The 144179-nt window shown below is 37.1% G+C and overlaps 3 protein-coding genes across 9 annotated transcripts; all 3 read right to left on the bottom strand.

Moving 5' to 3' along the window:
* Positions 1-15901: 15901 nt before the first annotated feature.
* LOC128125535 (olfactory receptor 14A2-like) lies at positions 15902-21920 on the bottom strand. The gene is made up of 2 exons (XM_052763022.1): positions 21644-21920; positions 15902-19140 (listed from the first exon to the last, which is right to left on the bottom strand). Exon 2 carries the CDS (start codon positions 19119-19121, stop codon positions 18180-18182), a length of 942 nt encoding a protein of 313 aa, XP_052618982.1. The 5' UTR covers positions 19122-19140; positions 21644-21920; the 3' UTR covers positions 15902-18179.
* Positions 21921-40045: 18125 nt separating this feature from the next.
* LOC128095163 (olfactory receptor 14A2-like) lies at positions 40046-44284 on the bottom strand. The gene has a single exon (XM_052713929.1). The coding sequence runs from the start codon at positions 44033-44035 to the stop codon at positions 43028-43030; it is 1008 nt and encodes a 335-aa protein (XP_052569889.1). The 5' UTR covers positions 44036-44284; the 3' UTR covers positions 40046-43027.
* Positions 44285-66630: 22346 nt separating this feature from the next.
* On the bottom strand, positions 66631-133629 carry LOC128093961 (Putative N-acetylated-alpha-linked acidic dipeptidase). 7 transcript variants are annotated; one of them, XR_008212809.1, is made up of 20 exons: positions 133434-133629; positions 130579-130687; positions 129022-129208; positions 122355-122456; positions 119774-119899; positions 118513-118699; positions 114904-114997; positions 108222-108320; positions 107707-107792; positions 105677-105796; positions 99317-99399; positions 97347-97410; positions 93395-93462; positions 91205-91296; positions 90214-90304; positions 88049-88313; positions 87585-87666; positions 85866-85958; positions 67544-67673; positions 66631-67018 (listed from the first exon to the last, which is right to left on the bottom strand). XR_008212809.1 is itself a non-coding variant. In XM_052711911.1 (19 exons), exons 1-19 carry the CDS (start codon positions 133552-133554, stop codon positions 67601-67603), a joined length of 2142 nt encoding a protein of 713 aa, XP_052567871.1. In that variant the 5' UTR covers positions 133555-133629; the 3' UTR covers positions 67431-67600. The 7 variants fall into 7 exon arrangements, 6 of the variants coding, with proteins under 6 accessions (XP_052567871.1, XP_052567870.1, XP_052567874.1 ...); XM_052711911.1 differs by lacking the exon at positions 66631-67018 and having other exon boundaries at positions 67431-67673; XM_052711910.1 differs by lacking the exons at positions 66631-67018; positions 67544-67673 and adding an exon at positions 82411-83356 and having other exon boundaries at positions 133434-133627.
* Positions 133630-144179: the final 10550 nt, after the last annotated feature.

Genomic DNA, 144179 nt, shown 5'->3' with positions numbered 1-144179 from the left:
TGTGGGGCAAATTCCAAAGGCCTGGGTAGTTCCCACCCTCAGCCTCCTCCCCGGCTAGCGGGTACCTAAACCTGCCTGCAAAGTTCCATATAACCAGGGAACACCTACACGGTTCCATTCCCAAAAAAGGGAGCAGCTAATCTGGTCTCAGCTCCCTAGCTTAGCCCCAAGACCAGCGAAAGAGGCACTCCCCGGCTTTCTGAGTGCCTGAGCCAGCTCCAGCTCCTGCCATCTTGACTCCAGCAAGCTGCAGTCAAGATCACCAGCAGGCCCTGCTTTGGAGCTGTACCAATGCCGCCTGCTGGCTGAAAAGTGCTTCTACACCCCCCAAAACCATGAAAGGTAAGTAAAAGTACCTGATAATTTTACACCTTAAAATTGACTAACAAATTTTGAGTAATTCTTGTAATATGGCTGACAACATTACCTCACAAGAATTTGAAAACCTTTTTGCCTGTATGATGAATGACATCTTCCTGGAAATATACGACCTTCCTAAGGCATATCTGGCCTGTACCATTTTGGCATTCATTGTAATAATCCACACAGTGTTCAAACACTGGTTTAATAGCAAGAACAAAGATGAGTCATTATTGGGACTGATACAGGCTTTAAGCAAGAGCAATGAAGGCTTGCAGAGAAAGATTCTATCTCTGGAATCTGCTTTAATGGATAGCAATAAGACCTTACAGAAAAAGATTCTCTATCTGGAATCTGCTAACCAGGATTTACAGGCTTTCAAAACTAACAATGAAGGCTTACAAAAAAAGATTCTATCTCTGGAATCTGCTTTAAAGGATAGCAATGAGACCTTAGAGAAAAAGATTCTTTCTCTGGAATCTGCTGATCAGGATTTACAAAACAGGCTTGTACCAAAAATTGATCTTATTGATAATAAATGTGAATATTTAATGGACAGAACACTAACTCTCCAGACACTATATAAGGAAAAAAAGATTATCATTAATTGATAAGATAAGGTCCATGGAATCATGTGTTTCTGAGGAACATAAAAACTTCTATGATTCCATGAGAAATCTGGAGTCCCTTGCCAGAGAGGAGGTTCACTCCATAGAACAGACCCTAGGTGCTCGTTTGCAGGCCTTAGAAGAAACTCTCAGTAAACATGACAAGGGACCTAATAAGCAGAAAGGCAAGACCAAAGAAGTTGTAACATCCCCAAATGGCTCTCACACAATGGCTTATCCTGTTATCATCCATGAGAAGCCAGCAGATGATACATACTCGGAGCCATATAATACATATACATTACAACCAATTTCAACATGGGACTTTAAAAATATAAAGGAAGCAGTAGTTACGTATGGGATACACTCCACATACGTAAAACAATTGTTAAATTCGTGGTCTACCTCACATAGAATCATCCCAGATGACTGGCATCAGTTAATTTCAGCTGTTCTAGAATATAGTCAGCAGCTACAGTGGAAAAGCTGGTTGAGAGAAGAGGCAAAAAATTTAGAACAACAAGGTAAACTCAGAGGTTTTGTGATCTCCCAAGATCAAATACTTGGTGAGGGATGTTTCGCTGACAGGAATGTACAAGCCATTTATGATGAATATACAATATCCCTATGCCGTACAGCAGCTCTAAATGCTTGGGAAAAAATTCCAGAACCTGGAAAACCAACTGAGGTATACACAAAGATATTTCAGGGACCGCACGAACCCTTCACTGATTTTTTACAAAGACTGAACACAGCTATAACAAGAGCTGTATCAGATAAAGAATTAAGAAAAGTATTAACTGAGTCCTTGGCATTCGACAATGCTAATGCAGAATGCAGAAGAATACTTACACCATTAAAGATCAGATCAGCTCCTTTGGAAGAATGGATTCAGTATACTAATGGTGTTGAGTCTCGTAACTACAGTACTGAGGCTTGGATAGGAGAGACAAATCCCAGAGGTGAAAGAAGGCCCCAAGTTACCAAATGTTTTAAATGTGGTACACCAGGTCATATAAGAAAAAAAAAAACTGTACGTGGGGTACTACTAGGAGTAATACTCCTTTTAGGAATAGCCAAAATGGAGACGCCAACCACCTCCCGGACTATGTAGAAGATGTGGCAAAGGCCGACATTGGACCAGTGAGTGCAGATCAAAAATAGATATACGAGGTAACCCTTTACTGGCAGGAAATGCCTCAGGGGGCCTCTTGCAGGCCCCCAAATCAAATGTAGTATGAACATTCCCGGCCACAGTGGAAGAAATTCCTCTCCAAGACAACTGAATAAACCACTGCCTAATGTAAAAACCGATACTGCAATGAATGATAAAACAGCTCTGATGGGTGGATCACAGTTTACAAAGAACACTATAAAACAAATATTTTGGCAGACTTCCATAAATGATCAAAGACCAAAGCTTAGAATTCGAATTAATGGCCTGGTTATAGAGGGACTGGTAGACACAGGTGCAGATGTGACCATAATTACACCAAAACCATGGCATCCAAATTGGCCTCTTCAAGAGGTAGATGTCCAACTTTTAGGGATTGGCACCCCATCTCAGATAAAACAGAGTTCGAGATGGGTTGAATGCATAGGGCCAGAAGGACAGAGAGGAAGGCTGAAGCCATATGTAGCAAATGTAGCAGTAAATCCTTGGAACTGAGATCTGTTACAACAGTGGAATACCCAGATTAAAATTCCTACACTTTCAGAGAAAGAATACAGACCAATGCATGTTTCTAGGAATAATATCATCACATGCTATAAAAATCAGGCACCAACCATTCAGGCTGTTCACAAACAGAGCACAACTGCTGCTGAACTCTCAGAAGTACCAACTGCCTTACCTTTAAAATGGCTAACTAATAAACCTGTCTGGGTTGGACAATGGCCTTTGACAAAAGACAAGCTACAAGCTTTAGAACAGCTGGTTCAAGAGCAATTAAATTCCCAACACATTGAAGAATCTACCAGCCCTTGGAATTCTCCTGTATTTGTTATTAAACAAAAAAGTCTGGTAATTGGAGAATGCTGACAGATCTGAGAGCTATTAATAAAGTAATTCAGCCAATGAGCTCCCTACAGACTGGGATGCCCTTGCCCTCTTTGCTACCTTAAGAATGGCCTATAATAGTTATTGACTTAAAAGACTGTTTCTTTACCATACCCTTACAAGAAAATGATAGAGAAAAATTTGCCTTCACAGTACCTAATTATAACAATTCTCAGCCAGTCAAGAGATATCAATGGAAGGTCCTCCCACAGGGAATGTTAAACAGCCCTACTTTGTGCCAATACTTTGTGCAGAAACCATTGGAGATAATTCGTGTAAAGTTTCCACAATCCATAATTTATCACTATATGGATGATATCCTATTAGCTGATCCAAAGTTAGATACATTAGAAAGCATGTTTGAAGAAGTAAAAAAAGTTTTGCCTCGCTGGGGACTGCAAATTGCTCCTGAAAAAATACAAAGAGGAGATTCTATTAACTACTTAGGATATAAGATAGAGCTACAAAAAATTAGACCCCAAAAGGTACAGCTAAGGAGAGATCGATTGAAGACTCTTAATGATTTTCAAAAGTTATCAGGAAGCATTTCCAACTTACTGGGTATCATGGGAATACCCAAAGATGGACTACAAAATGTGGCTAATACTCTAGAAGGGGACAAAGAATTAAATAGACAAAGAGAATTATCAGCCGAAGCTGAGAAGGAATTGGCTCTAGTAGAAAAGACAACTCGAGAAGCACATGTGGATCGTGTGGATCCAGAACTTAAATGCATTCTTGTCATATTCCCCTCCAGACATTCCCCAACAGGTATTTTGATGCAGAGGGAAGATATTATATTGGAATGGATATTCCTACCACGTAAACCAAATAAGAAATTAAAGACTTATATAGAAAAGATCTCTGATTTAATTCAAAAAGGTAAACTAAGACTTCGCCAGTTGACAGGAATGGACCCAGCAGAAATTGTAGTACCTTTAACTAATGAAGAAATTTCATCACTATGGAAAGATAATGAATACTGGCAGAGAGCCTGCAGTAACTTTTTGGGAGAGATTAACAACCACTATCCCAAAAGCAAGAGAATAGAATTCATAAAGAAGACCGAATGGGTCCTTCCTCACATTGTACAAAAAAAAGCCAATTTCTGGAGTCCTCACATTCTATACTGATGCAAATAAATCAGGGAAAGCAGGATATAAATCAGGAGACTTAAGTAAAGTGGTACAAAGTCCATACAGCTCTGTACAAAAGGCAGAACTGTATGCCATTCTTATGGTACTGATGGACTTCACAGAACCCCTCAATATAGTCACTGACTCTCAATATGCTGAGAGAGTTGTTTTATATATTGCAACTGCTGAATTTATTCCTGATAACACAGAATTAACTTCATTATTCATACAATTGCAGGAAATCATCAGAACAAGGGAACATCATATATATATATATATATATATATATATATATATATATATATATATATATATATATATATATAACACATATCAGATCCCACACAGGTCTGCCAGGACCTCTAGCACAAGGTAATGATGAGATTGATCAGTTACTAATAGGTAATGTGCTAGAAGCTTCAGAATTTCATAAGAAATACCATGTAAATAGCACAGGTTTGAAGAAGGATTTCTCCATCACTTGGCAACAGGCTAAGGATATTGTGAAAAATGTCCTACTTGTTCCATCTATAACCAACTTCCATTACCTGCAGGGAGCAATCCAAAAGGTATACAAAGAAATGAAATTTGGCAGATGGATGTGTTTCATTTTGCAGAATTTAGAAGATTAAAGTATGTACATCATACCATTGACACCTATTCAGGATTTCAATGGGCAACTCCTATGAGTTCTGAAAAGGCTGATTCTGTGATTACACACCTATTAGAAGTTATGGCCATCATGGGAATACCTGTACAAATTAAGACAGACAATGCCCCAGCATATGTCTCCAATAAAATGAGACAATTCTTTGCTTATTACAATATAAAGCATGTTACAGGTATACCACACAATCCCACAGGCCAATTGGATCATAGAAAGATCCAATCGAACTTTAAAGGATATGCTAAATAAATAGCAACAGGTAACAATGACTCCTAGAAATAGATTGCATAGTGCTTTATTAACCTTGAATTTTCTCAATGCTGATGAGAAAGGAACAACAGCTGCAGAGAGACATTGGACGACAGACAAAACTCCTGAGCTAAACCAACCGGTTTATTTCAAGGATGTGCTGACCTCAGAATGGAAACCTGGATATGTTCTACGTTGGGGAAGGGTTTTTGCCTTTGTTTCTGCAGGAGAAGAAAAGCTATGGATACCAACAAAATTAATAAAAATTCGATTCGAACAGGAAAAACCCCTTGATGAGGTGAAGTAAAAGATCATCCACCAATGTGACATCTCTAGAGTTGTAAGAAAAATTTAACAATAAAGGTTGGGGCAGGGTTCTGTTTTTGTCTTTCCAGGATAATGGAAATACCCATCTTCCAAAAATTATAAGGCCTTGGATATACGGATGTTTACAGCAGAAAGAAAGAATCTATTGGTACCAATCTACACATGGTAAAATCTCACTGTCTAACATCTATCTCTCTTATCAATCTAGAAAAGTTGTGGTTCCAATTCAATTATAAGCCAAACTGGCTTTGGAGATGGAATTGGCTCACTCCTTCTCTAAACCCAAGCACAATGCTAAAAGAAAAGTTTGAAAGATTCTTCAGTCCCATATCAGAAGAGCCCTCTGGTGTGGGACAGAAGGAAACCAATAAAAAGGGACCATTGTCTTCTAGATTCTAATTCTCCCCATGCTTACTCTTGATTTCTCAGAATCCTTTCTTACATGCTATGTCCTCTTTAAATCGAAACCTTCCATTTTGATAACAAATAAGTTTTTCTAATAGCAATCTCAGAAGTCTCCAGAAGGAAGATGGGGCCCCAACAACAACTCTACCCAATCCAGAATGATGCCATGGTAATCATCATCATACTACACTTCTTACCAGAATTTCAGACAATCTTACCCATTACTCTAAGACTTGCTGCAGAACCTACAGTTAGTCTAACTGAGATTTAACTATCTGAGCTTTCTCACAGTACCCAACAGAGATAACATCACCCTCTAAATAGCAGGAAGCAATTCTAAGAAAACGACGCCCCTTCTTCCTTAGGTTTCATAATTCTCAGGGTTATGGATGATGGTTATAGGGTTGGGGGTGGAAGGAAATAGTAAACTCAGTATTCTAAAAAAAAAGAGAAAAAAAAGAAAAGAAGAAATGGAATGGAGGATAGGTATAAGATATTATGGTAGATTATTGTGTATACTAGTAAACAAATTTAGTAAGATAGCAGCCTTAAATAATTTGCACTGTAATTTGCACTGTTATGGATTCTTATATGTTGATACATATGTAAACTACTTTTATATTCCTGTTTAAGATAATTTGTATATTGATACAAATACAGAACTATATTTGTTATAATGTACATATATTTCTACTCTTATTTGAAATATTTGTATATTGATACAAATGTAAATTTATATCTGCCATACTTTATGTATGTTCTATTTCTGTTTAGGATATTTGGTATATTGATATATATTTAAGATTATTGTCATATTGCATATCACACTACATACTCCTACCTCTGTTATAAATATTGATATATATTTAAGATTACTGTCATATTGCATATCGCACTATATACTCCTACCTCTGTTATAACATCTTGTGTATTGTCACAATTTTGAAGTCATCATTCTTTACCATACACTTGCTTATAGACTGTTTACCTTGTTTACGTGAAGCCTTAGTCCTTAGGTTATTTTGGTAGATAAGACTTATAGATTTATAGTCACCTATGCTTGTCATCTCTATAGTTACATTAGTTAGGTTATCCAGATTTACAGATACATAGGTCAGATGAACAGGTAATTTTCAAACACTTCATAGACCTAGAGAATATGGCATTTAAATGACTTAGAATTCTGTTGATGTGAGACACAATTGCTCCTGGCTGCACCAATTTGATCCTGAGAGAATGTTGGGCTTCTAAGACATTTCCATTTAGAAGTTTGTCTTCTTGGCACAAAATGGCCTACTGGGCAAAGAACTGCCCTTGCCTCGACGGATGACAGTACAAATGCACTGCTATCCTTTTTGGACAAGCAGGACACAAGGAAAGCGACCACTGTACTCTGCCAAGACAGGGTAAGATGGTCTTTCAGAATTCCTGCTTCTGAAAATGGTCTGTCAGATACTTTAGGCCTGTAGCCAATTTGAATGCACCAACAATGCTGAGAAACATTAGGTGACTGTCCAGGCTGCCAGCTGTCTCGGTCTACTCTCGCAAGATTCCCGAAAGTTGCTTGCATCCATCTACCATTTCTCAGGTACCATTATATTCCTTCTCAGGTCTTTGATGGGATTGAAGACTAGCAGTTATAGTTACAACTTAGTAGATAGAACATATTAAGTATTAGATTCAGGTTCTTTAGGATAGGACACCTTTTGGAATGATCTTTGTAACATGCCATTTACCTATGCTCTATACTGCTGTGGGATGGTCTGTATGTCAAATGTGTTGCTGATTGGTCAATGAATAAATCACTGATTGGCAGTGGCCAGGCAGGAAGTATAGGCAGGACTAACAGAGAGGAAAATCGAGAGAACAGGAAGCTGGGGGGGGGAGACACTGCCAGCCGCAATCAGGACAAGGAAGATGTAAAGTACCAGTAAGCCACAAGCAACGTGGCAAGGTATAGATTAATAGAAATGGATTAATTTAAGCTGTAAGAACAGTTAGCAAGAAGCCTGCCACGGCCATACAGTTTGTAACCAATATAAGTCTCTGTGTTTATTTGATCGGGTTTAAGCTGCTTGGGACTGGCGGGTGAGAGAGATTTGTCCTGACTGTGGGCCAGGCAGGAAAACTCTAGCAACAAATGGCGTCCAACGTGGTGGCAAGAGTTTCCACCTAAGACCTGAAAAAAAAGATTCTAAAACAGAGCTAAAAACAGCTTCCTAATTGTCTCTCTCAAATGAGCAGCAGCTGCTGGTTTGAGCTACTGGCGGGTTGCTGGTGTGCGCGCTCGACCTGCAGTATGGCGGGAATGAGGCCTCTGCAAGTGGCACATTAAGCTACATTGTGGATTTAGCCTTTGCAGGTACAAAACAAAAGAGGTTTCTGGGCTACACGCTGCTTGGATAAAAGCATAGACCCATGATAGCTCCCAGAGCTGGCGGTAAACCACCGCCATGTTGGGAAGCTGAGGTGGGCGGAGCCAGCAGCCACAGCTGCTGCAGCTTAAAGCAATAGATTCACAATAAGACAGATTCAGATGTAATAGTTTAAAATGTGTGTAAAATATACGTAGGCTTAAAAGAGACAAAAAAAAGGTGATATATACAGTATAAAAACAAATACATGGTTTTAAAAAATAAAGTCTTTAAAGAGACAGTAAAATTAATATAAAAAATAAGCCACGTAGAGATGACTATTACACAGAGAGTCTGGATTGTGTTGTCTTTGGAATTCTTAACTACAGAGAGATATTTGATTGTAAAGGAAGCTGAGTTAAACCAGTATGTATATTTTAAAGATACTTTGACTTCAAAATTTGGATGTAAGGATATGTTGCTTTGGAAAAGAGTCTCTTTTGTTTCCACAGAAAACAAGAGGCTATGGATTTGTTCCAGATTAAGACACATCAGGTTTGACCAGCCAAGACCACCTGAAAGGTCTCCGATGACACCATGGCCCAGATGATCCAACATCCAGAACCGTTTCAAGACAACTGGCCCAGATGATACAGCCTCACGGACTACTCCATGATCCTAAAATTTTCTTTGTTTCCCCAGAAGATACAGCGCCCCCCTCCAGCAGGAAGTAGTAAGAGAAGCTACGCCCAAATTCCCAAATATACCAAGCTGACTTTGGAGATGTGTAAAGGTTAAAACCTTCCTTTTTAAGAAAAGAAAAGGGGAGGTGCTGTGGGATGGTCTGTATGTCAAATGTGTTGCTGATTGGTCAATGAATAAATCACTGATTGGCAGTGGCCAGGCAGGAAGTATAGGCGGGACTAACAGAGAGGAAAATTGAGAGAACAGGAAGTTGGGGGGGGGAGACACTGCCAGTCGCCATCAGGACAAGGAAGATGTAAAGTACCGGTAAGCCACAAGCAACGTGGCAAGGTATAGATTAATAGAAATGGATTAATTTAAGCTGTAAGAACAGTTAGCAAGAAGCCTGCCACGGCCATACAGTTTGTAACCAATATAAGTCTCTGTGTTTATTTGATCGGGTTTAAGCGGCTTGGGACTGGCGGGTGAGAGAGATTTGTCCTGACTGTGGGCCAGGCAGGAAAACTCTAGCAACACTATACTTCTCTGGATTTTAGTATGTATTTCTTGCTTGATATTGTTTGCATTGGTTGTAGTTCCATCTTATCTAGGTCATTATCCCTCATTATTCCTGGACAATATTTGATAACCATTCCTTTGTATATAGTCGTGTATTAGGTTAGAACTTTCTTATTTAGACAAAAAGGGGGAATTGTAGTGGGTAGCCATTCCAGCTTTGATCTGGAAGTTAAAACCCCCATTGAGACTTCGGCAACTACCACGCCTACAAGGTGGGGCCAAGGGAGGCGCCTGGGGACCCAAGATCTGGATTGGCGGGTGCTCTCTCCATTCCAGGACCCTGGATAGTGGAGGTGGACCAAGCAGAGCTCCAGAGAACACCGCTGGACTGTGATACACCTTCTGCAGACCCCGCGACTTACCTATCCCTTAATTTGTAAGTTATGCCATTAAATAAATCTCCTTTTAACTATGTGGAGTGGCCTTAATAATTTCACCAATACTTGAATCAGAGATGCTTCATCTAGCAACTGATAGGACCAGATGCAGAGACCCACAGCCAAGCATGACACAGAGCTTGGGGAATCCTGTAGAAGAGCAAGAGAAAGGATTGTAGGAGCCAGAGAGGTCAAGGACACCCAAAAATGAATGGGGTCCACAGAATCAACTAATCAGGGCTCATAAGGGCTCAAAGAGACTAAACCAACAATCAGGGAGCCTGTATAGGTCTATACTAGGTCCCCTGCATGTACATTATGTTGTATATTTGGTATTCTTTTGGGACTCCTAACAGTGGGAGCAGGAGCTATCTAAGTTTTCTTCTGTTTTTGGACCCCTTTGCTCCTACTGGTTTGCCTCATCCACCCTTGTTATGAGGGTATGTGCCTAGAATTATTATAACTTGATATGTTATGTTTGGTTGATATCTCTGTGAGGCCTGCTCTTTTCTGAAAGGAAATGGAGGAATGGATCTGGGAAAGAGGTGAGGTAGGAAGAGGGACAGGGAGAAGAAACTGAGGTGCAGATGAAAGATAAGAGAGAAATATAAATTAAGAAGAAAAAATGAAAGTACAGATCACTAGAGGCAATAAGTAAATAGCTCCCACTTATTGAGTATTAAAAGATATAGCGAAATTGAATATTAACCTAATATCTATGCCTGCTTTCCATATCCACTCTAAACTGTGCATTATTTATCACATCCCTCACTTCTAGAACAGAATGATGTATGGGGGGGTTGTGATCATGTATGATGGATAGTAGCCATGTTACATTTGTTTTTCTATAATTGGAAATAGTTCTTCCATCAAGTTTTCCAAGCATGGTCTTGAAACTTAAAGGACATAAGATAGTTAATCATTTAAAAATACATTTGTTCCCTGAAGAGTCCCTACTCTTTTTTGACTATTGTATTTATCTTCATATTCCTGGTCTACATGCTATAGAAAAATCATGTTCACAAGCACCCTACATAACTTGTCTTTACTATTTTAATCAATCATGAATGACTACTAATTAAATTTAACTTTTGCCATATGTGGTCTCTGAGAGGAAATCCTTGGATGAAAGTATACTTGTAAAAGATTACTACCAGTTGCAATTTAAAAGAAAAGAAAAATGAGATGAAAAGTGACTAGTGCAAGAGAAATAAAAGAGGATAGCAGGGGAGAATACAAAGAAGGAAAATTTTACTTGTGTATGAAATACCATAATGAATGGTAGCCATAGAAAACCTTTAATTAAAGAGTTTTACTTGGGCCTTCACTGTTGCTACTTACTCATCAGTTTGACATAGGTTGGGCATTATCCATATCAGGAATTCATACGGAGTTCATGAGACCAATTAACTCTTAAGGTTTGACTATAAAAATGTAACTCACTGGCTCATATATTTTCACACTTTGTCTCCAGATGATCAAATTGTTTTGTGATGCTTTGGAATCACTAAGAATAGAGACCTAGCTTGTGGATAGAAAAAAGTAGGGAAATATCTTGAAGCTTAGAGCCTGTTCCTGTTTCTAGTGCTGTTTGCCTCCTGGTCAACCAGTATGTGAAGAGGGGAATTGTATACTCCTTCCAAAATGGTGAAGCCTCTCTAGATGCAATGTCTTTCCTGCTATAGTGGACTGGTGCCTCCTGAACCTGGGATCCTAACTGAATCCTCCCTCCCATAGTCCTTGCTCTAGGGATTGTGCCACAGGAATGAGAAGAATACTCATAGGGGTTATCACAGCTTTATTTTGTATCTTTATTTGTTTCATTTTTCCATCCTTCCTTGAAGAATTTCCTGCATCCAAGAAATATCAAACATGTTCTCACTTGAACAATCCTAATGTATGCCTAACAAAGTTTAAAATTTCTATAGTCACACCAGCCCTGCAAGAATCCTCCATGCAACAAAATCGTATTTCTTTCTATTTCTCCCACAATATTTGATGTTATATGTGCCAGAAGTTCTTGCTTCATGTATTTATATATTTCAATTGAAGCTTTTATTACACTTAAACTAATTCACATATTTTAAAGTAGGTTTGTCCCAAAACTTTGAGGACACATTTTAAATAATTTAGAAAACAAATGTTATTTCAAAGTCAAAATCATACACAAATATTATGAACAATGAAGTGACTGATCTTTAACTCTTATTCTATTCAATAATCAATTTTATAGCTTTAATGTTTATCCATTTCATTTTTTGAATAGGAAAATTTACATGTTTCTTCTTGTATAACATAGTACTATATTGGGCTGTAGAGATGGCTCAGATGTTAAGAGCACTGACTGGTCTTCCAGAGGTCCTGAGTTCAATTCCCAGCACCCACATGGTGGCTTACAACCTTATCTGTAATGAGATCTGGCACACTCTTCTGTGTACATAATAATTAAATAAATCTTTGAAAAAACATACTACTACCTCCTGTGATTAAGTCTTTACTCATTAACTTAATACATGCAAGAGACTAATAGATATCAATCAGTTAGGAGAACTGATTTGAATTTTCCTTCATACCATGGCAGAAAAGTTGTAGCATGAATCTTAAAGAGTCTTATTAATAAAATCAAACCTGAGCCAGGTATTGGGGTGAACTGGAAGATTAGAAAACCAGAACAAGCCACAGCTAACCTCACCTGGCCAATTTCTCAGCTGGTCTTGTTTCCTCAGACTGGAAGCTTCTGTGTCCTCATCCCAATGGCTCTCAGCTGAACTGCTGCTCGAAAGCCTGAAGCTTAACCAGCTAAAAGTTTAACCAGCCAAATGCTTAACCAGCCAAATGCTTCTAGTTTCTGGTCCTCACGCCTTACATACCTTTCTGCTTTCTACCATTACTCCCTGGGATTAAAGGCTGGCTTTCTGGGATTAAAGGCATGAGTCACCATGCTTGGTTGTTTCCACTGTGGCCTTGAACTCACAGAGATTCAGAGGGATTTCTATCCCTGGAATGCTAGGATTAAAGGTGTGAGTGCCACCATTTTCTAGCCTCTGTATCTAGTGGCTGTCTGTTCTCTGACCCCAGATAAATTTATTAGAGTACACAATATTTTGGGGAACACAATACCACCACATTTCCCCTTTTTTGGCTAAAATTTAAAAGAGAAAAAAAAAACTATCCAAAAAGTATATACAACATATACACAGTCAAGATTACATTAACGATGTCTAGTTCATTAACATTTGACAGATTCAGATAAAAACTTCATTATAAATGTTAACAATGTCCAGTCCAGTAACATTTGATAAACTCAGACAAAAAAATTTTATTACTTATCTAATTTAAAACAAGTAGTTTCTTATTAAAAATAGATTCCATCTCCCTTTTTATCTTATCATATCCATATTCTATCTTTTTTCTTTTCATAATAGACTCAGTAGTCTACCTTTTGTCATTTTTTATATCTTCCCATTTTTCTTTTTAGTGTAGATTCAGTGATCTACACATTTATCCTATTATTTCTTTACCTTTTTTTCTCAGAGTAGATTCGATGATCTATCTCATATCTACATTCTCTTTTTTTTCTCTTTCTAGGGGTGAAGCTATCTTTGGGGAATCTTGAAAAGAAAATTTTTGGGTTAATTGTCAAGTCCTGTATCATTTGTCCAGTAGCTGCATAATGAGAAAGTGCAGGGCTTGTTTCAAGTCCTTGTTCAAGTAGTCTGTCAGGCTGAATCATCTCAGCAAGTCATCTCAAGATTGTCCTGAACAGTTTGTAGTCCAAAGTCGATCTTTCCTTGGTTTTAATCAGCTTAATGGCTTTATCATAGTCCATGTGGAAACATCTTTGTGGAGTTCCATCATCCTTTTTGAAGATTTCAAAGTTGCTGTTAGGCATGGTCATGGATCCCTTTAGATTTTTTATTTTTTTGACCTCCTCTGTGGTTTGGAGTAATCACAGTCTGATAAGTTTCTGTCTCTCAGAACCATGAACATTCTTCCCTAGAAGAGAAAATCTTCACAGCAATTTCTCCCCACCATTTGTCTTGCCAAACTTTTCCAAACTGACCTTTGTCGATGTTTTCTTGTAACACGATGGTCCTGGCAATTGTTCTCTGAACAAGCAGCAGTAAACTCTTCATCCCAGGTAGCAGCATCACTGCAGTCACCAACATGATGAGAAGTAGCCTGCAACTCGGAGCAGCAGCCACTGCCTCCATGGTCCCACCACTGTTTGTGATTTGGTCCGGGGTGAAGCTTCACCCAAGCCTCCTAAGCCGTCCTCAAACTCAGGATCCTCCTGCCTCTCCCTCCTCCAGTAAAACCTACATACATGTGCCACCACAACTGGCTGAGTGTAGCTCAGGCCTGACCTGGGGCCCACAAGGCCACAAACAAGCAGCTTTTTCATGAATTCACACCACGAACGTTGGGCACCAGATGTAGAGGGAATCTTAAAAGTTCTTACTAATAAAATCAAACCCAGGCATGTACCGGGGTGAACACTGGAAGATCAGAGAACCAGAACAAGCCACAGCTAACCTCACCTGGCCAACTTCTCAGCTGGTCTTGTTTCCTCAGACTGGAAGCTTCTGTGTCCTCATCCCAATGGCTCTCAGCTGAACTGCTGCTCGAAAGCCTGAAGCTTAACCAGCTAAAAGCTTAACCAGCCAAATGCTTAACCAGCCAAATGCTTCTAGTTTATGGTCCTCACGCCTTACATACCTTTCTGCTTTCTACCATTACTCCCTGGGATTAAAGGCTGGCTTTCTGGGATTAAAGGTGTGAGTCACCATGCTTGGCTGTTTCCAATGTGGCCTTGAACTCACAGAGATTCAGAGGGATTTCTATCTCTGGAATGCTAGGATTAAAGGCATGAGTGCCATCATTTTCTAGCCTCTGTATCTAGTGAGTGTCTGTGCTCTGACCCCAGATAAATTTATTAGGGTACACAATATTTTGGGGAACACAATACCATCACAAAAATAGTCCAATGTAGTGGTGGTAGTGTTGCTCTTAATGTTGGTAGTGGTGGTGGTATGGTAGTTCTCTGTCTCTATCTCTGTCTCTGTCTCTCTGAGTATGTGTGTGTGTGTGTGTGTGTGTGTGTGTGTGTGTAATAATTTCTACAAAGAAACAATTAATTTGAAAGTAAGAGGGAGAAAGACATGAAAGGAGTTTAAAGGAGGAAATCCTCTATTGGAAATGATATAAACACAGTACTCACTTATGAAATTATAGAAAATTAAATAAGTGTGAAAAATAAATCTGGAAAAATACCTTTGCCTGTGCCTCTACCTTGAAGTGTTTTCTCTGGCAGTTTCATAGCTTTGTGTCTTGCATTAAGGTCTTTGAGCTCTTTTGAGAGGAATACTGTCCTCTGTCCTCGAAACTCTTCCTTTTGCTTGGTTGAATCTATTGAAAATACTTCCAACCACAGTTTTAATTAGACATAATGAGTTTTTAATTTCTAACACTTCTATTAGATACATTTGTTTAAAAAATCATTATTTTCTTTCTTAATTATTATTTTGTGAATAATAATAGAGGCTCAGTATTCATGTATCTGGAACCTGTATACTTCTGTATGAGTTTGATACAGTGAACGCTTTAATACAGAAGTATTATTTCATTATATGAAGCCTGTGGCTGAGGGGGCTTACAGTCTTTCTATGTCAATATCTGTGTGTTTGTTTGTTTTTCTATGCTATTCTTGATGATTCATTCACCTCTTCTGCATCCTTCTTTACTGTATCATTGAGAGCTGGATAAGGCACATGGTTTTTTGTAGCTCTCTAGAATTGTACTTAAAATAAGCTATTTGAATTTAATTCAGTGGAATGAATGATTACATTAGTCAAGAAGTGAGAGACAATACAAAAAAATAGATAAAAACAAAAATAAAGAAGTTGGATTGTCAGGACTTTCATCTAGGATCAAAATTTTCAAATGTGTGTATTCAGATATTCTTCTTAGCAATGCAGCAGCAAACTCTTTTACTTGACCACAGATATAGTGGGGAAGTTTTAGAAGGAGCATCGGACTACTTTCTTTCTAGGTTCTTTCCCTCATAATTGAATTAATCAATACCAGACACAAAAGAACATTAGGCAAAGGTTTAGTTGAAAGGGGAAACATTGAAATCTGGACACCACATAGAAGAGAGAGTGTTTTTGTGAAAACCATGCTAATGAATGGAAAATGACTTTTTTCTTGTTAACTACATCAATGGATATCTTTAGTGTGATGTGCTTCATCTCTTATTTTAAACTAGGCCTTGAGATTACATTGAGGTCCAATCAAACAAAATCATGTACAGCTAGTGGTTTGAGCTGTCAAGCATAGCAGGGCCATTTCAGTATAAACCTGTTTTTATAATCAAGTATCCCATAGATAATTTAAAGGACAGCAGGTCATTCATAAGATTTGTTATTAACAGTGGTTTTGAAGATGTCAGCATATATCCCAGAATGGAGAGTCACTTTGGTTTTTGCTTGGATGATAGAGATAAGTAATTTGTCTCCCTATGTGTGAGGCTAAGATGAAATAGGGTAAGGGAAGTGGGAATGGTTTCAAATCACGACTTGGGGTCCAGTAACCCTTTGTCAGAGTGACTATAAAACGTTGTTAATGTAATTGAGAGAGGCCATACATTCCAAATATTGTACTTTTTGAGAAATGAAAACTCAATTAAATATAGAAGATACATAATTATTCTGATAAAGCATAGTCTGTCCAAAGAGATTCTATACATCAGAAATAAAATATTTTGTATCTGAAGACACTGGAAAATTTACCAAAGAAAATCTTTCATGGATGTGGAGGGGCTGCCTACCCCCCGATCCCACCACAGTTCCCCAGAGTTCTCATGAGTAGGAGCAGTAAGAAATATTACATAGAAGAATATAGACGGGAGAGATAAAGATAGAAAATACAGGATAGCCTCAAGAAAGCTTGGAACCTATTCCATCAGCCCCCACAACTGTCTGTGCCCTCGGGTACTTACAGGAATGCCAAGGTGGTGGAGCAAAAGAGATGCCCCCTTCAGACCACAGCCAATGCAGACCCTCTCAGGCACCTGTACTCAGGCTCATGGTCCAATAATCCCCTCTATGCAGACCTGTTGGGTAAAGACACTAGGACACCTGAAAATGGGATTCCACATATAGACAGGTGATTTCCTCTGCAATTTTAGTTGGTTCCACAACTTCTTTCTATTCTGTTATGGGAAAATTCACCTGCACATAGTTAGAGGTATGGCTTTTCTGGCCTACAGGGAGGTTAATAAACACATATGGAAAATCGTTGTGTTAGATTTTCCTCTGGAGAAATAATACCTACTCACACCAGATACAGAATCAAAGAAATACAAAAGTAATTCCACCAAAGTACAACATGGTAAACCAATGAATTTACTGAGGTTCCTTATTTACAGTGGCATGGAGGAGACAAATCCAGCTCTATAACAAAAAGGTCCTATTCATGAAATTGGTTATAACTCACAGCAGTGCAATCCTGTAGCGGTATGCATCATGTTGAGGTCATTTCACAAATCATAGAGAATCATATGAGCACCCAGGAGAGTCAAAGATTCCCCTCTCCTCAGTAACTTTTTAACATTTCTATAATTTAGAGAAAATGACTTGTCTATATTTTTTAAGTCTCTAGAACATGTTTAGATTATTTAATTCTTTAGACAAATGAACTTGCCTTCTGTCATCTGTAAATAATGTTTGAATGAGGAGAAGTGCCAAAAAAAGAGCCACATGAATTTCCACCTCTCCACTGTCTGGCCCTCAACCATAGTAGCCACTATTTATATTTTAGAACTTGGCTCATATAATCTTTCTCCAGATTTGACTTTGCTGTAAGCATTTGGTATTGCTTTACAGATTGGGTCAAGTCTCCAGAATGTTCTCATTCTACTGATTTAGTTTCTCTGCTGTTTTTCTCACTACTAGACAGACTGGCATAGGAACCATATGTGGATTTACCTTTATTGCTCGCATACTTTCTCTAGCTCAATTGGTCTTTTATTTATTTATTTATTTATTTATTTATTAACTAAATGAAACTGATAAGAAATCATAAAATGACCTAACATGGAATCTTAGCATTAAAATTGATCAATAGATTTAGAAGTTTATATTTCTCAAATGAGAAAAGGTTTATCATACAAAAGAAGAAACTGATGCCATGAGTTTGTATGTTAGTCTGATGTAATCTAATTTTCTGATCTTAGATAATATCAGCCCTGTTCTGAGTTATTATTTACTCAATCAAAATATGAATTCCTATAATTGTCTTTCTAAAGTCAGAAATTACAAATCTTGCTTGTAACTTGTGAGGTGCTATACCACTGAAAAATACTTTGAAGTTTTCAATGAAGTGAACCCCTTGAGCAGAGATTTTGCTGCAACCTACTCAGAGCACACTTGACATCACTGTTCTTCAGGCTGTAGATCAAAGGATTCAGTGCTGGAGGCAGAACAGTGTAGAGCACAGAAAAGAGCCTGTCTGTGATTGATGGTACATCTGAGGGAGGCTTCAGATAGACAAAGCAAGCAGTAGCTATGAAAATAGTGAGAACAGTGAGGTGGGGGATGCATGTGGATAATGCTTTGGACTGACCTTTAGTAGTAGGAATCTTCAACACAGTGGAGAATATGTAAAAGTAAGAGATCACTACACAAATAAAGCAGGATATGCCTAGACACACACCAATTCCAAGACTCATATAAATGCCCAAAAGTGTTTGGGGGCATGAAATCCTTAGCAATGAGGAAACAGCACAGAAAAACTGTGGGATCACATTGGAGCCACAGAAAGGCATGGAAAATGTGCCAGCTGTATATATGGCTCCAAAGAGTGCCCCAGTAGCCCAGGAAACACCCACCATAAGAACACAGGCACCACCATTCATAATGACATCATAGTGCAGAGGACTGCAAATGGCAACATAGCGGTCATAGGACATGGCAGTCAGGACAAATACTTCTCCTGCTGCAAATAAAGTCATTAAAAATACCTGGAAGACACAACCAAGAATGGAAATGGAATTGTTGTGAGTTAGGCTATTGACAAAGAAATTTGGAATGGGAACAGACACAAAGAAGACATCCAACAAGGACAAATTCTTCAAGAAGAAGTACATGGGTGTTTGAAGCTGTAGGTCAATGGTGACAAGAGTGATGATGATGAGATTGCTTATTACAACTGCCATGTACATCCCTAGGAAGAGCACTCCACATAAAGTCTGCAGCTCCTGGATGTCAGAGAACCCCGTAAGGATGAATCCAGTTATTGCAGTGACATTGGACATACTGGATTCTTTTCAGGCCCTGTCAGAAGGAAAGGGAAAAAATGAATAAATATGATCATCACCCTAAGTAATAACGCTGATGTACAGAAATGTTCAGTGGAAAGGAGTTCAAGAAAGTATGTAATTTACAAACACACTTTCAAAAATACTCTCATTTCTTTCTCTCTGCTTCTCAGACTCTTGCCCACCCCCTCTCCTTATTCTTTTTGTGTATATCTCTCCATCTTTCTCCCCTCCCTCACTCTCTTCTCTTTGACTTACCTTCTCTCTCTCTGTCTGTCTCTCTCTCTCTCTCTGTCTCTCTCTGTCTCTCTCTCTCTCTCTCTCTCTCTCTCTCTCTCTCTCTCTCTCCAATCTTGAATTGTCCTTAAGGCTCTATACATGCAAACTAGGTTTTCTATGATTCAGCTCCAGAACCTTAACTCTTCTGAGTAATATAAAAAATATGTGCTATTAATTAGTGTATAATTTTAAGTCTATGATCATAGTTAGTTTAGGAAGAAATTTTCATGGTGTTAGGAAGGACTTCTTTCCATTTAAGTATTCATAAGCTATTATTTATTAATATGTCAGCAGGCAATAAGAAAGAACTTTGAATATTTGAATGACAGTGTCATGATAGTTTTAAAGATATATCTAAAAATTACCTCAATATGATAATTATGCACATATCAAAAATTATATTACCTCATATAATATACAATTACTATGCATCAATATGCAAAAACAAAAGAAAATGAAGAAAAATTAATACATAAAAGTTAAAAATAAAATGTAATGGTTACTTTTAATCTTGCAGACACAAACTTGGATTTGTACTAGATGGCTATGAGTTTGGAAAAAAAAATGTGACCATTTTACTCAACATTTTTTGTCTACTCTTTTTTAACAGTTTTCATCAAGAAAATTGTAACTTAGATTTATATAATGCTTTACCTAAAACCACTGCAAATGTACAGTGGAATGCAAAGGGTCAGATAAAAGCTTAACATCTCTACCACAAATTACTTTGCATTTGATTGTCTTAAGCATTCAGAGAAACTGAAGCTCAACTGAGGACAAGCACTGTGTCTACCTCTAGCCAGTAGTGCTCTCCCTTAAAGGTTGAAGAAAAGATAGATTACCTAGGATGTTTTCAATTTATTATCAGAATCTTTTACATCATCTTCAAAGGACCACCCTGAAGTCTTTATTCCTTTTCCTAAACCTTTCTTGAACAGTGGAGGATTGTAGGCAGATGACTCACTGATGAGGCTGACCTGATTCTTACTCATCAGGAGGAGTAACAATCAAACTTGGAAGAAATATCAAACCTTCCAAATAATACATCTGGCATGTATACAGCCTGCAAAGCAAATCAGGATTGCTCATCCTGACATTGCCCTTTAGGTTTAACAGGGATTGCCTCTCTAAACAGAGTCAACTGTAATTACCTGGACACTGTTGAGACACTGTGTGATCAGACTGAGATGAGAATCAACCAGACCACAGCCTGACCCAGTAGTTATTAGGTATTTTCCTTGTTTAATCTTGGAGTTCATGTCAATGTTTCAGAATACAGGGCTATCCAATGTAGTTATATTTGCTAAATCCCTTTCCTAACTTTCTCTTTTATATTTAACACTTGATTTCTGCCAAGATCAGATTCTCCTAATGTGCTGTAATGAAGCCAGTATCCTGATTGCATAGGTTTCCTTTAAATAAACTCCAACCAAATATTCCCTCATTTTCTTGAGTATTTTTATAACGCTATGTTGTTTGAAATTCACTTTTCAACATTATCTGGTATTTCCGATACAATTCAAGTGCTATATGTTCAAATTGTATTATTTGGTTACTAGGTCAAAATTATTTAGATAATTCTCTTATTACAAGTAGGCAAATCTCTCATTCTCTCTCTCTCTCTCTCTCTCTCTCTCTCTCTCTCTCTCTCTCTCTCACTCTGAGTGTATGTGTGTGTGTTTATGTGTGCATCCCATGAATAAATGATTGAGAGTAATATATAGGGTATGGGGGCATCTTCTCCACTAGATTGGGCAAAGTTAAGTATGTACAAGCATGTACAAATATTTTACTAAACAACAAAAAGTCTTCAAATAGCATGATTGATTGCAACAAAAGATCATGATTTATTTAAGCAGTCAGTTGGCTGCTTAAGCTGAAAACAATTCCACCAACGTTGCCAGGACAAGTACATAGGAAAAAGTCCTGTAGCGATGGCATTTAGGAAACCACATCTCTAATACAACATAAGATGAATTCTCTCTGGAATATTTACAAAAAAGCTATCTGAATACATAGGAAAAAAATGTTCTACTGGGCTGAGATTCCAGACACTTGTCAGAATAATATAACCCTCAGGCTGGGGAAATACAGAAAGAGGGCAATTTGAGATATAAAGGTAAATAAACCACTACTAATTTACATTGCTTTTAATAACCCTCCCAATTACTCTATATCTATAATATTTTTAAAATGTTATAAAGAGCATATTTTAACATTTTCCCAATTGAAATTTGTACCTTACAAAAATTCAGAGTCTTCACATTCCTAGAAAATTTACTCTAGATTTTCCAGCAGGTTGAATTGAGAAGATAATTTTTTTTTCAAATCTGTAAGAGCTCGGTATAATATTTGATCACCTGAAAGGAAAATAGAACATGTAACTCTCATTAGGAAATTCTGATATCATATTCATATCATATTGAGGTTGTTATAAAACTTGAAATTCTGAATTCATTTCTCCTCCAAAGAAAATATAAGCAACAAGGAAATATTTTACCTTTTTATAAATTTTGATGTTTATTCACTTGAATCCATATATATAATGAACATATTTCTAACAGACCTTTTAAAGTCACTTGCTACTCCTTGGGAGTCCCAAAAGGCAAATCTTTCTGGATAGCCTTACTAAGAATCCATGTAAAGACAATTAGTGTTGCAATAATTGCTGTTTTCTAAAAAGGATAGTTATCAGTTCCCAGAAGATACATTAAAATAGGTCAAAAGGAATATGGTCATATTTTCCTCAGAATTAAATTAATAATTTATTTGCTTAGCTACACCATGAATAGAGTTGGAGACAATGGTAAACTAGGAAAAAATTTACAAAATGTAAATTTAGGGACTACGTTTAAAGACTCCTGTAATCCCACTTGCATTAATAACTTTTCTCAAGGCTGTGGAAAAATATATGGGGGAAAAAAGACAACATGAGAAAGGAAGGACTGAGGTTAGCTCATGCTTTGCAGGTGCAGTGCATCAAGGCAGAGAGTGAATAGTCCAGGATCATGAAACAACTGGACACAGTGTACCAACAATGAGAAGGCAGAAAATAACAAACTATACAGCGATACTGGTAATCTTTCCAGCTTCTGTTTTTATGCCCAGGAATTAAATATAGAAAATAGATCCACATACACCCAGTGTACATCCTCCTACCAAGCTCAGGCCTCACAGGAAATGTGCTTAGAGACACTTGGTCTCTAAGTCTTTAAGCCAAAATTATAAATTTCATTAAATTGATAGTGAAAATTAACCATCTCAACTCTATTCCTTGTCAACTTGATGCCCAAATACATCACTTTTAAATCATAACCCTTCACAGTGGTTCTTTAAGTCTCATGTTAATTTTATAATGACAAGTAAATTTACCACACCTCTAAATATCCCTAAAGTCTTAGGAGTTCTAATAATGTTCAAATATCTGTTTTCCATGGTCTCAGAGAGTTCACCAAGTGGTTAAAAACTGGTACAGCTCATGCCGAGGACTTGAGTTTGTTTGCCACCACCCACATTAGGAACCCCACGACAGTCCATAACTCCAGCTCCAATGACGTGTTCCAAATTCTGTTGATATCCTCAACCACATGTATTCATGACTTCATAAACAGAAGTAGACATAAATTTAAAATAAAATTGATATTTTTATGTGTATGATCCAATTTTCTCTGGAAACTCAGAGCAATCTCTTGTGTGGCCTTTATACATTCAATGACACAGACTAAAGATTCCCATTGTAAAACAGAATAATGAATGAAAAGTAAGGAAAGAACATTTAAAAGCAAGATTAAAATCAAATGTGGCAAACATAAAAACTTTTATGTCTGTATTTAGAATCTGGGGGTTTATGATAGAATCATCTGCATTCCCATAGCCTCGAACAATCCCACTCATGCATATCTCCAACTTGTAGCTCATGTCATTGTACTGGCTCTACAGTACATCTGCAGCTTTCCTTGTTAGACACACCATGCGCTTGGTATTGCAAACACCTTGACGTTTCATTGTATACTTAGGTTTACTGTCCCAGTTCCTTCTCAGACCTTACTAGAAGGAAATCTAAAATAACTACTCACATATTATCTGGCCTCTGCAGCTTCCTAGAATCTTTGTTTGAGTCTCCCTTAACTTATCATTTTCCTACACTGCATTCCAGCAAACTATTGTGTATTAAACTTGTGATACTGGTGATTTCTACTGTCAACTAACATACAGCTTGGATCCTGGACCACAGTTTCACTCCCCTGTTTATGCCTTTGATGCTGATCTTGGGGAAATATTTCCCTAAGTAGGAATTTTGCAGTAGGGAATCCCTAAAATATGCTTAGTTGAGGATCTTTTCTTTCAATATGTTAACAAGTTCATAGGTGGTGTTTTACTCTCAATGGACCTTCCTATATTTCCATGTATGAAATGGTGTCTTTGAATACTGGAAGGAACTAAAGATGTTTTGTCTGTCTTCATGGTTTACAACTTTAAATTTCATTAAAATCATTCCTCACCATTTGTAGGCTATTCTTATCTTTCAGAAGAATCTCACTGTATGTTTGACTAAAAGCCCTGATTAGTAACCACACCACTGTCTGAATGTCATGCTTTCTTTAAGGTCCTATACCAAAGAATTTAGTCTAATATGTTTGAACTGATTCAACATTTCAGGATATTGGGAGACTGCATGCAGGTTCATTGTTAGAGTACAACAAAAATGCTTTGAGGCCGGTTTACGATGCCAATAGATCCCGTGTTTCCCTTAGAGCCTCAGAAGTCTCCACTGTTTCATTTTGCTAGAAATTTTGACCTATGAAGATTTCTCCAAAATGTCCCCCTAATCTCTGCATTCTTATGCTTTAAATTCTCCCACTTTCCTCCTGTAAATAAATTCTCAAATATTAGGAAACATATACTCAGGTTAATCATAGCAAGAAAGCAACTCCCTGATTCCAATGTTCTGCTATTTACATCTCAGGCTATTATGACAAAATACTTAAAACAACAATGTAATGAAGTATTGCTCTTTTGCCTCATTGTTTGCTCATAGAGTCTATCACATTGGGGATGTGATGATGGCAGATTCATGAGGTAGATGGTCAAAATGCATCTGTGGTTAAGAAGCAGAAAGAGGTGAATTCTCACACCCCACTTACCCTCACATTTTGATTAGTATGGGATTGACCCTACACCACAGAATGGTATCCCACAATAAATGGATGAGTCTTCCCAGCTCAGTCAAACATCTTTGAAAGTGTTTGTATCTGAGGTGATTCTATTGCTTCTAAATCACTAGCCAACAAAACCATCCACACTATTCCTAATGCCTTTTCATCTTAATAATTTGACTCTGAGGGAATAGGTAAAGACTCTGATACTAATGTATTCACATATTTGGTAAAGAAACACACGATGCCTTGAAAAACTTTGCTCAGTCACCAAAGTCAGTAACCATGAAAAGGAAAATTAATCAAAATATTTATTTGGTTATTTGGACCCTAATATTGAAAGATGCTCATTAAAATATTTAGCCACAATAACTCTGAATTCAGGTCCCAGTTGCTATCATAAAGAAATGAGTGGGACACACATCCCCTTTTAATATAATATAATTAATATAATATAATATAATATAATATAATATAATATAATATAATATAATATAATAATATAATAACATGAGTTGTAGTTGTCACCACAACTGTTAGCTAGTTTACAGATGTCTCCACTGAGCATCACAATAAAGAATACCTTGTACAAATTTAATAAATAAATAAAATAAAATTAGTTATGTTCTTCAAAGACAATTTTAGCTCCAGTATATAGTAAACACTTCTAGAAAAACCACCCATATGGGAAAGCGAGCTTTATACTAGGACACTCCTTAAAGGACGTAGTTTAAAATGGTCTATGATGACTTTAAGGTTATACACATAGATCTGTACATTTCTCAACCACCACTCAAGAAATTCTAAATTACAGTAGATAGTTGTTAAAACTGATAACTAAAACTCTCTGAGATGAATAGAATAAGAGTCAACAGAATTTTCAGCCATAAGGGAACAAAAACTTTACACTGCACCTCCAGTCCCCAAGGTTCAGGGATCATTTCCAAAGAGAGTTGGAAAGAAAGAAGGGTTGGATGTGGAGGATGACTGCAAGGAAGCAACTTTTTGACATAGAGGAACAGCTGCACATATGAACTCCTAGAGGTTATGACAGTGTGCATACAAGCTATTCAGTCCTAACCCAGACCAATTCTCAGCATGGAAAGAGGAGTTGAAAATTAAATTCTATCCCTAGAAGAGGAGGATTCCCAATATTAGTTACTGGAAAAGAAGGGGTTGATTTTCTCTAAGAGTTTAGTACCCAGTATGTTACGCACTCTCTAATGGCAGATCACCATGCAAGAAGATTTGGGCAGCACACATTTTCTTGAAGAGTTATAATAAAAACAGCAAAACGTTGAGTGATAGCAAAGTCAGTTAGATCCAGGAAGAATTGGGACATGAATGTGATAAAATAACTGTATGAAAGTCAAACTCTCAAGGAATTAATGAAACTGGAATGAATAAATAATCATCATAGAAAGATTGGCTTGGTAAGATGTACTTTATAAACTGCAGGTTCCCATGAATGTATTCAAATTAATCAAACATGGATTCTTTTATGTATGTTATTCACAGTATTACTAAAAACATAGATAACAGAATAATATTTTTAATACTCATTTCCACAGCTGTAATATTATTATTCTCCTAAAATTACCTTATTTTCATATATTTTTATTAATCTGAAACATGTTCAAGTCCAGGTCAGGGAGAGAAGTGAATTTAAGAAACAAAGCTAGTGTGTGGTTGGTGTTACAAGTGACTATTTACTTCGTGGCAATAAAAGTCTCAGATTTGAATTAAGATACTGATTTTTCTAACTCATGAGCATTCTCTCTGCTTTAAGTATGACCATATAAAATTTGCAATTAGTTCATGAATTATGCTGTTTAAAATCATCTTTCACTCTAAGATATTCTAATTTCTAAATTTAGAATATATTCAAACTTAAAAATTGTAAGGCTGTTATGGATTACTAGCAATTAGCTTTTGTCTACATTTCCCATCTTTAAATACTTCTCCACATTTCAAAAATCAGAAAGAGCAAAGTTGAACATTAATCTAATAATTATGTCTAGTTTCTCTTTATGTCCATCTCCTTCTTCATGTATACCACAAAGTGTACTTTATCCTAATCTCACTTCTGGAACTGAATGATGTATGAAGGGGTCAGGCTTGATGGAGAGAGCCATGTTCCATTTGTCTTTTGTAACTTGAAATAATTCAGTGGTTCTTCAGTCCAGTTTTTCTAATCAGAGCTTTGATAATATTGAAGACCATAAGACAATAAATTATTTAAGGACATATGTCTTCTTTTCTGATTCTCTGTACGTTATTCACAGTTGTATCTATGTTTGCATTCCTGGTCCACATGCTATAGAATAATAATCTTCACAAGCACTCCACATTAACTTGTCTTTACTATTTTAGTGGGTCAAGAATCAATATTATTTATTTTAATTATATGCAATTTTGTGGCCTCAGGGAGCAGATGCTTGGTTGGAAGTATACTTGTAAAATATTCTTACCACCTGGAAATGAAAGAAAAAGAGGAAGAGATAAATAAGTGAATGAGCACAATGGAAGGTGGTGGATAACATGAGGGAAATAAAATTATATGTGTATATCAACAGACCACAATAAAATGCTAACTAAAGAAAATTTAAACTGAAGATCTTCACTTGTACCTTGACTGTTCTATTCACACACCAACTTGATATGCATTTTATGTAATTCATGTCATGATTCATACAGACTTTGTGATGTAAATTATTTCTTAGGGTTTGCTTATAAACTATCACTCACAGGCTCATATTCTCATACTTTGTCCCCAGATGATCAAGCTGTTTTTATGATGCTTTGAACTCATGACAAAGGAAGGTCTAGCTTGTGGATGGAGAAAAGTAGCAAAATTTCCTGAGACTTAGAGCCTAGCCCTTTTTCTAGTGCTGTCAGCCACCTGGTCAACCAGTATGTGAAGGGGGCACTGATAATCCTCTCCAAATTGGGCAAGCCTCTCTAGATGTAAGGCCTTTCCTGACATATTAGACTAGTGGCTAATGAAACCAGGAGCCAAACTGAATCCTCCCTCCCATAAGTACTTGATGTCAGGTTTTCTGACATAGCCACAAGAAGAGTTCTAATATGAAATTATCACAGGCTTCTTTTTTATCTTTGCTCTGTGTTGTCTTCTTTCTTTCCAGGAATGTCTTTGCTCTGTGTTGTCTTCTTTCTTTCCAGGAATGTCTAGATCAAAGTATATCAAACATGTTCTCACTTGAACAATCCTAAAGTAGGCATAACTAACTTTTCAAATTTCTATGATCACCCCACCCCTTTAGGAATCTTCCATATAACAAAAGAAGTCTTCTTTATACTCCTTCCCCCTCTTAGATAGTATATGTGTCAAAGGATCTTGCCTTTTATTTTTCATGTGGTTATGTGTTTCATTGAAAGCATTTATTTCATTTAAGTTATTTCACATCAATTTTAAAGTACGTTTTGTTCTAAACCTTTGATGACACATTTTTCACGAGTTGAAAAATATGTTTCTTCAAAATAAAAGATCTATAAGACTATCAGGAACAATAAATGCTTAAATTTATGTCTTGGTCTAGGTCCCTGGAGCAGTTGAGGGGGCCATGTTGGTATCTGAGGACCATGCTGTCATAGGAGTCATTCCAATCATGGTGGCCTGAGTAGTCATCTGAGGCAGTGGTAACATTCTGATCTGTGATGTTGCCAAGTACCATGTCTGGGTCCATAGCCCTATGGAGGCCAGGATATGTGTTAATGTCCCTGGCCCATCTTGCCACTATGTGCCATGTGGATGCACAGCATCTGGGCCACAACCTGTAACCACATTGGCATCTGAGAGCTATCCTGCTACTAGAAGGGTCACTCTGATTTGGGTGGCGAGAGTTGTCAACAGAGGTCATGCTATCATCCAGACCTGGGCTGTGACAAGGGCCATGTCTGGGACCATATTCCTGCCCCAGCCAGGGTCTTTGTTGATGCCTGTAGCTCCTGAGACCATCAAAGATTCTACCAATGCCAGGGGTCTGGGCTACCACGGAGAGACATATCGTTGTTCTGGGGCCACTCTGCCTTGGGGGCCAGGCTGGGCTAAGTGCCCTGCACTGCCACCTAGGGCCATTGTGACATCTGGGTCCCGGCTGATGACTAGAACCATGTCTGGGTGCATGATCCTCCCACAACCAGGGTCTGTATTGATGTATGTGGCCCATGTTGCCACTAAAGACCACATAGATCCCTGGAGTCTGGGCCATAATCTGTGGCCATGAGGGTATCTGAGGACCATGTAGCCACTAGGGACATGCTGATTTGGGTGGCCTGACTGTCAGCCAGGCCATGGTATCATCTGGGCCAGGGCTGCTTCCAAAAGTGCCATGTCTGGATATGTGGCCCTACAGCAACCAGGATCTGAGTTGATGCCTATGGTTCCTGTTACCACTGAGGGCCATGAAGATGATCAGGGTCTGGTCAGCCACCAAAGCACATGTAAGTGTCCAAGAACCATGTGGCTTCTGTGGCCATATTGTTCCGTGTGGCCAGAGCTACCATCCTGGGCCATGGAGACATTGGGAATGGGCCACTGCCTAGGGAAGTGTGTTTCAGAAAAAAAAAAAGCTGAAAGATGTTGGAAAGTTGAGAAGTCCTTTGATATCAGATATGGAGATATGGAATTTAGAATTTGCTCTGCTGCTTTTCTGTTTTGCTTTGGTCCACTATTTCCTCACTATGTTTCATCCCCACTCATCTGAATTGCAATGTATATTCTGTGCCATTGTGTGTTGGAAGTATGTGATCTGCATTTTGATTTGATGGGGGATTACAATTAGAAAAATGGCATGATTCTCACCAACTTTGAAATTTGGAATTTTATGTGGTGTTGAGAATGTGAAGGACTATGAGTTTGAACTGAAATTGGACTGAAAAAATTTTGAATTATGATATTGCTAAAAGCCCATAGGTCAGGGAATGGAATGTAGTGTTTGAATGAGAGTTCCCACCATAGGGTCATGTTGTTAAATGCTTAGTTGTAAGAGAGTGGTACTATTTGAAAGAGATTAGGAGGTATGGCTTTGTTAGATGAAATTTGTTAATGAGAATGGGCTTTAAGATTTCAAAATCCTAAGGCAGACTAAGTGACTCTCTCCGTTGCGTGAGGATCTGGATGTGGAGCTCTCAGATACTTCTCCAGCACCAAGTCTGCGTGCATGCCACCATTCTCCCTGCCATGATAATGTTCAACTAAACCTTTGAAACTGTAAGCAAGCCCTCATGAAATGTTTTCTTGAGTAAGAGTTGCAGTGATCATGCTAACTGTTTACAGCAATAGAACAATGTCTAAGACACAGACTGAATCAAAAGGGGAGGTAAGCATGGTGAAAGAAGGAAACAGGCCTCTATTGTTAGTGTAAACTGGATGGGAAAGACTGCTCTTTAGTGTATATTGTCTTCTGGAGACTCTGTTTTATCAAAATGAGCTTCGGACCTAAAAAAATCCAGTTTCTATTAATTTTCTATATTATTCTCACTTTCAATTATGTTAAGGACATTCTATTATGGAAAAGTTGGCCTGACTGTGCCAACTCATGATTTCAATCACTATTTGTACATTACTTTGGCTACATTATAAGTAACCACCACAGTTACCATGAATACAGATCATCTCCTTAAACACTATGGCTGATCATCACAGTAACCACTACAGCTGAACACAATAGTAACAATTACAGTTTACCACTACAGCTGATCATAGTAACCACCAGAGATGACTGTCGCACAGCTGATTATCACAGTTATCATTACAGCGAATCCTTATAACTGTCCATCTTAGTGTCCACTTTACCTGACCACTGGTGACCACTGCAGCTGACCAACCAGTCTAAGGATAAATGTAACCACCAGAGCTGACTCAAAGATGACCAGAATATTGATGACTATGGTTTTCTGTCACACTAGACACTATTAATGATGACCACTGAGACAACCAGAGTGACCAATATAGCTGACCATCACAGTGACAACTATGAATTACCATCATAGTGAACAATTATGGTGATACTTTATTTGTGCTGAAATGTGATTTTATTTGTATGTTAATAAATAAAGTTGCCTAGGGAACAGAGCTAAAAGCAAGCCATTTAGCAGAAGTCTGGCAGTGGTGGCACTCGCCATTAATCCGATCACATGGCAGGCAGAGTCTCTTTGTGGTCAAGGACATAGCCAAGCAGTGACTTGAACCTTTAATCCCAGTACCAAACATAGAGACCTGTAGGTCTGTATAGAAAAGCAGTGGTAAGGAAACCATGTGATTGGGTTTAGAGCTAATGAGAAGGTAGAACAGAGAGGCAATAAAAAGACAGGTCACACAGAATAAGTTCTCTCTCTCAGGGGAAGGATGGCAGTGAGGGGTAAGTTAAAGGCTATTCACTAGTGTTCTGATCTCTCGGGCTTTTAACTCTGTATTTGGCTCTGTGTTTCTTATTTTAAAAGACCATTTAGAGTTTCATTTACAAAAAATACACTGGCAACCATAGTGACCATTATGATTGACTAGAGAGTAGCACGACTGATCACTACTGTTATCTTCATAATGATCACTATGGTGATCATGGCAGTGAACACTAAAACTGACCACCTCAATGACCACTGTCTTAATCAATGTTCTATTGCTATGAAGAGATACCATGACCAAGGAAACTTATAAAAGAAAGTATTTAATCTGTGCTTGCTTACAGTCTCAGGGGTGTAGTTCTTTTTCATGGCAGGGAGCATGGCAGCACACAGCAAACATGGTGCTGGAAAAGTAGCTGAGAGTTCTACATCCTGATCTGCAAGGAGCAGGAAGAGAAAGACACTGGACCTGGCTTGGGCTTTTGAATACCTCTAAGTTCAACCCCACTGACACATTTACTACAACTTGGCCAAAATTCCTAATCCTTCTCAAGTAGTGCCAATCCTTGATGACTAAGTCTTCAAATATATGAGTCTATGGGAGCCATTCTTATTGGAACCCCCACAACTACTATAACTGACCATCAGAGTAACCACTAACTCTCATCTCCATAGTGACCATTACATCGGACAATAAAAATGAACACAATAGTGACCACCTCAGCTGAATACTATAGCCAACCATCAAAACTAACCACCACACTAACAGACCACTATGACTGATTATCAAAGTGACCAACCACCACATGTGACCATTACATTGACAACCATAACTGACCTCTATAACAAACCATAATATTGACTATAGCTGACCATAACCACTGACATTTACATTGAACACTATAACTGACCCCCACAGTGACCATGACAACTGACCTCCATAGTTTCCACTCTATATGACCACTACAATTGCCACCATAGTGACTGCAACAGCTACCACTACAAGAGACAACAGTTGTGACCACTCTGGCTCACCACCACAGTGAACATAACAGTTGGCCTTTCCGATGAAGACTATGACTGACCACCAAATTGACCACTATAACTGACATCTATACACAATATTAAAAACCCCAGTTGACTATTATAGTTGACTATTACAACAGACCAAAATAGAGATCACTATGCTTACTATCACAGTGACCATTACAGCTCATCACCAAAGTGTTCACCATGGCTGACCACCACAGTGACCAAGACAATTGGCATCCATAGTGGTTACTACAACTGACCAATATACCTGACAACCACAGCTGACCATAGTCAACACTATAACAACCAAAGTGACCATGACAATTGATTTCCAAGTGACTGTTACAACTTGACACAACACTAAGAAAAACAGCTGATCACCACAATGACCTCCGCAACTGACAATCTAAATGACCACTACATTTGACCACAAGATCTGACTGTAATTGTGACAACTACATCTGATAACTACAGCTGATCATTTAAATGAACACTATAACTGACTGTCACAGTAACAATGACAACTGAACACAATGTTAACAACTATAACTGACCACTAACGTCAGTTACACAGCGGACTGTCATATAAATGACTACAGCTGACCATTACAACTAACAATCTCAGTGTCCTCTTCGACTTAAAAATTTAATTTTGTTGTATTATATTATTTATTTTAATGTGTGTGAATGATTTGCCTGAATGCAAGTCTTCGCATCATGTGTGTGTGTTGCCTGAAGAAGACAGAGATGCCTTTGAATAACTTGGGACTGAAGTTGAAGACCTTTGTGAACCAAGTGTGGGTGCTGGGAATTGAATCCAGATCCTCTGGAAGAGAAACTAGTGCTCTTAATCACTGAGTCCTCTCTCTATTCCCACTTCTACTTATAATCATGGGTCTTAGTCAGCAGCTTCCTCTTGATTGCTCAATCCCCAGTACTACTCAAGAGAGCAAGCAAGCCCAGTACTACTCAAGAGAGAAAACAAGTCACAATAACACCATCAAATCAAACCATATGTAGGAATACAGTAAAATGCAGTTAACAGTAAGCATGCCACTACACTGATGACCATAGGAAGGAGCAAAGGTACAGATAGAATACATTAAGAGTTTAAAATCTAATAAAGGAAAAACAATAATAAAGTACTTAAATATGATAAAGGGAAGCCTGTTGGAATGGAGAAAAAAAGGTACAGCCAACTGTTAAAAAGGAATGCATATGAGAAAGAACCAAAGAAAAGGGATTAAAATTAAATTAAAAATTAAAAATAAGAAATGAAATCTGGGAACAGTGTGGAACAAAAAGAGAAAGAAAAAGAAATAATAATTTTTTCTTTTAGCTGAGATACTTGGGTTGGATCAGAGAATTCTCTTTCCTATTCCTGTGAATAATGATTGGAACTTGTAGTTGCTTTTTTCTGAACTGTTCATCTTTGCTTAGGAAGCCTCCCTACCTCACAGTGTTTGAATGAGAGGCTAGGATGTGTCCTTACACATTATGATGATAATGTGCACATAAATCTGTGTTTTGATGTTGCATAGTAATCTGAATGAATTGAATTATGAGAAAAACGAAACAGGAGCATATGGATATAAGAATCAAAATGATTAGTAAAGCAGTAGCTGCTAGTATGAGCCAGGAGGTCTATGAAGAATTTTGTTGCTATCTTTAATTGGATTTGTTGAAAAGGTATTTCAGGAAGCAGATTACCTGTGTTAGAGTTTGCTAAAAGAGCAGAAGGTAAACCACAGAGAGAAGAGATGGTGGTCATTTAGCAGTGGAACCGTTGAGTAAAGAAGGCAATCTGGGAGGAGTTTTACTTTGGAGCAAATGGGCACAGACAGGACAATTCATCAGCAGGGTCCAGTCCAATAAAGAAGTGTTATAAATGAAAACCAGTTCCTTTGGTTAAAAATATCCTTCAGAATAGTGTTTTACAATTAAATAAAGTGCATCAAAGTCTAGATTCATTGTGTGGGTGATACTGAGCAGCACCCATTATGGGATCTGTTAGGTCAAGTGGATAGGAAAGAGTAAGGGAACGTGTTTCCTGTACGTTTTGCTTTCCTCTTGGACAATATCACAACCAAGACACTAAGTGTGGATCAATTACTCTTCAGCTTAACTATTTCAATCAATGGAGCTTGACTCAAAATAACCAGGGTAACCACTCAGTTTATTACGTATTCCAGAGATAGGTATATCCCAAACCACAGAGACTCACCAGAGGTCAGAGGACAGTTTTGGGCCAGGATAAGCAGCAGTAAATATAGGGGGATCCCTGGAGGGCATTTGGTCTAAGTCATATTTCCATCCAACTCACATTACCATGTTAAGTTACATTTCCTAGGAGGAGGACACTGAGTCAGACACTCTTTCCTATATGTGGTTTAGGAGAATTATCATTTATGGCAGGGATTCTGAAGAGAATTCATCCCTGTGAGTGGGAACGGAATTTCACAACTGAGAACTGGGGACTCACAGAGTAAAATCAAACATAGAGATAAAGAGAGAGGCAGCTACATATGGGTATGAGCAAAGCAGCATATAGTCTAAGATATGACAACTTCTGGTTTTCTCTGTCATTGTCTTTCTTTCATAAACAATTCTTGAACCTCCCAACTCCATAATCAATCATATACCTTAACTCCCTCAGAAAACAGTCATACCATAAATTTCTTACAGAAATTGAAGGAAGCTAGTTGCTCTTCACTTCTATAACTTCTTCCATAGTAATGACGGTATAGCCCCTTCCTAAATGTTACCAGAAAATCCCAACTCATTTCATCCACCTATTTTAGAGGAGGATCCCTTTAAGTTTTAACCATCTCTGAGCTAACCTCTCATAAGAGCCCTTGATGGGACATCATTTTTTCTTGTGATTACCATTCAATTTTACAGACCAGAACTTGTGTTCTTGGGTTTAGAGTATGGAACCCAAGGCAAAAGCCAGAATCAGATGTATAAGTCTTAGAGATACCAGGGCTATTCTTCCCCATAGCCAGTTCCTCACAGATTCAAAGACTGAAAATCTTTTCCCATTCTACAGGCTGCCATTTTGTCCTATAGACAGTGTCCTTTGCTTTATAGAAGGTTTCCAGTTTCATGAGGTCCTCTTCAATCTTTGTGGCTGTGTTATTCGTGTTCTGTTCTAGCTGCAGCAATAAGATGACTGAAGAAGAACAAAGAAATACACATTGGAAAGCAAGAAGTCAGAGTATCATTATTTGCAGATGATATGTTAGTATATATATAAGTGACTCAAAAAAATCTACCAGGGAACTCTTACAGCTGACAATGCCTTCAATGTAGTAGCTGGGTAAAAGATTAAATCAAAATAAACAGTAGCTATCCTATATGCAAATGATAAGTGGCCTGAGAAACAAATCAGAGAAACATCCTCCACAATAGCCACAAATAATATAAAATATAACTCTAACCAAATAAGTGAATGACTTATATGGCAAAAATTCCAAGCCTTTGAAGAAAGAAACTGAATATCAGATGAAAAAGATATCAGATGAAAAAACTTTCCTATACTCATGGATCAAATTAGCATAGCAAAAATGGCCATCTTACCAAAAGCAGTCTACACATTCAAAACAATTACCATTAAAATTCCAATACATTTCTTTACAGACATTGAAATAGCTCATCTTCACATGGAAAAACAAAAAGCACAGATACCTAAAACAATTCTGCACAATAATAAAATCTTCCAGAGGTACTGCCATCCATAATTTCATGCTGTCCCACAGAATTCTAGTAATAAAAACTGCATAATACTGGCATAAAAACAGGTTGATCAATGGAATCAAATCAAAGACTCCAATGTAAGCCTACATATACACCTATGATTTGTGACAAACAAGACAGAAATATGTAATGAAGGAAAGAAACCATCTTCATCAAATGGTACTACTCTAACTGGATGTCAGTATGTAGAAGAATGCAAATAGATCTATATCTATCACTCTGCACAAAAATCAACTCCAAATGGATCAAAGACCTCAACAGAAAACAAGATACACTGAACTTGATAGAAGAGAAAGTGAGGAATAGAGTTGAATGCATTAGCACAGGAGACAACTTCTTTATTGTCATAGTTCTGTAGGCCTTGCTGGGTTTAACCTATATTTAATACATATGATTCATCTGATTTCACCAACTCCATATCTGACAAAGTGTTAATATCCAAAACATACAGAGAATTCAAAATTAGTGATCCAGAGACAAGAGACCCCTCTAAATGGACCCAAGAACAGCACTTACACTTGTTAACCAAAGACCTCAAAATTCTCTTCAGAAGACAAAAATAATTAATACAGTAAAGATTATTGCCATAGACAATCTAAAATACCCACTGCTCTGGATCATCTTATCTACTATAGAAACCATAAATATGATTGAGAGCCTAAGAGATTTAATGCCCTGAAAGAATGAAATCACTGCATGCCAAACTCAAAGGACCACAAATTCTAACTCTTGCTTTTATTTTTCTTCCCCTTCCTTTATGAATAAAACATCATCTGGTTTTCATTTTAACTGTGTGTCATATCCCATTAAATGTATCTGACTGATGGTTTTGTCTGAAGCTATGCTATTATCCTAGGAACAGCTACTTCTTAGAGACCTCCTATTCATAATGGAGAAACAGCACACTAAGAACAGATATGTGAGTTTCAAATATGCTCTACTTAAAAAGACGATCCCCTGGGAAACTGAAATAGAAAAGGTTTTGTGAGTGGACTGGGGGTGGGTATGGGAATGGCAGAGATCAGGTCTGGGGATGGAGGGAGAGAGTACTTGTAGAAATAACTGGAATTGGGGGGCATTCTGTGGTTTTTGTGGAAACAGTGCAATGGAAATTCCCTGGAATCTACGAGGGTGACCCTTGTGAGGATTCCTAGTAATAGGGGATATGGAGGCTGAAGCAGTCATATTTTGTAGCAAGACAAGGCTTTAAATGAAGGATTGGGACACTAAAGCAGCCACAAAGCCTTCAATCTACAACCTGTCCTGCCTGCAAGATGTAAAGGCGCCTCAGAACTTGTGGGAGTGTCTAACCAATGACTGATGTAACTTGAGACCCGTGCCACTAGAGGGAGCCCACACCTGACACAGCCTGGATGGTCAGGCACCAGGGGATAGATAGCCCAGAAACATTTGGTAAAACCAAACAGGCCTGGCAAAAGAATAATAATAATAAAAAAAAATTTAAAGCAATGAAATTATTCCTAATTACACTCTGATATATTCTTAGGTAGCCTGGAGCTTAGCACTCTTAATCAGAGATGCTTCATCTAGCAACTGATAGGACCAGATGCAGAGAACCACAGCCAAGCATGACACAGAGCTTGGGGAATCCTGTAGAAGAGCAAGAGAAAGGACTGTAGGAGCCAGAGAGGTCAAGGACACCCAAAAATGAATGGGGTCCACAGAATCAACTAACCAGGGCTCAAAGAGACTAAACCAACAATCAGGGAGCCTGTATAGGTCTATACTAGGTCCCCTGCATGTATATTATGTTGTATATTCGGTATTCTTTTGGGACGCCTAACAGTGGGAGCAGGAGCTATCTAAGTTTTCTTCTGTTTTTGGACCCCTTTGCTCCTACTGGTTTGCCTCATCCACCCTTGTTATGAGGGTATGTGCCTAGAATTATTATAACTTGATATGTTATGTTTGGTTGATATCTCTGGGAGGCCTGCTCTTTTCTGAAAGGAAATGGAGGAATGGATCTGGGAAAGAGGTGAGGTAGGAAGAGGGACAGGGAGAAGCACAGGGAGAAGAAACTGAGGTTCAGATGAAAGATAAGAGAGAAAAATAAATTAAAAAGAAAAAATGAAAGCATGGATCACTAAAGGCAATAAGTAAATAGCTTCCACTTATTGAGTATTAAAAAAAGAAATATCAAAATTGAATATTAACCTAATATCTATGCCTACTTTCCATATCCACGCTAAAGTGTGCATTATTTATCACATCCCTCACTTCTAGAACGGAATGATGTCTGGGGGGTTGTGATCATGTATGATGGATAGTAGCCATGTTCCATTTGTTTTTCTATAACTGAAAATAGTTCTTCCATCCAGTTTTCCATGAATGGCCTTGATACTTTTAAAGGACATAAGATAGTTAATTATTAAAAGATACATTTCTTCCCTGAAGAGTCCCTACTCTTTTTTGACTATTGTATTTATCTTTACATTCCTGATCCACATGCTATAGACAAATCAGTTCACAAGCACCCTACAAAACTTGTCTTTACTATTTTAATGGGTCATGAATGGCTACTAATTAAATTTAACTTTGTACCATATGTGTTCTCTGGAGAAAATCCTTGGATGAAAGTATACTTGTAAAAGATTACTACCAGTTGCAATTTAAAAGAAAAGAAAAATGAGATGAAAAGTGACTAGTGCAAGAGAAATAAAAGAGGATAGCAGGGGAGAATACAAAGAAGGAAAATTTTACTTGTGTATGAAATAGCATAATGAATGGTAGCCATAGAAAACCTTTAATTAAAGAGTTTTACTTGGGCCTTCACTGTTGCTACTTACTCATCAGTTTGACATAGGTTGGGCATTATCCATATCAGGAATTCATACTGAGTTTATGAGACCAATTAACTCTTAAGGTTTGATTATAAAAATGTAACTCACTGGCTCATATATTTTCACACTTTGTCTCCAGATGATCAAATTGTTTTGTGATGCTTTGGAATCACTAAGAATAGAGACCTAGCTTGCGGGTAGAAAAAAGTAGGGAAATATCTTGAAGCTTAGAGCCTGTTCCTGTTTCTAGTGCTGTTTGCCTTCTTGTCAACCAGTATGTGAAGAGGGGAATTGTATACTCCTTCCAAAATGGTGAAGCCTCTCTAGATGCAATGTCTTTCCTGCCATAGTGGACTGGTGCCTCCTGCACCTGGGATCCTAACTGAATCCTCCCTCCCATAGTCCTTGCTCTAGGGATTGTGCCACAGGAATGAGAAGAGTACTAATAGGGGTTATCACAGCTTTATTTTGTATCTTTATTTGTTTCATTTTTCCATCCTTCCTTGGAGAATTTCCTGGATCCAAGGAATATCAAACATGTTCTCACTTGCACAGTCCTAATGTATGCCTAGCAAAGTTTTAAAATTTCTGTGGTCACACCACCCCTCCAAGAATCCTCCATGCAACAAAAGCAGATATCTTTATATTTCTTCCGAAATATTTGATGTTATATGTGCCAGAAATTCTTGTTTCATGTATTTATATATTTCAATTGAAGCATTTATTTCACTTAAGCTAATTCACATCAATTTTAAAGTAGGTTGGTCCCAAAACTTTGAGGACACATTTTAGATAATTTAGAAAACAAATGTTATTTCCAAAGTAAAAATAATACACAAATATTATGAACAATGAAGTGACTGATCTTTAACTCTTATTCTATTCAATAATCAATTTTATAGCTTTAATGTTTATCCATTTCATTTTTTGAATAGGAAAAATTACATATTTCTTCTTGTATAACATACTACCATATTGGGGTGTAGAGATGGCTCAGATGTTAAGAGCAGTGACCACTCTTCCAGAGGTCCTGAGTTCAATTCCCAGTACCCACATAGTGGCTCACAACCATCTGTAATGAGATCTGTCAACCTCTTCTGTATACATAATAAATAAATAAATCTTTAAAAAAATACTACTATCTCCTGTGATTAACTCTTTACTCATTAACTTAATATATGCAAGAGACCAATAGATATCAATCAGTTAGGGGAATTGATTTGAATTTTCCTTCATACCATGGCAGAAAAGTAGTCCATGTAGTGGAGGTTTTGGTAGTGTTGCTGTTGATGTTGGTAGTGGTTGTGGTATGGTAGTTCTCTGTCTCTATCTCTGCCTCTGTCTCTCTGAGTATGAGTGTGTGTGTGTAATAATTTCTACAAAGAAACAATTAATTTGAAAGTAAGTGGGAGAAAGACATGAAAGGAGTTTAATGGATGAAAGCCTTTATTGGAAATGATACAAACACAGTACTCACTTATAAAATTATAGAAAATTAAAATAAATGTGAAAAATAAATCTGGAAAAATACCTTTGCCTGTGCCTCTACCTTGAAGTGTTTTCTCTGGCAGTTTCATAGCTTTGTGTCTTGCATTAAGGTCTTTGAGCTTTTTTGAGAGGAATACTGTTATCTGTCTTCGATACTCTTGCTTGGTTGAATCTATTGAAAATACTTCCAACCACAGTTTTAATTAGACATAATGAGTTTATAATTTCTAACACTTCTTTATTAGATACATTTGTTTAAAAAATCATAATTTTCTTTCTTAATTATTATTATTTCTTGAATAATGACAGAGGCTCAGTATTCATGTGTCTGGAACCTGTATACTTCTATATGAGTTTGATACAGTGAACGCTTTAATACGGAAGTATTATTTCATTATATGTAGCCTGTGGCTGAGGGGGCTTACAGTCCTTCTATGTCAATGTCTGCGTGTTTGTTTTTCTATGCTATTCCTGATGATTCATTAACCTCTTCTGCATCCTTCTTTACTGTATCATTGAGAGCTGGATAAGACACATGGCTATTTTCGCACTCTAGCATTGTACTTATATAAGTTATTTGAATTTTAATTCAGTGGAATGAATGATTACATTAGTCAAGAAGTGAGAGACAATACAAAAGAAAAAAGATAAAAACAAAAAGAAAGAAGCTGGATTGTCAAAACTTTGATCTAGGTTCAAAATTTTCAAATGTATGTTTTCAGATATTCTTCTTAGCAATGCAGCAGCAAACTCTTTTACTTGACCACAGATATAGTAAGGAATTTTTAGAAGTAATATCAGACTACTTTCTTTCTAGCTTCTTGCCCTCATAATTGAATTAATCAATACCAGACACAAAAGAACATTAGGCAAAAGTTTTAGTTGAAAGGGAAAACATTGAAATCTGAACACCACATAGAAGAGAGAGTGTTTTTGTGAAAACCATGCTAATGAATAGAAAATGACTTTTTTGTTGTTAACTACATCAGTGGATATCTTTATTTGTCTCTTATTTTAAAGTAGGTCTTGAGATAACATTGAGATCCAATGAAACAAAATCATGTACAGCTAATGGTTTGAGTTGAGTCAAGCATCACAGGGCCATTTCAGTATAAATCTGTGTTTATAATCAAGTATCACATAGATAATTTTTAGGACATCAGGTCATTCATAAGATTTGTTATTAAGAGTGGATTTGAAGATGTCAGCATATATTCCAGAATGGAGAGTCACTTTGGTTTTTGCTTGGATGATAGAGATAAGTAATTTGTCTCCCTATGTGTGAGGCTAAGATGAAATAGGGTAAGGCCAATAAGCATGGTTTCAAATCATGACTTGGGGTCCAGTAACCTTTTGTCAGAGTGACTATAAAACGTTGTTAATGTAATTGAGAGAGGCCATACATTCCAAATATTGTACTTTTTGAGAAATGAAAACTCAATTAAATATAGAAGATGTATAATTACTCTGATAAAGCATAGAGTCTCCAAAGAGATTCCTTATATCAGAAATAAAATATTTTGTATTTGAAGACACTGGAAAATTTACCAAGGAAAATCTTTCATGGATGTGGAGAGGCTGCCTACCCACCCCCACAGTTCCCCAGAGTTCTCTTGAGTAGGAGCAGCAGGAAATATTAGACAGAAGAATACAGAGGGGGGAGATAAAGATAGAAAATACAGGATAGCCTCACGAAGGTCAGGAACCTATTCCATTGCCCCCCACCGTCTCTGCCTTAGGATATTTATAGGAATATCAAGGTGGTGGAGCAAAAGAGACACGCCCAATCCTCTCCTCTATGCAGACTTGATGGGTAAAGACACTAGGAAACCTGAAAATGGGCTCCCACATCTGGACAATTGATGTCCTCTGAAAGTTTAACTGGTTCCACAACTTTCTATTCCATTATGGAAAAATTCACCTGCACATAGTTAGAGGTGTGGCTTTTCTGGCCTAGAGGCAGGTTAATAAACACATATGAAAAACTGTTGGGTTAGTTGTTCCTCTGGAGAAATAATACCTACTCACACCAGATACAGAATAAAAGAAATACAAAAGTAACTCCAGCAAAGTACAACATGGTAAAACAATGAATTTGCTGAGGTTCCTTACTTACAGTGGCATGGAGGAGACAAAGTCAGCTATATCACAAAAAGGTCCTATTCATGAAATTGTTACAACTCACAGTAGTGCAATCCTGTAGCTGTATGCATGATGTTGAGGTCATTTCACAAATCATAGAGAATCATATGAGCACCCAGGAGAGTCAGAGATTCCCCTCTCCCCAGCAACTTTTTAACATTTCTATAATTTTGAGAGAGGGACTTGTCTATATTTTTTAAGTCTCTAGAACTTGCTTACGTTATTTATTTTTTTAGACAAATGAGCTTGCCTTCTCTCATCTTTAAATAATGTTTGTATTGAAGAGAAGTGGCAAAAATGAGCCACAAAAATTTCCACCTCTCTACTGTCTTTCTGACAATATCCTCATCCAGAGTGGCCACTAATTATATTTTAGAACTTGGCTCACATAATCTTTCTCCAGATTTGTCTTTGCTGTAAGCATTTGGTATTGCTTTACAGATTGGGTCAAGTCTCCAGAATGTTCTCATTCTACTGATTTAGTTTCTCTGCTGTTTTTCTCACTACTAGACAGATTGGCATAGGAGCCATATGTGGATTTACCTATATTGCTCACATACTTTCCCTATCTAAATTGGTCTTTTATTGATTCATTCACTTAGTTAGTTAGTTAGTTAGTTAGTTAGTTATGAACGAAATGAACCTGATAAAAAGTCACAAAATGACCTAGCATGGAATCTTAGCATTAAAACTGAACAATAGATTTAGAAGGTTATATTTCTCAAATGAGAACAGCTTTATCATACAGAGGAAGAAACTAGTACCATGAATTCATATGTTAGTCTGATGCAATCTAATTTTCTGATCTTATATAATATAAGCCCTGTTCTGAGTTTTTATTTACTCAAGTCAAAATATGAATTCTATAATTGTCTTTCTAAAGTCAAAAATTACAAATCTTGCTTGTAACTTGTGAGGTGCTATGCCACTGAAAAATACTTTGAAGTTTTAAATGAAGTGAACCCCTTGAGCAGAGATTTTGATGTAACCTCCTCAGAGCACACTTGACATCACTGTTCCTCAGGCTGTAGATCAAAGGATTCAGTGCTGGAGGTAACACAGTGTAGAGCACAGAAAAGAGCCTGTCTGTGATTGATGGTACATCTGAGGGAGGCTTCAGATAGACAAAGCAAGCAGTAGCTATGAAAACAGTGAGAACAGTGAGGTGGGGGATGCACGTGGAAAATGCTTTGGACTGACCTTTAGTAGTAGGAATCTTCAACACAGTGGAGAATATGTAAAAGTAAGAGATCATCACACAGATTAAGCAAGACATGGCCACACAAACACCAATTCCAAGACTTGAATAAATGACCACGAGTGTTTTGGAGCATGAAATCCTTAGCAATGAGGGAACATCACAAAAAATCTGCAGGATCACATTGGAGCCACAGAAGGGCAGAGAAAATGTGCCAGCTGTGTATAAGACTCCAATTATTACCCCAATAGCCCAGGAAACACCCACCATCAGCACACATGTACCACTACTCATTATGGATTGGTAGTGCAAGGGATTGCAAATGGCAACATAGCGGTCATAGGACATGGCAGTCAGGACAAATACTTCTCCTGCTGCAAATGAAGTCATTAAAAATACCTGGAAGACACAACCAAGAATGGAAATGGAATTGTTGTGAGTTAGGCTATTGACAAAGAAATTTGGAATGGGAACAGACACAAAGAAGACATCCAACAAGGACACATTCTTCAAGAAGAAGTACATGGGTGTTTGAAGCTGCAGGTCAATGGTGATAAGAGTGATGATGATGAGATTGCTTATTACAACTGCCATGTACATCCCTAGGAAGAGCACTCCACATAAAGTCTGCAGCTTCTGGATGTCAGAGAACCCCATGAGGATGAATCCAGTTATTGCAGTGACATTGTGCATTCTGGATTCTTTTCAGGCTCTTCAAGAGTAAAGAAAAAATGAATAAAAATTGGCATCACACAAATGATAATACTGACATACAGAAATGCTCAGTGGAAAGGAGTCAAGATACCACACTTAAGATACAAATACATTTCCCAAAACTCTTATTTCTTTCTCCTTTCCTCTCATAATCTTACCTTCTCTCTCCCTCTCTCTCTACCTACTCTATATTCTCTCTCTGTCTTTCTTTCGATCTTGCTCACTTCTCTCTCTCTCTCTCTCTCTCTCTCTCTCTCTCTCTCTCTCTCTCTCTCTCTCTCTCTCTCTCTCACTGTCTCTCTGTCTGCCTGTCTCTCACTCTCCTTCTATTGTCCTTAAGGCTCTCTATATGCTGACCACATTCTACAATTGAGCTATAGAATCTTAATTCCTCACCATTTTAAAATAAAGTCAGAGTAGCATGAGCTATGTGTGATATAAATTAGCCTTATTTTTTAAGTAACTAGTCATAATTAGCCTAGGAAGAATTTTCGCAGTTTGGACAGGTCTTGTTTCCCTAAGTGTTAATCAGTTGTTGTTATTTTTTTTATGAAAACTGAGTCTATTTCAGCCAGCTATAAGAAATAGTTTTGAATGTTTGAACAATAGAGGCATGATATATTGATATAAAGATATGTCTAAATATACCTCAATATGATAAGTACACATGCATGAAGAGATCACATTACCATATATAATACAAAGTTACTGTGCACTAGTACACAGTAATAAACAAAGGAAAATGCAGAAAAATAAAATACCTAAAAGGTAAAAATAAAACGTAGAGGTTTCACTTAGTTCTGCAGCCACAACCTTGCATTTGTATTAGATAGCTATGAGTTTGGGTAACAGAAATTGGGTCAATTTGCTGAGCACTTCTGTCAACTCATAACAGTTTTCATCAAGAATTCTTAAGAAAATAATAATGGGGTTTTAGATACTACTTTACTTCAAACCACAGCAAATACCCAATGGAAAGCTAATGGTAAGAGAAAATCTTGACATCTCTTCAATAGTTTCCTTTGTATTTGATTTTCTTAAACTTTCGGACAATTTGTTCCTCAATTTTGAGGATAAGCATGGTGTTTTTCTCAAGCCAGTATAATCACTTTTCAAGGCTGAAAAAAAAATAACCAGATTTTACAATTTATTAACTGCCATATTTTACTCATGTATTCCATACTACAAAGGACCACCAAGTAGTCATCATTCATTTCCTTGCTTCAACAGTGGAGGATTGTAGGCAGGTGACTCACTGGTGAGGCTGACCCCATGAGAAGTAATAAACATTAACGGGGAAAAAATATCAGTATTCTAAATGATAAAACACCTTGCAAAGCAAATAAAGCATCTGATAACACTCCCCTTTCAATTTAACAGGTGTTGCCTTTCTAAGCAAAGTCAACTGTAATTACCTAGACACAGCTGAGACTATGTGATCCGACTGAGATAGTAATAAACCAGAGCCCAATCTGCCACAGTAGTTTTTATGCTTTTTCCCTGTTTAATCATGGAGTTCTTATGAGTACTTCTGAAGACAAGGTTGTTCAATTCAATTATATTTACTAAATTCCTTTCTCACCTTTCACTATTATATTCAGTGTTTGATTTCTGTGGACATCAGCTATTCCTAAAGTACTGTGACTTTCAAAAGCCAGAATCTCAGTTGCATAGGATTCCTTATTTTCTTGAATATTTTTATCGTGCCATATTGCTTGTAATTCAGTTTTCAATATTACCTGATATGTCTTGGTGCAAGTCAAAATTTTTGGTGCAAACTGTATTATTTACTAGGTTAAAATTAATTGCATAACTCTGTGTGGGGTGGAGTGGCTGTGTGTATGTATTTGTGTTTGTGTGTGTGTGTGTGACATGACAATGATAGAGACTAATATAGAAAATATGGGTGCATCTTATTCTCCACTGGATGAGGCAAAGATAAGAATATACAAACATGTACATATACTCTATTAAACAACAATAATCTTCAGATGTTATATTTTAGGTCAATAAATGATTACAATTTACAGATTCATCAGTTGGCTGCTTGAGCTTAAGGCAATTCCACCAAAGTTCACAGGACAAGTATACATGTATACAGGATAAAGATCTCTAGAGATGACATTTAGGAAAGCACAACTCTAATGCAACATAAGGATGGATCTAATTTGGAAAATTTAGAGAGCAGCTCTCTGTGTGCCCAGGAAGAAGGTATGGTAGAGGGCTGAGATTCTGCTATAACAACCAGGAGGCTTACAAAAAACACAAACAGGCAAATATGAGAAATAAGGGTGAATCAATTACTGCTGAATTACATTGTTTTTCATATCTGTTCCAATTTCCTCAACATCTGTCATATTATTTCAATTGTTTTCAGAGAGTATATTTTAACATTTTTTTATGGAAATTTGAAATTGGTACCTTAAAACAATTCAAATTCTTCACATTCCAAGAAAAGAGTTACTCTTCAGATACTTGTAGGAAGATTTTCCAGCAGCATCAATTTGAGGAGGGGAAATTTTTCCATAAACCTTATGGTACACTTTTGCAGTGGATCTACTGGAAGGAAAATAGCACATGTAGATCTCATTTGGAAAACCTAAAATCATTTCATATTGTTGCATCTTTAGTGTTGTAAGAAAACTCAAATTTTCTTTGCTAAACTGTGATCATTTTTCATTGTGAGTACGCAAATATAAGACAAAAATAAAAATGTTTTACCTTTTTGTAACCTTTAATGTGGATTCACTTGAAACCTTATATAATCCAAACATTTCTAACAGACCTTTTAAAGTCACTTGGCTACTTCCTGGGATTCCCCAAAGGCAAACATTTCTGGGTAGCCTTATTAAGAATCCTCGTCTTAAAATAATTAGTGTTGGAATAATTGGTGCTTCATACAGAACACATTACGTATTTCCCAGAAAATACACTGGGATAGATCATGAAGAACATGCTCATGATTTCCCCATAATTAAACTAATTATGTATCTCTTTAGTTACACAGTACATAGAGTTGGAGACAGCATTATAGTTTTAAATAAATGTTATAAAATACAAAAATTATGAATTATGGTTAAAAGCCCCTGCCATACCACCTGCATCAAATTCTTTTCTCAATGCTTGTGTCAAAATACATGAGGATAAAAGACAACATGAGAAAAGAAGGACTGACTCTAGTTCATGGTTTTCAAGTACAAGTGCGTCATGGCACAGATAGCACAGTGTTGCTTCATGAAAGAGCTGGTCGCAGTGGTCCTACAGTGAGAAGGCAGAAAATGACAAACTATACCACTCCAGTGATATTCTTCCCAGCTTCTTTTTTTCTGCCCAAGACTTAAATATAGAAAATAGAGCCACCAACACATCCTCCCCCCAAGCTTAAGCCTCACTGGAAATCTTTGCCCTTAGAGACACTTGGTCTCTAAATTTAAATTCTAAATCTCATCAAATTGACAGTGAATATAAGCCATCTCAACATTATCCCATGTCAACTTGATGTTCAGAGGCATAACTTTAAAGCGTAACACTACACAGTGGTTCTTACAGTATCATATAAATGCATATGAAATGCATAATGTTTTTCAAGGCCAGACATATTACGGCTTTGAGTTTCAGACGACAATTAGATTATGGACAGATCATGAACTTAAAAACAGTATTTTATTTTAAATTATGTCATTGTATGAGTTTGACTTAGTGAGTGCACGTGAGTGAGGATGACATCAAAAGCCATAACAGATCATTTGGGTTGGAGTTATGGGCAACTCTGCACAGCCTAATATGAGCACTGAAAACAAAATCTGCCTCTTCAGCAGGATAAGTATCAACTCTTAACAACTAAGTTCTGGACCATAGACATTGTAATAATGTTGTAAGTGTTAAGACTTTAGGTATTTTAGAGGTTTATTAAATTAATTTATCCTCATGAAATGAACATGAAACTTTCAGAAGTTTGGTATAATATTATGCTTAAAAATGATGCATTTGGGCAGCAAGTAGTCAAGGCATAGAGTTGAGATGGCCAATGTTTCCTGTAATTTGATGAGAATTAATATCAACTAAGAAAAACAATTTGAGTATGTCTCTAAGGACATTTTTAGAGAGGATTGACCTTAGCAGGAAGATGTATCCTGGCTGTGGGTGACTTTTTTGGATTTGTATCCTGGGAAGAAAAAGATAAGTTGACCAGAATACAATTAGAGTGATATAAGTAGCCATTTTCTGCTTTCTGATTGTAGATACACTGTGACCAGTATTTTGTGACCCTGAAACTAAGCTTTTGCTATAATTTGGACGGTACCTGCAAACCATGAGCTAAAATTAGTCTTTCCTTTCTTGTGTTGACTTTTACCCAATATATTTTGGGACACTCATGAGAAAAGTAATTAACACAGGATGTATGATTGGAGTCTTTATTCAAAGTTCCTAAATGTTGTATTTTGGAACATTTGTTTAAAACTTTAATGTTGTCTCCAATTCTATGTACTGTACAATTAAGAAAATACATAATTACTTTAATTCTTGAGAAAATATTAGCAATTTTTCATGATGTATTCTAGTATATTATCATCAGGCTGATTAATCTGGTATGTAAGAAACAGCAATTATTACAACACTACCTCTTGTAGATGTAACTAACCATCTTATTAAATAAGAAACAAAGAACCAATGCAAAGAAGAAAGCCAAGAGATCAGAGCTAAGAGCCTTACCCGTCTGCTGCAGCTAGCCTCTTCAGCCAAGAGACCTACTTCCTGTGTTTTTGTCTTTATATAGACTTTCTGTTCTGCCTTCTCATTGGTTGTAAACTCAACCACATGACTGCCTCATCACTGCCTGTCTGTACAGACCTCCAGGTCTTCTATGGTTGGTATTGAGATTAAAGGCATGTGTCTCCAATGCTGGCTATATCCTTGAACACACAGAGATCTACCTAGCTCTGCCTAACAAGTGCTGGGATTAAAGGTGTGTACCACCACCGCCCAGCTTTTGCTATGGCTCTAATAGCTCTGACCCCTGGGCAACTTTATTTATTAACACACAAATCACATTTTAGTACAAATAAAATATCACTATAAGCTATCTTAAGAAATGCCAGTCTTCGTGAGGATATCCAGAAAGATTCTCCTTTGTGGATGCCCAGGATGTAGCCATGTGACTTAAAAATTCTTTTAGAAACAGTATGATTAAGTGATATTTCAAATGAATCCACATTAAAGATTATAAAAAGGAACAATATTTCCCTGCAGATTATATTTGCACTCTCATGATAAGAAATTATTACAGTTTAGCTAAGAACTTTGAATTTTCTCAATACTCTCAAGACACAACAGATTTCAATGTTTCTAAATGGGGCTACATGTTCTATATTCCTTTCAGATGATCCACTGCTGAATTGAACTCTAATGTATGTGAAAACAATTGCTACCTCAAATTGATCTGCTGGAAAAATCTTCCTACATACATCTGAAGAGTAACTCCTTTTTTAGGAACATGAAGAACCTGAAATGTTCTAAGTTTCAAATTTCAAATTTCCACTGGCAGATGATAAAAAAATGCATCTAAAACAATTTTTAAAACATTATAGATATGGAGGAAATTGGGACAGCTATTAAAGCAATGTAATTTAGCAGTGATCAATTCACAGTTATTTTTCCTATTGATATTTTTTCTGTATTTCTCTAACCTTAATTCTGTTGGAATAGCCTGGTAAAGGTCCATGTATAATAGGATCTGATGTCCTCTTCTGGTGTAAAGACGTATATACAGATAGAGCACTCATATATACATAAAATAAATAAAACTTTTAAAAATGAATTAAAAGATGAAATAAAATTAAAATTAAAATATGACATGGCAAAGAACAATACTCAAGAAAAAGATGGAATATTTTGTCTTAGTTACTTTAAGGGAATCCTATGCCACAGGAACTTGACTTTAGAAAGTCATAGCACATTAGGGATAGCTAATCTCCACCGATACCAAACAGCAAACACAATAGTGAAAGATAGGAAAGGAATTTAATTGATATAATTTTGTTGGATAGGCTTGTCTTTAGAACTATTGAAAAGAACTCCAATATTAAACAGAAAAGGAGCTAAATAACTACCAGTGTTGAACAGACTGTCTCAGAAAAAGAAGACAAATTGGAAATATTTTAGTTAATTTATCTTTTCTTCAGCCTTGAAGAGAGGTGTAAACTTGGGGTAGACACCATACTTATTCTCAGAGTTGGGCAACAATTGTCCCAAATTTAAACAGAATCAAATACAAACAAAATAATTGGAGATATGTCAAGCTTTTATCCTACCCTTCGCTATCCATTGGGCTTTTACAAGACTTTAGATAAAGCAGCATGTATGTATCTTATAGTTTTCTTATGATTACCATTGAAATGTTTTAAGGGTTGACAATGTTCAGTAAATAGGACCAACTTCTGTTACACAAACTCATAGCCATCTTATACAAAGGCAAGGTTTAGGCTATGGGTTAAATGAAACCTTTAAATTTTATTTTTATACTTTTTGTATTTTTTTCATTTCGTTCATTTGTTTATGCTTATTGATACAAATTAATTGTACATTATATGGGGCAATGTAATCCTTTGATACATGTATAAATTAGGCAATGACCACATTGAGATACTTTTATACCTATCCATGCTTCTACAGTCCAAACATTCAAAATTCTTTCTAAAGTTAACTTAAATATAAGCTATATTTATATAAGAATAATTCATTACTACATAAATGGAAAAAAGTCCAAACTAAAATCATAAAATTTCTTCCTAAAGTTATTATGAAGATATCCTAAAAAGAAAACAAGACTAATTTATATTACATCTTTCTAATCAGATTTATTTTAAAATAGTGGTAAATTAAGGTTGTATATATTTTTGTATCTCAATTTTTATGTATCAGTTTTATATCTCAATTTAAAAGCTCACATAGCATTACAGAGCCTTAAGGATAATATGAGGATGAAAGAGAGAGAGAGTGACAGAGAGAGACAGAGACAGAGAGAGTCAGAGAGACAGAGAGAGAGAGACAGAGAAGGGAGGGTGAGAGAACAACTAGAAAGGAGTGAGGGGGACAGAAGAGGGAGAGAGGAGAAACAAGGATGAAACAGAAGGAAGAGAAAGCAGAGTAGGGAGTGGTATAAGAGGGAGGGATAAAGAAAGGACAATTTTATGCAAATGTGGTAGTACTTTATGTAGTTTCTTGGCTCATTTGCTACTCAGAGGTTAAAAGCTGGTTCTGTTCATGCTAAGAACTTGAATTTTTTTCCCAACACCCACTTTAGGCTACACAAAACTACCCATCACACCAGCTGCAATAATTTTTCTGGCCTCTGAGGGCATTCTCTGTCACAAGTACTCACCACCTCAAACACATTTGTAGACATAATTCAAAATAAAATAAATATTATAAGCAATTAAAATAGATGAAAATTGTTATGTGTATGATCCATTTGTGGTGGTATTGTGTTCCACAAAATATTGTGCACCCTAATAAACTTATCTGGGGTCAAAGACAGAACAGCCACTAGATACAAAGGCTAGAAAATGGTGGCACTCATGCCTTTAATCCTAGCTCTCCAGAGGTAGAAATCCCTCTGGATGTCTGTGAGTTCAAGGCCACATTGGAAACAGCCAGGCATGGTGACACATGCCTTTAATCCCAGAAAGCAAGCCTTTAATCCCAGGGAGTGATGGTAGAAAGCAGAAAGGTATATAAGGTGTGAAGGCCAGAAACTAGCAGCATTTGGCCTGGTTAAGCACTTGGCCTGGTTAAGCATTTAGGGTTTTGAACAGCAGTTCAGCTGAGACCCATTCTGGATGAGGACTCAGAGGCCTCCAGTCTGAGGAAACAAGACCAGCTGAGGATCCGGCGAGGTGAGGTAGCTGTGGCTTGTTCTGGTTCTCTGATCTTCCAGTTCACCCCAATACCTGGCTCAGGTTTGATTTTATTAATAAGAACTTTTATGATTCCTGCAACATCTGGCGCCCAATGTTTGTGGTACGAATGCATGAAAAAGCGGCTTGTCTGTGGCCTTGGGGGGCCCAGCTCAGGCCAGAGCTATGGCCAGTTGTGGTGGCGCATGCTGGTAGGTTTTACTGAAGGAGGGAGAGGCAGGAGGATTCCAAGTTTGAGGCCGGCCTAGGAGGCTTAGGAGAAGCTTCGGCCTGGGCTGAAACACAAACAGTGGTGGGACCATGGAGGCAAAAACTGCTGCTCCAAGTTGCTGGCTCCTTCTCATTGTCTTGGCAACTGTGGTGATGCTGCTACCTGGGATGAAGAGTTTACTGCTGCTTGTTCAGAGAACAATTGCCAGGACCCTCGTGTTACAAGAAAGCATCGGCAAAGGTCAGTTTGGAAAAGTTTGGCAAGACAAATGGTGGGGAGAAATTGCTGTGAAGATTTTCTCTTCTAGGGAAGAACACTCATGGTTTCGTGAGACAGACATTTATCAGAGTGTGATTACTCCAAACCACAGAGGAGGTAAAAAAAAAAAAAAAAATCTGCCGGGAACCATGACCATCCCTAACAATGACTTTGAAATCTTCAAAAGGATGATGGGACCCTACAACGATGATTCCACATGGACTATGGTAAAGCCATTAAGCTGATTAACACCACGGAAAGATCGACTTTGGACTACAAACTGTTCAGGACAATCTTGAGATGACTTGCTGAGATGATTCAGCCTGACAGACCACTCGAACAAGGACTTGAAACAAGTCCTGCACTTTCTCATTATGCAGCAACTGGACAAATGATACAGGACTTGACAATTAACCCAAAAATTTTCTTTTCAAGATTCCCTAAAAATATCTTCACCCCTAGAAAGCAAAAAGAAAAAGAGAATATAGATATGAGATAGATCATCGAGTCTACTCTGAGAAAAAAGATAAAGAAATAATAGGATAAATGGGTAGATCACTGAATCTACACTGAAAAGAAAAAGGGGAAGATATAAAAATAACAAAATGTAGATTATTGAAACTTTTATGAAAATATGAATATGGTAAGATAAAAGGGTCAATTTTTGAATCTACTTTAAAAAGGAAATACTTGTTTTAAATAGGATAAGTTAATGAAATTTTTTGAGTTTATCAAATGTTACTGGACTGGACATTGTTATATATTAATGGAGTTTTTTGTCTGAATCTGTCAAGTGTTAATGGACTAGACATCATTAATGTAATCCTGACTGAGTATATTGTATATACTTATTGGATATAATTTTTCTTGTATTAGTTATAAGTGTTTTTTAAATTTTAGACAAAAAAGGGGAAATGTGGTGGTATTGTGTTCCCCAAAATATTGTGTACCCTAATAAACTTATCTGGGGTCAAAGACAGAACAGCCACTAGATACAAAGGCTAGAAAATAGTGGCACTCACACCTTTAATCCTAGCACTCCAGAGGTAGAAATCCCTCTGGATATCTGTGAGTTCAAGGCCACATTGGAAACAGCCAGGCATGGTGACACATGCCTTTAATCCCAGAAAGCAAGCCTTTGTTCCCAGGGAGTGATGGCAGATAGCAGAAAGGTATATAAGGCGTGAGGACCAGAAACTAGCAGCATTTGGCCTGGTTAAGCATTTGGCCTGGTTAGGCATTCAGGCTTTTGAGCAGCAGTTCAGCTGAGACCCATTCTGGATGAGGACTCAGAGGCCTCCAGTCTGAGGAAACAAGACCAGCTGAGGATCCGGCGAGGTGAGGTAGCTGTGGCTTGTTCTGGTTCTCTGATCTTCCAGTTCACCCCAATGCCTGGCTCAGGTTTGATTTCATTAATAAGAACTTTTATGATTCCTGCTACCTCCATTTTTTTCTGGAAATTCAGATAAATCTCTGGCCTGGCCTTAAATATTAAAACACAAATTATATATTTCATACAAACCAGACATTTCCATTATGAAAGAGAAAAATGAGGAAACAACAAGGATAGATTATGTCAAATCACGACTAAAATTGATGAGGGAAAAACAAAAGTTTCAGCTTTTCATCTAGCATCTGGGGTTTATGATGGAATCATCTGCACCCCCCTAGTCTTGGGCCATCATCCCATTCATCCAGTTCTGCAAGTTTTAATTCAGGTGACTTTTTTTTATCTTTCTCTTATAACACATCTACAGAATTCTTTTCTAGACACTCCATGATCTTGGCATTTCCAGTGTCCTAGGGTTTCAATACATCCTAAGATTTAATATCTTAGTTCACACTACAGACCTTCTAACAGGAAATCTATATAAACCTGTCACACATTATCTGGCTTCTGCAGCTTTCAGAATCCTTGGGTTATGACTCCATCACCATTTATTTTAGTATACTTCATTCCAACAAAACCAGTATCACATTTGTGGTACTGGTGAGTTGTACTGTAAACTCAGATGTAGCCTGGACCCTCGAACACAGTTTCATTGGCCTCTATATGCCTTTGGTGGTGATCCTGGGGAAATGTTTCATCAAGTGAGAATTTTGCAGCAAAGAACCACTAAGACATTTTTTGAGGGTCTTTTCTTTCAATAAATTTACACATTAACAAGTTGATAGGTGGTGTTTTAATTTCAAATGACCTTCTTATTTTTCCATGTATGTAATGGCAATTACATTTAATGGAACTAATTCAAGAAGTTTTTCTGCCATGTCATTACCTACAATGTTAAATTTCCACATACTCATTCTTCACATATTTGTATAGTTTTGTATCTTACAGAAATTTCTTGCCATAGGCTTGACTAAAAATCCTGAGTATTAACCACACCACTCCTGAATGTCATGTTTTCCTATGGTCTTATGCCAAAGAACTTAGTCTAATACTATTGAATTCAGTCTGGCTTAACATTTTATGATGTGGGAAGATTGACTGGAGCTTCATTGTTAGACTATAACAAAAAAAAACTTTGAGTTTAGTTTACCAACCAATAGAGCTCATATTTCCCTTATGCAGCCTTATGAGCCAAATCTCCATTGTTTTCCTTTCTCTAGGAATTCTGCCCAATGAAACTCCAACAACAATGATCAATTTAATCTCTGAATTCACAGACTTCTCTAAAACACAGATCTGAATTCTTCCATTTTCCTTCCAAAAATCAAATCTAAAATATTCAGAAAAAAGACATGAAGGCTTATCACAGCAAGACACCAACTCCTTGAAATCATGTTCGGTATTAATTACATTTTTTAGTACTGTAACTAATACTTAAAACAATAGTAGAAGAAATTGCTTATTTGCTTCCTGGTTTGCTGATACATTTCATCATCATGTGGAAAGGATGCTGGAAGGGCAACGAAGTAGGTGGTCACAATGCATCTGTTATTAAAAAGCAAAGAAAGATGAATTCTCTCACTCCTATTTCCTCCTCACTTTGATTCAGTATGGGATCCTAGAGCACAGAATTGAGTCACACCAACTGGGTGAATCTTACCAGCTCATTAAAACCTCTATAAAAATGTATTCAGAAGTTTCTGTCTCATGATCGCTATCCAACAATAACAGCAAAACTATTCTTAATGACTTCTCATCTTAGTGACATTGACTCAGAGGTTTTAGTAAGAAAACCATGATATCAATATATTCAAATATTTGGTAGTAGAGAAACATGCAATGCCTAGAAAAATCTTAATCAATCATCAAAGTCAGTTAGCATGAAAAGCAAAATTAATCATGATGGTCATTCATTGTTTGGTTACTTGATCCATAGCAGATTTTTAAAGTGTTATTTAAAAAAAATTAGTGATGTTCTTCAAAGACAATTTTACCTTTAGCAAATAGTAAGAACTACTGGCAAGACAGTTCATATCTCCTAATGGAGAGTTTTTGCTAGGATGCTCCTATATGAACATAATATTAAAATGATCTATAATCCCTTATGGTTGTTCCCATTGATCAATACATCTCTCAACCATCATCAAAGAAGTTTCTATTTATAGCAGAAGGTGATTAACACAGATAATTAAAACTGGTCAAGGTAAAGAGAATAAGAGTCTACAGAATACCCAACACTAAGGGAACAAATGCACTGCATCCTTGGGTCCCAAGATCCAGGCATCATTGCTCAGAGGAGGTGGAAAGTATATAAAAGTGAGATGAAGTGGATGAATCAAGTAAGCATCTTCCAGCTTAAGCAGGGAAGTTGTACATAGGAACTCAAAGAAGTTGTGGCAGCATTTACAGAGCTTATGAAATACTAAGCCAGACCAAAATGCAGCATGGTAGGGGAATTGAACACAAAATTCCACTCCTCACAAAGGAAATATTGGCAATTCATAGCTGCTGGGAACTCAGGGGTCAGATTTCTCTAAGAGTGTATCCCCTGGTAGGTTAATCAAACTCTGGTGCTGGATCACACATACAAGAAGATTTGGGGAGAGCAAATTGATCTTGAATTGTATAAAACAAAACCAAACAAAGTTGGGTAGATAGTGAAGCATGACAGATCTCAGAACAGTTGGATCATGAATATTAAATTTATATGAAATTATAAAAACTCAAAATTCTGAAAGAATTAATAAAAATGTAATAAGTAAATAAAAGTCATAGAAACACAGACTTGGTGAAATATACTTTGTAAACTACACATTTCCTATAAGGCACTCAAATTAATGCATCTTTGTCTCATTTATGTATGTTGTTCCTTATATCACTAGAAACAGAAAACTAAATGTTATCTTTTATGCTTTTATTTTATGCATCATCATCATCATTATTATTATTTACCTCCCAAACTCAGTTTTCCCTCCCTCCTCTCTTCCCAGCCCTTCCTGCCAACCACTGTGGATATCGCTTTGTATGCTGTGAATTTGTTGCTCTGATTGATTGATAAATAAAATGCTGATTGGCTAGTAGCCAGGCAAGAAGTACAGGCAGGATAAGCAAACAAGAAAAATTGTGAAAAGGCTGGAAGACTGAGTCAGGAGATGGCAGCCCACCATCCAGGGAATAGCATGTAATGGCACACAGGCAAAGCCATGGAAAACATGGCAGCATATAGATTAACAGAAATGGGCTGAGTTTAAGGGTAAGAGATAGTCAGTAGTAGGCCTGAGATAATAGTCAAGCAGTTTTAATTAATAGAAGCCTCTATGTGTTTACTTAGGTCCAAGTGACTGCAGGACTGGCAGATGAGAGATTTGTCCTGACTGTGGGGCGGGTGGGACACAGGAAAACTTCAGCTACAGCCAACCTCCTCTCTGTACCCCCCACATTCACTCATGTTATATTTCTTTTCAGAAAAGGACAAGTCTCCCATGGATATCAACCAAATGTGGAATATCAAATTACAGTAAGACTAGGCATCTCCCCTCTAATTAAGGCTGAACAAGGCAACCCAGTATAAGGAAAAGTGTCCCAAAAGCTAGCAAAAGAGTCAGGGACAGACCTTGTTCTCACTGTTATGAGTCCCACAAGAAGACTAAGCTACACAACTGTAACATATATACAGAGAGCCTAAGTCAGTCGTCCCCACACAGGCTCCCTGGTTGTCAGTTCAATTTCTATTGGATCCTATGAATCAAGTTTAATTGATCCTGTTTTTTATTTGTTTGTTTTTGTAGTGTCCTTGACCCTTAGGCTCCTACAATCCTTCCTCCCTGTCTGTAGCAAGATTCCCCAAGCTCAGCCTAATGTTTGGCTGTGGGTTTCTGCATCTGTTTCCATCAATTGCTGGATGAATCTTCTCTGTTGACAATGGGGCTAGACACCAATCTATGAGTTGAGCAGAATATCATTAGGAATCATTTCATTTACTTTTTTTGCCAGTTATGTTTAAATCTATCCCAGGTGTTGGAAGCCATGCAACTTATGCAGGGAATAACACCTAAGAATAACAGAAGTGCCTCTCCTTGTGGCAAGACCCTTGAGACCCTGACATACTAGGCAGGTAACCGTGGACAGTTCACTGTATAATTCTGGGCATAATCCAGAGAGCACATGTGCTAAGTGCTCTCTTTGCTTTTTCTATAGGAGCCATATTACTAGCCACTTTTAGTTTCACTTTGTCAGTCATGATATGATAGCTGTTACAAAAGGGAAAACTTCCCCGATGACTCCCCTTTGAGTGAACTGGAGGGAATGATATTAAAAATATACAGTGGATCTGATTCAGCCCCTAAAGCATTTGATATTTTAAATGTGACCATGGATCCAGGCTTCTTAAGAACAGAATGTTGCACCCCCTCTGCAAGTCATCCAACCCCAGCGGTACCAGTGACCACTGGAGCCATAAGACCACTCTGCACCAACTGGGAACAGGTAAGGACCCAATCTCCAGACTGGTCAACCCAGTTCTCTAGCCTCTAGGCCCTGGGGGCACATTCCATGTCCCTAGCCCCTAGCCAGTGCAGTCCCAGAGACCAGGCAGTAACCTCCTCCCATCCCTACCATCTCATCAACCATCCCCTACAGTGCCAGGGACCACCAGAGCCATATGCGCCCTCCTGGACTGATTGGGAAGAAGAACAACCACAGGAGCTAGAGGTTTCACCTGCATCAACTAGAAGAAGAGCAGCCTAGAGCTCAACCTGTTCAGATTAAAGGAAGAAATGGGTATACAGCTGTGTAAGAACACATTAGACAACATAAAGAGCAATAAGGCACCACCAGAACCTAGCGATCCTTCAACAGCAAGACCTGAACATCCTAAAGCACATGATCAAGAAGAAAACAACCTTAAAAACAACTATATGAAGATGACAGAGGCCCTAACAGAGGAAATAAAAATTCTGTTAAAGAAATGGAGGAATAACAAACAAAAAAAAATGGAGGAAATCAAGAAATCTCTTAAAGAAAGTCAAGAAACCCAAGAATAAATAATCAAACAGTTGAAGGAAATAGTTCAAGTCTTGGAAATTGAAATAGAGGCAATCAAGAAAACACAATCTGAGGGAATTCAAGAAAAGGAAAATCTGAGTAAACGAACAGAAACTACAGAGGCAGGCATAACCAACACAATACAAGAAATAGAAGACAGAATCTCAGGCACCGAAGATATGATAGAGGAAATAGATTTATTGGTCAAAGGAAATGCTGAATCCAGGAAATTTTTAACAAAAAAACAACCAGGAAATCTGGAACACAATGAAAAGACCAAACCTAAGAATAATAGGGATAGAAGAAGGAGAAAAATTCCAGCTCAAAGGTGCAGAAAATATATTCAACAAAATTATAGAAGAAAACTTTCCATATCTAAAGAAAGACATGCCTATAAAGGTACAAGAAGCATACAGACCACCAAAGAGACTGGACAACAACAAAAAAGTCCCTTTGCCGCATAATAGTCAAAATATTAAACATACAGAATAAAGAAGGAATATTAAGAGCAGCAAAAAAATAAAGGTCAAGTAACATATAAAGGCAGACCTATCAGAATTGCACCCAACTTCTCAATGGAAATTCTGAAAGCCAGAAGGTCCTGGAAAAACGTGCTGCAGATACTAAGAGACCACATATGCTAGCCCAGATTACTATACCCAGAAAAACTTTCAGTTACCATAGATGGAGGAAAACAAGATATTCCATGACAAAACCAGATTTAAACATTACATATCCACAAATCCAGCCCTACAAAAAGTATTAGAAGGAAAACTGCACCCCAAGGAAGTTAGCTGCAACCACCAAAACATGGGCAATAGATAACCTCACACTAGCAAATCCCAAAAAGTGAAACACACACACACACACACACACACACACACACACACACACACACACACACACAACCACCAAAACCTGACAGGAATTAACAATCACTGGTCAATAATATCCCTTAATATCAATGGACTCAATTCACCTAAAAAAGACACAGGCTAACAGAATGGATAGGAAAACAGTATCCATCATTCTGCTACATACAATAAACACAATTCAACTTCAAAGACAGACATGACCTCAGAATAAAGGGTTGGGAAAAACCTTTCCAATTAAATGGACCTAAAAAATAAGGTTGTGTAGCTATCCTAATATCTACCAAAAGAGACTTCAAATGAAATTCAATCAAAAGAGATAAAGAAGGGCATTTCATATTCATCACAGGAAAAAATCCATCAAATTGAAGTCTCAATTTTGAACATTTATGCCCAAAATTCAAGGGCACCTACATTTGTAAAAGAAACATTACTAAATATCAAGTCACACATGAAACCCCACACACTAATAGTGGGATACTTCAAAACCCCTCTCTCATGACTGGTCAGGTGTGCTAGACAGAAACTTAACAGAGAAATAAGGGAATTAACAGACATTATGACTCAAATGGACCTAACAGACATCTATAGAACATTTTACCCAAACACAAAAAAAATATACATTCTTTTCAGCACACCATGGAACCTTCTCCAAAACTGACCACATACTTGGTAACAAAACAAATCTCAACAGATACAAAAAAAAAAAATTGGAATAACCCCTGTATCTTACCAGAGAACCATGGCTTAAAGTTAGAATTCAACAACAACACAAAATACAGAAAGTCTCCAAACACATGGAAACTGAACAAAGCTCAACTGAATAAATTCTGTGTCAAGGAAGAAATAAAGAAATAAACTAAAGACTTCCTAAAATTCAACAAAAATGAATGCACAGCATACACATACGTATGGGACACTATGAAAGCAGTGCAAGAGGAAAGTTCATAGCACAAAGTTACCTACATAAAGAAGTTGGAGAATTCTTACACTAGTGTCTTAACAGCACACCTGAAAACTTTAGAACAATAACCACAAAAAACTAACCCAGGAGGAGTAGATGACAGGAAATAATCAAACTGAGGGCTGAAATCAATAAAATTGAAACAAAGAGAACAATAAAAAAATCAGTGAAACAAAGAATTGGTTCTTTGATAAAAATAAATGAGATAGACAAACCCTTATCTAAACTAACCAAAAAGCAGAGAGAAAATATCCAAATTAACAAAATCAGAAATGAAAAGGGGGCATAATAACAGACACTGAAGAAATCCAGAGAATCATTAGGTTCCACTTCAAAAACCTGTACTCCACAAAATTAGAAAATGTAAAAGAAATTATCAATTTTCTGGATAGGTATCACATACCAAAATTAAATGAAGACCAGATAAACACTTTAAATACATTTATAACCCCTCAGGAAATAGAAACAGTCATCAAAAGTCACCCAACCAAAAAAAAGCCCAGGGCCAGATGGTTTCAGTACAGAATTCTACCAGAATTTCAAAGAAGAGATAATATCAATACTCCTGAAATTGTTCCAAACAATAGAAACATAAGGAACATTGCCAAACTCTTTTTAAGAGGCTACAGTTACCTTGACACCCAAGCCACATAAAGATGCAACTAGGAAAGAGAATTACAGACCAATCTTTCTCATGAACATTGATGCAAAAATTCTCAATAGAACACTAGTAAACTGAATCCAGAAACACATAAAAAAAATCATCCACCATGATCAAGTAGGCTTCATCCCAGAGATGCAGGGATGGTTCAACATTCAAAAATCTGTCAATGTAATCCATCATATAATCAAACTGAAAGAAAAAAAGCACATGATCATCTCATTAGATGCTGAAAAAGCTTTTGACAAAATCCAACACCTCTTCATGATAATGGTCCTAGAGAAATCAGGGATAGAAGGAACATACCTAAACATAATAAAGGCAAGCCAACAGCCAAAATCAAACTAAATGGTGAGAAACTCAAAGTGATTCCACTAAAAGCAGGATCAAGACAAGGCTGTCTACTCTCTCCATACCTATTCAATATGGTACTCAAAGTGTTAGCTAGAGCAATAAGACAACAAAAGGAGATCAAGAGGATACAAATTGGAAAGAAAGAAATCAAACTTTCACTATTTGCAGATGATATGATAGTATTCGTAAGTGGCATCAAAAGTTCTACCAAGGAACTCCTGCAGCTGATAAACACCTTCAGTAATGTGGCAGGATACAAGATTAACTCAAAAAAATCAGTAGCCATCTTATATACAAATGGGCTGAAAAGGAAATTAGAGAAATGTAGAGAGCTGTGCATGGCCATGCCTCAAAGATGGTGCGGCGTCTGGCTTCTGCCTTCCCAATGGCAGATGCTCCTTATTTGGCTAAGGCTAGGATCTGGCTTGCTTCTGCACACCTGGACCTAATCTGGCTTGCTTGCGTATGTCTGACCCTAGCGGCATTGTCTACGTGGCACCACGGGGTTGATTGTCCAGTGGCTATAAAGGGCGTGGGCTGGCTTTTGAGAGGGCGCATGCGCGAGTGAGAGAGAGAGAGAGAGAGAGAGAGAGAGAGAGAGAGAGAGAGAGAGAGAGAGAGAGTTAGTGAGAGTGAGAGTGAGAGAGAAGAAGAAGATGGCTTTCCCCAGGGTCAGAAGATTGTTCAAGGTTCCTGAATGAACTGCTTGGAGAAGAGCCTGGCATTGCATCTTCCTTGCCGGTCGAGGCGGACATGACAGAGAAACATCACCCTTTACAATAGCCACAAATAATATAAGATATGCTGGGGTAACTCTAACCAAATAAGTGAAAGAACCTTATGACAAGACCTTTACATCTTTGAAGAAAGAAATTGAAGAAAATATCAGAAAATGGAAAGATCTACCATGTTCTTGGAAAGGTAGGATCAACATAGTAAAAATGGCAATCTTACCAAAAGCAATCTGCAGATTCAGTGAAATCCCCATCAACATCCCAATGCAATTCTTCACAAACCTTGAAAGAACAATATTCAGCATCATATGGAAAAACAAAGAACCCAGGATAGTAAAAACAATCCTATACAATAAAGGAAATTCCAGAGGCACCACCATCTCTGACTTCAAGCTCTACTATAGAGCTATAATAATAAGAACAGGTTGGTATTGGCATAAAAACAGACATGTTGATCAATGGAATCAAATCAAAGCCCCTGACATTAATCCACACACCTGCAAACACCTGATTTTTGGCAATGAAGCCAAAATTATACAATGGAAAAAATAAAGCATTTTCAACAAATGGTGCTGGCATAACTGGATATCTACATGTAGAAGAACTCAAATAAATCCATACCTATCACCATGTACAAAACCCAAGATCAAAGACCTCAACATAAATCCAGTTACACTGAACCTGATAGAAGAGAAAGTGGAAAATAGCCTTGAATGCATGAACACAGGAGACAACTTCCTAAATATAATACCAGTAGCACAGACACTGAGAGCAACAATTAGTAAGTGGAACCTCCTGAAACTGAGAAACTTCTATTAGGTGAAGGACACTGTCAATAAGACAAAAAGGCAGACTACAGAATGGGAAAAGATCTTTACCAACCCCACATCTGATAGAGGGCTGATCTCTAAAATATATAAAGAACTCAAGAAATTAAACAGCAAAATATCATATAATCCAACTAAAAATGGGCTACACAGCTAAACAGAGAATTCTCAACAGAAGAATCTCAAATGGCTGAAAGACATGTAAGGAAATGTTCAACATCCTTAGACATCGGGAAATGCAAATCAAAACAACTTTGAGATACTATCTTATGCCTGTCAGAATAGCTATGATCAAAAACACGAATGACAGGTAATGTTGGAGAGAATGTGGAGGAAGGGGAACACTCCTCTACTGCTGATGGGAATGCAATCATGTACAGCCACTCTGGAAATCAGTATGGTGTCATCTCAGAAAATTGGAAATCAACCTACCTCAAGACCCAGCAATATCACTCCTTGGCATATATCCAAAATATTCTCAAACATACCATAAGGATATTTGCTCAACTATATGTAACATGAATCTTAAAAGGTCTTATAATAAACAAAACCCAGAGCCAGATATTGGGGTGAAAACTGAAAGATAAGAGAAATAGAACAGCCAGCCACTAGCTTACTTGTATGAAATCCTCAGCCTCAATAGAGTGAGTTCCTGTTTCTTCACACCTTATATACCTTTCTGTGTACCGCCATAATACTTCTTGAAATTAAAAGCATGTGTCACCACTGCCTGGTTCTGTTTCTCTCATGTAGCTCAGTGTGGCCTTTAACTCACAGAGATCCAGATGGATCTCTGCCTTCCAAGTGATAGGATTAAAGGTGTGTGCCACCACTGCCTGACCTCTATGTCTAATTTAGTGGCTAGCTCTGTCCTCTGAACCCCAGGTAAGCTTTATTGGAGTTCACAATATATCACCACATTTCCCCTTTTTTGTCTAAAATAATAAAAGAAGGTTATAACTAATATAAAAAAAACTATATGCAATAAGTACAGTAAGTATATACAATATATACAGGCAATAAATACATCAACAATGTCTAGTCCACTTGCCTTTGACAAATTCAGAGAAAATATTCCGTTATCTATCCTATCTTTGTGAATCCAAAGGATTATATCTAATTCACCCTCTACCCTAATTTGCATTACTAACCCAAAACTATCTTTTGATATCTTTCAAACTTTTACACTTTATATCGCTTTAGTGAGTTTCTTTTCTGAATTTGTTAACAAAGAAAACTATAACTATCTAATCTTCAACTCCCTCAGAGAACCAAGAAGGAAATAATATTAACTGAGTAGGCAGGAAGTAAAAACAAGCAACTTCCAAAAACTGTGAGAAATGACAGAAACAACTGGCTGTCTGAACAGTTACCCAAGGTTCCTCTGCAATGCTGGGGCATCTATCTTCAGCCTATAGGCCTAGCATATGTGACACACTTTTCTGTGAAGCAGAATTTTCTGAAGGGCTGTCCTACTTTGACTTGGCAAGGTGCAGCAGTCCTTGCTTTTGTGTCTTGCTTCTCCATTTTGTACAGCATACTGTCAGCAGTCAATGTAGAGGTACTTTCTTGCCCAGTGGCTAACTTTTGCCACAAAGAAAGTAAACTCCATATGGAATTTTTTCAATGACCACCATCTTTTCTGAAGTAGATTGGTACTGCAAGTAGCAGACATGTCTCATTGTCATAAAAAAAAGAAAAAAATCTATATTATTAAAACACCTTAAAAACCATTTTCTATAGATCACTAAAATGTTTGAAGATGACCTGTCTGTCTAAAATATATTTCTGTTTAACCTTGAAAACATAGGTAATATGACTACAAGTTTAATTGTAATGACTATTAATGTATATTTCTTTATTTGTTTGTTTGTTTGTTTTTTGTTTGTTTGTTTGTTTGAGACAGGGTTTCTCTATATAGCTTTGTGCCTTTTCCTGGAACTCACTTGGTAGCCCAGACTGGCCTCGAACTCACAGAGATCCACCTGGCTCTGCCTCCCGAGTGCTGGGATTAAAGGCATGCACCACCACCACCCGGCCCAATGTATATTTCTTATGCCCTAATTGGTTGGTAATAATAACTTTCACGGACTAGCAAATTGCATTACATTGTTAAATGAACTGTATAGGCACAATACCTTGAGCAAGATTAGAAATATAGGTACAGTATTTTCTATCAAAATCAATCTCAAATTTGTATCAATATACATAATTTGTATACAATATACAAAAATACAATCCAATGTAAGATATTTAAAACTAGTAGTTTCTTTTTAAAAGAAGATTCAATCATCTATCTTTTATCTTATGTCTATATTCTCCTCTTTTTCTTTTTAGAGTAGATTGAATGATCTATCTTCTTACCTACTATTTCTATATCTCTTTTTTAAGAGTAGATTCAATAGTCTACCTCTTATCTATATGTTCTTTTTTCTTTTTTTAAAACAAGAATGCTGAATCTAATCTCCTGGTTTAGCTTTTTTACTAACCATTATCAGTTAACAATTTGTAGCCAGCCATTCTAAACAATGATAATTATCCATAATCCATTGAAAGACCAAAAACCACTCACCCCACTCTTGAGAATGTGGGTGTCATTTTCTTAAAATTGCTTCCTGCTGTCTGGGGGCAATGGCATCTTTAGGGAATCCTGAAAAGAAAATTTTTTGGGTTGTCAAGTCCTGGAAGAGGTATCTATATCATTTGTCCATTCTCTGCAGAGTGGGAAAGTGCAGGATTTGTCTCAAGTACTTGCTCAAGTAGTCTGTGAGGCTGGATCATCTCAGCTAGCCATCTTGAAATTGCCCAGAACAGTTTGTAGCCCAAAGCCAATTTTGGGGTGGTGTTTGTCAGCTAAATATTGTTATCATTGTCCTGATAGAATCATCATTGTGAGGTGCCATCATGTTTTTGGAGATGTCAAAGTTGCTGTTAGTCATGGTCATGGTTCAGTGCAGAAGATCTGATAGAGACTCAAACCCAAAATCATGTATAGGAAGCTAGGTAAAGCCTTTGCTCTAGAATTAGTTAGTACTCTATATGACCATTAACATCATGATAAAAGTTTAATACATATATATGTATATATATATAATAAATTTTGATATAAAATTTATACTTTAAGAAAAGTTTTAAAGAGTCAAAATAAAACCAAAGAATTATGGGATTAGTGGCAATAGAATAGTCCCTTAATTTTGATTTTTCTTCTGTCCCATATGTGGTGGCTCTTCTTTTTTTTTTCATTTTTCTTTATTAAGAAATTTTCTACTCACTCCACATATCACACATAGATCCCCCCTCCTCCCATCCCCCAGCCCTCTCTCCCAAGCTACCCCACATCTCCACATCCCCCAAATCAAGGTCTCCCGTGGGGAATCAGAAGAGCTCAGCACACTGAGCCTAGGTAGGTCCAAGCCCCTTCCCACTGCACCAAGGCTGTGCAAGGCATCACACCACAGGCACCAGATTCCCAGAAGCCTGCCCATGCACCAGGGACAGATCCCAATCCCCCTGCCTGGGTGCCCCCCAAACAGTTCGAGCCAAACAACCCATATCCAGAGGGCCTGATCCAGTCCTATGGGGGCTCCACAGCCACCAAACCACAGTTCATGGGCTTCCAGTAGTGTGGCCGGTCATCTCTGCACATCCTCCCATCATGATCTTGATGTACCTTGCCTGCAGAATCCCTCCTCTCTCTCATCAATTGGATTCTGAGAGCTCAAAAGGATGGAGCTAGAAAATATTATCTTGAGTGAGGTAACCCAGAATCAGAAGGACAAACATAGCATGTACTCATTCATAAGTAGATACTAGATGTGAGGGAAGGGATGGTCAGACTACAACCCACAACTCCAGAGAGGCTAGCTAACAGGGAAAGACCCTAGGAGGGACACATGGATGACCCTGTGAAGGAGAAGTGGATGAGATTTACATGAGTGGACTGGGTGTGTGTGGGGGAGAGGGTGAGGAGTGGGGGGATGAGAACATAGGGAAATGGGAGGGTCAAATTGAACAGGGACAGAGTGGGTAAGCAGGGAGGAAGATACCATGATAGATGTGGTGGCTCTTCTGACATAAAACAGATTTTGTATTTTCTTTTAACAAGCATGATTTTGTTTAGAGAAGGAGAAAGCCATGTTCCAACTCCAAAGCCAACTTTAGTTTTTAATTGAACTGGGACTACATAAAGAACATTTGTGTTATGTGTCTGTAGAGAACATCAGAAACAAACATTTGTGAAGACTTATGAAATTGTACCTTGTTAGATATGTGATACACAAATAGGCCAATTTACTCCTTTTGGGGACATTTTTTCTAGATGATTTGTCCTTTTTCTTCAGAAGTCTCATTTGTCCAGTGTTCTTTAGATTCCTTAGCCTTCATTCTCTTGAAAGACAAAAACAAAAACCCAAGGTGTTAACTTCAGGAAGGTTCCCTTTTGGCAAGTTATATGTGATTAAATGAAAATCATTTGTTAGTGGTATAAGTTAGTTTAAATTGGATGGTCATGCTGGTTGATGAACTACCACCTCTTCTATTTAAGAGTTCTCTCTTTTTCAAATTGAACCTTTATCAGTTTTGATGGTATCCAAAGCAAAACCTAGTCCCCAATGTAATACACATCCTGGTTCCCATTCTGAGCTCAGTGCATCTTTACAGTATATAGGCTGATTTAATTCTGAAGTTTAATCTATTATCCAATGTCTCTCTGCAGCTGTTGTTCTTTTCTCATCAGCATTGAGAAAATTCAAAGTTAATAGAACATTATGTAATCTATTTTTGGGTTTTTTTTTGTTACCTCTTTCTGTTTATTTAGCATATACTTTAGAGTTCCATTTGATCTTTCTATGACTGCTTGCCCTATAGGATTATGTGGTATACCTGTAATATATTTTATATTTTAATAAACAAAAAACTGTTTCTTTTTACCAGAGATATATAGGTATACCCATGATGGCCATAACTTCCAGCAAATGTGTGATTACAGAACTCAGAGAAGTTGCTCACTGAAAACCTGAATAGGTATCAATGGTGTGGTGTACATATTTCAGTTTTCTAAATTATACAAAATGAAGTACATCCGTCTACCAGATTTCATTCCTCTGAGTACCCTTTGGCTTATATCCTGCTGTTAGTGGAATTTTATTGCATAAAGAACAAGTAGGATATTTCTTTATATTTTCCTTGGCTTGTTGCCAGGTTATGGAAAATCCTTTTCTAAAAGATTACTAGCACATTTCCTATCAATAGTCTATCAATCTTGTCATTATCTTGTGCCTGAGGGCCTGGCATACCCATATGAGATCGGATGTGAGTTCTATATAAGGGATGATTTATATATATCTGAATAAATAACCAAGTTAATTCTGACTCATCAGGGATAAATTCAGCAGTTTCAATATGTAAGACTACTATTTCAGCATACTGAGAGTCAGTAACTATGTTGAGAGTTTCTATAAAATCCATTAATACCATTAGTATAGCATATAATTCTGATTTTTAAACAAAATTATAAGGACTTTGAACCACTTTAGTTAAGTTTTCTGATTTGTAATCTCCCTTTCCTTGTTTGTTTGCATTTGTATAAAATATAGGGGCTCCAGATATTGATGTTTCCCATACAATATGAGGAAGGATCCAGTTAGCTCTCTTTATAAGTTTAATTTTATAACTTTGGGGATATTTGTTGTTAATCTCTCCCAAGTAATTATTGCAAGCTCTTTGCCAAGGTTCACTTTCTGCCCATAATTTGTCAATTTCATCATTAGTTAAAAGAACCAAAATTTCTGCTGGGTCTATTCCTGCTAATTGACAAAGTCTCAATTTTCCTTTAAAATTCAACTCAGAGATCTTTTCCACATAAGTTTTTAATTTTTTACTTTGTTTATTTGGTAGAAATATCCATTCCAATAAAATATTCCCCTCTGAATTAAAATTCCAGCTTAGAGGGTAAAATAACCAAAATGCAGTCAAGCTTTGGATCCACATGATCCACATGTGCATCCAGTACTTTCTTTTCCACCAAAGCCAATACTTTTTCAGCTTCAGCTGATAAGTCCTTGTCACCATCTAAAGTTTTGAACAAATTTCTCAGTTCATCATTTTTTACCCAATAGTGGTCCATATACTGGAAATGTCTCTGAATAATCTTTGAAAGTTATTAAGATTCCGTAATCGATCTCTCCATATTTTCACCTTTTGGGGTCTAATTTTTTGTAGACCTATTTTTATATCCTAAATAATTAATAGAATCTCCTCTTTGTATCTTTTCAGGAGCAATTTGTAATCCCAACAAGGCAAAATTTTGTTTATTTTTTTCAAACATTCTTTCTAAAGTATCCACATTTGAATCATCTAGTAAAATGTCATCCATGTAATTATAAATTATAGGTTTATGAAATTGTTTATGTATTACCTCCCATGGCTGTCATACAAAATATTAGCACAGAGTTGGGCTATTTAACATTCCCTGTGGAAAAAACCTTCTATTGATATCTCTTGACTGGTTTGAAATTAATATAGGTAGGTACCATGAAAACAAATTTTTCTGTCTTTTTCTTGTAAGGGTATTGAGAAGAAATAATCTTTCAAATCAATAACTGTAAGAGGCCATCCTTTAGGTAACAGAGTAGGCAAAGGAATTCCAGATTGTAGAGAGCCCATTCACTAAATTACCTTCTTAATAACTCTTAGATCTGTTACCATGCTCCACTTACCTGATTTCTTTTTAAAAACAAATACAGGAGAATTCCAAGGACTGGTTGATTCTTCAATATACTGAGCATTTAAGTGCTCTTTGACCAGCTGTTCTAAGGTCTGTAGTTTCTCTTTTGTTAAAGGCCATTGCTGAACCCATACAGCCAGGGCTGTTGGTGTCTTTGAAAGATTAGTGGCTATTGTGCCCTGTTCTTGTACAATCTGGATAGTCGGTGACTGTTCTTTATAATGTCTTCTAATATTTTTCTCAGAAACATATGTTAGTTTGTGGTTTCTTTCTGAGATTGGAAGAATGTTAATCTGGGTATTCCATTGTTGTAATAGATCACATCCCCATACATTGATAGCTATATTAGCCACATATAGCTTCAATTTTCCTTTCTGTCCTTCTGGCCCTATACATTCACCCATTTCATGCTCTGTTTCACTTGAGATAGTGTTCCAACCTCTAGCAGCTGAATATTTGCCTCCTGAAGAGGCCAATTTGGATACCAAGATTCTGGTGCAATTATTGTTACATCTGCACCTATGTCTACAAGACCTTCAATTGTCAGGGACCGAACATGAACCATGGAAAAGTACTAGCTAGGCCAGAGAACAAGCCACAGGCCCTAAACCAGATGCCCCCAAAGATAAAGAACATCCTGTGTTCAGGTAGCAAAGCAACAGAACAACGGGCCCTGACCAGTGACCTTACCACCTAGTACAACATCCTGCAGCCCCACGACTTGCACGTCCTCCTTTACCTGCATGTCTCCCCTCAACTGCACGTCAGGCACATCATGCACCCCTTCCCTCCTTCCTGCCCCCTCCCTCTCCCATGCTATATATGCCTTGCTGAGGAAAATAAAATTTGCAGCTTGATCAGAACCCTGTCTTGATGTCTTCTTTTGTGTCTCCTGTCCCTTTCATTCTCTCCTGCAGGTGGGTTGCCCCCATTGATACCCCGCTGGCCGGGGCAACTGGTGCCTAACGTGTTGGCTCAACCCTCGCCTAGTTGGGAGTTGAACGTCCTTCTCCAGGAAAGTCCAGACGTCTGGTGAAGATATTTTTGCTGATTGTCTGTTGAGACCGCCCGACTCGATACCCTTTCTTGACGATCCGGAGGAGAGTGAGAAGGATGAGGTTAGTCTAAACTTCATACTTAACCATGGGACAGGGAAGTTCTTCCCATGATCTTTTCATTAAGGGCACTAAAGAGGCCCTCAAGACATGAGGGATAAGGTTTCATAAAAAAGACCTCAACAAATTCTTTAGTCACTTAGAGGACTGTTGTCCCTGGTTTCCCCAAGAAGGGACGATTGATGAAAAATGCTGGAGAAGGGTGGGCGACTGCCTTACTGACTACTACCGCATCTTTGGCCCAGACAAAGTCCCTGTAATAATCTTTTCCTATTGAAACCTTGTTAATGATATCCTCAGGATCCAAAAGACCTCCCCCTCCCATTGCCCCCTTTTTGTGCCCCAGTCATGATGCCCCTGAGGGTTCACCAATGCCGACCCCCAATGATCAAGCTTATTTTGCCTTTAGCCTCCCTCAGGTTAATTTTCAGGGCCCATGCTCTGCTTTCATTGGCACGTCTTACCCCAGGGAATGGCAAATAGCCCAACTTTCTGCCAAAAGTTCATGTCTCAGGTGGTCGATCCCATACACCAAAAATGGCCCTCTATTTATATCTTACATTACATGGATGACCTTCTTTTGGCTGCCCCTAGCTCCTCCATCCTAGAAGCAACCTTCCAAGATCTGTCACAGGCCCTTTGTGCTGTTGACCTACAGCTCACCCCTGAGAAGATCCAGTGCTCCGTGCCCTTTAGTTATCTGGGCCTTGAATTGCATTCCAATTGAGTCTTGGTCCCACACATCCAGCTGCGCACAGATAACCTTACCACCCTTAATGATTTTCAAAAACTTCTCAGGGACATTCAATGGCTTCGACCATACTTAAAACTCCCTACCACTGATCTTCTACCCCTCTATGACATTCTTCAGGGCCCCAGTGAACCCACCTCCCCCCGTCAATTGACCCCGGCTGCCCATAATGCCCTGTCACTAATCACCAGGGCCATTTCCTCCCAAGCCTCTTTTCAGATTGATTATTCCCTCCCGCTGGTTTTTGTTGTCTTATCTGCTCCCTACCTATCCCTAGGCTAACCTATTATTCCCCAGATCAATTCTCAGGAAGATGGGAAGAGAAGACTCTGGCAGAGATGACTGCCCTCGCGCCCCCCTCCCATCGCTCGAAAAGGGAACCTGTGACTGTGGTCATTCTGGCCGTCCTCCTGGGGGTCAGGCAGCAGGGGCTGGTATGGGCATAGCTTCCCTGGTTTTATCTAATCAACATTATTCAGAGCTTAGAATTTCCATAGATGAGGATATAGCGCAACTTGAGTGAGGCATTTCTGCCCTTGAATCCTCCCTCACCTCCCTTTCAGAGTGGTCCTCCAAACCTCCTCTTTTTACAACAAGGAGGTCTCTGTGCTGCTCTTAAGGAAGAGTGCTGCTTTTATACTGATCACACAGGAGTAGCTGCTGTGGGATGGTCTGTATGTCAAATGTGTTGCTGATTGGTCAATGAATAAATCACTGATTGGCAGTGGCCAGGCAGGAAGTATAGGCGGGACTAACAGAGAGAAAAATGGAGAGAACAGGAAGCTGGGAGGGAGACACTGCCAGCCGCCATCAGGACAAGGAAGATGTAAAGTACCGGTAAGCCACAAGCCACGTGGCAAGGTATAGATTAATAGAAATGGATTAATTTAAGCTGTAAGAACAGTTAGCAAGAAGCCTGCCACGGCCATACAGTTTGTAACCAATATAAGTCTCTGTGTTTACTTGGTCGGGTCTGAGCGGTTGTGGGACTGGCGGGTGGCAGAGATTTATCCTGACTGTGGGCCAGGCAGAAAAACTCTAGCAACAAGTAGCAAGGGATAGCATGGCCAAGGACCATGAAGGCTTAGAGAAGCACAAAAAAGAAAGAGATCAAGAGCTAGGCTGGTTCCAACATTGGTTCTCTGCTTCTCCCTGGGTGACCACCCTCCTGTCATCCCTTTTGTGACCCTTGATTGGCCTTTCTTGTCTTGATATTCAGCCCTTGGGCCTTGTCTCGACTAATGCAATTTGTGTGCGGTCAGCTGGCCGAACTTTAGGCAAAACAAATTCAGGTTCATCACCATCGTCTCAACCTCCACGATCGTGGTCTCGATGAACCAGATAAAGACTTCATATCAGCACAGGCCCCTCAGCTCAGGGGAGGATGCACCTGTGCCTGGGAGCTGGAGCCCACTGCATAGGGGATTAAGGGTGCAGCCAGGACTGCAGAAGGCAGGAAGACTAAAGTGCTACACCATCCTGGGTGCCTTGGATGACATGCTCTATTGCACAGTGGTTATGCAGTCCCTATAATCTTTCCTCCCTGATTCAAACCTGCCCCCTGTAAAAAACTGCATCATTCCAGCTTCCTACGGGACATGTGGGGATGCCTACATGGACCGACCGTTAACAATGGAACTTATCAGGGATAGAACGTCTGTCACCCCTACCCCATCATGGCAAAAACATTTGGGCCTCCTTTCTTTGTTTTGCTATACATATAGAAGAGGGAGATGTCAAGGACCAAACATGAACCATGGAAAAGTACTAGCTAGGCCAGAGAACAAGCCACAGGCCCTAAACCAGATGCCCCCAAAGATAAAGAACATCCCGTGTTCAGGTAGCATAGCAACAGAACAACAGGCTCTGACCAGTGACCTTACCATCTAGTACAACATCCTGTAGCCCCACGACTTGCATGTCCTCCTTCACCTGCACATCTCCCCTCAACTGCACGTCAGGCACATCCTGCACCCCTTCCCTCCTTCCTGCCCCCTCCCTCTCCCATGCTATATATGCCTTGCTGAGGAAAATAAAATTTGCAGCTTAATCAGAACCCTGTCTTGCTGTCTTCTTTTGTGTCTCCTGTCCCTTTCATTCTCTCCCGCAGGTGGGTCACCCCCCAATGACACCACACTGGCTGGGGCATTTAATAACAATGTTACTTATTCTCATTTTTCATTTTGGTCTTGGTTCATTTATAGAAGTTTGCCAAAAAAATTGTTTTTTGGTTTGTCCTGAGGTTTTTGCTTCTCTCTTCTATAGTTGTTCTATCACCCTGAGCATTATGATGTTTTACAATAAGCATTAGGTTCTTCAACTGCTCTGAGAAGGGGTTTCTTCTGTGATGGCAGGAAAGGACTGAACTGAATTTGTCATGGGGGCCTGAGAGAGGCCCCTCAGACAGATTCCAGATGTCAAAGACAAAGTTTTATTATGTCTGTTCCTTGTTGATCTACATTTGTTTGCCTTTACCACACCTTCAGCATAATCCACAAGGGAGGGGTGTTCTGTTACTATTGTTCCTTGAAAAAACATTGTTTCTAAGAAAACTGTTTACAATCCCTTTTTATGTGACTATGTTTACCAAAATTGAAACATCTGACATTACTATTTTTCTTCAAACTTCTGGAAATCACCTATCCTGTCTAAGACTTATCATGGTCAGGAGATTCAATATTCATTGTATCTTGGATCCATTCCTCCAAGGGTGATGATTTTGCTTTAATGGCCTAATTACTCCTTTGAATTATACATTAGCATTTTCAAAAGCAAGAGATTCAATTATTATTTGTCTAGCTTCTGAATTTGGTATCATTCTATTTACTGCTGAAGACAGCCTTTATAAGAAATCAGTGAAGATTTCTTTTGGGTCCTGTATAACTTTTGTAAATGAGTCAATTTTCTTTCCTACTTCTTCAATTCTGTTCCAAGCATTCAAGGCTGCCATTTGGCATAAAGCCAGGGTGTGGTCATCATATAGAGATTGCCTTTCTACATTAGCATAATCTCCCTCTCCAAGAAGTTGATCTTGGGAGATTTTCATACCTCTAGCAGTACTTCGTTGTTCAATGGTTTTAGCCTCATCCTTCCACCAGGTCCTCCATTGCAATTGAGGACCCACTTCTAAGACAGCTGTAACTAAATCTCTCCAGTCTTGAGGAATAATTCTCTTACAAGTTAACCATGAGTTTAACATCTGCTTCACAAATGGGAATGCATACCATATGACATTATAGCTTCTTTGAATCTCCTCAAATCTAACATTTGCACAGGAGTCTAGACAGCTCTTACACAGCCTTGAGCATTTGGCAGTTCCTGTAATGTTACTGGATAGATTAATGTTGGCTGTTTGAAAGCCTTAGGCTGTTTCTCTCTAACCATATAATACAATGTTGAGATTGGTTTACATTTAAATTCCTCTGTCTGGGTTTGAATTTCTCTATAATCTATTCTAATAAGGTTTTCTAAAATTTTTATCTTGGCACTTACATTAACAAACTTTTTTATGATAAAACAAAAATGATCAAATAAATAATGTTTACAATTAACATTATGTAAATCCCATCTAGATTAATTATCCTCTCATTTAATTGTTCCATTTTCAGACTGTCAATTATATTATTAAACAAAGACCAAATTCCCTCCATTGTAAAAATGTTTCCCATTTTTAATGTGGGAAAAAAATCTTTTTTAACTAATTTCTCCCTTTAAAAAACCCCAATTATCTCCCCAAATCTGCTGACAATGATGATTTTGATGTGAGGCTGACTGCTTCTGTGCAGACCAGTAGAAGCCTGAATGGGTTTCAAGACAGATACCTAGTGTGACAGCAGCCCAAGATGGGGATCCAGGGGGAGCCCATAGCCCACCAGGAGAGTAGAAGCCAAAGAGCCATCCATCTGCATGGAACTTGAGAAAGCAGCTAACTCCTGTGGTTTTGGGAGCCAAAAAAAAAAAAAACAAAAAACAAAAAAAAACTAATGGAATTTGCTGAAGAGAGGCTACAACAAAAACTTAGCCTGTGTGTTAGAGACTCTGGCCCACATAGTGTGGAGACAATGGCCTCATGCTGCTTGGGTCTGAGTCAGAGCCTGCAAGGCCACAGGCAAGTGGCTTTTTCTGAAATCGAGCCCCACAAGTTGGACACCAGATGTTGTTTGAATCTTAGATGGTCTTTTAATAAAAAAAAACCCAGAGCCAGATATCAGGGTGAAAGCTAAAAAATCAGAGAAGCAGAACAGCCAGCCACTAGTTCTTACCTCTACGAAATCCTCAGTCTAAAGAGAGTGAGTTCATGTTTCCTCACACTTTTCATACCTTTCTCTGCCCTGCCATATTGCTTCCTGGGATTAAAGGTGTGTGTGATTCACAAGCAAAGGCATGAGATCTCAAGTGCTGGGATTAAAGGAATGTGCCACCACTGCCTGGCTCTGAGTCTAATCTAGTGGCTGGCTCTGTCCTCTGATCCTCAGGCAAGTTTATTAGAGTACACAATATATCACCACAAATGGACCTTGTCTTCTTGTTTTCCTCCATCACCACTGACTCTTGTACTCTTTCTGCTACCTCTTTCACAAAGCTCCTTGAGCCCATTGGGGAAGAATTTGATGAAGACATTCCATTTGTGGCTTACTGCTCCAAGGTGTCTGGTCTCTCACTCTCTTCATAATTTCTCTCTGTGAGTTTCTGCATTTGTTCCCATTTATTGCAAGAAGAAGTTTCTCAGATGATGACTGAAGAAGGCACTTATCTATGAGTGTAGCAAATTGTCATTAGAAGTCATTTTATTTTTGAGGTTTTTCAATTAAATTAAATTTAATCTTTATAGAACAGTAGTATTTGGTTTTACCCTGGGTTTTAGGGCTATCTAGTCTCATGTTCTTGGTCACCCATGCAGAATGGATATGGGTGTGGATCTTAAGTCAAGTTAGACAAACTCTGAATCACCATTTCACTAGCATTCTTGCAGGCCAGGACACATATGTAGATCAAAGCATTTGTGGCTGGATTTGTGTTTATATTTCTATTTGGTAACATGTAAAGAACTTTCCTGTACCAGATACACTAGAATATTACAGTTAAGGCACTCTGTAGACACCAGTATTGGTGTAATTATTAAGGCCAGTCCATGTAGTTAAAAGGGAGGTTTATTTAGTAGTGTAACTTACAAATGAAGGGATAGGTAGGTTGCAGGGTCTGGGAAAGACATAGCACAGTCTGGCAGTGTTCTCTGGAGAACTCTGCTTGGTCTACTTCCAGCGTCCAGGGTCCAGGAACCAAGAGAGAGGGCACATCCAGATCTCGGGTCTTTAGGGTTCTCTCTTGGCCCTGCCTTGTAGGCGTGACAGTTACCGAAGCCTCAATGGGGGTTGGAACTTCCAGATCAAGGTTGGAATGGCTACCCACTACACACCAGATTGACTTTTCCATCTTCAATGAGTGTGGGTTTGTTTTCAGCAATAAAACTTGCTGTCAGTTCTGGAGAGCAACCTATAGTATTGACAATGACCTGGGTTGTTTTGCTGGTCCACATGGGACCCCTTTGGCCAACAATTCAATTGAACAGAACCCAAACCTGGTACTAGGAGCTTCATTTGGTGACAACAGATGGCCAGTTTTGAGTCATTATTTTTTTGTTTCCTTTAGATTCCCTTCATGTGCATAGATATTTTAAGAAGCCTCTAATCTATTAGGTTTCCATTATGCACTTCCAAAGGTTGTTATTTTTAGCTGTGTCTCCCCATAATTACCCCTTTCCCCCTCTTCTCTTCCCCAACCAGCCTAATCCTCCCATTCCAGTTTCCCACTTCCACCCACAATTATTTATTCTATTTCTATTTTCTAATGAGATCAATCTGTCCCACCCTACTCCCTAACTCTATATGAAACTTTGATTCTATTGTAGCTTGGTTATAATTGGCTTGAAGGCTAATATTCACATAGAAGTAAATAATATCCTATTTGTCTTACCTAAGACATTTCATTATTTCATTTTTTAACAACTGACTAATATTCCATTATGAAAATGTACCACATTTTTCCCATTATTCAGTTGAGGAACATCTTCAAATTTCTGACCATTATGAATAGATCAGCAATGAGCATGGTTGAGCAAGTGTCTCTATGATAGCATGAGGATCTGGAGATAGAATGATTCCCATCTTCCTGAGAAACTGCCACACTGAGTTCCATAGTGACTGTACATTTGCACTCCCACAAGCAAGATTTGATTTGAAGTTCCCCGATGACTAAGTACACTGAACACTACATATTTCTCAGCAATGTGAGTTTCTTTTTTGAGAATTTTCTGTTTAGAAGTGTACCTCATTTTTAACTGAGTTATTTGTTTTCTTGCTATCTAGCTTCTTGAGTTCTTTATATATTTTGAATATTAGCCCTCTTTTGGATATGAAGTTATTAAAAATATTTTCCATTTCTATAGGCTGCCACTTTGTCTTCTTGATGGTGTCCTTTGCTATCCAGAAGATTCTCAGTTTCATGAGGTCCTATTTATTATTTATTGATCTTAGATTGTGTGCTAGTGGTGTTCTTCCAGTTTTATGTTAAGGTCTTTAATCCTTTTGTAACTGAGTCTTGTTCAGGGATATATGGATCTATTTAGATTCTTCTTTTCTGTATAGCCATCCAGTTTGACTAGCACCATTTGTTGAAGATGCTGTCTTTTTTTTTCAATGTGTATTTCTGACTTCTGTATTAAAAATCTGGTGTCAATAGGCATGTGGATTTATACTTGGATTTGCAGTTTGATTACATTGATCAACATGTCTGTTTTTGTGCCTTTACCATGCTTTTATTTTTTCTAACTATAGCTCTATAGTATATTTTGAGGTCATCAATGGTGATACCTGTAACAGTTTATTTTTATTTTTATTTTTAATTCTGGGTTGTTTTAACTATCCTGTTGTTTGTTTGTTTGTTGTTGCTTTTTTGTGTGTGTGTGTTTTCATATTAAGCTGCAAATTGTTTTTTCAAGATTTGTTATCACTGCCTGGAGGGCCAATCTCCAGCAATACCTAGGGTAGGCAAAAAAAAAATCCACAAATGTGGCAAGGACTAAACTTTCCTTTCTGAGGGGTAAGGAAGGAAACACACATGTTCTGATGGTGCCTTTCTCTTTTACTTCATCTTGAAAGATCTTCTCAGAAAATTTCTCTGTCTCCATACAGCTACATATCTCTCCACACAGCTACATCTCTCTTCTACACAGCCACACATCTCTATTCTACATATCTCTCTCCCAGAAAAAACTCTGGACAAATATATGAGTTACATTTTGAGGGTCATATCTGCTCAGGGAATTTTTTTTAATGTTCTCAGCCAGACTTTTGCAAGTGAAGAACTAGCACTAAAGTTGCTTCATGCCTGACATTGGTTCAGTAGGCAATTGGGACTCTGTCCTTGGGCAACTCATTTGCAGGGGCAACTAGTCTGCTTTGAATTTGTTTTGAAGTCTTAAATTAACTAAGAGTGTAAAATGTTCTCTTTGTAGCTGAGAATGCTATTATTTTTCTGTGTCCACTGAGCTATGAAAAATATCCTAGTAATACTAGTAATATTTCTATCCATCAAGATTATACAGCTTAAGAGGAAATCATCTTTCTGACCATCCACAGATATATGTGTCCCAAAATTAAAAAAAAAACACACCACCAATGAGCTTTGAAAAGAACCTCACAGATGTTCTTTTTAGGGAGGAAGTGTGGCAGCACATGAGAAAGTTACAGACCAAAACAACCAGTTTTCAGTCAATGGTCCCATAAGCCTTTCTTGATGAGATTCCTCCATCAGAGAGTTATTCATTTGGTGTGTTGACAGTTGAATTATTAATTGCTATTTGTGGTATTTATGACATGGCCCATGACAATCTGTGAAGAATTGTGTCAGAATTTTTATGAGAACTGCATTGAATTTCTAGATTGCTTTTGGTAGAATGGCCATTTTTATTACATTAATCCTACCATAAATCCATGAGCATAGAAAATTTTTCCATCTTCTGGCATCTTCTTTATTTAATTTCATTAATATCTTAAAATTTTTTTATTATACAAGTTGCCTTAGTCGGTGTTCTCTTGCTGTGAAAAGACACTGTGAACACAGAAACTCTTATAAAATGAAGCATTTCATTGGGGTTGTTTACAGCTTCAGAGATTTAGTTTATTATCATCATTTTGGGGAGGATACCAGCACACAGGCAGACATGGTGATGAAGAAGTGGCTGAGAGTTCTACAGCACATAGGCAGACATGGTGATGGAGAAGTGGCGGAGAGTTCTACATCTATATCCATAGGAAGCAGGGACAGACATTGGGCTTGGTATGGGCTTTTGAAACTTCATTGCCCATCCCCAGTGATATTCTTATTCCAACAAGTCCACACCTACTTAAACAAGGACAAACTTCCTAAACCTTCCGAAGTAGTGCTACTCCTTGATGACTAAGCATTCAAATATCTTAGCCTATGGGGACATTTCTTATTCAAACCACCATACAAATTTTTCACTTGGATTGTTTGAGTTACCCCAAGATAATTTGTGTTAGCTGAGGCTATTATAAAGTTGTTTCCCAGTTTTCTTTCTTAGCCTGTTTCCTGTTTTTGTAGAGGAAGACTATTGATTTTGTGAGTTAATTTTGTATCTAGTGACTTTGCTGAAGTGATTACCAGCAGCAGGAGTTTCCCAATGGAATCCTTAGGGTCACTTATGTATACTATCATATCATCTGTAAATAATGTTATTTTGACTTCTTCCTTTCCAATTTGTACACACTTATTCTCCTTTAGTTGTGTTATTGATCTATCTTAGATTTCAAGTACTATATTAAATAGGTATGGAGAAATAGGTATGTCTTGTTCCTGATTTAAGTGGAATTGCTTTGAGTTTCTCTTCATTTAATTTGATATTGATTATGGACCTTTAGCATGTTGAGGTATGTCCCTTTTGTCCCCAACTTTTCCAGGACTTTCATCATTTGGAAGCCATTTTTCCAAAGGACTTCTCTGCACTTAGTGAGATAATCATGTGGGTTTTGTCTTTATATCTGTTTATATATTACTTGCTAATTTGCATATGTTGAACCATTCCTGTATCTCTGGAATGAAGCCTATTTTATTATGGATGATCTTTTAGATATGTTCTTGGATTTGATTTGTGAATGTTTTATTGAGAATATTTGTATCTATGTCCATAAGGGAAACTTTATGTGGTTTCCATATCTGGGTAACAGTGGTCTTTGTAAAAACAAATTGAGTAATGGTCTTTCTTTTTCTATTTTGTGGCCTCATTTGATAAATATCTTCAGTATGTCTTCTTTAAGACCTGGTAGAATTATCCAATAAAACCACCTGGCCCTGGACTTATTTGGCTTTTTATGCTTTTAATGTCTGCTTCTAATTCACTGGGGGTTTAATTCAGATAAGCTTAAATTGCTTATCTGATCTTGATTTAACTTTGGTAAGTGGTACCTATCAAGAAAATGATCCACTTCTTTCAGATTTGCCAGTTTCGTAGAGTACAGGATTTTAAAGTATGTCCTTATGATTCTCTGGATTTCCTCCATGTCTTTTCTAATTTTGCTAATTTATATATTCTGTCTCTCTGTCTTTTAGTTAATTTGAATGAGAGCTTATTGATTTTCTCAAAAAAAACCATTTGTTTCATTAATTCTATGTATTGTTTTATTTTGTTAATTTCAATCCCAAGTTTATTTCTTACCATCTATTTCTTTTGTGTGTGATTTCTTCATTTGTTCTAGAACTTTAAGATGTGCTGTTAAGTTACTAGTATGAGATCTCTCTTATTTTTTTAATATAGATAATTAGTGATATGACCTTGCCTCTTAGAACTGCCTTAAATGGGAACAAAAAATTAAAATCAAAATAAACAAACAAAAACCATGGAATTGATAGTTTTGGCCAACTACTCTTGGGTCTGAGGCCTGCCCTGGAGTGTGGTTGACACTGTATTTGAGAAAACTGATTTTCCCTTTCCCAGGAAATATCAATTGCAAATACCTCCTTGGTTAGAAGTGGATGTTTGTATTCACTTCCTCTCCCCCCTCTGGGATTTGTTCACCTTGAACATGTGCAGGTCTTTTGCATGCTGACACAATTTGAATTTTTTGCCTTATTGGTTTTTTGTTTGTTTTGATTTTTGGTTTTGGAATTTGTTTCTCTTTTTTGAGAGAGAGAATGTGCATGAAGTTGGATGGGTAGGAAGGTGATGAGAATATGGGAACATAGGTATTGTCAGTATAGGTGACCATTTCTTATAGCTTCTATGGATATCTAAAATTCTCATTACTTTTCTCATGGCAATGATTCAAAGTATCAGTGCTGATATAACTTGTCATTCTTTCTGATGTCTCTGCTTGTTCAAATAACTATGTGATCGCTTTCTTTTCTTCAGCCCTTACTGATAAATGTGAAATTTACTCAAGGCAGTTTGGTGTCACAAGAAAATCTGATAAACTACAGGAATAACTCAAAGCAAATAGAAAAGATGAACACTACAAAATACAAATGTATGATTTTAATATAAGCATATATTAAATATATATATATATATATTCATGTAATGAATGCAACCATGTTTGGTGAATTTTGTGTAAAAAGAAGGAAATGATAAACATAAAATTCAAGACTGTGATTACTTTTGACAGAAAAGACACAATTGTTCAGAAGTGAATGATATGATTACTGAGATTACAAATGTTAACTAATTATTAACTATACTAGTATGCTGTACATAATTTTAATAAAGTGAAATTTTTATTAAGTATAACTAATTGTGCTTTATAATGCAGAGTGATAAGGTTTACTAGAACTATGAATAGATCAGAAATCATCAGCTAGTCTCTCAGCTAGTGTTTGGTCAGGCAGCACCTAAGCCTCTGGATGGAGTAGCTTCGTGCACTGTCCCAGGTGTATTCCATAATGAAATGATGCCTGTTTACATTGAAATGACAGGGTTACATGCTGTATTAGATTTCTGATAACTATCTGCTAATGTCAGGTAAATGTTTTTGCTATGTTGCACTGTTCACCTTGGTTTTAATACTTAATTAAATTTCAAATTTCAGAAATATATTCTAAAAATAAAATATAAAATATTTATCCATTTTTCTTTTTTGAACCACAAGGAAAAAGAAAAGGAATATATATACATATACATACAGATATTACACATAATCATAAAATCTCAAACATTTATTTTTCTATGCAGGTCCTCCCAATAATCAGCCCTACTCAATATGTATTCTCTGAAGTACCCTTAGGCTACTTCTCTCAAAGTCTCTGCTGCAGCTTGCACTGTGAAGGCTGCAATAGAAATCTGTCTCTTCACTTCTCTCCAGGCCTTGGAAGGGTCCACTTTGCTATCAATATCAAAAAGAGCATCATAAATCCCTGGGAATGACTCTCCTGCATACTTGTTGTGGCTGCTTGGAGCGTAGATGATATGCCTGTTGATAAAATAGATTTCTGTCCATTCATTGCACAAACAATATATAAGAAAAAGAAGGCACTATATTCAAATTGCATACTCCTTATTTTGTTACTTGAATTATTCAGTTGTTTTCTGAACTTAAAATGCTATAATCTCCAGGCACATTAATACACACAATTTTTACTTTTAATGAATAACTCAAAGTGCTTCAGAGCTATACAAATAACAGTAAGGATTGCTAGTATGAACTGTGCTTATTATTTTAAAAGGTAACTCACTATTTTCTTTAATTACTAAAAATAAACTGTATAATGTTGATAACAGTGTCCTCAGAGGACAAAAGTGATCTGAGAAAAAAAAGTCATAAAATAATTAGTCTCCATGCACATTGCCAGTAAGTGATGATGTTTGCATCATACTCCCTGCTAAACACATCATGACATTGTGCTTATAGCCAGCCTAGTATGCACTAGTGTCAACTTTTTATTGTTTTGTTGGTACTGGGATTAAAAGCGTGTGTCACCACACTTGGCTGTTCCCTAGTGTGTCCTTGAACACACAGAGACTCTGCCTGCCATGTGATTGGATTAAGGGTGTGTGCTACCACTGCCTGACTTTTGTTTATGACTGGCTATGACCTCTGGTCTCCAGGCAAACTTTATTTATTAACATACCAATAAAATATCACCATATTTCAGCACAAATAAAATATCACTATAGGAGACATGACAGCAGAAGTGTAGGGCAGCTGAGCATATTATATCTACTCAGGCAGCAGAGAGATGAATGCTGATTATCCAATTACAGTCTTCATTTATTCCATCCAGACCTTGCATCATGTCATGATGCCACCTATATTAAGTATGTGTGTTCCCAAATTGGTTAAACATATCTGTAAACAAACTCACACCCAGAGGTTTGTCTCTTAGGTCATTCTAAATCTCATCAAGTTGACTATAGCATTAACCATCACAGTCTCCAACAATTCAAAATGACGCTGAGTAGAAATAATAATGCTGGATGTATCATAGTACTTAATTTGAAGCCACAATACAGAGCCCCAGTACCAAAAAAGCATATGACATGAAATAATACAGGGATTAAAGGAAAAGAAGAGATGGCCCAGAAATAAAACCTCACATTTCCAAAGATGTCAAAAAATATTCTTTGAGAAAAATAAAATAGCCTCTTCAACAAATGGTGTTGAGTAAACTAGGTAAAAGAATAAAATTATATACCTGTCTCTCACCCTACACAACAAGCATTTCATAATGGATCAAAGACCATAATGTAAGACCTAAAGCCCTAATAATGACAAAATATAGGGAAAACATTTCAAAGTGTAGGTATAGACAAGGATATTTGAGAAGAACTCCAGCTGCTAATAAATAATGCCAAGAATTGACTAATATGTCTTAAAGAAAATTTAAAGGTTTTGTTACAGCAGAGGACAATCAAATGAAGGGAATATCAATGAAATTGGAGAAAATCTTTTGTAGTTAAACACCTAACAGAGGATTGATTTCTAGAATATTTGAAGAATACACTCATTAAACACCCAGACCCTAAACAACTCAGTTAATAAATTGGTAAATGAAATAAACACACTGTTCTCAAAAGATGAAGCATAACTATCCAATAAACATGCTAAAAGGTGTTTACCACACTAATTATCAGGGAAATTGAAATTAAAACCACCTTGAGATTCCAGCTCTCCCCAGTAACTAACAAACAAGAACAAATGCTGATAAGGATGTAGGGAGATGGGAACATTTATACAGTAATGGTTGGGGTGTGCCTAGCCAAATTACTATAGGAATAAATATGAAAGTACCTCAAGAAAACTACAAATAGAACTGCCATATGAATCAGCTACCCCACTTCTGGGTGTATGCCTGAAGGACTCTCTACCTATGACAAGATAAATGCATACCTGTGCTTATTGTATCACTGTTCATTAAAACCAAGTCATAGGACCAGCCTAGAGAGCTATCAATGATTAATAGAAAAGAAAGTGGTATAAATACTCATGTGTGTGTGTGTGTGTGTGTGTGTGTGTGTGTGTGTGTGTGTGTGTGAAAAACAATGGGGTTTTATTCAGTTACCAAGAGGAATGGAATTATGCTGTTTGCTAGAAAAATGGATGTAATTAGAGATCAGCATATTATGCAAAAATAAGCCATATACAGAAGGATAAGTTACACTTGCTTTAATTATGTGTCATAGAACTCCTTAAAGACATGTGAAAAACAGAAAGGACATTGGAGGAATGAAGGAAGCCAGTGATAAGGGACAAGGGGACAGGGTACTTAGAGTGCTGAATGAGACTGGGATGAAGGACAAAGTATTTATATTTGAAACAAACATTCTTTAGAACCTAATTCTGTGTACAGTGAAATTTAAAGGTTTTGTTACAGCAGTAACAAAATTTTACCTCACTAAAATATTTTAAATAATAAAATTAAATAAACTATGATTTTTTTACACAATGTGATATTAGACTATAGAATTATTTTTTTCCTCACCTGTAGAAAGGTCTGCCTGGTAACCCTAAAGGATCAATGAAGGCACGTTCCAGATACATCAGCTGGTCATTCATAATTCTCAGTGATATAGGGCTAAAAAAGAAATTAATAAAGCTGTATCTCCATGAAGTTATGAACACCACCTGATAAACTATAAGTATGCAGTAAAATCAAACTCATTGATGCATTTTAAATCATTGTAACATTCAAATTAAGAATATCAGTAGCATTATACAGACTGAGCAGGTTGTATTTATGTATTTAGGAATATTGTAACAACAATTAGTAGAAAATGAGGTCATGAATTCCAAAAGAAAAAAAGAAGGGTATGAATAGATTGGAGAGAGCAATGAGAAGGTAGAAATGATATAATTGTATCATATCTCAAAAAAGTAATAAATTTAAAAAGAATATCAGCATGCATAATCCTCATATTTCAGAAATCCCATGAAATACTATTCAAATAGAACATGAACTATAAAACAGTAATGTATTGGTAAAACATGATACTAACTTTAATGCACAGGGAAATGAGAATTAATAATCCTGGGTTTATAATTACGGTCAGGTTTTTTTTCACCTTACAGATTCTAACAATCTACTCTCAGATTTAACATAAACATCGAAATGTGAAAATATATTAATATCTATTAAGTTTATGAAAATTAAAAATATTAAATAAGTGACAATTACAATATTCTTATTATTAAAGATAAATTTGTCAAGTATATAATCCTTACTTTACATTTTTATCAGTGTTCAAATATAATGTAGCAAATATTCTTACAGTGTTCACATTCTCAAGGGAGATTATGGGGTTGATGTAGGAGGTTATTATTGTTAATAAAAAAGAATCAATGCAATTAGAAATCTACCACCAACTCCCAAATAACTCAATGATTAATTATGGAATATAGTATTCTAATTACATCAAGATATAATTAGTGAATATTATAGTTTTAATAAATAGTTGTTTCATCCACTAATTTATATAATATAAATAGTATATAAAATGAAAATCATCTAGATTTTCATTTTATATTACTTTTAATAATAGTAGCATATAATAGTCCTTCGCTCTTGTAAATGCTTTTATAGTAAGTTTAACTTCAGAGCAATCCTGAGCATTATGCAGGGTTATAACTCTATGTCATAAACTAAGGATCAGTTTAGTGACATTTATAATTTTACAATTAACCAGTGAATTTTGTAAAATTTGTCAAATTCTGTTTATGGTTTTGGTTTTACACAGAATTATTCCCATTTGTTCAGCACTTCTAAAAATAACGACTTCACAGTATTTAATGTTCCTGATAAACTGGATTTTTTTACTGGAGATGAAAATGATCATGTGTGTGTGGACATAATGACTTCAAGCACAAGTAGAGAGAAGATCACTCCAAGAACAAAGGAATCCAGTTGGATTACGATGCACAGGAGTGAAAAAGGAACAAGTGAAACCAAAGCATGTTGGAGTCAATGTAAGTTTTATGTAAGAGGCTGGCAGGAAGGAGGCACTGTGGTTTAGTTACAATACATGTAAGAAATACAATCTCTGAATGATACAAAACCCTGAACAGGATATATTAGAGTGAAGACAGAAAACAAAGAAATTTCCCAAACTATTTCTGCAACAAAAATGTAAATTTTTATTATTTCAATTATATCTAACATATAATTAAATATATACAAATAAATCTAATATAATATATGACGTACTTGCTTTTGTCTAAGTCTTGAAGTTTCTTGTTGAATTCAGATGTAATCTCTGTAAAATTATTTACTGCAGAAAACAGTGAATCTGAAATGGAAATCCAAATTGTCAAAAGCTTTAAGAAGATGATTTCTAAAGCTGGAAAATTGGCAATGCCTTCAATCTCAGCACTCAGGGAGCTGAAGCAGGAGGGTCACTCTAGCTCAGAAGTTTAATACCAGCCAGTGCAAGATATGAAAGCACCATTTCTATAAAGGAAAAAACCACATGGTTTATGTACAATTAAAGATGTGCAAACAATATAGGAAGTCATTTTTTTATTTTATGAGGTATTTATATGTTGTAGCACATCTATGTAATTATAAACATTTTTTTTTTAAAAAAAAAGATCTTACCTGGTGCAATAGAAACAGTGATAAGAAATCATTAGAAACACAAAAGTGAATTTGAATGATAAATTGCAACATACCAAATGATACCATATATTCCTTCATCTCTTGTGGATGCTTCATTGAAATGTTGTAGATGTTTTCAGCATGCCTTTTCAGAGCTACAGCATAATCTTGACAGTCAAAGGGAAGCACTAAAGAATTGGCCAGTTCAAACACCAGCCCTCCTCGAACCTGAGCCACAGTGAGGTGATATTTAAATGTTGGATCATAAAATTTTTCCACCAACTCGTATGTTTCATAGACACTGTGATAGAGTGGATAGCTTCTGACTTTGTTTGTTTTCTACAAGTAAAAAACAAAATATATCTCTTGTATGATAGCTCATAACAAGACCCACCCACAACGTGGTATTTACTGTGGATATTATTAAGTTTGATCACTGATGAACAGGAACCATGGAAACTTAGGAACTTAGAATTTAGTAACGTGCTACTTTAGCTATGTGCAAATGAAAATACATGTACACATGCTGCAAAAAAATTAGTGTGAAAATATTCTTTGGGAGACACTCAAGAGAGCTGCCAGTCTACAAAAGAATACAGGAGATATGGAAATGTGTTGAGAGTTCAAAGTATGGACTAAACAATGTTACATCAGAAGATAGAGTATTTAAGAAGAGATTTGGGGAATTATTAGACCAATGAAGTAATATTGCAGAATAGAATATAGGTGACTATGTCAAATCATTTATCACTAAAAATTCCACTGAAGAACCTCTGAAAAGCAGCACGCTGCACAGTGGAGAGAAGTGATGCTCAATCTGGCATCAAAGAAGCTGTGTATATGAAAACTGAGGACTTTTCACACAGTAAACTGCTGACTAATGTCTTGATCTTTTCTCAATATACTCCTCTGTTACTGATATAAAGAACACTTCATTTAGTATTATGCTGAAGAGACAACAACTCAGGCATTATTAACGATGGAAGAGTTTCACTCTGACTGCAAAATTCATTACCAAAGACTTACAAACATTCACTGCTGTCTGAATAATACCATCTGACTTCAGGATTGGAGCACAATGGGAAATCAGAGTTGAGTCTAATCTATTTTCGCTGTGACTATATCCCTGTTTGAAATCATCTTAAATATAGTCTCTCTTGTATTTTAATAATTGTATTGGCTGGTTTTATGTCAGTTGACACGAGCTAGAGCCATCTAAGAGGAGGGAACTTTGATTGATAAAATGCCTCCATAAGATCAGGCTGTAGACAAACCTGTAAGGCATTTTTTTTTATTAATTAGTGATTGATGGATAAGAGCCTAAACCATTGTGGGTGGTGCCATCTCTGGACTGTGAGAAAGTCAGAACAAGCAAGCCATTAAGCAACACTCTCCCATGGCTTCTGCATCAGCTCATAGCTATAGATTCATGCCCTAACATCCTTCAATATTGAATAGCCCTTCCCAAGCTGCTTGGGTCATGGGGTTTCATCACAGCATTCATAACCCTAAATAAGACATTAACTGTGACATTCTTTCCTTGCTAACATAAATCTAAAAAATAAAAAGCAGACATAAATTACTACTTACAAACCTTGAAGTAAGTGAGCATTAGAAAAAAATTAAAAGGACAGAAGACTTTTCACTGTAAAACAAAACTCAGGGGTTGTTTGAACACAAAAGTAAAAAATCTCTAGCTATAAGCTTTTATAGAACTACTTCAAGATTTTAGAAAATATACACTTTTAAAACTTAAAACAATTGATCTAACACAACAAGAAAGGAAATGGAAAATGCCGTATGATTTTGTTGTATTATACCAATATTTTCAGAGATTTGTTATTTATTTGATGATATGAGCTACAATAACAGGCAAAAATCCAAATACTGCTAGGTCTTGCTGAATTGGATTAATTTTGAATGAAAACTGGGAAAGATGAATCCAAGATAATTCTCACTAACTTAAATGATGAAGTGAATATTGAGTAACCAAATAAATAAACCAGAATACATTTAAGGGAAATCATGGAAATTCCAGACTGCAGGAAGCAGGATGAGTGCCAAGTGGAATGTGAAGACAGGCTCAGAAAAACAGAAACAGACAACCAGCCAATGAGTCATAGCTAATTGGCTTTCCAATCCTTCCTCTATGCCAGAAGTACTTTTTGAAGTAAAATTTATTAATTTAGTTAAAAACATACCCACACTTATCCTTAATAATTTGTTCATTTAGACTTACCCAATTTTTAGTGTATCGTGCTCTTCCTGAAGCAATTCCAAGTCTTTGGAAAAACACTTCAAAATCATTGCCAGACCCCAGCTTGCTAATCCTTTCAGAGATAAAGTTTGTAGAATTAGTTTAGAGTGCCATGTTCATTCTATGAAGATCAAATGTCAATTGCTAAATTCTAGTTGTACCATTACGAATATGATAGCCTTAGACACATAGTTCAAATAGGATATTTACTCCAGTTCTGAAAACGTGTTTCCTCTGTAATACAATTCTATGGAGTGGCACGTTTATAAGTCACAGATTTATTTAAGGATTCTGGAAGTTGGAAAATAGTTTCCTTCAAACTATTTGCTTCATTTGTTTCTGTTGTACATTTTCAGATAATTAGAACAAAATGAATTCTACCTGATCATTTTCAGTTATTGACACTGTAGATGTCTGCATTTACAAACTATTGAATACTTATTTCCCTTCTCTTTCATGTAAAGACATAGCCACACAGTCATAGTTTTAATTTATCAAAGTAAACAAAATATTTGTTAACTGCATAACGTTCAGGAAAATGAATAATTATAGACAGACATGGCATGGATATTTGACAGAAAGTGTCTTTCATTTTCTCCATTGTGACCTTTAACATGTACCACGTACAAGCATCATGTATCCTTAGGGCACCATTGTTCTCCCTTTCCTTTCAAAATATTTAAAGATTATTTTTCACAGTGCACTTTGAAGGGCCATTTCTTTAGAACCTTGGCTGCTGCCTCTTGCATGCAATGCAGCTTGCTCAAAAAATCAGCTTTGGAAACTCATAGATTTAATTTCAAAACACAGGGTAATATTTCATTGCAAATCTAACCACTGCATTCATTTGTCAGATATCAGAGCATTTTAAAAGTTACTTTTTACTAAAAATTGAAAAAAGGGTACCCTTTTATTCACAAAAAAAACCCACAGAACAACCAAACTGGGTAGGATGGTTAGGTTGTTTGTGTACCTGGGCATTCCTCTGAATTCTGGTGAAGGACTCCTTTCTCTCCAGCTGTCATAAAGAGATTTGTCTTCAAATCCTTCATCCGGGCTTTGCAGCTACACATATAAAAAGACAAGAATACTCACAAATCTGGTGCATAAACTTAAATGGCCCTCAATGAGAAAGTGGAGAGTGAAACTACATTACAGCAAAACAAGAGATGAGATCTCTACATTTGAATTGGTGTGAACTATGGGACTGCTGTGTGGTGCTATGTGAGAATGCTTTCCTGGTATGCCGGAGGCTTTGGGTTCAATGCCCAGCACATGAATTTGACAGTTACATTAAGAAATTTCTGAAGGGAAAATGTCTGTGCATGTGTAGTTGCAAGTGTGAAGATGTGGAGTGCATAGAAAAGAATTCAACAAACTATTAGCAAGGCACAAGTCATTGTCTGTGGAAGAACAATCATAGGTCTGTTTTCAAAGACAGAAGGAAACTACTTTCAAAATCATATACTTCTGCTACTCCTGTAAATAAATATATGGAACAACCTTATTAATGGAAATATTCCTGTTAATATTGCTTCTTGTCAGTAGGATTGCTGAAATCTTACATGATATGTATCGAAGTCATTAAATAACATAACAAAGTGCAACGTAATTAATGGTATTTTTTAATTGGTTGCTTGTTGTAATTGTGCTAAACATTAGGCTTGAAACTTATTATCTGTTTGGTTTTGTTGTTGTTGTTGTTGTTGTTGTTGTTGGTATAAAACTTAAAAGAGAGGCCAGGCAGTGGTGGCACATGCTTAAAGAGATGCTGGGTTGTGGTGGCACATGCCTTTAATCCCAGCACTTGGGAGGCAGAGCCAGGTGGATCTCTGTGAGTTCAAGGCCAGCCTGGTCTACAAAGCGAGATCCAGGGAAGGCACCAAAACCACACAGAGAAAACTTGTCTCAAAAAACAAAAAAAACAAAAACAAAAACAAATAAACAACAAAAAAGAAACTTAAAAGAGTGAAGCATAACCTATTATTGAATTTTAGAATTAGAATATATCAAGTTGTATAAGGAATATTTGATAAGCTAAGCATAACTAAGGTTTCAAAGTTGTTTATGGTTCAGTGGAAGAATTATACAATATTTTAATTCATACTTAATAACTGTCAAGTGTACTAGTTCTCAGAAAGGTCAACTCAAAAAATTATTGACCACCTATACTATTTAAAGTTTTTATACAAAAATGTAGAAGTCACTGTATTATATACTGAAACAAATGTATCTATAAATAATTATACAGACACAAATTAGATTTTCTAGCGTGGGAAGAGAATAAGAAGATATATCAGCCTCTTCAAACATAAAATATGAATAAAGAAAAAATTGTTTCACTCACACAAATTCATCCTCCATTTTCTTAAGAAGCAAACATTTAAAGGTATAATATTGTATTAAATTATCAGTTTATCAAGCAAACCTTTGTAAATAACTGCAAATGCTCTCCCGCAAAAGTGGTTTTTGCAGTGCATTCCAGGTTAGTCTCAAAAATCTGTCATGCAGCTAGAATGATGGTACACACCTATAATTCCAGCACTCTGGAGGCTGAGACAGGAAGATCTGGAGCTCAAGTCCAGATACATCTGGACTACCTATCAGGACCCTTTCTTAAAAAAGCCTTTCACACAGAAGTGTTGGTGATGCCTCTCAACCACCTTCAGTATCTGTTGCTGCTAAGAGAGTTAGAAAGCATGTCAGGCCTTCTTGATGGACCCACAGGTTGGAGCACAAGGCAAAAGATAAGAAGGCATCTATAAGGCATCATCCTGTCTTTGTCCCAAAATGATTCTGCATTTTCACTTAAGACATTGTTTTTCCTACATTCTGAGTTAATTGATTTCACCATAAAGGGGGTATAAAGCAGTTATAGAGTACAGGAATTAAACTTAGTTTAAGCAAATGTGTGAGGCTAGTGACTGCTTTGAAAGGTGTGCTTACTTATTATCAAACTGGGAACGGTAGGCAGAATGCAGCCAAAAGGCTGCCTCACAGGGGTTAGGGAGATGGGAAGTAGTATCAGGAGAAAGAGTTGGTTAATTGTGACAGTTCAGGAAAATAAAGTTGGCTATAAACAATATCAATGTGCAACATAATAATTGCACCCCAAGAAAGTATCATTTGCAACATTCCTAAGATGGTTTGTCTTTCTCTTTACCTCTTTTGTTAGGTTGTACACTAAGCTGTGCATCAGTGGTGTGCAATCGACTCTTAGAGTATAGTTTCCTGAAACAGAAGGGATAGAATGGTTTATTTGTTTTGTTTCTGTTATTATTTATTCAAAGATTGTTGCAAAATTCTATACAGAAAGATCCCTTCAAACATGCAATTAATGAAAACTCTCTAATGTTCCCCTCTTAGTGTAAAAATCCAATGTCATTGCCACTGACAAAGCTGAAACTAGGCCTGAGGTTGGGAAGAGAGCTAAATTGTAGGCTATCCATCCAAATCATCGAATCCCATGCTATCCAAGACCTCTGCCTTAAGGTCTTTGCAAATACTGATCCCTCAGTCTGGATCAGTGTTCTACATCATATTAGCATGACTTCTTCACCGTTTGGCCTCATGTTACATTTTCTGAGTGATCTCCTTCACTCCTCTATGTGACACTGCATTGTATCCAATCCATACTAGCTACTGTCCTCCTTTCTTACCCTTGGTCTGTTTTTAACATCACTCAACTCCCTCACACATTGACTAACTGTCTTATCATTACTTTCCTCCAAATGGACTGTTAGAGAAGAGCCTGTACACATGAGTCCACAGCATGAGATTCCTTCCAGGAATGTTATGTATCTTTTATTCTCAAACTAAAGGATCCATGTCACTGAAGGCTGAATAGTGCAGGCTTGCAAATCCAACACTCGGAAGACTGAAACAGGATTTTCAGGAGCTCCATGTCAGACAGGACTACAAAGTAAGAACTCTATCTCAAAAAATATAGAATAGATATATAAATAGATATGTAATTTTTGATACACACATGTATTTATATGAGAGTGCTGAAGGGAGATGGTTAGAAGGCATGAATTGCAATTTAAATGCTCTATTCTTGGGACCAAAGAATTCTATTTGCGGCTCTCTATTAACTTTAAACATCATATAGAAAAGTGCATATACATAAAAAGATACTTGCTGCAATATCAGCTGCAGAACTGAAATGTAATTGTTCTATTGAATATACCACAGAAGTGCTTCTATTGTTTTTTGTCACTGTTTTCTTTTTCATTAAGGGATTATAAGTTTAGTAACTCAATGTATATTCAGCATATGTTATAGGAACCCACAAAGATTCCAACTTTTAGTTTGTTTCCCTTTTGACTCAAGGTCAGACAATCAGAGTTTACTTTGCCCCATAAGGCTGCATAACAGGATGTTTTGGCCAAAGGCATGGTTACCAGGTGTATTATGCTTCAAGGCCTAATTACAAGATGCTTTGGCATAAGGCATAGTTACCCGGTGTTTAGAGAATTAAAAAAAAAAAAAAAAAAAAAAAAAAACAAGCCGGGCGGTGGTGGCGCACGCCTTTAATCCCAGCACTCGGGAGGCAGAGCCAGGCGGATCTCTGTGAGTTCGAGGCCAGCCTGGTCTACAGAGCGAGATCCAGGAAAGGCGCAAAGCTACACAGAGAAACCCTGTCTCGAAAAACCAAAAAAAAAAAAAAAAAAACACAAAACAAGTCTACACTTGTTTGTACTTTGTACCTTGATCTTGAAAGCGGGAGCTCTTTTTCCTCTCTCCTTGCTAGTGTATAAAAAGCCCATTAGGAAAAACTCGAGGCAACTGGAGCCTTCCAAAAGATATCCTGTGTTTCTGTCTTTTTTTTCATCTACGTCTGTATTTTTTTTCCTATCTAGCATTTCTCAATTCCTCGCTCCTTTCTACAAGAACTGTTCTACAGGTCAGGGATGAACCCTGACACATATGGAAGTTTTATATAATGTTTTCTGAGTGAAAAGATGGATCTAGAACCATTTATCTGTAACTTAATACCAATGTCCTGTAAGAACTAACATGAGGTAAAAAGCATAATATTTAGGGTGGCTCTGAGCTCATCCTTTCCCTAGCAGGTGACCTGTGGGAAGTTATTTAACTTCTCTGAGTCACAGCTTCCTCTTTGCACAATAGAGGTAATATAAGTACCTACATCACATGATGGTTACATTACATACCACTTAAATGGAAAGTGATTAAGACAGCATCTAAATCACTTCCGATATATATGTCAGCTAAATAGTCTGAGAACCTACATGACAGAAACACTTGCTTTCCTCCAAATGGACTGTTAGAGAGAAGCCTATACATATGTGTCCATAACATGAGATTCCTTCCAGGAATGTTATGTATCTTTTTTTCTCAAACTAAAGGATCCATGTCACTGAAGGCTGAATAGTGCAGGCTTGAAAATCCAATACTCGGGAGACTAAAACAGAATTTGAAGATGACAGTTCTTTTGGAGAGGACATTAAGAGTTGTTTATGAGCCGGGCGGTGGTGGCGCACGCCTTTAATCCCAGCACTCGGGAGGCAGAGCCAGGCGGATTTCTGTGAGTTCGAGGCCAGCCTGGACTACCAAGTGAGTTCCAGGAAAGGCGCAAAGCTACACAGAGAAACCCTGTCTCGAAAAACCAAAAAAAAAAAAAAAAAAGAGTTGTTTATGATTGCTTTTAATTTTTTTTAATTTTATAAACTCTATTAACAAAATAATTGAAAATTAAAAAACGTTTTGTTATATATATGATTGCATTTTAACATAAATTCACAAATATGTGTTTTATTTTACTTAAGAAATGAACATCTAAGAAAAAATGCAATATGAAATGAGATATTTGGTATCTCAATCACACTGTACCTATGTGTACTTGTTATTGATCCTAAAAAATTATGATCTAGTTCCACATATGACATAGTTATCTAAGGCTAGTGATGTACTAAAATACCAGACAAGTCAAATGTTTGAATCTATCAGTAAAAATAACAACATCATTTTGCATTATTTGAAAAATTTATTTGGAGTATTTATTCTGTAAGGCACACACATGCCATATGATCATATTTGTACTTGCATTTTTGTAATGTAGGAAAATAAATGCAGGACATGGGGCATGCTAGGTCACCTCTTTGTCACTGTGCTTTAACTCTAGCTCCCAGAACATATGATTTATGTAAGGAAAGAATGATAATAACATTGAGGATTTTGAATAGTCACTGTATGCATGTCAGATATCACGGAGTTTGCAAATACCAATTCATTTTAAAAGCATGATAAAAGACTTTGAGATAGGCATTTTCTTTAGAGGTAAACAATTCAAACACACACAAACACACACACACACACACACACACACACACACACACACACACACACACACCCCTTAAAGTCACAAAGGAAGGAGATGGCAGTCTGTTCTGAATGGCACTTTCATTGTCCATTAACTGAGAGGAGGAAGGGGAACTGACCTGCACCAAGAAGGCTAAATTTTGAAACAATTGTACTCAGAAATGCAGATGAAGAAGAAAATGTAAATGTCAATGTGACTCCATCAAGGCATTATGTTACCATGTTGGCATAGTAAATTTACACTGTGTGTGTGTGTGTGTGTGTGTGTGTGTGTGTGTGTGTGTGTGTGTGTGTGTGTGTCATGGTGCACATGTACATGTGGTAGTCAGAATACAACTTTATGGAGTCACTTCTCACTGTCCATCTTTAAATGGGTTTCTAGGATACAACTTATTTTGTCTGACCTGTCTGAAAGTGCCTTTGCTGACTTAGCCATCTCTCCAGTTTCTATATTTAAATGTAATATGCCATTCAAAAGCAAAAGATTCAAGTTCATGACTTAGGCAGTCAAGTAATTGTCACTATATTTAGAAGAATCTGAGAGAGGAGGCAAAGTAAGGAATACTGCCTTCCTGGACCAGCACTGCAATACAGATTGAGGGAAATGCCTCTTATTCACTCATGCAGTCAGCCCTGAATCAATGGAAGTGGTGTGAAACAGCCACACATATTCTAACCCCATGTTAATTCTGTATTAGAATACAATTCTTCTACTAAATTGCTACCTCCAGAGTAATAATATGTTTTCTATAGAGGCCAACAATATTCACCTTCTATGGAAGAATCAGCATTAATATAAGCCACACCACGTTCTTGGAGAAGTCTGGAATGTTCCTATAATAAGATATTAAAAAACAAACAAATAAATAAAAGAAAAACTATAAGTGTTATATAATTGCCTCCGACCCAAGACCTATGCCTTTTTTGAATGTAGATTTTTGAATGAAGATGGATCATGTGTCCCACAAGTTTGGCGTATAAAAGTATCAAAAGAAAGTTGGATTGAGAAAGTTCTACAGTGGTTGCCAGTGAGAAACAAGAGCACAGTTTCTAAACTACGTTTGAGAGCATGAATACACACCGTAGATGAGACGGCAGTTGTGGTTTTGAACATGCACAACTGTCCCTCATAATTTTTCTCAGTAAACATCAATTTAGGAGACTTTTCAGTAGAAATATACTTTAAAAAATACTGTCATTATTTAAGCAGAGGTGATTTCTGGGATTCACAAGGAATGAGCTGTTTCCCATTTAGTGGTCAGGAAATTTACAAAGGAAATCTGACCATGAAGCCAATTTCTCTTGTAGTATTTTGCCACCTACTGGTAATTTGACTGATTGCACACTTTTAGAACTAAGAAGAGTAGCAAAGCGCTACTAAGATATTTTGGATCTCTGAAACATTGCATTTCCTGAGAAATTTGATTGTAAGGAAGAAAATAAGGAAAGTCTATGCAACTCTGAATGATAAAAGACAATATGATCACAATTGGTTCAGGGCTCGAGACAGGAGGATTGTGGGTGTTCCAGGTCATCATGGGCAAAATAACAAGATTGAAAACCAAAAATAAAATAAAATAACAATAACGATAACAATTCTATAGATGCAAACTGTGTCCTGAAATATTCATAGGTTTGCCTGACACCGGGATAAAACTTTTTTTGTGGAGAAAAACTTCACCTTGAACAACAGAAATTCAGCAGGTTTTCAGAGAAACCTGTAACACTTATATTTAACAGGAGTCACATGAGCATTCACAGCAACAAGAGGAAACTGGCAGAGCAGATATCAGTGCTGCATGTATTTACTGCTCTGTTACTCCAAGCCAATAATAAATTCTGATGGAGTTACTATTTAGGGGTCCTGATATATACTCTGACTGCCTCACTGTCTACCATATTTAATAGATAGGGGACAAGAAGATAAATGTAAACTAAGCCTTACTATAGAAACTGAGGGCTCATTGTGACTAGCACTTGAAGCTGTTTTGGGTGGTGTGGAAGAAACCCATTAGAAACTTCCATGTTCTTTTTTGCATTTGGTGCCCAGTACACTGATTTATTTACTGTATTGCATTGTCAAAACATAAAGATAAATTAGTTTCAATAGTTGACATTAGGTGTTTCTCAAAATTCAAATAAAACTGAATTCTTAAAATAAGATAATTTTTGCTGGTTTTTAAAAATTATTATACTTTTATTGATTGATTTAGTGTTTGTGTGCATGCTATGGGAGCATCCATGCCATGACACATATGCGGTGGTAAGAAAACATATTGCAGCTGTCTGCTCTCTCCTCCCACCATCTGGGTCCCAAGAATTGGACTCAAATCATCAGCTTGGCAGCAAGTGCCTTTATCAGCTGAGTGATCTTCTTGCCCTCTTGTAGATTTTTGAGCAATGATGCTATCCTTTGGGATAATTAGGCATGTGCAACCTGTCCTATGGGCAATATGCAGTCAAGTATAGGTATCAATGCAGTCCAACACAAAACTGTAAACATTATGAAATGATTGTCATTTGGTGACTCTTAAGAATAACTTGATTCTGTGATTATTCCAAATGAATTTTGTCTACAGGACATTATATTGCAATATCAAAAGTTTGAACACACAACAGAGATGTTTTAGAAAAACTCTAAGCATTGCCTGACTGGAATCTTTTGTTATTTCTCCAAGCTTCACAAAAAAAAATGTCCCAACTGCTTTGTCATTTATATGGAAGCAAACTGTCAACCTACCTCTGCCCACTCAGTAGAACCAAGAAGGCCAAATTCTTCTGCATCCCAACTTGCAAACAGAATTGTTCTTCTAGGTCTCCATCCTAAAATACATGTGGATAACACATAAATGCTGCAAAGTATATCATACACCCAAGACATGGAGAAGTCTACAAGATGGGAAAACCTTAAGTGCTGGGGTGTTTTTCCACTTAGAAAGTAGGAATGTGGATCACATCCTTACTTATAAAATTTCTTTTTGTGTGTTTTAAAAATGAAATCAGCTAAAAATCAAATAGTATACTTTAATGGCAAAAATAATGTAGAGAAAGAAATCCCCAGGATGCCATGAGATATTCAAAATGTTTTACAATTGACCATGAGTAGGAAACCACAGTGATCTGCAGATGCCTGACAGACTGAGAAGCCGCAGGTACACCCTGTGCTGCAGAGGTAGACAGAACTGTGGGAGACTATGCAGAATCCTGCCAAGTTACTCTGCAGTAACATCATCCATACCTCAGGGCCATCTGATTCTGTGATTTTTTTCTCTACTTTCATGTAAAATTGGTTATCAATGGCTTATTTTGAGGTAGCAACATTTATTGATATTGAAAGACATGCAATTTGATAAGTAGAATTTATGATTTCGAGGTAATAGACACTGCCCCTGGAATTGAAAAAAGATATAGTTTTAAACCCTGATTTTCTCACTTCCTAGATGCAAGTGAGATTGTGCAATACAAACTAAGCTTTCATGTCTTCATCTAAAAACCAGAATAGCAGAACAAAGAAGAGACACCTTTTGATTGTCAGGATCATTAAATGGAATACTGTTTATGAAGCATTTAGTAAATGCTATCAGGTTCTTGTAATTCTGATAAATATTTTGGTATATTTATTAAGCATGTTTTCTTTATAACTGTTAAATCCAAAGTTTTCTTATTGTCCAATGTGTTATGGTATTATTAAATTCCCTAACCATATATTCTTTGAGAACATCCTTTAGTTATGACAATGTGGATTTGTATACACTTTAGAAATTTTCTTGTGAAATCATGAAACCTTTTGTAATGAGGTTAAACACAACCAAGTTCATGAACTATGTAAACACCCATCTCCCAAATTGTGTTTGTTAAAATGTAAATGGTGCACACCTTTTATTTTCAACAGAGATGACAGGAGTTTTCTTTTATTTTATGTTTTCTTTTTTTTTCATTTTTCTTTATCAAGAAATTTTCTACTCATTCCACATACTATCCACAACCCCCCCTACTCCATCCTCCCACGCCCCAGCCATCTTTCTCAAGCCACTCTGCAACCCCACATCCCCAAAATTGAGGTTTCCCATGGGGAGTTAGCAGATGTACCAAATCCAGTCTTCGACCTCTGTCACACATTACCTATAAAACCCTAGGCTAATATATGTAAAGTGGGAACAGAATATGGAAAATGTTTCCATGGTTGCTGTGGCATTAAAATAAATGACATATGTAAACAGTTTCTCAGAATATAGCACCCAAACTAAACATGCTTTCTTATTGTTAATTAATAGTTAAGGGCTACAAGATGGTTCTGCTGGTAAATGTACTTGCTGCTAAGTCTGACATCATGAGTTTGATGCCTGGAATTCACTATGAAAGAAAAAACAGACTTCTACAAGCTGTCTTCTGATTTCCACGCACTCTGTGATATGCATGCATGTACACACACACAATAAATAAATGTATACATGTATATGTATATAAACATTGTACATATATACACATATGTGGCCTACATTGTGCAGAACCCAGTTACCTTGTTTGAAGAATCTGTTAAGAGAATAAATGATTGGATCTCTATATGTAATGATTATAAACCTACCAAGCCAGACCATAGCCCAACAGAGAGATGGAATCTGTGCAGAAAATTGCACCCTAAACCTTGGAGCCAGTGGCAATTGATAGCTTCTGGGAGAGGGTTGGGAAGTTTGCTCTAAGAATGTAGTTCCTACTAAGTGGACCATGCTCCAAGAGAAGGCTACACATCCAAGAATATTTAGGCAGCACAAATTTGTCTTGATAGGTTAAAAAAATATGGCATAAATGTGGGTGAGAAGGGAAGAGTTGGGGAAGAGTGATAATGATTTAAAAAAAACACATTTTAGGAAATTCACAAAGAATGGATTAAAATAAACTCTAAGGGACACACAAAATATTTCTTAATTAAAAAATATTTCTGCAAAAAAACCACAACTATCTCCTTTTGATTAATTTTAATATATCAATTGAAGATTCTAAAGACTTACTTAATGGTGGTAAGTGTATGAATGGGAATAAGATGATTTGGACATCTAGTTTAAGACAGAGGGCCACTTGGAAGAACCATAAAAAATTTTCTAGTTAGATCCTTTTTCTCCTGAGTTACATAGTACAGGTGACCTGAGGTGCTATGATGGATGGAGGAGAAAGGGATTGTCTCTCCCAGTTCTTGACCAGGAAATTCTTGACAGAGCAAAAATAGCCAAGTGACTTATTTCAGATTGTCAGATAATATATAAATATTTTATAAACTAATTAAAAATAATAAAAAACCAGCATTAATGTTTGCACTGCTATTGTTACTAATTTATTGACATCATTTAGCTTGTATTCATGTATTTACTTTTTTCCTTTTTTATTTGTAAATTTACTTACTTTGCGTCCTAACCTCAGTTTCCCCTGTATCTTCTCTCATTCCCTTCTCCTCACCTCAACTCTGCCTTCCTCCAAATCCACTCCTCCTCTGTTTCTGTTCAGGAAAGGGCAGGCCCCCCATGGATATTAAAACGTTGTAGTAAGACTAATCACCTCCCCTTGTATTAAGCCTGGGCAAGGCAATCCAGTATAAAGACTAGGTTCTCAAAAGTCAATCAAAAGTTAGAGACAGCCCCTGAATCTACTGCTAGGAGTCTCACAAGAAGGCCAAGCTACACAACTGTCCTATATATGTAGAGGGTGTACATAAGTCCCATATGGGTTCCCTGGTTGTTGGTTCAGACTCTGAGGACCTGTGAACCCAGGGTAGTTGATTCTGTAGATCCTCTTGTAAGGTCCTTGACCACTCTGGCTCTTATAATCCTTCTTCTCTCTCTTCAGTAGGATTCCTGAGCTCAGCTTAACATTTGGCTGTTTCTACTTCCATCAGTAACTAAATGAAACAACTCTGATGACAGGTGGGGTAGGCACAAATCTGTGAGTGTAGTAGAATATCATTAGGCATCATTTTTTTCACCAGTCATGTTTGGTTCATTCCTAGGTCTCTGAACCATCCAGCCTCTGGGTTCTGGCACTCCAGGTAGTGTCAGGGGTGGGCTCACTCTCATGGACTGGGTCTCAGGCTGGACCAGTAACTGGTTGGTCACTCCCACAGTCTCTGTACCACCCTTGTCCCAACATATACCATAGGCAAGACAGGTTGTCAGGTTATGTATGCACTCTTCCTATGAGTATTAGCTGGAGTATCCTTGGAGATTCCTGGGAGTTTCCCTTTACCCCAGGTTATTGTCGGAACCCTAAAATGCACCTCCCTTTCCACACATTCCTTTTGAAACTGTCCTATTCCATCCACACTCCAACATGATCCATGATGTTTACTTGTCCCCAGTCCCTCCAAGAAATCTCTTCTATTTCTCCTGCCCAGAGAAATCTGAGTGACCCCCACCCCTTGAGCCCTTCTTGTTAGCCAGACTTCCTGGGTCTATAGATTGTAGCACAGTTATCCTTTACTTTAAGGCTAATATCCATTTGTAAGTGAGTACATATCCTGTTTGTCTTTCTGGGTCTGGGTTACCTCACTCAGAATGACTTTTTTTTCTAGTTCCATACATTTGCCTTCAAATTCTATAACGCCATTGTTCTTAACAGCTGAGTCGTACTCCATTGTGTAAATGTACCACACTTCATCAATTCATTTGAGTGACATCTAAGTTGTTTATGGGTTCTAACTCTTACAAATAAAGCTGCTATAAACATAGTTGAGCAAGTGTCTTTGTGTTATAGCTTAGTCTTGAGGTACATAGATTAAATTTTCTGAGAAACCATCATATTGATATCCAAAGCAGCTGTGCAATTTTGCACTCCCATCAGCAATGGAGAAGTGATCCCTTTGCTCCACATCATTGCCAGCATAAGCTCTCTCTTGTGTTTTTGATCTTAGCCATTCTGACAGGTGTAAGATGGAACCTCAGAGTCATTTTGACTTGTATTTCTCTGAAAGCTAAGGATGTTTAACATTTCTTTAAGTGTTTCTCAGCCATTTGATATTCTTCTGAGAATTCTCTACTTAGGTCTGTATTCCATTTTGTAATTGGTTTATTTAGTTTTCTCATGTCTAGTTTCTTGAATTCTTTATATATTTTGGAAATCATCCCTCTGTCCGATGTAAGGTTGGTGAAGATCTTTTGCCACTCTGTAGGCTGGTATTTTGTCCTATTATAGTGTCCTTTGCCTTACAGAAGCTTTTCAGTTATATTATGTCCCATTTATTAATTGTCAATATTAGTTGCTGTGTTATTGGTATTCCCTTCAGGAAATTGTCTCCTGTGCCAAGTGCCTTCAAGGGTATTCCCCAATTTCTCATTGATCAGGTTCAGTGTACCCTGGTTTATTTTGAAGTCTTTGATCCACTTGGTATTGAGTTTTGTGAAGGATGATAGATATGGATCTATTTGCATTCTTCTACATGCCACCCTTCAGTTAGACAAGCACCATTTGTTGAAGATGCTTTCTTTTCCATTGTGTAATTTTGGCCTCTTTGTTAAAGATCAGGTGTCCATAGGTGTGTGCATTTACTTCTGGATCTTTGATTCAATTCCACTGATACAACTATCTGTTTTTATGCCAGTAACATGAAGTTTTTATTACTATAGCTCCACCGTAGAGTTTGAAATCAGGGGTGGTGATACCTCCAGAAGATCTATTATTTTATTGTACAGGATTATTTTAGCTGAGTTTTTTGCTTTACCATATGAAGTTGAGTATTGTTTTTTCAGGGTTTAAAAAATTGTATTGGAATTTTTGTGGGGGTTGTGTTGAATCTGTAGATTGGTTTCAGTAAGATGGCCATTATTAATAAGTTAATACTACCAACCCATGAGCATGGGAGGGCTTTTCATCTTCTGTTATCTTTTCCAATTTCTTTCTTCAAAGGTTTAAATTTCTTGTCATACAGGTCTTTCACTTGCTTGATTAGAATTACTCCAAGATAATTTATATTATTTGTGGCTATTATAAAGGGTTTTTCTTACCTGATTTCTTTCTCAGCCCATTTATCATTTGTATGTAAAAAAGCTACTGATTTTTTTAGCTAATCGTATATCCAAACATTTGACTAAAGGTGTTTGTCAGCTGTAGGAGTTCTCTGGTAGAATTTTTGGGGTCACTTATATATATTGTCATAGCATCTCTAAATAATGATACTTTGATTTCTTCTTTCCTATTTGTATCCCCTTAATCTGCTTTAGTTGTCTTATTGATCTATCCAGAACTTCAAGTATTACATTGAGTAGATATGGAGAGAGTGGACAGCCCTGTCTTTTGTCTGATTTTAGTGGAATTGCTTTAAGTTTCTCTCCATGCAATTCAATGTTGGCTGTTTGGCTTTCAGCATATTGGTTTTATTATGTTTAGAATGTTTCTTGTATCCCAGATCTCTCTAAGACTTTTATCATGAAAAGGTGTGAGATTTTTGTCAAAGACTTTTTCAGTGTCTAATGAGATGATCATGTGTTTTTTTCTTTCGGATTATTTATATGGTGGACTACACTGAGAGACTTTTATGTTGAACTATCCCTGAATCTCTGGGGTGAGAACTATTTGATCATGGTGGATAATCTTTTTGATGTGTTCTTGGATTTGGTTTGTATTTTATTGAGTATTTTTGTATCAATGTTCATGAGTGAAATTGTTCTGTAATTCTCTTTCCTTGTTGAGTCTCAGTGTGGTTTGGGTATTAGGATGACAGTGGCCTTATAAAAAGGATTCAGCAATGTTCCTTCTGTTTCTATATCCAGGAAACCCTTGGCTAGGAAAACCTTGACAAAGCAACAAATATCCATTTAATTTACTTCAGATATATAAAAAGTATTTTACAAAATAATTTAAAAATAATAAAATATAATCAACCAACATTAACGTTTGCACTGATATTGTTCATTTATTTACCATGTTAAGCTCATATTCATTTATGTGGTTTTCTATTCTGTACTGCAGATTGAGAAGAGGGCTTCCAGCACACACAAGGCTTGTGTTATAATATGGAGCTACTTCCCAGCCCCTGAAATAATATTTCCATACTTACTTTTCCAAAGATTAAACTGAAATTTCCAGAATTTGGTTTTTCCCTAGCTGTTTCTCTTACCTTCCTTCTTCAGCGTTCCAAAGCTCCTCACAATTTCATGAACAACAGCTGCTCCACTCTGAGGGTCAATTCCACCAAAGACCCAGGCATCTCGGTGACCTCCAAGAATGACATATCGGTCTACACATCAGCAGAGCAAGGGTAGCAAACAAAGAAAATTGCAAATGACTCAAAAGAATTCACAACTCAAAGTAAAAGTACCAAAGTTCCTAAGGCTTAGGTACATAGGTTAGTGTCTCATATTTCAGTTTTGGTTTTACCTATCTGGTGAAATTATGAATGTGATTTAAAAATTAATTCAATGTATTATTGAGGTAATATGCATATGAATAACAGGAAAATATGAAATTATCTTTGTTTACCTCTCACAATTCTATAATATCTGTTGCCAATTTGTGTCGATCATTTTCAGAGAGAATACAGCTCTCCACTTTCTAGTCCTTCCTATGTCCCAATCAATAAATGTTCTTCTTCTATGATACTTTCTGTCTATTATAGAAAGAGGAAACTCCTTGGGCTGAAAGTTTTAGGGCCAAAGTTTTCATATTTGATTCGGCATTTATCATCCTTAAATGTCAAATTCTTCTTTTAAAACATGATCCCCAAGTTCCTAATTTCTGTGTGTTTCAAATCCTCAATTCCAAAGTTTGTCACAGTCCCTGCACAAAGTAATCATCTAATATGATCCAATAAGCAGCTTGTGTGTGTGCGTATCCATATATATATGCAGTTTAGTACTTATAAGCCTTAATTTTTTAAATTCTTGGTTCTTAAGAAAGAGCATATGTTTATTCATAGCATAGTACAACACATAATGACAATTTCAGCATTTGGGAGGAGATAACATAAAATTAAGTCCAAACCCAGCCTACTCTATCTACTCTGAGATCTTGTCTCTGAATAACAAACAATCAATACAGTTGTAAGAAATATATTCAACCTAATTGTACTATTTATGCTAAATATAATAATAATCAACTAAATCTTTTTTAATTTTATAATTAATTTAATTTTACATATCAGCCACGGATTCCCCTGTCCTCCCTCCTCTACCCCCCTCCCCCCAATCCACCCCCTATTCCCACCTCCTCCAAGGCAAGGACCTGTCCTTAGTGCATGAGAATCAACTAAATCTTAAGAAACCAAATCTAAATTTTAAAGAATTTAGGCCGGGCGGTGGTGGCGCACGCCTTTAATCCCAGCACTCGGGAGGCAGAGCCAGGCGGATCTCTGTGAGTTCGAGGCCAGCCTGGACTACCAAGTGAGTTCCAGGAAAGGCGCAAAGCTACACAGAGAAACCCTGTCTCGAAAAACCAAAAAAAAAAGAATTTAAAGATATAATAAAATATGTATAATTCTTTAAATGAGTCTCACAATGTTTACAAACCACACTTAAGGGATGCCCCATGCCTGGCAGGAGTTGGCCAACAGAAAACTAATTCCTTGGTACTTTGTGATACTTTTGTCTCATATTGCTTTGTTTGGACATTTTTTTAAACTTTTCTGATGGTTTCCTTATATATAATACTTTCTGATGTTGTGTTTTTGTGGTGTGTGTGTGTGTGTGTGTGTGTGCATGTGTATGTGTCTACCTGTGTATGTGTGTATATACTGCTCATGCTTCTTCTTTGTTTTCTTTTTTTTACTCTGTTTGTTTTGTTTGGTTTTTTTTTTTTTTTTGCTTGCCTGTTTGTTTTCTAAAGGGAGGAAGAAAGAAGGCATGGAGTTGTATGGATAGGAAGGTGTGGAGAACCTGGTAATAAATGGAAGAGGGGAAATTAATTAGAATATATTGTATAAATTATTTTTCAACAAATAAATAGTTCAGCTTATCACTCTCATCTATCCTCAAACTTCCATGTTTCTTTTCTTGCAGCACATATTATGATACACAATACCCAGAAAGTCTTACTCTGTGTTCAGGTGTGTTTCATTAGGGAAGCAACTTGAATTCTTAGTTCATTCTGCACCCATGTAGTGATACATGACCTTTGATTCACCAATACTTGCCAAACAAATACTCCATTTACCTGGTTCCACAGCTCCTTTGAGGGTGCCAATGACATTATAGATTCTTGTCACTTTACTGTAGGAGTGTATGTGAAGCTTGACTTTTCTAATTCAAAGACAAAGAACACATTCTTTGAGAATAATGGTTACATATCTAATACCCACACTTCTTTTTTATTTATATATATATGCATATATATGTATATATTATAATTAACTTGATTTCACATATCAGCCACGGATTCCCCCATCCTCCCATCCCCCATCCCTCCCCCTCAATCCACACCCCATTCCTACCTCCTCCAAGGAAAGGTACCCACACTTCTTAACTCCATCATCATTATTTAAAAAGATTTCTAGTTGTACACAGGGGGAAAGTTACATTTGCTAATTTTAATGATAAGAAATCATTGTCCTCTTCAACTTCTAGTTTTACTTTTTGATGATACTAACTAGACTTTACATGTTTTTTCATCCTCCTAAATGTCTCCTTTTAAAGCCTTCTGTGTAAATAGGATTATAATAATAACTTAACTGTGTTGAAAAGTTTCCAGCAAAGCCAGGTCCCACGTTGTAAGGCACTTTGAGTCCTCCCTTCCAGCTGCTGTCAGGGGGTGCTGGGCCACCCATGTGTCTGTTGGACATTAAAAAAATATTAGTTGGATAAACTTTAATAAAGCAAGTCAAAATACCAAGGAATCTCTTGTCTGGGGCATCTTCTGCTAATAGTTTCTATAAATGAAGAACAGACCAAAGTGCTTTGCATACAATAGCCATTAACCCTTTCTGCCACCCCTGTAAAGCAGTGTCCACTATCAGTTCTACTTTGCAGATGAGGAATGTGATGACAAAAGTGAATTCATAGCAATGGCCAAAGTTATGGTGGTAAGAGGTACAGCTGATATTCTAATTATTTACAAGAACTCAAAAATTGTGTTACTAATTATGCAAAGGTAAATCAGGTGTTTCTTGTGCTTTTTCTTTTTCTTTTTTGTTTGTTTGTTTTCTTAGTTGTATTTTTTTATTTTTTTATTTTTGACCTATTTGTTTTCAAAAAAAAAAAAAAAAAGGAGTGAAAGAAGGCATGGAATTGAATGGGTAGGGTGTTGGAGAGGACCTTGGAGGAGAATAGGGATGGAAAATCATGATCAGAATATACTGTATGAAAAATTTTGTTTCAATTGGAAAAAATACAACTCTGGGAGATGGAGAGATAGCTCATTGGTTAAGAGAACTTGTTCTTCTTGCAGAGAGCCTTAATTTTGTTCCCATCACCTGCAAGTTGGCTCACAAACATCTGTAACTCCAGTTCCAAAGGATCTGATGCTTTCTTCTGATCTCTGTGAAAACCAGGCATGCAGATGGCACACATACATACATGCAAGTAAAACAACTGTATACATAAAGTTTAACAGTCTTACAAAGGCCGGGCGGTGGTGGCACACGCCTTTAATCCCAGCACTCGGGAGGCAGAGCCAGGCGGATCTCTATGAGTTTGAGGCCAGCCTAGGCTACAGAGTGAGTTCCAGGAAAGGCGCAGAGCTACACAGAGAAACCCTGTCTCGAAAAACCAAAATAAATAAATAAATAAATAAATGAATAAATAAATAAATAAAAATAAATACCTTACAAATAAAATAAAAAAAATATCTCTGGGCATAATTTGGCAGCTGTATTGAGGAACTCGCAACAGTTGTGACTGCATGCACGAGTCCTACACAACATCAAATCAGAGGGAATCACAGTGTGAAGTTGTGAGGAGGCCAAAGTGGCCTATTCTTAGCTCAGGAACTATTGCAATTGATTGTTGCTGAGAGAGATAGAGTTGGTATTCTTTAGCAATGTGACTTTAGAGTGGCTATGTATGCTTTTTACAATCTATGCACATACTGAGAACCCTAAATGAACTCTGGGCATTTAAAGAATAAAAATAATAAAAGAGCACATGAAGTTTGGATGGGATAGTAGTGGTGCAATGTTGGAGGACCTGGAAGGGAGAGGATGGGGGGAGGGTGTTTCACCAAAACACAGTATTTGAATGAATGAAATTCTCAGTCAACAAAAAACAAAAATGATTAAGATTATCTCTTCCTAGAAAATATTACAAAGTGTAATCTGTTTTTAAAGCTTTATGAATGAGTAAACTTGCCCTCTCTTTTTTCCCTGTCTCATCAGTTAGTTTGGCTAATAGACAGAATTCCAGAAAAAAATACTATAAAATGTTTTTAATTTATTTTTCACTACAAAGCATATAGTGTGCTGGGGAGATCCTTGGTTGGTAAATATTTGCTGGATAAGCATAAGAATATGTATTTGGACCTGCAAAGACGCTATGAAAGCTAAGTCAGATAACATGTCAGTATCCTGAGTAATGTGGGATAGGGAGACAGGTGAATTCTGGGGCATGATGGCCAGTCAGTCTTGTCAAATATTTGAGTTTCAGGTTCAGGGAGAGAGCTTGACTCAAAACAAAAAAGGTGGGGATCCATAGAGGTAGACACATAACACTGACCATAAGTTCATGTACAGGAAAGCATATCTACATACCCACAATATGTACACACAAGCATACATCACAGACACACAACACACAAGCAATTAAATAAAGAGAATACATGAGGTATGAAAAGATATATCTACATTGCTAGAAAGTGTAATCCATATTCAAAACAACAGAGTATTCAAGAGACAAAATATTATAGGACATAAGTGAAATTATACCCATATTTTATTGTGAATAGAATATTTTGCCAAGTATATGTTAATAGAGCTTTTGGAGAAGAAATGGGTAAAAAGAAACTTCATTATAAATAGCATGTACATGTAAGTCTATGCACATGCATATAGGCATGTATAGACATAGAATAGAAACATAAGAAAAGTAGTGACTGTACTCCTCACAGTCTCAGCCTGTACCATGAAGAACACATGAACTAGTAATTACACTGACAGTAAATGATTATAACAAAACAGTTATATGAAAGTCTAACAATGATCAAAGAAACACAAGCCATGAGAATAGAAGTTTTAGTCAACAAATGTTACTGATGAATACATTGCTCTTGGAAAGTAAAAAACATAAATATTAAAAGACAATGTTAATTCATTTTGAAAATATGTTAGAATTTGACAAATGTTAGATACTGGAGAAATACATATAAATAGTCCTAATTTTTAAAATCAGTATGATATGGCTCATTCATTTTGATCTCATCATTTGCAAAGCATTTATTGTTTACTGTGATAAATGTGCTCTGTTCTACTCAATAAGACAAACATATATATATATATATATATATAATATGATCTTTCAGCCTAAGTTTAAGTCTCTCAAAAGAAAAACATACAACCAACAACAAAACAAAACAGAACACTATCAACATTATCATTTTTAAATAAGTAACAAGAAAAGATGAAGGTAAATGGCAAAGTGTGAAGAGGAATCCAGGTAAGGAGCATAGAGCAAGAGTAAGGGATGACAGATGATGTGGCTGCCATATAGGACGACTGTTGAATTTTGAGAAGGAAGCTTGCAAATGAGTGGATCTTTGCCTCTGGGATGATGCAGAAATGTGGTTTCTGTAGTCTATTTACTAAATGCTACTAATGTTGGGAATTTCTATAAAAATTATTCTAAAGATCAATCAGAAGAATATGAACCCTCTAGGTGTCTAACAACACAGGGAATAACATGGTGAGTCTTCATTGTGGTTGTTTTGTTTTGAGTCTATATTTAGAATTGAAGCCACTGATATTGCAACACCTGAAATAGCAAGCAGATTTTCCTGAACATTCTGCTCAACCCAGACCAACTTCATATTCTTCGTGAGTACAATGAGAATATTTTCTTAAGAAAGGCCACATATTAGGTTGTAATACAAGTCTGAATAAACATAAAAGGCTAAATTATACATCAATTCAACCCCAACAAAAATATTTTTGCAATAAATGATAGATGGAAACACTAGCGAAGTATATAGAGGAAAAGACATATTTGTGAACATACATATTTAAATAAGTGATCATATTTCAGCTGGGTGAAGGATGGCATGATATTTTCTTCAGTGGTGTAGCCACAGATAAGCTGTCTTAATATGACTAAATAACTAAAAATAAATTAATAACAAATAAGTAAATAATAAATAAATAGCTTGGGCAAGTCACTCATATTCAACTCAGTGAAACACAAACAAAAAGAAGGCAAGGTAGTAGGAGGGGGAATTGTTGAGAAGTGGTTGAGCTGGGACTTGGAGGAAGCTGAATGAGGGAAAAGGAAATGACTGAAATTTATTATATAAATGCAAGGAAACTACAAAAAATTAAAAATTTAAAGGATATTTTAAAATATCTTTTAAAACAAAACTATGCAATAATAAAGAATAAGCTATAGAGATACAAAAAGATGAAACAGCAGTGGCAGCATAGTTTCTCAAATCAACAAACCATACTGAACACTTTAATAGTAGAGGTGACCTCAATTACTAATCTCAGGAACACAAGAAGACATGCAACTGGCTTTACAGAAATGCAGAGACTTACCAATGAATATAATGAAGAACTACATACTAGTAAATTACACAACCTCCCTGAACTGAATAAATTCCTAGAAAATTGCACATTCCCAAAACTGACTCAAGAAGAGAAAATATGATCAGACTACAAGTAAAGGGCGTGAATAGCCATAGACACCTTCCAGAAAGACAATTGGCCTTACTATTTCCTATGACTTTGCTTTAAAGGCCAAACACCAGTTCTCCAGGTATTCTTCCAAGAAATAGATAAAGGAACATTGACAAATTAATCTTGTGTAGAAAATACCACCCTGACACTGTAAAGAAATCATAAGAAAAGATGATTTTAAAAAAGGCTCATAAAACTAGCAATATTCAAAGAAAATACGAAGTGAGAAAGTGAGCCAGGTACTTTTAGATATCACCATATAAGATTTGCTTTCATAAAAGCATGAAAAGTGTGTGTGTATGTGTGTGTGTGTGTGTGTGTGTGTGTGTGTGTGTGTGTGTGTGTGTGCTATTCATATATTGGTGAGGTATATTGTAATAAAAATCACTTATGGGTCTTAGTTTCTTTTTTATTTATTTTATTTTTATATTTATTTTTTAATTATTCTTCTCTCATATATTACATCCCAACTGAAGTTTCCCCTTACTGCTCTCCTACCAGTCCTTAAACCCCCATTTCCCCTCTTCCTTAGATCCACACTTCCACTTCCCTTCAGAAAAGAGCACACCTCCCAGGGATATCAACCAAACATGGCATATCAAGTAACAGCAAGACGAGGCACCTCCCATCATATTAAGGCTGGACAAGGCAACACAGTAGGAGGAAAAGGGTCTCAAAAACAGGTAAAAGAGTCAGAGGCAGCCCCTGTTTCACTATTAGCAGTTTCTTATCAAAGTAAATCTGTTATGTTTATGTGACTCAAAACTGTACACCAGAGGAAGGAAGAGTATAGTGACAAGAAATTCATACACAGTTATTATAGTGTTTTCTTCCATAACAACAAAAACAAGAAACAACTCCAGTTGTCCTTCAACTAGTGAATGGTTAAACCAGCTGCAGTATCATCATGTGTTTTAACAGCTCAGTAATAAAAAAAGAAACCTCACACACAAAACAGACTATTTAGAAGCTAGATGCAATTTGAGATAAAGAGCATTTATAATTTTTCAATAAAATAATTATCCTACCTCAGTTAGGACACAGCTAATATTTATCTTTTTATCCAGACCAAAGAATTAGTAGACATGACTAAATAAATCTTATATCTAATTCTATGAAATTCCATGTGTTCTCTTTCTAATACAAAGAAAATATGGGCTCATTTTAATAGGTTCTATAACTGGAATAATTTAATATAGTGTTTTAAAAAAATCTGCTCTTTAACTTAACATATCACAAACATATTCCATGTTATTAAATATTCTTGCCCACTATTATTCTGTATTTTATTGCTTTGTACAGTATCATAACCAATGACATGCTTGAAGGGGCTGAAGCTTTTCCTCCTTTGAGTCCTTCCACTATCACAAGTAATCTTGTAATCATATTCATCTTTAATATAAATGCTTAGACTTCATTTGTCGACACATTTGTCTAAATGCAGAGTCCTTGGTGCTTGTAAATGTTGTACGACATACTTAATCTTTACCCAAGTGGCACAGTTAACAGTAGAAACCTAAATGATCTGCTATTAGATAGGACACAGCTCCAATTTCTAGATAAAGAGATCCTCATTTGTGAAACTGGTGGCCTTACACTAGGTCATGAAATGCTTTCTCACAGATGTGATAATGAAACAATTAAAACTGCTTTGAAGTCATGCGCAATGGAGTACCCTTGTAGTTCCAGGATGTGGGAACCTGAGCCAGAATTATTGACAAGATGCTTTAACTCTACCAACTTTACTTTCTGAGAAATTCTTTTCTCTTTCTTCCACAGGGAAGTGAACCATGAAGGGCAAACAGACAGAAGAGAGTAAGACAGGAACAGAGAAAAGCTCAAGAATGAAGTCATAAGTGGAGCAGAAATACAGATTAAAAACTGGACATCAGTGATTCTTACATTGTTATTCTGTTCCTCAAAGAGATAGAAATTTAAAAAATAAGAATGAAAAGATTGATAAATAAGAGATACATAGAGAAAAGGCTAGGGAGAGAGCAGAATAGGAAGCTAGAGAAGGTTGGGAAAATGTCCACAGACTCAATGCCATTCTGACACAAGGTAAAGGATAAAGGGAAGGAAGAAAAGGAAAGAAAGATGGAATGTCAGTATGACATTTAATTGAGCAAGGCTATCAAGTAGTTATCAATCAACAACCTTGCCTCTAATGAGTACCATGTTTCCCAGAAAAGGCTATCTTATCATCCTTGACACAATTGGCCACTGCCTGCCTGAGAACAGTGTTACAAGCAGGGAAATGGGCCTCCCAATATCTTGGTTCCAGGAATTATCCATGATTCACCCTTCAGCTGGAAATCCAGAATGATAATTTTCATGGCTCTCACATATTGGATAGCCAAACACAAAATAAATTCCAGAGTCAGAACCAGAATTATTTAAAACTGTAAAATCATTGTAGATTGCATTCATCACTGAGGATAGATTTCCAAAATTTGAAGATTAAAGTAAAACATTTGAAAATTCTCTAGAATGAAACACCAAAACAGGCATCTTTTATTTTTTTCTAGCAAACTTACTCTAGGAGTTTCTGTGCATCGTCATATCCAATTGGATGGACAGGAATACTTGGAAGTCCAACTGCCTCTGTCAACTCACGCCTATAAGCATATTCTGAGAAAAAGAGCATATTTGTCACTAAAAACAGCCTTTTTCAAATGGATTTCTGCACATGAGATGAAACACATTCCTTCATATATTCTAGAAGTGGTAAAATTCCAAGTGTCAAAAAATAAACATAGAGAAACTGAAACTCACGTACATGTTTATGAGAGTATGAAGTCACCTGATGACCTAGAATAACTCTTCTAAAAATGCCAAACAGAAAAGTGATTAATTGAGCACCTCCACTGCTAGTTATTGACCCAAGAAGAGAAGGGAGAGAGGGAATATGGGGAGGGACAGCTCAACTTAAGGGCCATTTGAGAGGCCATGTGGAAACATAACACAGTAGAAGATTCTTAAAATATATACACAATGAAAGAAATCTAAATGGAATCACCTAATTATGGTGGAAACAAAGCTCCAACTAGACATCTTTCATCATCAGTGTTTGGAATGGGTTACACATAATTGAGTTGATAGGCGAAGGGTCCCATGGGAACCTCCAAATATCCCAGGCTATTGTTCTGGCTATTAGTTGCTCTCCACAAACTGATGGTAAGGCCCTATTGCTGAAAACAACATCTACAGAACTCACTGAATATGGAGAAGTTGAGTTGGGGACTATAGAGCCTTCACTCTTACAGATTAGTGTTCATAGTACAGGAAGGTAACCTATATGGAGAAAGGTAAACCCTGACCCAACTATACAAACCATTCAATCTAAAGTAATGAATGACCTGCTGCAAGATACGCTAGTGAAATAGAGGCAAAAAGCTTGTGGAAGAAACAAACCAATACCCGATCGGATTTAAAGTCTACTCAATAAATTGGGACCCATCCTTGACACTGCCCCTGTGGCCAAGAACCTGAAATTGGATATACCAGGGAACTAGAGCAAAACCAACTACTACTTTTCTGCTACAGGAAAATAGCAATAAAATGACTCCTAATGACATTTTGCTATACTCATAGATCAGTGCCTTGCTCAGACAACATCAAAGAAGCTTCCTTCTATATCAGATGGGAACAAAAACAAAGACCCACAATGGGAAATTATGCAGAGATTGAGAGAACTTAGAACATTCAGGCCTAAAATGGATGTCTACATCACATCACATCCCTTACTTCAGGGATCAGGAAATCCTCTGGAAGCAGAGGCAGAAAAGATTTAAGAACAGAGGTGATGAAGAACATCAAGAAAACAAGACGTTCAAAACAGAAGGTGATCCATATATAAACTCACAGAGACTATGGCAGCACACACAGGGCCTTTACAAGTCTGTGACAGATGAGGTCTTAGGGCTGAAAGGAGAAGTGGGCAAATACTCCCATCTCTAAACCAGATGTTATCTCCAATTGATAACCAAACACAATGAAAAATTAGTTTCCTCCAAGGGAATTTCACTGGAAATACAAAGTACTCTCAAGGAGCCTACTTAATGCCTAGTAGTAAATGGCCAACAGAAAACATACTCAGTGGCATCTCTGTAGGTTCTTGGTCTCATAAGATTTTTTTTAACCCTACAAGCCTGTTGCATGTATTTTATTGCTTCCAGTTTTTGTCTTTTATGGGATTCCTGTGTGGCAAATGATTGTGTCTCTGCATCTATATGTGTTTCTTGTTATTTTTCTTTGGCTCTTTTCTTTCTGTTTGTTTTGTCTTATTCAGATTTATTTGTTTTTATTTCATATTATTTTGTTCTGTTACTATTTGGATACCTATTTGGTTCCTAATGAGAGATCGAAAGCTTGTGTGTTCAGATGGTAGGGAAGGTGGTGAAGATCTCAAAGGAATTGGGAGAGATGAAAGAATATCAGAATATATTGTATGAAAAAATGTATTTTCAAAGAAAGAAAAATTGAAATGTAAAATTTAAAAAACATAAAAATGCATAAGGCACACAAAGTGACAAATGGTATCTCTAGGGATTACACGTCTTCCCTCTAAAATTCAATCATTTTAAATGTTCAAATTATGGACAGAAGTCCCAGTTAATTTAAATTTTATTTTTACAATTTTAGCTTAATAGAAAGAACATGAGTTAGAAGAGGTTTTTTTTTTTTAAAAAAAATGTGGAAATGGAAAGGTAAGAGTAAATAAAAGTCATGCAGGACAGATTTGTGGGTTTTCATTCCATTTATATGATCAATGTTCTGTTTAATATTTGAGGTTGTTTTCTTTTTTATAATCTTTGAAAATTGCATACATGTATACAATTTGTCTTGATCGTATTCATTCCTGCTCCCTCCAACTCCCCATGAACTTCCACACACTTCGCTCTCCCTATTTCATGTATTTTATTAAAATCCCACTGAGCCCAATTAATACTTTTCATATGTAGATGGTGTGGGCCTAACAATGGTCCTGCACCACCAACATGACTACTTTATGGTAGAGTAATATAAAGTGGTTTTAAAGAATGAAAACAGCTATGGCAGTGCTCTGTGTTTTAAGGAAGGTTTTCAAATCCTCCAAACACATAAGCCTTAGATAAATATGTGATTTGATGAAGCAGAGATGAAAAATGAATATGTGTCATGGGTACTTTGACAAACTTCTTTTTCCTAAATTATGAAAATTTGCTCTGTCCCAAACTATGCAAACTAAATGAAGACAGATTTTGAAGACATCATCTGATAGTTGAATGCGTCCAAAACAATTTATCTGTTTAATTAATGTTTGACCAAGCAGCATTTCAGCAAAGGAGAGGAATGTGGACTCTGAGGCCACACTGGGACTTTGAACTCCAGTACCCTGGTTAGTGATGTGATGATCGTGGGCAGACTGCTTGTATCATTTCATTTTCCTCCAAATAAGAGATCATAATACCCTGTTGCCTGTAAGGTTGATAAGGCATGCAGAAGCTGCCATTTAGGAAATATGAGTTAGTAATTATCATTTATCTTGGCAAAGCAGCAAAAGCTATTGTATCCTTAGTGCATTATCTAACCACTTTAGACATTTTGCTCTTCTGCTGATTACTAGAAAAGTAAAAACTGTACTCATGAGAATTATAAGTTTTGTGTGAATTTCCTTAACAAGAAAAGACAACCTGGCCAAAACTCATGGGAAAAAGGAAAAACACCAAAAAAAAAAAAAAAAAAAAAAAAAAAAAAAAAAAAAACAACAACAACCCAGACTAGAACAGACATGAATATACTTATATTCCTTTTTAACCCATGTTCATTGCTGATAATCACACACTTTGCTGAAGAATTATTTTAAATTCAATCATTGTATTCTATCTCCACCCCATGTAAGTATGATGCATTATATTATACATGAACCATATTACATTTTAATATCTGAAACAGTCTGAATTCCAAGCATATCAGGTCCAAGCCTTCAAATATGGTGTAAGGAACATGATCCAATAATTTTCAGAATTTTAAACTTTTTTATTTCTATGATTCAAAAAGTACGAGGAAAAAATATACCCTTAGTCATTTTGCCAAAGAAATCCTCTACAAAAAATCATTTGAAATCATCAGTTTCGTATTATGTTTGGGGTCTGATCACTCACCATTGGCTGGGTAACCTGGTGTGAGGGGGTCACCTGCACCATTAAGATTTAAGACATTCCCACGTTGGACACCACCTCCAGGGAGGTTCCAGCCATCTGGATAAGACTTCACCCCAGGAACAAAATAGTCAGCAGGATCTGAGTACAGAATGACTCCTTTCGCACCTGCCAGTTGAGCATTTTTAACCTAGAAGACATGGTGTTCTTTTCTCAGTTTAGATTAATTTGCTCCAGACTTAGTAATGGCAGATGCCAAATCACATTAAATAAATAGCTAAGCTCTATCTTCTATTTTAAAGGTCAGGTCTCATTGAGTTTTCAAGGCTGAGCTTGAATCTACTCTGTAGCCCAGGAAGGCTTTGAACTTGTAATTCTCCTGCCTCAGCCTTTCAAGGGGTTACGGCTATGTGACACTAGTCCTGGATACTACTTCAAAATCTCAAAGGTGATGGATTTGCAGAGCTCCAGACCTGGAACATTCTAATGACAGTAGGAGTAAAGATTTGCTGCTCCCTCTAGTTATCTAGAAGCATAATAAGCAAGTAGAATTCCCAAGCCAAATTCCTATTAAATTTATGTCAGAAGAGGAATATTTTGGCTTTGTTTCACTACCTATAATAATGGTCCACATTAAATTTATTTTAGCAAGTCTTTGGAGATAACATTTAAAATAAAGTTACTGGAAATTAGTAGGAAATTCAGTGGGAGGGGTTTTGGGTTTCTTTTTAAGAGAGAAACTTGCAGGTACAGAAAAATCTGCTGCATTTGCTCTTGCCAATAAGATCAGCATTTCAAGAACACAAGAACACAAATATGTTAGGTGTCTTCCCTGTAAGTTGGGAGTTTATAGAGTCAAGAGAATAATAATCTCAGAAAAACTTTAAGGAAATGGTTCAACGTGTGTAAAATATATACAACATTTTAGATTAGGGCAAGAGATAAATATTAAAAATGCCATCAGCATATACGCATTGTAGAAAACAGTGGATTCATTAGAGCAAATTCACACATGAACATCACGTGCTTTCATTATTATCCTATAATTTCCTATTACCCTCTTCTTTATCCCATCATCCTTCCTGTTTCTCTCCTTTTTACTAACAAATAGGCCCCCACCTTTCTATTTTCATGTGTATTTATTGATTTTGCTTTTTTGACTCTAGATTCCACTTATGAGACAAAATTACAATGTATGTCTTTTTTAGCTTAACATGTTGACCTCCAGTTCATCCACTTTCCTGCAAGTACATCATTTCCTTACCTTATTTCCTCTGAACACTTTCCCATATCTGGCGATCACAATCTTTCCAGAACAATTAATCTTCATGTCCCGTTCCAGTTTAAAGAAGTCTTCAGTTCGTGCATAGTTAACATACACTAGATCCCCCTGTTGAGATCAAGAACAATTTAGTAGAAAATGTAGCATATGGAGGCATGTATGGATGAGGGACACCTGTTATTGAAATAGATACAGATAAAGCAAAAGCCCCCAAGAGGGTCAGGACAGATCAGTATCAAATAAGACAAAGGAGAAGTTAGCTTAAATTGAAAATATAATTAAACAAGTTAAGATACATATGAGTTAAATAATACGTTTTCTTTTACCTATCTTTTATTGAGTAGCTATACAATGTAGAAATATCCCCACAGAATTACATCAGTATTCAACTTGCTACATGTAATCTGAAAAAGTCCGGTCACCATAGGTTGACAGACCCTTGGTGAAAGAAAGCTTTTTTCACTTTAGACTGTACAATCAAATAGGAACATAGTGGGTCTTCACAAACATCAGAGACCAAAAACTGGCATTTGACAGGTTTATTTGCAGTCATTTGTGTGATCATGCAAGCATACTGTCATCCCTAAGTCTCAACATTGCCATTTGTAAAGTCATTTTCTGAAATGTTTTTTCCTCTAATCTATACATAAACATATTCTGAAAAGTAATGCACACATCCATTTATTTTGCACAGGAATCTAAATAAAAATGCTCATCATACCTCTATGACACCAAGTGCCTGCAAGGAATATAATTTCCAACATACTATAAATAATATTTCAGAATCAATGACACAGCTGCTCATTTGTAGCTGAAGGAGTGTAAATATTCATGCTTATTTACTACTTAACTTCTTCCATTTAAAAAATAGATGAACACCATCTGAGAATGTAGCATCATGGTATAGTATCTACTCAGAATGTGCCAGGCTCTAGGCTCAATGAACAATACCACAAAAATATTAATTATGACCAAAGCCCCAAATCTACACAAGTATATATTTCTGCACTTTCACAATTTTGTCAATTTCTTTTTTTTTTCTTAAGCATCAACTTAGAAACCTTTGTGGTGGGCTGGCCCTAAAATACACACCTAGACTGTTCTTCAGTGAATGCTCTGCTTCAAGTGCAGGGAAGGCTCTTCAAAAGAATGTAAGAGCTGAGGATGGAGATACATACTGTGAAATACTGTCTCCTGGACACAATGGCTGTTGCACTCAGAAACTCAGACTCCCCATAGTTACCAGCAGGAGATCAAGCCAGCCAAAATTCCTGTATAGATGGGTGAAGCCCCACCAATTACTTAGAAACTATTGGCAGTTGTTATCTGTTAGAAAAGGAAGAGTCATCCTCTCATGAACAAGTGGCCACTGGCGGGTTTCCCTATGCTCCAGAAGATAGCTGCCCACAACTGTGCATGTATGGGCAGGACTAACTAGCATTATCATCCAAGAGCAAAGAGATAAAGAAAGAGTAGACAGAGACTGAGATGGGAGAGAGAGAGAGAGAGAGAGAGAGAGAGAGAGAGAGAGAGAGAGAGAGAGAGAGAGAAGTTAAATTGGTCTGTTCACATTTCTTGATTGTACCAATAAGCTCCCACTGGGGAGAAGCAATTTGGGGGAGATTCCCCCCTTAAGTATTACAAAATGACAGCTATCTTTTGATAAACTGGCAATCATCATAAGACAACTATTCTGGAGAATGGATTGGAGATGACACAGTTTAAAATTTTGCAAACAAAAGTAACCAATAGGTACACTCCCTAGGCAAGTGGTATTCTCAGTTGAAAAACCACTTTGTTTTAGACAATGGCCTTCTTGTATGACTTACACTGTGCTGTTGTTCTATGATTGTAAATATAATCTGGCCCTGGGCTTGGAATTTTCCCTGATTCCTTCAAGCTTCTATTTTTCTGTCCTTATCATTATGGAAATTTGGGTGAGAAAAGCAGTGGTCCTCAAAGATTGATCCTGGAGTTCAGCCTTACAGAGGACCCTGTAAGAAGCACCCATGAGCTCTTGGGTATATCCGCAGACATGCTGAAACTCATAGGCTAGAAACCAGAATCTGTGCTTTGCAAACCCTCCATTTGTGACACATATTAAAACCTGAGAAATACTACAGTATGTTTATAGACATTGTGAAATTGCAAATTTCAAATAGCCTAATGCATGAGCCAGTGTTATATGTTCCACAGGACTCAGATCACATAGATTCAAGAATTAATGATGGAGAAATGTATTTCATACACATAAGAGACCTAATAGAGAAGTGTTGCTCTACTGGCTGGGTTACAGATCACCCAGGAAATCACAACAGTCAACACATGTGCCTTCTATTTGAATGTAAATAGTGATAGCATAGATAGTGAAACCTTCTACATCATTGTTCAGTATTGTGGAAGAATCTAAGCATGTTTGCAAGAAAGAAAAATAATGAAGTTTGTGATTTCTTTTGAGAGAGGAGAAAGAAACTATGTAGGTCAGACAGTTAATTATTGCCTAACTGTATGAGGAAAGAGGACTTCTGCTCATCATTTGTATTGTGCTGTGCTACAATGTTACCTCTGGCATCCCTGGTGGAGAGAAGGCACTGAAAGGTGGCACTACATCTGAGATGTTCTCATATCCTGGAGGTGGCAGTTCAGATAATGACGTATTGAAAATCTAGAAAAACAAACCAGATAATCAAGAGTAAATCAGTTCAAGTTTATCACAAGCAACCAAGAAAAATGCATCCATCTCTTGGGTCAGTTGGCTCACTTGTTATACACAGGTGCTCCACAGTAAGATAGAAGAGATTCATCCTCTTGAGGGTCCTAGAAGAGACCACAAGCACCAGCTTCCATTTAAGGAGAAAATGTCTGCAGACATCTTTTTAAGGTCCTCAAATAGAACTATAGCCTTGCATAGTAAAGGTGGTCATTATTATAATAATGTTGGAACAAGTTAAATATCAAATTTACTTTAACAAAAAGGTCACATAGTTGAGAGATGTACCCCAACAGTACTCAGATACACTGAAAAACATTCATACTTGAAAGAATGAAAAACATTTAGGGTAGACACCAATCTGAGTACAGGGGAAGGCTAGTTCAAGAACCCTCTCCACCATTGCTATGAATCTTAGCTGGGGACATATCTTGAGTTTCTGGGGTTTTCCCTAGCTGTAGATTTCTCCCCATCCCCTTAATGGTATACTATGTCAAGATATCTCTTTCATTACTCTCCCTCCCTGTCTCTCCCCTAACTTGACCATCTCGAGCCCTCATGTTCCTACCTCCCATCCCCTCCCCTCTGTTCCCTCCTCTCAGTTTGCCCAGAAGATCTTAACCTTTCCCCTTCCTGGGGAGATCCATGTGTATGTCCCTCTTAGTGTTCTCCTCTTTACTACACTCAGATTGGTGTCTACCCTAATTGTCATCATAAAACCTACATCCAGTGACTGATGGAAGCAGAAGAAGAGACCCACAGCCAAGCACTTGGCCAAGATCCTGGAGTTCAGTTGAAGAGAGGGAGGAAGGATTATAAGAGCAAAGGGGATCAGGATCATAATAGGAAAAACCACAGAGATAGCTGACCTGAACTAATGGGAGCTCATGGACTCTGGACCAATAGCTGGCCAGCCTGCATGGGACTGAACTGGGCCCTCTGAATGTGGGTGAAAGTTGAATGGCTTGATGTGTTTGTGGGTCCACTGGCAATGGTACCAGGACTTACCCCAGGTTCACAAACTGGCTTTTTAGACACCATTCCGTATGGTGCAATGCCTTACTCAGCCTTGATGCAGGGGGGAGAGGCTAGGTCTATCCCCAACATGGTATAACAGCCTTTTATACTCAAGGGAGGCCTTACCCTCTATGAGGAGAGGATGGGGGTGGGATGGAGGTAGTGGGAGAAGCAGGAGAAGAGGAGGAAGGAGGAATGGGTTGGTATATAAAAAGAAAGAAAATCTTTTTTAATAAAAAATTATATAAAAAAATAAAAAACAAAAAAAATAAAATAATTTAAGCAGGAAAAAAAGAATAAAAAACACTAACCAAAATATGTATCTGTTTATCTAAATTAAATTGGAAAAGCAAGGACTATTAAGAACCTCCCAAAATAGCAAACAAATAAAAACATATGTGCAACAGGAATTCTGAGATACACTAAAATCTGTATTACAGGTTTGGATACTGAATATCCCTCAATGTCTGCATGTTAAAGGATTAGTTGCCAGGCTGGCATGATCAGGAGGAAGTGCAAACTCCATAAGATGGGGCCTTGTGGGTGATCTCTCAGTGGAAGGTATGACCTTAAAGGATTTGTTACATCCCAGCATCTGCCTCACTCTTTTCTTTCTTGTTGTGACACTAGTAGTTTATGCTACCGCTCCCTTCACTATTAGTCACTGCCTCATTAGAGGTCCAAAATGATGGAACCCTTTGATTATGGACTGGAAACACCAAAAAAAAATAAACTTTAATAATTAACACAAGTAATGAAAAGCTGACTAGAATAGAACAGTCCATTTTTGTCTCTGTTGATCTTATCAAAGTATCAGGGCCCATAAAGAGAGCATAGACATTAATACAGTCTGACTACACTTCAGGAAATGAGTCTTACAAGAGAATCCTGCATAAATCAGTCTCCCATGAACAATATATTTTAGAGTTATGGATAAATTAGACATAAATTGATTCCACAGAAAGTGATGGTTCAAGGCCTCAAAGGATCTACATTTTCCCACTCACTACTTAGATAATACAAAATGCTTCTAGGTGAGGAGTTTATTTTAGAGTAGTGTCCAGTTGGTAGTGCTGCTTGAAGCCCAGCAAAAATTGTCACGATGTCATTATCCTTTAATTTAGACCTTTAAAAGCCCTAAAAGAAGTTGTAAGGAAGAACTCAGAACCCAAACAAAAATCACTGAACACACACAAAGTCCTTTGGGAAGGATTAGACATAGAGAACAGAGAATAAACAACATGTCTTGCACTTATTATATAGATGACATTGGTTTAAAATTTTAATGAAAAACCTTTAAATAAATGTAGAAAAAAAGAACATGTAGTGTCCACACACAGGAACACTACTTGAAATCTCAGCATGAGGATACCCAGACAGGCAGATTGAAAACTCAAGGCTAATCTGGGCTACATAGCCAGAAAATATCAAATAACAGAGACAAAATTTAAAAGAGGCAAAGCTAGCAAGCTATAGAAATTAATAAGTTTAGGAGACAGACCTATAAGCATAATTTATCTCAGTATAGAAATTAGAAACAAAAGAAATATTAAGAGATTACAGGGACAAAATATGGAGGTTCAGGGCACCCACAAAGTTCTTAAAGAGGAATGATAGAAATGCTGCAAAAGAACTAAATTTGAAACAATATGCTGAAATTGATAAAGTATTATATGAGATTAAGGATGTCCAATAAGTTTTGTCCATAATACAACAGATGTATGCCCTGTCTATCAGAGTATAACTTCAATGCTCAGTTTAGTACTTAGCTATCACATTAATCTTCATATGATTAATAAAGACAGAAGGAAGTAATATTAAGGAGAGGTCTCTGCCAAATAATGATACAAACTACTAAACCAATATGAAAGATAAAGTCCCCAAACTAACAAGTATGCATTTTTGCCAACGAAACAGAACATTTATACAAATTGACACGTACTAATTTCTAATGGAAACCTTAGTTTGATTTTTATTGCTGTGATAAAACACCATGTCAAAAGCAATTTGGTAATAAAAAAGTTTCTTTCGGTTTACAGTCCATCACTGAAATCGGGAATGGAAATCAAGGCAGGAACCTGGAAGAAGGTACTGAAGCAGAAGCCGAGGAGGAACTCTATTTAATCACTTATTCCTCATGACTTTCTCAGCCTACTTTCTTATAAAACTAGGTACCTCAGCCCAGGGATGACATGCCCACACTGAGGTGGGGCCTGTCACATCAATCACTAATTAAGACAGTACCTCAGAGACTTGTGTGCAAGTCAATCCTATGAAAGCATTTTCTCAATTAACATTCCTCTTCCAAATATGTTTCTATTTGTGTCAAGTGGGCAAAAAGCAGTCAGCACAATTCTTTACCTATAAACCATATTACCTAATCACAATATATATATATTTGAAACCTTATTAAACCTGACAATGAGAACAGACATAAAAATTCTAAACACTCAGTAATGCATATGTGTAATCCCAGCAAAAGGATTGCAAATTCTAGGCTAGCCTGGGCTAGCAAGATGCTGTCTTAAAGAATGAACAAATAAATAAGAAAATAATTTAAGAAGAAAAATGGAAATTAGAAAAATATAAGACATCAGTGATTACTGAAATACCTCTTATCCAAACTTGAAAGAATTAGTTGAAGCAGTTATGAGAGAACTTGAACCTCACAATTTATTAAAGACTGGATATCAGTAAATTGAGCTTTCTTCAGAAGATGCTACAAGGAATAGCAAAGTCAATACAAAGACAGCAATAAAAGAAACCTAAAGTAAGGGCACAATCAATAAACCATGAAGTTAAGTTACAAAACACTGCTAAAGACGAAGTTTAGTACTTGAATACATTAGCAAAAATGACATACCTCTGACAAAATCAGTAAGGACAAAATAGAAAAATCAATATTGGGCATGTCTTCAGATATTTTACAGATATTTTAAAATGTGAGAATATGTAAAGAATAATGGAGGCCAAAAACCTGGGATTTAGACAAAGTGGAAAGACACTTCTCATTTTTATTTCACTCTTTTAAGTTTGTATTTCTGTATCTCATTGTAGTGCTGTGTCAACGAAACATCTGTGCACCAGCCCATAAATATATCAACAGTAATATGTAACTTCTTATTATACCACACTTCTGCAATATTACTATTATTTTCAGACAAAATTTTCAATATGTAAGGCCAAGCTGGCCTAGAATTCATGAGGTAGCCCACCCTGGCTTTGAATCTCATGATTGTCATCCTTACTCAGGTTCCCTAATGCTGAGATTAGGTCAGAAACAGACAGTATCAAAACTGAATAAAAATGTGATTAAGAAAGTGAAAATTGATATAAAGAATACATATTTTAAATATATAGCAGTATTATGCCAATTAAAATTATACTAGCTGTTTTAGTTCTTCCATACAATAAATGTGTCAACACCAAGTGGTTTTCATTGAGCTTGAAATATTAAAGAATAATATAGTTTTTGAATATATAATTTTTCAAAAAAAATTATTAATTAAAATTTTTCATTTATTTTACATCCTGATCACTCTTCCCCTCCCTCCTTTCCTCCCATTCCCTCCCCTCCTGCCTTCCCTCTGTCCCCACCACCATCCACTTCTCCATCTCCATTCAGAAAGGGGCAGGCTCCCATGGGTGTCAACAAAGCATGGCACATCATGTTGAGGCACTACCAAGCTCCTCCCCCTGCATCAAGACAGGGCAAGGCAACCCAGGATGGGGAATAGGTTTTCAAAAGCCAGCTAAGTGCCAGGGACAGTTCCTGATTCCACTGCTAGGAGCCCTACAAACAGACCAAGCTAATCAACTGTCACCCACAACATGCCGAGGACCTAGATTGGTCCCATGTAGGATACCTAGCTGTGGGCCCAGAGTCCTGAGCTTCCACGAGTTCGGGTTAGCTGTCTCTGTGGGTTTCTCCATCATAATCTTAACTCCCTGCCTTGCTCATATAATCCCCCCACCCTCTCTTCACCTGGACTCCCAGAGCTTGACCCAGTGCTTGGCTGTGGATCTCTATATCTGCTTCCATCAGTTACTGGATGAAGGCTCCCTGATGACAATTAGGGTAGTCACCAATCTGATAACAGGAGTTGACCAGTTCAGGTACTCTCTCCACTATTGCAGAGAGAGACTTAGCTGGGGTCATCCTTGTGGATTCCTGAGAGTTTCTCTGGCACCAGGTTTCTCCCTAACCCTGAAATGCCCCCCTGCATCAAGACATCTCTTTCTTTACTCCCCTCACTCTGACCTGCCCCCAACCTGACCAACCAGATCCCTCATGTTCCCATCCTCCTATCCCCCTTCCCTGCCCCTGCCCCCAGTTTACCCAGAAGATCTCTTCTATTTCATATTTTTTTTATAATTTTAAGAAATGAGTAATAGTACTTGAACATTGGTGTTAGGCTAGAGTGATAAGCATGGGTCGGAATGATTACAACCCCAACAAACACTGCATGACTCTGAAATAAAAAGCAGTGCAAGCATACTACTTATGGAAAATAAGTAAGTGTTAAAAGAATCAGCTCATATTTTGAATAGTAATTGCCCTGGAAAGGGGAACACAAGCAAGAAGCATGATGCGCTCTAGAACTGTGTGATTAAAGTTAGAATTGTACCATATCAGTGATTATAATATATGTGTGTGTATACTTACATATGTTCATTACAAGAAAAGACTGATACATTTCGTAAGAGAAGTTAAATAACAATTTGGAAAAGTCAAATGTGAAAACATTTTAATTTGTAAATAGCTTGAAAAATGCTATTTATTACAGGAATTTCAGTTACAAGATGACTATCTGAAGCTATGTAGACTGTACTAGAAATATTAGGTCTTTTATGGAAAATGTATTGATAGCAATAAATGTTTTTGTTATACTTTATTGTTTTCGTATGGAACATACATATGGATCAGACCAAATTCAACTAACTGTATTATAATCTGTTTGGCAAATATGCACCCTGACTTAAAAACAGAATTATGAATTCTTTGCCTAAGCCTCCAAATTTATTCCCTTCCAAAGGTCCAAGACAAGGTCTTAGCAAAAGCCTATGTACAGGGTCATTTGAAAAATTATCATTCAGTGCAGCTAGAACTTTTAGCTAAAATTAAGTGGAAATAGAATCTTTTAAACCAGTGCATCCTTGCTAGCTCAAACCCACACTGGCTCTCTAAATATCCTGGCAAACTCTAAATCTTTGCAATGTCTTTATGCTTTAAGGCATGAAAGTCTGTTTAGCTGGTCAGAATCTTAACCATATATTGCATTTCAAATTGGTATATAATACTAAAAAATAGAAAGTAACTATAATGAAGCATTCATTTAAGAAAATCTTCCCCAAATCACACTACATTCAAACACTCTAAGAAATGAACTGACATTGATAAGGAGATTTTAAAGGAAATCACAAATGTCAATAATAATGAATTTGATAAATATATAGAGATGATACAAGATTGAGGTGGAGTGTCTCTTGTATTTTTTTTTACCTCATTTCCATCTTCATCAATTATTGAGATGTAGTTGGGTTGAGTCTTATTTGGGTAGGATAACAGCACATCATAATGGGACAACTCAACCGAATCCAGGCCAAATTCTTTCCACTGGGCATGAATTTGCTTTGCAAGCTCAAAATTGTGTACTGTTCCTGCCAAGTGTGGTATCCGTGTGAAATTACTGGTGAAGAAACATTGAAAATGTTTAAACATTAAAGGTTAGTTTGTCTTCATCTCCAATAAGCACCAAGACAAAACTACTTCTGTCATGCCTATAATGCAAATATGGTGGAGTAAATACAAGATGCAGAGTTTTTTTCAAAAAGAAATTTAAGCCCAAAGCCTCTCATTCAACATGGCTCTTCTGAAACTGGGGAAGCAATGGTTTTCATGGTTTTTAACTCCATTGTAATTGATATAAGGTATATATGTATATACCTACAGATATATAACTCAATCCATATGTTAATATTTAATAGTCTTTTTATATCAAATTACTTTATATTCATTAGGAAATCCTTCAATCATTAGAAGGATTTCGCATATTTTTGACACATACTATTTTGATTTGTTGAAAACTATAAAGCATTGTAAGTGGTTACATACACTAAATCTATATTCATTCACATATTTTACTTTTAACTAACTATAAATTTAACTTTGTGACACCTTTTAACTTTTAGTTTCTTGCATTGTTGATGATCAAATATAGGGCCTTGTGTGTGCTCAATGGCAGAGCTCTTGCCTAGAATGTGCAAGGCACAATACTTTTAAAATTTATTTATTTATCTCTTTCACTTTAAACTACTTCAGTAAGAATAGAATTAGTCTTTAAATTTTGAAAAATTCTGCTTTGCAGTTTTATCCTTATCACAGCAGTATCTTTACCCTCATCTCATAGATATGAGAATAAAGGCTTAGGATGCTTCATTATTCACTCAGTTACTTTCCTGTCAATGAGACCAGATGGAGTTTGAACCAATTTCTATGTGATTTTAAAGTCAACCTTATCTTGATTAAAACATACTATCTTTCTTTAAAGGATGAGTCAGCAAAGTAAGTTCTGCGATTCATATTTGGCCACGATCTGTTTCTTTTATACAGTCCACAGGCAAAGAACAGCTTTACATTTTAAGTAGGTGAGGAGTAAACATGATGGAATTTTGTAATACATCAACACATGAGAATCAAATTTCAGTGCTCATGAGTACAGTTTTATCAGAACTGGCACATGTAGTTTCCTCATACTTCCCATAGCTTCTTTTGTGTTGCAGGAGTAAAATTAAGTAGTTATGACAGATATTTGCTGGCTTGCAAAGGCTGGTCTTTGTATATTCAGTGTTTGCTAACTCCCACTCTGAAAGCTTTCTAATGATATCAAGTTAAAGCTGAAGCTGTAATCTTCCCTGTATGGGAAGTAATACAAGATCCTCAAAAAATAAAACATTGTGAAAAGCCAAGTTTTGTATATAATATGTTGTATCAAAACATCTGTACACAACAATGTTTTTGCAATATACTGCCCATATCGACTTTTAAGCATAAGCTTACTATAAAAATGTTTTGATGTTCTCAGCCTTCAATTCATGCAAAAATGCCTTCTTCATGCCAGGATGGGGAACAATATTAGTCGATTCACTGGAAGATTTTATAAACCATCCTGAAAAATACAAGCAAAGATATAAGTGAGATGTGAACTCATGGCTGGGTCTTGTTTTTATGTAAGACACAGTTATTTATCTTTTGTATTGCTGGGATTTTGTTGTTTTCTATCCCTTGCTTGCTTCTATGGGGAAAAGAGCATATCAGTATTTTTTTTTTGAATTGCAAAACAAGTACAACATATTTTAACCAAATTTTAATTATGTGCATTGCTGTTACTTCTCAGAAAAGTTTAATAAGAAAATTCAATTTGGTATTATTGTTTCAACTCTTGGAAATAAAATGTTTTGAAAATGTATCTTAGCTGGGCGGTGGTGGCGCACGCCTTTAATCCCAGCACTCGGGAGGCAGAGCCAGGCGGATCTCTGTGAGTTGGAGGCCAGCCTGGGCTACCAAGTGAGTTCCAGGAAAGGCGCAAAGCTACACAGAGAAACCCTGTCTCGAAAAACCAAAAAAAAAAAAAAAAAAAAAAAAAAAAAAGAAAATGTATCTTTTTCTACATTAGCTTCTCTTGCCAGTAATTGCTTGCTTCTTTGTAGAGCTAGAATAAGCATTTAACAAATGATTATAATGAATTAATTATGAGTACAGTGACTAGAGAGATTGCTCAGCAGTTAAGAGTATGTACTGTTCTTGCAATGGACCCAAGTTTGATTGCCAGCACCAACATCTGGCAGTTCAGTTATCTGTAACTTAAGCTTCAGGGAAAGTAACGCCATCTTCTGAACTCTATGGGCACCTGTTCTCACATCTCACACATGGACATTGCCACAGATATAAACATATGCAGATAATCAAAAAGAGAATTTTAACTATGACTATATTTCAAGTATATCAATTATCTCAAAGCATTAAAGAAAACTCAGACTTTTAGTCTGCTTTGAATTTAAAATTACAACAAAATGTACTGATATTTTTTTCCCAAGTGGAACAGGCTTGAGAAATTGAAGTTTAGAAACCTACAATGAACTATAATGTACCAAATAACCCTGTAAGAAATTCAATGCACAGAAAACTGCAGACAGTTTATAACCAGTTCCTTAGTCCCTGTCTGCATGAGTTTATTTTAATCTGAAAGGAATGGGGCATCATTGCAAGTTTACAGAGTACCTGGTCTGGGAATGCAGGCTAACCAGCCAACTGTCATGGAACTTTTCCCATTTTTGATCACATATGCACACATACAGAAGCATATAAATATGCACATTGAGACACATGGTTGGGCAACAAGGAATATATTATCCCTGTGTATAAAACTAAGGGAACCCAGAGATGACTGTGAGATTAGGGAAGAACACCCTGTGGGTGATTGATTAGATCCCAGGTCTGAAAAAATATACAAGAAGAAGATAGAGTCCTGTGGAGGAGACAGAACATTAAGACACTAACAAACTGAGTCACTGAGCCCTGAAACCAAGGATCACAGTGAGGGCAACAGAGTAAAAACAATAAATTGACATTAGGATGTGTAGTCTTTTTGAATCCCATGCTAACCTTTCCAAGCCTTGTTTCTCACTTTTAAACTGAAATAATGGAAACTCAATTTAAGTCGTCTTTCTGAGAAAATACTTCATTGAAGTCCCACAACAACCGTAGGTGGTTACTGTTAGTTAAGATTGGAGGCTACGGACTAAGGCTACCCAACTGGTCTATAGCCTGTTTTTACAAATCCCAGAGAGGTGACTCAGAATTCAGAGCAAAGAAGGCCGACTTGGACGACATCTTAGACTGGCCTGTGTGTTAAAATCAGTTAGGAAGAAGACCTGAGCATTGCTCCAGGAAAGTTCCGCATGCTGTTTCATGTTCTATTATCTATAAATTACTCATATTAGCTTCATCATTAAAGATAGGGAAACTAAGGCTTAAAGAGATTCAGTAACTTTTTCGCAGTGAGAATAAGTGATACAATTTCTGAATTCACGCCTTTAATCCCAGCACTCGGGAGGCAGAGGCAGGTGGATCTCTGTGAGTTCGAGGCCAGCCTGGTCTACAAAGTGAGTTCCAGGAAAGGCGCAAAGCTACACAGAGAAACCCTGTCTCGAAAAACCAAAAAAAAAAAAAAAACCAAAAAACAATTTCTGAATTCATAAGTGTGCTAGCCTGTGCTGCTCACGTTTTCTTACAGTTGGGTGAAATTCGAACTAAGCACAAAGACCTCCTGCTGAGAATGTGTTCAGAAAGTGCTGACAGTAATTAACATTCCCCAGAATGTGCCTCTCTTAGGTCCAAGGCAGAATGTGAACAGAAAGAGACTCCTTTCACAGAGATGTCCTGAACGCGGTGGTACCCCAGAATACGCCCCAGGTCTGAGCTAGATGAAACCCCAAGCAGTCAAAAGCCACTCAATGCCAAGCTTGCTGATTGATCTGGATCAGCAGTCACTGGGGATCTCTTCTGAGAAGTGTGGCGGCGTCTTGCAGGGTTTCAGTACCTCAAACCTAGCTCTAGTTCCGTTTTTTTTTTTTTTTTTTTTTTTTTTTTTGTTTTTTAAATCTGACTTTAATTGTGCAGCTCAATCCTACAAGCAGTTTATTCAAAACTCAATCCAGCACCGACGCCAGCAAATCACGGCTTAACTAACAGGGATTGCTCCCTCCTTCCCCCACCCAAATCACGACATTCCGGGGAGTCCCAGGACAGGATCGCCTCTGGTGCAGACGGAGCTGCAGAGTGCAGAAGGGAAGAAAAAAAAGGGGGGGTCGCCGAGTTGGGGTTCTGTGGTTTGCACCGCAAATGCACCCTACCAAAGACGAAGCCAACAATGAAGATTCCGGAGAAAGCCAGCACCAATGTTCCGACGCAGAGCCAGCGCTGGCGGCGTCCAGGGCCCACCACGGAGTCACTGTCCTGCAGTGGGTTCCACATCTCAAGCAACTCTGGTCTTCCTTGCCCTTCAGGCCTCCTGTGGCCCCGCAGCAGCGCCTCTGCTGGCCAAAATTTCCTCCCACTACTGCCCTGGGGAAGAGGAGTGTTGCCGAGACTTTCTCCTCCCCCAGATCATTCTGGCTTACTCAACCAATTGTACTTAGGCTAAGGAAATGTCTGCCCCCTGAAAAGAAAACCCAGCCTCTTTTAAGTGACACTTTCTCTTTGAAACTTTACTGACAGGGGCTATAGAGAGAGAGATAAACAAATATAATGAGCCAAATAGCACAGCCTGTATTTAGGAAAGTATTATGAGCTCCTTATTCTTGCTTAATGATCCATATTAACGACAACAAACCTTGTTTGAGGGATGGGACTCTTCCCATCCCTGAAGAGTCAACATTTATGCACATGCGTGCGCACTTTTCTTTCCCTAAGAGCTTCTCTTTCTATTAACCCTGTGCTTACATCTATGTTAAATTATCTTCTTGATAAACTTTAACTCTCCTTAATTTTTTTCCCTCTGTAATACACACACTCACACACTCAAACACACACACATACATGCTTTCTTTGGGTAGGTGAAGTTGAACTGTGACCTGAATATCATCTTTCTTTTCTTAGTGAAGAAGTAATAGATTCAGATAGAAATTTTGAATAAAGAAAAAAATTGGTTTTACTAACCCCTGGCCATCAGCTCTTGGAGAATTCTATGGAAGTTCTCATAGGATAAGGATTGTTTCTGGCAAGCACTTGGCAAACAATATGCATGCGGTGAATAGGGGTGAATGAACTACACAGCGACTTTTGCTGCCCAAGCATGAAGAGGAGAGCTTCTTAAAGTAATAAAGCAAAACCATGCAGAGCAGAAGCAAGGCAGGCAAGCACATGAGATGGTCTACTCTGGGACTCTGATTGGTTTGGGTTATGTACAGCACCACGCCTTTTGTAAAAATGCAGTTGGTGTACTACTTCCTTCACATCCACGTAAAATATACACATACTCCATCCAAAGAATGCACATTGAAACCTCAGAACTCCCTCAGCCCCCACTGTAGCCGATCACATGTACTCACATTCTGAACAGTAATTTAGATTTCCCTGCTCCTAGTAACAATCATATTTAGACATTTTCTATTCAAGTATATTCCCAATGTACCTAAATATGAGGAACAGAACAGTGGAGCCAGCTGTAAAGCAAAATTATGTGCTATAATAACTTGTATAAAGAATACCATTTTGTCCCTATGTGTAAATGGGCACACATATGATTAAAATAAAATATATAGTAGGAAGAAACACATATAGTAGAGAAATATATGTCATCATTAATCAGTCAAAATAGAGAACCACCCAAACTACATGTCTTCCCCACCTTCTTTTAGATTCCATAAAAGTGACCCTGGGGTACCCTCACCATATGACTTGCTGTTGTTCTTGACAGTATATTCCTCTATAGTTGGTAATCTGAATAAAGTTATCTTGATTATTTTGCAAACATGTGTGAGATCTTATTTTCAGTATTTCGGATAAGAGACAAGGATCTGGAAATACCTGGCCCAGACACTGACTACCTGTAACAAAAATGCATTGATTTAATTCAGTGATTTCCATCTCTAGCAGAAACAAGAGACAGCTCCATGCACCTACCCACAGCTGCCTGAGGCGTTCTTTAATCCTTTATGGAGTTAGACCCTGGTAAACCTGTGTCTTTGGCTTTTACACAGAAAAGACTTTCAGGATAAGCCAGTATAGGGCAGAAGTCGGGTTCATTAAAGGGCATTTCTAATATATATAAGAGAGTGGAGAATTTCTGGAAGAAGTTAACACATACCCCAGCATGGGTGTGGCTTCTCTAAGAGAGCTGCGATTCCTTCTTCCCTATGCCATATATGCCAATTTTGGTTGGTTTTTAATGGGGTTTGAAGCTATAATCTCCAGAGTGTTGCTAACAAACCTGAATGATATAATAGAGCTGATTCTGTCATCCACCTGACAAAATTGTGATTGATAATTTTACAGCATAGATCAGCAGGATGCAGGAACTTAGAATATCTTCATTGTAAACAAAGTTAATTATCTTGTTTGTGAGACTTCCAGAAAAATCACAGAGTGTGAGGAATAAGGCAATTCCCAAGATCATAAGCATTTAGGCCTGAGTCTGGATCCTTGCCACTCAATAGTAAATACCTACAAACTTCTGCATGAGAGAAATATCATCTCCACTGACAGCAACCTTCACAGGAAATGTTCATTGGGCAGTAACTCTCAATTCTCAGCTGGTAAGAGACATAACCAAACTGTAGGATGAGGCCAACTTTCCCTTCTCATCTTCCCATAATGCTTGCCAATGAGTATCCTGCTCGTGAGGAGATAAAGCACCCTGTTCTTTAGCAGAAAGAGTTCATCTACTTATTTTATCTAGTCTGAAATCTAGTCTTATCACCAACAACCATACACTGGTAGGGAACTCACACATGTCCAAATCTTTACGGGTTCAGGTCTTTCTGAGCCGGATATTCTGACTGATGGGACTATAATGTTATACACAAAACACTAGTTTGTGGGTAATACACTCTCATTCTGGGTCTGCTTTGCACTGGGTACGTGGAAATGAAAAGTAGCTAACCAGTATTTGAGAGTGGGTAAATATACTCTAACTCTTCAGCTGAAATGATTTAAAAGTCTTTTTGAAATGGGGTCTCACTCTCACTGTGCAGCTCTGACTGGCCTGAAACTGACAAAGAATCACCTGTCTCTGCCTCCTGAATACTGAGATTAGAGGCATGTGCTGCTACATCTGGCCTTAAAATGATTTTTCTTCAATAAATCTTAGAATTAGACTTGTAACAGGACTTAGAAGACTTGAAGACATAACAGCATACTATTGTCAGATTAATTCTCCAAAATTTCTGCTTTGTGTTTTTAATCTCCCAATGCAGAAAGCTTTCAGTGGTTCCCACCCAGTTAACTATCAAATGAGTCTAAATTCTGGAACAACACGCAAAGGCTGTCTACACTTTAGACTCTTTCCAGCAGCTCTTCCATTAACTGCCATGTGTTCGTGTGCTACTTCCTTACTCTTGGTCATTAAATTCACTCACAGAACAGGAATAATAGTAGAGTCTGTCTAATACTGGCATCAGAAGGGTTAACATAGTGTTCTGGCCCCTAGAAATGAATTTGTGGATCAATCATGCTGCATCCTCCTCTTTCAAAACAAGATTATTTAAAAGTAACTATTTACCATCTGTTTGTTCAAGTCTTTTCAAACTCAACTTAACATATATATCCAGAAGTTGCCTCTGTTTAAAACCAATAAAGTACATTATGTTCACCAACCTTGAATGAAACCCATTGTTTTGAGAACAATGAAGAAATACACTCCAAGCAACAAAATGAGATAGATACATGTAAATTCAAAGGGATGACATCAGTTGAAATGAAAATTAGGCTGTATAATCTTTGTATACACATTGGTTAAGTCAAAGTATTTTCCTCTGTGGGGTTCAGTTCTTGGGGAAAGAGACTAACTCTGTCTTATCTGTAATCTTCAAGAAAGAAATTTGCTTTTGAAAACAATTTAGCTTAATAAAGAAAAATACTTCTATTCCAGAAAAGCATAGACTTTATCATCATTTTTGATCAGAAAACTAGGGCATGGATCCCTGAGTATTTAATTAGGGTGTTGCTCAGTTGTTGCTGGTAGAAGGTGGCAGTAGGACCTTCAGCTGCTATGGGCACAGCCTTCTCAAGGTGGTTGCCAAGTCCAGGCACTGAGCTGGAGTCAGTAGCCACCAGTGGTGCCAGCTAGTGCCTTTTTGCATTGAGTATCCCTGAGTTAGGAAGGAAGAGGCAGTGGTTACCAGGAAAACCTGTGTTGGGACATAGGAAATAAGGACTCTGGCTCATTGACAAAGAGATGAAGCATGCCCTTGTCCTTCTAGAATATTCTGACACAGAAGTCAGTGCTGGCCACTAATCTAGCCCAGTCGTTAACCTTCTAAATGCCCTTGGGTGGCAATGATCCTTGTTTGGGCATTGGTCTTTGGGTTGTCTAGTTCTGGTATTGAAGGTCTTGCATCCAGTCTCCACGTGCCAGAAATGGCCTCCACAAGGCAATTACAGTTGGATAGAAGTTGGTTCCAAAGGACCCTCTAACAGACAGCAGCTTGGGCTTTAATTATTTCATGGAATGCTACTCATGGTTAGCTCCTGGGATATGGGTGGGTGGGCTGTCAGCAGGAACCAGACTCTGAGTGGCTAGCTACCAGGACACCATGTCCATCACAGGCTTTTGGACCCCAAGCATGGTGATGAAAGTGCTGACTACCAAGGGGATGAATTTGGAAGTATCCAAGTTTTTTAAGTCCAGCTTGGCATGCTTAACTAGGTTGTTAAGGTACAACTTTAGAAGCAAGATAAGAAGCACAGCCACTCAGATCTGTAGCACCAGGAAGACAAAGAAGAGCACCATGAGGGACACAAAGAATGAGAAGACAGGGACCTGCTGCACCTCAACCTTGAGGCAGCATGCCATTCAGCAAGCCCTCAGCCATGCTGTTTTAGTATGGTGGCTCGTTACTCTTTTGGTGTCTCTGGATTTAGTTTGTGGAGCACAGGTGCATGTCAGGTTTGAGCTCCTACTCCTAGGTGCCAGACTGCAAAGTTCAACGGCCCCCATCTCTATCCTGCTCCTAAACACATCAGGGAATCTTCTGCCACATCCCCAGCTGTATATCTGCTGGAAGTAATGTTTGACATACATAAGAAAATTACTATATTATTCTCTGGCTTTGTTTTAATTTGTAAACACGATATTCTTACATTCTAAACCGCTCACTAAATAAGATAGTTCTAGAAATTAAAAATCCTAATAACACAAGAAAACTGTTTTCAACAAAATATAGGGGCACAGATTGTGGGATGACTCATCCCTAAGAGGCTTGAGGGCCAGCTGGCCCAAACAAGTAAAAAAGATACTTTCTGAGAGCCAGCCTGGGTCTGCCTGATGGTCTTAGCAACAGCAGCTGAGACATGATCTGGAGATGACCTGGACCAATGAGAGGCAGCCGTGTCACACCAGCAGATGCATATTCATTAGACCTTCTGCCAGGGTGGGGTGGAGGGTACATAAGGCTTGCCTCTTCCTGAATAAACTGAGCTTGTTGTTTGGACATTCTCCCAGAGTCTGTGTGGTTTGATTCTATGCCTAGTTGGCCCCCTCCCCAAAAGGGAACAACAGCACAGGACCCTGCCACAATAGATACATGATAGTATCTTTTATAAACTTACCTAAAGTTCACTTCTTCAATAATTATTTCTCATTTTCTTTGTGGAAGGTGCCCTAAACAAAGAGTGTCTTTACAAATGATATTTTTTCAGGCAAGTTTCTTTGCTTTGGAAGTTTGAGATATAAAAAATGGCAATATTCTTACTAGTCAATGAAGAAAATATTTAAAAATACATTTTAGTAAATTTAGAATATAAAAATAAAATATCTATTTCCCATTGATTTTTTATTGCTAAGTATTCTAAAAATGCATAAAGACACAAAAGAAATAAAAAGCTCATATACCATTTTCACTGCTCCCTTGTCATATTGTATCTTCCTCCAGAGGCAGGTATCACAGTCATTGAGACTTTTTTTCTGTTCCTATACAGCAATTTGTAAATACAAAATATCATGCTATACCATTATTAATTAGTATTTTAAGAAAATGTTTATATAACATCATGATTATAGTGGTGATGAATAAACACATTGCTCATTCAGCATCAAGGTGGAAACAGAATGTTCATAAACCTCCAGAACACCTCTTCACATTATCATGCTGTCACTACTTTCATAATGGAGAGCATCAGCTGTTTTCCTCTTCTGATTCTGGTGCCAATGTTTACTTAGTATTGTAGGGTTTCAATGACTACAATACAATGTGCTAAATACTCTTTTTTCAAGGAAGGATTAGTCCTAATTTATAGCATTCACTGGATGAATTCCATGATGTATGTACTTCTACCATTGCCACTTTAAAGTAGTTATGTATTATATAGTGCATCATTGAAAAGAGTTGCCAATAATTACTTTTGTGAGCTGATAGGAGCAGGATTCTGCATACCACAAACTATTTTCTGGACCATAATTGTCCATGGGACAATAGTTCTTAACTTTGTTTTCCACACTACCCAAGACTAACCAATATGTTCTTTCTCTCTCTCTTCCTCTCCCTTTCCCCTTTCTCAGTCTCTCTCTCTCTCTCTCTCTCTCTCTCTCTCTCTCTCTCTCTCTCTCTCTCTCTCTCACTCACTCTACTCTCCTCTCCCCTCTCTTTCCTCTCTTCTCATCTAATATGTGTTGTCTAATGTCTCTCATTCTTGATCATTAATAATATACTTGCTCAAAGTTTTCTAGCCGTATCATTTGGGGTTTACATGTATTTATGTTTCAAGATGTATATCTAGAAGTCATTATATATATATATATATATATATATATATAAATTTTCTTTTTTTCTTGAAAAATTTCAGTCAACTGAAGTGCTATTGTGCAATGTTCACAAGCCAGGTTTAGGAAAGTGTTGCTTCTCCATACCCTTGTTAATGAACTTTCCTTTCACTTGTTATTAAGGAGCATTTCCAAAACCTACTGCTCATCTAAAACCCTCTTTTTTGTACTGATTGCTTTTTTTTTTCTTTTTCTTTTTTTTTTTTTTTTTTTTGCATTTTCTATTGAGTATATTTTCCTTTCCTTTTTGATTTCTAGGAAGTTTTGTAATTCTTTTTACCTATAATTTTGTAATTTATTTTATTCAGTAAGACAGTCTTTAGCACACGTACACATAGCTCTACCTCACTTTTCTGCTACTTTTAAATATTTAAAAAACAATGTGAGAATGAAAAGTAGTCATTTCTACTCATTAAAAATTGCTATGTATGCATGGTGCACAGAAGTATTCACTATATCGAGTTGTGGCAATTTATCTTGAAAAATAGCAAAGGAAATCATGTCATTTGGAAGACAGACATGTCTGTGTCATTTGGAAGAAAAAAACATGTCCTTTGAAACATTGTTGAAAAAGGAAAACAAGGCAGAAAGACTCCATTGAGTCCATAAACAGTGGAATACTCACAGAATAAGGATGCTCAGGCATTAGAAAACAACCTGAAATTAGCACAGAGAACTATGAAACTGTTTCAGATTGTCTGGAACATAAAAGTACTATAAGTCAGAAGCAGATTGGAAAAAATATTAGGAAAAAAATCACCTTTCAACATCTTTAGACACTAGGGAAATGAAATCAAAGCCACATTGGGATTCCATGTCAGCCTGGTCAGAATGGCTCCCCTCAAGAAAACAAATGACAAATGCTGGCGAGAATGTGGGGGAAAGGAACTCTTACTCACTGTTGGAATATAAATTAGTCCTCCACACCATGAAAAGACCAAACCTATGAATAATAGGGGTAGAAGAAGGAGAAGAATATCAACTCAAGGGCACAGAAAATATATTCAACAAGATCATAGAAGAAAACTTTCCCAACTTAAAGAAGGAAATGCCTATGAAGATACAAGAAGCCTATAGAACACCAAACAGACTAGACCCCCAAAAAAGTCCCCTCGCCACATAATAATTAAACAACTAAATGTACAGAATAAAGAAAGAATATTAAGAGCAGCAAAGTAAAAAGGCCAAGTGACATATAAAGGCAAACCCATCAGAATAACACCCGATTTCTCAATGGAGACTTTGAAAGCCAGAAGGACCTGGACAGATGTAATGCAGACACTAAGAGATCATGGATATCAGCCTAGACTAATATACCCAGCAAAACTTTCAATCATCATAGATGGAGTGAACAAGACATTCCATGACAAAGCCAGATTTAAACAATACTTATCCACAAACCCAGCCCTACAGAAAACACTAGAAGGAAAATTCCAACCTAAAGAAGTCAGATACACCCTCGAAAACATAGGCAATAGATAAAGCCACAGCAGTAAACCCCAACGAAGAGAAGTACACACACATCACCACCAAAAAATAACAGGAATGAACAATCACTGGTCATTAATTTCCCTCAATATCAATGGACTTAATTCACCTATAAAAAGACATAGGCTTACAGAATGGATACGAAAGCAGGACCCATCTTTCTGCTGCATACAAGAAACACATCTCAAATTCAAAGATAGACACTACCTAAAAATAAAAGTCTGGGAAAAGACTTTCCAATCAAACGGTCTTAAGAAACAAGCGGGTGGAGCCATCCTGATATTCAGCAAAATAGACTTCAAACTAAAATCAATCAAAAGAGATCAAGAAGGGCATTACATACTCATCACAGGAAAGATCCACCAAGATGAAGTCTCAATTCTGAACATTTATGCCCCAAACACAAGGGCACCCACATATGTAAAAGAAACATTACTAAAGCTTAAATCACATATAATACCCCACACATTAATAGTGGGAGACCTCAACACCCCACTTTCACCACTGGACAGATCTCCCAAATTGAAACTTAACAGAGAAATAAAGGACTTAACTGATGTCATGACTCAAATGGACTTAATCGATATCTACAGAACATTCCATCCTAACAAAAAAGAATATACCTTCTTCTCAGCACCCCATGGAACCTTCTCTAAAATCGACCACATACTTGGTCACAAAACAAATCTAAACACATACAAAACAATTGGAATAACCTCCTGTGTTCTATCAGACCACCATGGTCTAAAGTTGGATTTCAACAACAACAAAAACTACAGAAAACCTACAATCTCATGGAAACTGAATAATACCCAACTGAATCACCAATGGGTTAAGGAAGAAATAAAGAAAGAAATTAAAGACTTCCTAGAGATCAACGAAAATGAAGACACCACATATCCAAACCTATGGGACACTATGAAAGCAGTACTAAGAGGGAAATTCATAGCACTAAATGCCCACATAAATAAGTTGGAGAAATCTCACACTAGTGACTTAACAGCACATCTGAAAGCTCTAGAACAAGAAGAAGCAAAGTCTCCCAGGAAAAATAGATGCCAGGAAATTATCAAAGTGAGAGCTGAAATCAATAAAATAGAAACAAAGAGAACATACAAAAAATTAATGAAACAAAGAGTTGGTTCTTTGAGAAAATCAACAAGATAGACAAGTCCTTATCCAAACTAACCAAAAAACAGAGAGAGAGAGCAGCCAAATCAACAAAATCAGAAATGAAAAGGGGGACATAACAACAGACATTGAGGAAATCCAGAGAATCATCAGGTCATACTTCAAAAACCTCTATTCGACAAAACTGGAAAACCTAAAAGAAATGGATAACTTTCTGGATAGGTACCACATACCTAAGTTAAATCAAGACCAGATAAACTATTTAAATAGTGCAATAACCCCTAACGAAATAGAAACAGTCATCAAAAGTCTCCCAACCAATAAAAGCCCAGGACCAGATGGTTTCAGCGCAGAATTCTACTAGATCTTCAAAGAAGAGTTAATACCAATACTCTCTAAATTGTTCCACACAATAGAAACAGAAGGAACATTACCAAACTCCTTCTATGAGGCTACAATTACCCTGATTCCTAAACAAAACAAGGATACAACAAAGAAAGAGAACTACAGACCGATCTCCCTCATGAACATTGATGCAAAAATACTCAATAAAATACTGTCAAACAGACTCCAAGAACACATCAAAACAATTATCCAACATGATCAAGTAGGCTTCATTCCAGGGATGCAAGAGTGGTTCAACATACGAAAGTCCGTCAATGTAGTACACCATATAAACAAACTGAAAGAAAAAAAATCACATGATCATCTCACTAGATGCAGAAAAGGCATTTGACAAAATCCAACACCCCTTCATGATAAAGGTCTTGGAGCGATCAGGAATACAGGGAACATACCTAAACATAATAAAGGCAATTTACAGCAAGCCAACAGTCAACATTAAATTAAATGGAGAGAAACTCAAAGCAATTCCACTAAAATCAGGAACGAGGCAAGGCTGTCCACTCTCCCCATACTTATTCAATATAGTACTTGAAGTTCTAGCCAGAGCAATAAGACAACATAAGGAGATTAAGGGGATACAAATTGGAAAGGAAGAAGTCAAGCTTTCCCTATTTGCAGATGACATGATAGTATACTTGAGCGACCCCAAAGATTCCACCAAGGAACTGATACAGCTTATAAACACCTTCAGCAACAGAGCAGGATACAAGATCAACTCAAAAAAATCAGTAGCCCTCCTATATACAAGGGACAAAGAAGCGGAGAAGGAAATCAGAGATACATCACCCTTTACTATAGCCACAAATGACATAAAATACCTTGGGGTAACACTAACCCAGCAAGTGAAGGACCTATATGACAAGAACTTTAAGTCCCTGAAAAAAGAAATTGAAGAAGATGTCAGAAAATGGAAAGATCTCCCATGCTCATGGATAGGCAGGACTAACATAGTAAAAATGGCAATCTTACCAAAAGCAATCTACAGATTCAATGCAATCCCCATCAAAATACCAACAGAATTCTTCACAGACCTGGAAAGAATAATACTCAACTTCATATGGAAAAACAAAAAACCCAGGATAGCCAAAAGAATCCT

The sequence above is a fragment of the Peromyscus californicus genome, unplaced genomic scaffold, assembly GCF_007827085.1.
Source record: "Peromyscus californicus insignis strain IS unplaced genomic scaffold, ASM782708v3 Scaffold_4__1_contigs__length_199733344, whole genome shotgun sequence".
NCBI lineage: Eukaryota > Metazoa > Chordata > Mammalia > Rodentia > Cricetidae > Peromyscus > Peromyscus californicus.
Note: the sequence above shows the minus strand (reverse complement) of the source record. Positions and strands in the feature narration are given on the sequence as shown.

Bases quoted from the DNA above. Each gene is read 5' to 3' on its own strand.
- LOC128125535 (XM_052763022.1), bottom strand. From the start codon at position 19,121: ATGTCCAATGTCACTGCAATAACTGGATTCATCCTTACGGGGTTCTCT.
- LOC128095163 (XM_052713929.1), bottom strand. From the start codon at position 44,035: ATGCACAATGTCACTGCAATAACTGGATTCATCCTCATGGGGTTCTCT.
- LOC128093961 (XM_052711910.1), bottom strand. From the start codon at position 133,554: ATGTGGAACCCACTGCAGGACAGTGACTCCGTGGTGGGCCCTGGACGC. The intron at 93,463-97,346 runs GTGAATATTGTT...CTTCTGTTTCAG, and splicing joins TGCTGATTCTTCCATAGAAG to GAAACTATACTCTAAGAGTC. The intron at 88,314-90,213 runs GTAAGTCTAAAT...TTTTACTTGTAG, and splicing joins CACGATACACTAAAAATTGG to AAAACAAACAAAGTCAGAAG.